The 144179-nt window shown below is 44.7% G+C and overlaps 2 protein-coding genes, 2 long non-coding RNA genes and 1 pseudogene across 4 annotated transcripts; 2 read left to right on the top strand and 3 right to left on the bottom strand.

The window, feature by feature from the left end:
* Positions 1-12603: 12603 nt before the first annotated feature.
* On the bottom strand, positions 12604-69158 carry LOC116276392. The gene is made up of 4 exons (XR_004185893.1): positions 69052-69158; positions 18779-19109; positions 17140-17228; positions 12604-13190 (listed from the first exon to the last, which is right to left on the bottom strand). It is a non-coding gene; the product is annotated as an uncharacterized LOC116276392 (long non-coding RNA).
* LOC103887016 (variable charge X-linked protein 3-like) lies at positions 28946-30764 on the bottom strand. Its single transcript, XM_031669698.1, has one exon. It carries the CDS (start codon positions 29469-29471, stop codon positions 29049-29051), a length of 423 nt encoding a protein of 140 aa, XP_031525558.1. The 5' UTR covers positions 29472-30764; the 3' UTR covers positions 28946-29048.
* Positions 54550-55775, top strand: LOC116276393. Its single transcript, XR_004185894.1, has 3 exons — positions 54550-54632; positions 54701-54785; positions 55528-55775. It is a non-coding gene; the product is annotated as an uncharacterized LOC116276393 (long non-coding RNA).
* On the bottom strand, positions 65627-65726 carry LOC116268714 (annotated as a pseudogene).
* A 16789-nt stretch (positions 69159-85947) lies between the features above and the next one.
* ODF1 (outer dense fiber of sperm tails 1) lies at positions 85948-95542 on the top strand. Its single transcript, XM_003903044.3, has 2 exons — positions 85948-86426; positions 94967-95542. The coding sequence occupies exons 1-2, from the start codon at positions 86107-86109 to the stop codon at positions 95406-95408; spliced, it is 762 nt and encodes a 253-aa protein (XP_003903093.1). The 5' UTR covers positions 85948-86106; the 3' UTR covers positions 95409-95542.
* Positions 95543-144179: the final 48637 nt, after the last annotated feature.

A 144179-nucleotide genomic window follows, 5' to 3' on the forward strand; every position in this document is an offset into this window, starting at 1 on the left:
CATTGTATGCTTACAACTGACCCAGACTTTTTTTTTTTTTTTTTTGAGACAGAGTCTTGCTCTGTCGCCCAGGCTGGAGTGCAGTGGTGCTATCTTGGCTCACTGTAACCTCCACCTCTCGGGTTCAAGTGATTCTTGTGCCTCAGCCTCCTGAGTAGCTGGGATCACAGGTGTGTACTACCATCCCTGTATAATTATTTGTATTTTTAGTAGAGACAGGGTTTCACTGTGTTGGCCAGGCTGGTCTCAAACTCCTGACCTCAAGTGATCAGCCTGCCTTGGCCTCCCAAAGTGCTGGGATAACAGGATTGAGCCACTGTGCCTGGCCCTGACTCAGATTTAAAATAAATCATCCTGTATTCATGGATTTATTTTTCCAATTTTGGAGGGAAATTATAAGAAGGGTGGATTAGTCACTCAAATCTCTGCTAAATTCAAGGAGACTGGAGCTTCCTACAGTTTAGATCTGGCTCCCTGGCAGATTGCCTGTGATTTGCTTTAACATTTATATTTCTCCTGCCAAGGGCATGCTATTTTCCTGGAATTGTGGTCTCTTTGCCATGATATTTATTCTGTATTTATCCCACAGACTCCATGGCCGAGTTAATCGCTGATGTAGCCTGAACTGAACCCAAAGCCTGCCGGTGATTCTGATCACACACTTGAAGCCGCTAGAGAAGAAAAGCCATCCTTATGGGCTCTACTCTTATAGACAGATACAGTCATCAAATGGAAAAATCCTCAACGTCCTTGTTAACGCATGGGGCGTAAACGAAGGTTCAGCGTGACTTCATTATGAACCCTTGTATTATTGTTAACTCTGACAGGAATTGTTTGCTCCAGCCGCTGCATAGTACCATGCCCATCCCCAGCATTTTGAGGCCAAAGTGGAGATCGTGCTGAGTTCCGGGAAACCAGCTCAAAGCAATATGAGAGGAGTTTTATTTTCATACAAAATAATTTCATGTCTAAAAAAAAAAGCTGGTGGACTTCACCTGTATCCAGCACTTTGGGAGGCTGGGACTCACCTTGAGTCAGGAAAGCCCAAACCAGTTTGGGCACATCGGGAAACCCTACTGCCTCACTTGGGACTTTGAAAATGGCATGGTGACACATTTCTGTGATCCCAGCTACTTGGGAGGCTAAAAGCAAGAAATTTGGAAGGGGTCTGGGTCCCTGATGAATCCAGAGCTCTCATTCCAGTTCTGGACTGCCCTTCCAGATTTTTATGTAATAGAGAAATGAATTACTATCCTGTTTAAGCCATCCTGTTTAAGCCACTGTCACTGTGATCTTCCTGTCACTTGCAGCTGACTGGAATCCTAAATGATAAAGGCCTCCATCTTTAGAATGAATATTCTGGATCAAGTAATCTTTTCTCTTTCTCTTCGCTTCTTTTCTTTGTCTTTCTAAGTCTGAATGCACATGTGATTGGAATGAGGAGGTCAGGTCTTTCGATTGCTGACCTTTTGCTGGCTGAGATCTCCTTAAAACTCTGACTTCTTCTCTCACCACTTAGCCATTGTTGAGAATCAAAAATCAATTCTACCCATAAAATGTCCTGGCAAACCTGGTAGACATTCTCCAAATATCTGTGTGGACAAAGCTTGAGGATGTGACTAAAATACCATCAAAACTAAAGTTAATTATACATTTCCCATCACCTAAGAAAAGTAGGAATTATAAATCCCAGTTGGTGGATGTGAATTTGGCTGCTAGCAATAGTGATGAGTGTAGATTCTGGGGATAGTTAGTGAAGACATAAAACTTGGCAACTAAAGTCGTGGAGACAAAGCTCCTGCTTGAGACATGGGCGACCCGCACTGTTCAAAACAACAGCGACCACTCAGATCTTCCTCTGACCGGAAACTGGTAATTATCCCTTATTTTAAATAGTTGATTTAAAAAACATCAAGCAGCCAGGCGTGGTGGCTCATGCCTGTAATCCCAGCACTTTGGGAGGCCAATGCAGGTGGATCACTTGAGGTCAGGAGTTCAAGACCAGCCTGGCCAACATGGTGAAACCCTGTCTCTACTAAAATACAAAAATTAGCCAGGCGTGGTATTGCATGCCTGTAATCTCAGCTACTTGGGAGGCCGAGGCAGGAGAATCGCTTGAACCTGGGAGGCGGAGGTTGCAGTGAGCCAAGATCATGCCACTGCACGCCAGCTTGGGTGACAGAGCGAGACTTCATCTCAAATAAATAAATTAATTAATTAAATTAAATAAAAAACATCAAACCAAATAAATGGCTGCAGGAGATTCCTGGCCCCCAGAATTACCAAGAGTAACACCCAGAAGAGTCAGCTCAAATGCTCAGCAACCTTGGATGGTTCTCTCTGGTTTGCCCCAGAGTATGGGTTTTGTCTGTTTTTCAAGATGGCCAACTAGGGACATCTGGTTCTGGGAAGATGAAATAGACATATTTCTCCCAGTTTTCCCACTGAGTATAACTAAAAACCCTGAAAATTATATAAAAACAAACATAAGAAACCTGGAGAGATGGAGAGAAGAAAACAGACCAACTAAGGACATTGAGTCCCAGGGAACAGCATGGTGGTGAATCCCTGGGTTTTCCTTTTGACTCTGGTCCTCACCCCTGCAAATGCTACCAAATGTTGAGTAGGAGGCTAGATGTCCCATCTCATGAGGCTGTAATGTAAACTGTGAATGTAAAATGCATACATAGAACCTACTGCCAGGGTGGCATGAGAGACGGCAGAATAGAGGGCCAAGAATTTCATCCCTAATAGGAGATAATGACCCCCACCCCCACAACCCCACTTTATGGAATCGATGGAGACCACGTGAGGGTCCTGGACTTCTACCCCTAATTCACAGTAATGACCACCCCCAACAGCCTTTCCACTGGAGTGGTGGCAGAAGAGCCCTAGCAGAGGATCAGGACTTTCACCATTGCCTGGCAATAACAAGGTCACTCTGCACCTTGTGGCCTCAGTGGCCACACGTAGTGTAGTAACCAGGTATCCCTACCTCTACCAGCCAGGAAAGTATCAGTGCAGGCCTATTGGAAGTCTGGAACTCTCATTCCCACCTAGCAATAATAATAAGCACCCTTTCCTCTATCAGATATAAACAGAGCTGACTGAGAGATCTAGATTTCCACCTCCATTTAGCAGTAATGAGGCAGCACTCCTTCTTCTCTTGCCAGAATAATGTCACAGAAAGCCACTAGAAACAGAAGGTATTGATAAGATCCAAAGTCTCATAACTCCCCCAAATTCCAAGTTTAAATAAAAAATCATTCATTATGAATGATACCAAAACCATGAAGATCTCAAATTGAATGGAAAAAAAAATCAGTGGATGCCAACACCAAGATGACAGAGATGTTAGAATGACCTTGCAAGGATTTTAAAGTAGCCATTATAAAAATATCTCAATGAGCAATTAAGAACAAGCTTGAAACAAACAAATAAGCAAACAAAAACACTCAGCAAAGAAATAGAAAGCCTCAGCAAAGAAGTGGAAGATATAAAGTAGAACCAAATTAAAACTTTAGATGTGAAAAATACAATAACAGAAATTATAAACTCAATGAATGAGCTCATCAGCAAAATAGAAGGCACAGAGGAACAAATCAGTAAACTTGAAGATGGAATGATAGACATTACCCAATCTGAACAGAGAGATAACAGACTTTAAAAAAAATGAACAGAATTGCAAGGACTTGTGGGACTATAACGAAAGGGCTAATATTTGTGTCACTGAATTTCTGGAAGAAGAAGAAAAGAAAGAGGGCAATGCTGAAAAGTATTGGAAGAAATAATGGTGAAAACTTTCCAAGTTTGGCAGAAGACATAAGCTACAGATTCCAGAAGATGAGTAAAACCCAAACAGAATAAAACAACAACAACAAAAAATCCAGGCCAACACACTTCATAATCAAATTTCTAAAAACTGAAGATGAGGAAAAAATCTTGAAAGCAGCAAGAAAAGAACAACATCTCACTTACAGAGGGAAAGAAATCAATGTTAATGACAGTGGATTTTTCATCAGAAACCATAGATGCTGGAAGGAAGTGGCACAACATTTTTCTAGTGCTGAAAGAAAAGAACTGCCAACCAAGAATCTTGTACACAGTGAAAATATCCTTCAGGAAACAAGGGGAAGTCAAGGCATCCTCAAATAAAGGAAAACTAAAACCGTGTCATCAACAGACATGTTTTAAATAAGGAAAGGGAGTTCTTGAAAAAAAAAGAAAACGATAAAAGAAGTAATCTTGGAATATCTGGGAAGAAGAAAACACATGGTAATCAAAAATATGGGTAAATATAATAGACTTTCCTTTCCTAAATTGTGTTTGATGGTTGAAGCAGAAATTATAACACTGTTTGATGAGGTTCTAAATGTATGTATAGGAAAAACTTAAGACAATTATATTAGAAATAGGGAAAAGTAAAGGAGCATAAAAGGAGCTAAAGTTTCTACCCTTCATTCAAACTGGCAAAATGAAAACTGTAAGAAGTTATGTATATATAATAAAGAGCAACCGCTGAAAAAAGATTTGCAAGGAGATAGACTAGAAAACACTGGAAATAGGCTGGATGTGGTGGCTCATGCCTGTGATCCCAGCACTTTGAGAGGCCAGGGTGAGAGGATCACCTGAGGCCAGGAGCTTGAGACAAGCCTGGGCAACACAGTGAGACTCCATATCTTAAAAAAAAAAAAAAAAATTAGCTCGGTTTGGTGGTTTGCACTTGTAGTCCCAGCTATTCTGGAGGCTGAGGCAGGAGGATCACCAGAGCCAAATGAGAGAAGTTGAAGGTTACAGTGAGCCATGATCACACCACTGCACTCTAGTCTGGGTGACAGAGTGAGACCTCTTTTCTAAAACAAACAAACAAGATAAATCAAAATGGAAGTCTAGTAAATATTTAAGTAACGCACAAGAAAGTAGGAAAAGGAAAACAGAGAAATAAATTTTAAAAAACCAGAAAGAACAAACAGAAAACAAAAAGTAAAATGGCAAATTTAGGCCGGGTATGATGGCTCATGCCTGTAATCCCAGCACTTTGGGAGGCAGAGGTAGGTGGATTGCTTGACGTCAAGAGTTCAAGATCAGCCTTGCCAACATGATCTCTACTAAAAATACAAAAATTAGCCAGGCATGATGGTGCATGCCTGTAGTCCCAGCTACTCAGGAGGCTGAGGCAGGAGAATCGGCTGAACCCAGGAGGCGGAGGTTGCAGTGAACTGAGATTACGTCACTGTACTCCAGCCTGGGCAACAGAGTGAGACTCCATCTCAAAAATAAATAAATAATAAAAATAAAAGAACAGAAACATGACCCAACTATATGCTGTATACAAGAACCTCTCTTCAAATATAACAACACAGGCAGGTGGAAAGTAAAAGGATGAAATATCAAAAAGATTAATCAAAGGAAAGCAGAAATGGCTATATTAATATTAGATAAAGTAGACTTTAGAGAAAAGAAAATTACTAGGGACATAGAAGGACATTATGTAATAAAAGATTTAATCCTCCAGTAACACACAGCAGTGTGTATGCACCAAACAACTGAGCTGCAAAAATATATGAGGCAAAAACTAATAGAACTGTGCTACGCTTTGAATGTTTGTTCCTTACAAATCTCATGTTTATATTTAATCCCCATTGTTGGAGGTGGGACCTGGTGGGAAGTGTTTGATCATAGGGTAGGATTCCTCATGAATAGCTTAGCAGCATCCCCTTGGTGATGAGTGAGTTCTCGCTCTGAGTTCATGCAAGATCTGGTGTTTAAAAGTGTGTGGCACCTTCCTCCCCATCTCTCTCTCCTGCTTCGTCTCTCACCATGTGATATGCCTGCTCCCTCTTGGCCTTCTACCATGACCGTAAGCCTCCTGAAGCCCTCACCAGAGGCAGATGTTGGCAGCATGCTTCCTACACAGCCTACAGAATTATGAGCCAACTAAACTTCTTTCCTTTATAAATTACCCAGTCTCAGATACTCCTTATAGCAATGCAAAAACAGCCTAACACAACTGAAAAGAGAAACAGACAAATCTACAATTATGGCTGGAAGTTTCTACACCTCTCTCTCAATAATTGCTTAGAACGAGTGGACAGAAAATCAGAAGATTGTAACAAGGCTTAACATCATCATCAACCAACAGATTCTAATTAAACTTTATAGAGCACTCCACCTAACAGCAGCAGAACACACATTCTTTTCAAGTACCCATGGGACACATACCAAGATAGATTACATCCTGGGCCATGAAACAAACTTCAGAAAATTTTAAATCATTGAAAACATAAAGTGTGTTCTCTGACCAGTGGAATCAAATTAGAAATCAATAAAAGAAAGATGATGAGTACAACTACAAACACTTGAAAAATAAACAACACACTTTGAAGTAATCTATGAGGAAGTCTCAAGGGGAATGAAAAATGCGTTGAACTGAAAGAAAATAAAATGTCAGCCTATCAAAATTTGTGGGACACAGCTAAAGCAGTGCCAAGAAGGAAATCTAGAATTTTGGGGCTCAAGCGATCCTCTTGCTTCACCCTCCAGAGTAACTGGGACTATGTATGCCACCAAGCCAGCAGTTTGGCAGTTAAAACAAACAAACAAACAACCATGCAGCTACCACGTGATGTAGCAATTGCACTTGTGGGCATTTAACTCAGAGAAATGGAAATTTATGTTGACAGAAAACTAACTATACATAAATATTTATAGAAGCTTTGTTCATTACTGCTAAAAATTGGAAACAACCTAGATGTCCTTCTATAGATGAATGATTAAACTTTGGTACATCTGTACCATGGAATACTACTCAGCAATAAAAGGAAGCCAACTACTGATACACATATTGATGACGTGTGTGAAGCTCTAGAGGATTATGCTGAGTGAAAAAAGTCAATCCACAAAGGTTCCATACTATATAATTCCATTTAGATAGCATTCCCCCCACATTTTTTTTTTTTTTTTTTCTTTTGACATGGAGTTTCACTTTTATCGTCCAGGCTGGAGTACAATGGCATGATCTCGGCTCACCACAACCTCCGCCTCCTGGGTTCAGGCGATTCTCCTGCCTTAGCCTGCCTTGGCAGGCTGGTCTTGAACTCCCAACTCCCAATCTCAGGTGATCCTCCCACTTCAGCCTCCCAAAGTGCTGGGATTACAGGTGTGAGCCACCGTGCCTGGCTTTTTTTTTTTTCCCTGAAATGGCGTCTTGCTGTCGCCCAGGCTGGAGTACAGTGGCCTCTCAGCTCACTGCAACCTCCGCCTCCAGGGTTCAAGCGAGTCTTGTGCTTCAGCCACCAAGTAGCTGGGACGACAGGTACACCACCACGCCGGGCTAATTTTTGTATTTTTAGTAGAGACAAGGTTTTGCCGTGTTGGCCAGGCTGGTCTCGAACTCCTGGCCTCAAGTGATCCACCCACCTCGGCCTCCCAAAGTGCTGGGATTACAGGAGTGAGCCACCATTTCTGGTATACTCTTGAAATGACAAAGTTATAGAAACGGAGAATAGATTAGTGGTTGCCAGGGATTACAGAATGATAGGAAGAAAGGCCCATGGCTATGAAAGGGCTTCATGATAATCCTTGTGATGGAAATGTTCTGTATCTTGACTGTATCAATGTCAATATCCTGGTTGTGATCCAGTTTTGCAACATGTTACCACTGAGGGAAACTGGATAAAAGATACATAGGATTTCTCTATCCTTCCTTCCCTTCCTTCCCTCCTTCCTTTTTTCCACACCCAGGAAAGACCTGAGCATCTATTTCTTTTTCTTTTTTTTTTTTTGAGTCAGGGTCTCGCTGGGTTGCCCAGCCTGGAGTGCAGTGGTGCAGTCTTGGCTCACTACAGCCTCCCCACTTCTGGGCTCAAATGATTCTCCTACCTCAACCTCAGGAGTACTTGGAATTACAGGTATGCGCCACCACATCCGGCTTACTTTTTTGTTTTTAATTTTCTTTCAGCTTAGTTTTGTATTTTTTGTAGAGACAGGGTTTCGCCATGTTGCCCAGGCTGGTCTCAGACTTCTGAGCTCAAGCCATCTGCCTGCCTCACCTCCCAAAGTGTTGGGATTATAGGCATGAGCCACCGCATCTGGCCTGAGAATATATTTCTTTTAATTGCATATGAGTCTACAGTTATCCCAAAACAAAATTATTTATTTATATATTTTTTACTTTTTTTGAGATGGAGTCTTGCTCTGTCACCCAGGCTAGAGTGTAGTGGGGTGATCTCAGCTCACTGCAACCTCTGCCTCCTGGGTTCAAGTGATTCTCCTGCCTCAACCTCCCGAGTAGCTGGGAATACAGCTGTGCGCCATCACACCTGGCTAATTTTTGTATTTTTAGTAGAGACCAGGTTTCACCGTGTTGGCCAGGCTGGTCTTGAACTTCTGACCTCAGGTGATCCACCCTCCTCGGCCTCCCAAAGTGCTAGGATTATAGGCATGAGTCACTGTGTCCAGCCCAAAACATATATTTTTTTTCTTTTTAGACGGAGTCTCTATCACCCAGGCTGGAGTGCAGTGGCACGATCTCGGCTTACCGCAACCTCCGCCTGCCAGGTTCAGGTGATTCTCCTGTCTTAGCGTCCGGAGTAGCTGGGACTACAGGCACATGCCGCCACACCCAGCTAATTTTTGTATTTTTAGCAGAGATGAGATTTCTCCATGTTGGCCAGGCTGGTCTTGATCTCCAGTCTCAGGTAATCGGCTCTTCTTGGCCTCTCAAAGTGCTAGGATTACAGGCTTGAGCCACCACTCCTGGCCCAAAACATAAATTTAATTAAGCACAGTGGCTCACGCCTGTAATCCCAGCACTTTGGGAGACCAAGGCAGGCGGATCACCTGAGGTCGGGAGTTCGAGACCAGCCTGGCCAACATGGAGAAACCCCGTCTCTACTAAAAATACAAAATTAGCCAGGTATGATGGTGCATGCCTGTAATCCCAGCTACTCGGAAGGCTGAGGCAGAAGAATCACTTGAAATCAGGAGGAGAGGTTGCGGGGAGCCGAGATTACACCATTGCACTCCAGCCTGGGCTACAAGGGTGAAACTCCGTCTCAAACAAAAAAGAAAAAACAAACCAAAAAACACCTGAAAACTTGAGGCCGGGTGCAGTGGATCAAACCTGTAATCCCAGCACTGTGGGAGGCCAAGGTGGGTGGATCACCTGAGGTCAGGAGTTTGAGACCAGCCTGGCCAACATCGTGAAACCACTTCTCTACTAAAAATACAAAAATTAGCCAGCCGTGGTGCTGCACGCCTGTTGTCCCAGCTACTTGGGAGACTGAGTCAGGAGAATCGCTTGAATCTGGGAGGCAGAGGTTGCAGTGAGCCGAGATCGCACCATTGAACTCCAGCTTGGGTGACAGAACGAGACTCCACCTCAAAAAAAGAATTAAAAAACAAAACAAAACAAAAAAAAACCTGAAAACTTGGACCAGCCCAATTGCTCACACCTATAATCCCAGCATTTTAGGAAGCGGAGGCAGGAAGATCCCTTGAGCCCAAGAGTTTGAGACCAGCCTGGGCAACATACAGAGACCTTGTCTCAACAAAAAATGAACAAAATTAGCCAGACTTGGTGGTATGTGCCTGTAGTCCCAGCTACTCAGGAGGCTGAGGTGGGAGGATGGCTTAAGCCCGGGAGACAGAGGTTGCAGTGAGCCGAGATGGTGCCACTGCACTCCAGCTTAGGTGACAGAGGGAGACCCTGTCTCAAAAACGACAACAACAACAAATAAAACAACAACATCAACAAAACAAAACAAAAAACCCAGGAAAGTCCTTATCTGATTACAGATGTATTAATTTATTAGATATTCCATGCAAAAGGCAGCCAGGTTTTACTTAGATTTATAAAAAAATCGAAGTCTGGGGTTTTCAGGTCAGTACTTAATATGAGGAACCAGAGGTCTTAGGTATAACTATTTCACTATAAGCCACTCCATACACACATAAAGTGGTGGTCTTAAAAGCTTTTTCTTGGGCCGTGACTCAATTAGGTCCAAATTAAGTTGCATGAGCCCTGACGAGTTATTCTTATAAGCACTAACACCATAACCCACCTTGAGAGGCGGGCGGGTTCTCTTCAGAATTTGTTAATAATATCTAGTCAGCAAAAAATGGTTTTGTTTTGGCCTCCCCTCCTTTAGCTTAGACTTAGAGCATAATGTTATCTTTCTTATTCTGGCTCAGCTAGATGCAGAACTTTCTAGTGTGAAAGAATGAAAAGATAAGCATTGTTTTCTATGCACACTACACATGAAGATTTGTTACCATATAGGAGTAGCCATAACAGGCATTTTTATGACCCAAAAGAACAACTTCAGGTCAACTATTCAAAAGCCAAGTTCACTGTTTTTGTTTTGCTTTGTTTTTGTTTTTGTTTTGAGACTGAGTCTCACTCTGTCGCCCAGGCTGGAGTGCATTGGCATGATCTTGGCTCACTGCGACCTCTACCTCCTGGGTTCAAGCGATTCTCTTGCCTCACCGCCTGAGTAGCTGGGATTACAGGGACCTGCCACCATGCCTGGCTAATTTTTTATGTTTTTGGTAGAGATGGGGTTTCACCATGTTGGCCAGGCTGGTCTCAAACTCCTGATCTCAAGTGATCTGCTCACCTCAGCCTCCCAAAGTGCTGAGATTATAGGTGTGAGTCACTGCATGCGGCCGCAGGTTCACTGTTTTGAGCAGATATCTCATAATATTTTCCTAGTTTGCCCCAAATAAGCCCCTAAGACCAGTAAGCTCACTCATGGTCTGTGACTTGGGTAGAAAATGAAGAGGGGCATGCACTGTCCACCCGGAGACAAGGGGGTGTGCCTCTCCAGGGAAGGCAGGCAGACTGGTTCTCAGGGGGCCTCAGGCGGCACCTGTCACCTTCAGCAATTTTCCATCGTCTGCTGGGTGGTCTTTGGTCTTACAGGCTAAGAAACCTAGTTTTGCCAGTTATACTCACCAGGCATGTGAGATTAGATAGAAAAGCAAAACTCGATACATTAATTTACTGAGAGGCACTTCCCATATTTGCTTTCATCAATGCTTTGAGACTACAAAGAAGTCTCTAAGAACCAGAAAATGAGGGTGCCCACTGAGACTTAAGCTACAAAATCAAAACATAATGGATGCCATAGACTGAGATACCTGCATGGCCACAGGCAGCCCATTCTCTCCCTGTAGTCAAGTTGCGTGGGAAGCAAAATCATAAACTGAATAACAATTAAATTCATTTACAATGTCAAAGATAATTGTTATGAAGATGGGAATACATGGCGTCCATATTCTCCATACAGAATTTCTCTGCAGGGACACTGACATGAGGAGCCAGAGTAATCAGGAGATTGCTTATCAACAGGGAATGAAAACAAGAAGAGTCAGATTAATTGAATTTTTTTTTTTTTTTTTGGCAGTGAGTTGTTACACACTTGTTAGCAGACTGCCACCATCCTGCTAGATTAATTGAATCTGTAATGGTATCAGGCACACATAGTGTGATACACACCGCTCACATTAGGGAAGGTCTTGTCTATGGGATCTAAACATTAATATTCCCTTGGTGACAATCTCCTATTTCTAGCCCCACATTGGGAATGGCCTTTCTAGGCAAAAAAACAGTCAAGATTCAAAAGCTGTTGGCTGAAATTTCTGCTCCCCTAGGCAGTGCTTGGCTGTGCTTTGCACAGTTTTCCTCCAGGCTTTTTCTAGGTAGCCAAGTCCTGCCTGGGTGTCATTCTCTCTCTTTAAAGGTGATTTTGCATGTTTGTACTTTAACCCACTGTGAGTTTTTGTTTGTTTTTTGAGAAGGGGTCTCACTCTGTCACATCGGCTGGAGTGCAGTGGCGCGATCTTGGCTCAATGCAATCTCCACCTCCCCAGCTCATGCACTCTTCCCACTCAGCCTCCAGAGTAGACGAGACTACAGGCATGCACCATCATGCCCAGCTAGTTTTTGTATTTTTTGTAGAGATGGGGTTTTGCCATGTTGGCCAGGCTGGTCTTGAACTTCTGGGCTTAAAGTGATTCGCCTGTCTTGGCCTCCCAAATTGCTGAGATTATAGGCCACTGCGCCTGGCCAACCCATTATTTTTGATTTTATAGTTTAGTTCTCAGAGGATCATCTCATTCCAATCTCTTGGAATGCTGCTTGGTAGCCTACAAACAATGACAAGCAAATATCTTGCAACTTATTTATCTTGGAAGCTGGCCCAAGAAGCTGTGCAGCTGAAATCAATAAAGATTTTTTCTTTTATTGACCCACGTGGTCATTGGTATACCTGCTCTAAAACCTTCAAGGTCAAAATGACTTCTGTATTGTTACAGGGGTGGAGGCTTTGGGCTTTCTTCCATAGTCCATGTCAGATGAGGCTCCTACTGTCAGTACGGTGTAAATAAACAAAATAACACAACATTGAGCCTGCACATGTCAGTAGCTCACTAAACTGAATGTTACTTCAAACAGATTGATATGTAGTATTTATTTATTTATTTAGAGACAGGATCTTGCTGTGTCACTCAGGCTAGAGTGTAGTGGCACAAACATGGCTTACTGCAGCCTCAACCTCCTGGGCTCAAGCAATCCTTCAGCTGTAGCCTCCCAAGGTGCTGAGACTACAGGTATGTACCACCACACCTGGCTAGTTTTTATTTTATAAGAACTGATATATGTATATGAAAATAGTTTTTATTTGCCCCTTTGAAGAATCTGTATTTGTCTCTTTTCTACCAGTTGATTTTGAATGTTATACTTTTGCCATAGGGTGACATGGGGGGACAAAGCATTCATCTACCAGAAAGAAGTATGAACTCCTTTCTTGTGGCTTGGTTCATAAGCGTAATCCGTTTATGCTGCTGACAAGAATTCCCCTTTTTAGCTTTGACATTGCTAGGGAAAAGTGCCTACATTTACTATGGAATTTTAAGCACTAAAGCATTAAACCTCTCTAAGTGGAATGATGATGGATCTTTGCTTGTTTTACATCTTTAGTGAGCAGACAGCCTTGTACAGGGGCTTATCTTTGGTGGTGATAAGGATGTACACTGGTTTCTTCACCTGGGTTCCCTAGTTCGAGTCAGGTTGAATGATGACTTACATTTGCTGCCACACCCTTTATTAGTTGTCATCAGATGAAGGAATCTGAACCAGGAATTCAAGTCTAGGCACCTTCATTGCCAGCAGGCAGGCGAGCCTGGAACTGAATTAGGGAGAGCCTCAGAGCAAGTGTGTCCCGAACAGGACTGGCCTCCTGGGGCACAACCATTTTGAGAGCATGGAGTCCTGAACTGTATATATTTACAACATACACATGCCAGGCAGAGACCCCTGCTGCAAATAAAATCCATGGCTTTGATATATGCAACACCATTCCCACTCACCCACTCCCATCCCTCCCAGATGCTTTTTTTCTTTCTTTTTTAGGGTCTCACTCTGTTGCCCAGGCTGGAGTGCAGCCTTGAACTCCTGGGCTCAGGATCCTCCTGCTTTAGCCCCTTGTGTAGCTGGGACTACAAGTGTCAGCCACCGCACCTGGCTAATTTTTTTATCTTGAATTTTTTTAGAGACAGGGTTTTGTTCTGTTGCCCAGGCTGGCCTTGAACTCCTAGGCTAAAACAATCCTCCTGCCTCAGCCTCCCAGAATGCTGGGATTCCAGGTATGACCCACTGTGCCCAGCCTCCCAGATTCTCATTTATGGGTCTCTGCTGAGACAACAGACTGTTACTGTTACAATATATTGTAAAGGCAATGCATATAGAATTTCTTATCTCGTTATGACCTTTATATATTTCTTTGAAATTCATCAATCCAAAAATCACTGCATTTCCTGGAAAGTTATCTCTTGGAAAGTTACCTCACTATAGTAGCCAATGAATTATCAGTTTAACTAATATATTAGACCAGTTGGCTCTCAGTAGAAAGGTATCAATGCAGTTATGATGTCTTTCTTTTCAACTATCACTAATCTATCTCATGGCCTTGCAAAAATAATTTGGCTTTTTTGTTCTGAGTAATTTCCCTCCTGCCTACATCACTGCATGATGTGGAGTTACGATAAAAGTAATACCAACCGCCATCATCATCACCACAGTCATAGTTGATGTTTAATTTTATGTGTCAACTTGACTGGGCTGAGGAGTACCCAGACTGCTAGTAAAACATGATTTCTATCGGGCGCTGTGGCTCATACCTGTAATCCCAGCACTTTGGGAGGCCGAGGCAGGTGGATCACCTGAGGTCGGGAGTTTGAGACAAGCCTGGCCAACATGGAGAAACCTCGTCTCTACTAAAAATACAAAATTAGCCGGGCGTGGTGGTGCATGCCTGTAATCGCAGCTACTCAGGAGGTTGAGGCGGGAGAATCGCTTGAACCTGGGAGGCAGAGGTTGTGGTGAGCCGAGATCGCACCATTGCACTCCAGCCTGGGCAACAAGAGCAAAACTCTGTCTCAAAAACAAACAAACAAACAAAAACCATGATTTCTGAACATGTCTATGAGGGTGTTTCCAGAAGAGATTAGCATTTGAATTGGTGGCCTGAGTAAAGATCTGCCCTCCCGAATTGGGTGAGCATCATCCAATTCATTGAGGACCTGAATAGAATAAAAAGGCAGAGGAAGTGTGAATATGCCCTCTGTTTGATCTGGGATTTCAGTCCTCCTGGTTTTGGGGCCTTTGGACTCAGACCAATACTTAAACCATCCCTGGGCTCAAGCCTTCTGATTGGTTTTCCTGGTTCTCCAACTTGCAGATGGCAGATTGTGGGACTTCATTCTATAATTCTGTGAGCCAATTCCTGTAATTAATCTCTCTCTCTCTCTCTCTCTCTCTCCACATACATATATATCTCCTGGAAAATTACATCACTGAGTCGTTTTTACTCCTGGGCTTTTAGCTGTAGTAGACAACTAATTGTCAGTTACATATATGGTCAGATATCTATTTATCACCTATCAATATTCTATTGATTCTATTTCCCTGTAAAACTCTAATACAAATAGCACTAAGCATTTCAATGTTTTAAGCACTGTTCTAAGTACTTTACATATATTAATACATTTAATCCTCACAGTCTCATGAAGTACAAACTATTGTTGTCTCCATTTTATAATGAGGAAACTGAGGCACAGAGAGGTTAGCTAACTTGCCTAAGGTTATACGTGTATCAAAAGATAGGTATATAACTGCTTTAAAAAAATAGTTTGTTTTTAGGTTATAAAAATGATACATACAGTTTTTATAGAGTTCTTATTATACAGATAATTATAATTCTTCCAAACATCTCTTTATGTATCTAGGGATATGTTGATTCATTATTATCACTTAACATAAATGAAATTAAGCACACAATACTTTTCTATAATCTGCCTTTCTCTCTTTTCTTTCTTTCTCTCTCTCCTCCCTCCCTTCCTTCTTTCCTTCCTTTTGACTTTGTTTTCTAAGCCGATCTCTTTTCTTTTCTTTTTTTCTTTTTTTTTTTTAAGATGGAGTCTTGCTCTGTTGCCCAGGCTGGAGTACAGTGGTGCAATCTTGGCTCATTGCAACCTCCACCTCCTGGGTTCAAACAATTCTCCTGCCTTGGCCTCCCGAGTACCTGGGATTACAGGTGCATGGCACCACACTCAGCTAATTTTTGTATTTTTAGTAGAGATGGGGTTTCACCATGTTGGCCAGGCTGGTCTTGAACTCCTGACCTCAAGTGATCCACCTGTATTGGCCTCCCAAAATGTTGGGATTACAGGCGTGAACCACTGTGCCTGGCCCAGGCTGGTCTTGAACTCCTGGCATTAAGCAATCTTCCCACCTCAGTTTCCCAAAGTGCTAGGATTACTGGCATGAGCCACAATGCCCAGCCTGCAATCTACTTTTTCTCCTCCATTAGATGATCCAGTATAGGTAGACATCAACAGCCCTTTTAACACTCTCTGGTTATTAGAATGACTAGGGCTGAGGGGAACCTCCCAGCTGCATCAGAAAGGTGGACTTGAGATCAGTGTTTCTAGTCCATGACGGATTCTTTATAGCAAGTTTTATTTTAGTCTGATTTTTAATGTAGCTCTCCTTGAGAATGCCACAAAAATCTTTTCTGGAATGCAAGCCAGGAAGGGCTGCTGGTCACCGATTCTGAACTGATAGCCTGATCTTCTTCTCCAGCTCTCTGGAGAACTGGCACCAAGCTCTGGGCTGACCACTGGTTTGGTGACATCTGAGGTCATGTGCTAGCTGGCACCAGGGAAACCCAGCATGCAGACATATACCCTCAGAGGTGAAGCTAAGCCAAGAGCTATCCCTGGGCTGTTATTTCAGCAGTACCATGGCATGTGATGAGCTAGTGAGGAAAGAAGTTGAAACCACTCCAGGAAACCAGATAAGTTTTGTGATGAGGGCTGCCATGTACCACACTAGGCAACACTATTCACACCACTGTCTATATGGATGATACCTCTGAGTTGTGCAGTACACAGCATGAGTAGTCCTAAGTGATGTGCCCATGGTGGATCAGCTGAGGCTGGGCCTGCAGGGCAGAGTTATATCCTGTGGCCAGTTTATAGAAGATAAATAATGCTCATAATAATGACTATGAGTAGCAACAGAACCTCCAATGTGCCACGCACTCTATTTTTCAGAGATGGGGTCTTACTCTGTTGCCCAGGTTGGTCTTAGACTCAAGCCTTGAATTCGAGCAATCCTCCTGCCTCAGCCTCCTGGGGTAGTTGGGATTACAGGCATGCGCTACCATGCCCAGCTGAAACATTCTACACCTCTAGGTGTTTGATATGTATCATCTCATTGGAGTTTTCCAGCAGCCTATGAGGGAAGTATTAGTATTATCATCTCATCATCCCATTTTACAGATTAGAAGCAGCCAACAGAAAATGTCATTAACTTGTTCAAAGTTTCAGAGATAGTAACTGGCAGAGCAAGGGCCCGCACCCCGGCACTCTGAGTTGAAGTTCTGTATGTCTACCCACTTTCCATGCTGCCTCCAGGGAAATGAGGCAGATATTTAAGACTCCCAAAATGTATCTTTTCTTTTCTGGTGAAATCCTCCTGGCTCATTCAAGCTAAGGAAAATGGTAGAGTGTAGTGGTTCAGACCCAGATATGTCCCTTGAAAATGGTGTGGCTGCAGCAAGTAACTTACCTTACCTGAGCCCTGGTTCCCTCCTCTGTCTCATGAAGCTAGTGCTTCTTCCCTCATGGTGTGTGGTGAGGAGTTACAGTGGGCTGGCACGCACCTAGGAAACACTCAATATGTGGTAGTTATGGAGAGGCATAAGGGTAGGGCTATAAACCCTAAGAGGCCAATCGGTTTTCAACAGCAGTCTCTTACTGGGGCAAAAACAACTATGGACTGAACCACACTTTTTTTTTCTTTTTTCTTTTCTTTTCTTTTCTTTTTTTTTTTGAGACCAAGTTTCACTCTTGCTACCCCGGCTGGAGTGCAATAGTGTGATCTCGGCTCACTGCAACCTCCGCCCCTGGGTTCAAGAGATTCTCCTGCCTCAGCCTCCCGCATAGCTGGGATTACAGGCACGCACCACTGCACCCGGCTAATTTTTGTATTTTTAGTAGAGAAGATGTTTCGCCATGTTGGCCAGCCTCGTCTCAAACTCCTGACTTCAAGTGATCTGCCTGCCTCAGCCTCCCAAAGTGCTGGGATTACAGGCATGAGCCACCGTGCCCAGCCTGAACCACACTTTAATCCCTGAAGTGTAACAGTTACAGGAAACCAAAAAGCAGCTAAGCCATAGAAAGAGGAGGGAATAAAGACATTAAAATTGAATCACAGCTCTTAACGTTTGTTTTTGTTTTGTTTTGTTTTGTTTTGAGACAGGGTCTCGCTCCATCTCACTCCTGGGTAGCTGGTATTACATTCAGGCGTACGCCTGTAAAGATGGGTCTTCATCTTTAAAATGAGGACCCTGATTTTTTTTTTTTTTTTTTTTTGAGATGGAGTTTCGCTCTTGTTGCCCGGGCTGGAGTGGAATGGCACAATCTCGGCTCACTGCAACCTCCGCCTCGTGGATTCAAGCCATTCTCCTGCCTCAGCCTCCCGAGTAGCTGGGATTACAGGCATGCACCACCACACCCATCTAATTTTGTATTTTTAGTAGAGATGGGCTTTCTCCATGTTGGTCAGGCTGGTCTCAAACTCCTGACCCCAGGTGATCCACCCACCTTGGCCTCCCAAAGTGCTGGGATTATAGGTGTGAGCCACCACACCCGGCCGAGGACCCTGATTTTAAGAGGGTCAGCAGCAGATCAGCTCCACCAGGAAGAGAAGGAATGGGAACTAGTACCTATTGAGCCACTGATATGTCCCACACTCTTTTTTTAAAAAATGTAATGTAATTTTTTTTAGAGGATAATTTTGTTTTTAGTTGCCCAGGCTGTAGTGCGGTGGCACAATCACAGTTTACTGCAGCCTTGACCTCCTGTGCTCAAGCGATCCTCCCACCTCAGCCTACTGAGTAACTGGGAATGCACCACCATACCAGGCTAATTTTTTGATGTTTTGTAAAGACAGTGTCTCACTATGATGCCCAGGCTTGTCTCAAACTCCTGGGCTTAAGCAATCCTCCCACTTTGGCCTCCCAAAGTGCTAGGATTACAGGCATGAGCCACCACACCAGGCTCTTAAGGTTTCTAACCAAAGTGTACCTGTAACTGGTACACTTCAGAGATTAAGAGCGTGGCTTTGACCAACAAATCCTGTTGTCTGTGACATGCCTCCCACGGGCCCCGTCAGCCCGGGCATCTGGTTCGGGCTGCCTGTGCTCCTTACCTGTGTAGGTACTCTGGCTCCAGCCTGCTAGCTACTTCTAGGGCCTCACCCCAGCCTGGGGCGCTGGCCTCAACCCTGGTGTGTGGCTCCAGCTTGGCATTCTTGAAGCTGAGCAGGACCTGACTTCAGTAATCCAGTGGCTGAGCTTAGCAAACAGGCTCTAGGTCTCTGCTCTCCTCGAACCTCCAGCTTCTGCGTATTCCTGGATCTGGATCGGCCCTTCCACTTGCTTTCTCATTTAATTGTTAGTCTTTGCCTTGGTTGAAGCCTGGTCTTGCTCCCTAGTCCTGAAGGAGCTCTTTTCTAGGGCACTTGTGGTAGCCTGAGTTCTCTAGAAAAAAGCAGAGGTAAAACTTACGCACGAATTCTTTATTGAGGGACATAATCCTAGGGCAGCAAGAACGAGCAGAGGGACTTGAGGCCAGGAAGGAAGGAAAGCAAGCACAGAGTAGGGTATTTCTTTTTCTTTTAAACTTTTTTTTTTTTTTAGATGGAATTTTTGCTCTATTGCCCAGGCTGGAGTGTAATGGTGCCGTCTCAGCTTACTGTAACCTCTGCCTCCTGGGTTCAAGTGATTCTCCTGCCTCAGCCTCCCGAGTAGCTGGAATTACAGGCGTCTGCCACCACACCTGGCTAATTTTTGGGTAGAGACGAGGTTTCACCATGTTGCCCAGGCTGGTCTCGAACTCCTGACCTCAGGTGATCCACCTGCCTCAGCCTCCCAAAGTGCTAGGATTACAGGTGTGAGCCACCACGCCCGGGGTTATTTAAATTTTTTTTTTTTTTAGAGATGGGTTTCCCCCTGTCACCCAGGCTGGAGGGCAGTGGTGCAATCAGAGCTCACTGCAGCCTGGAACTCCTGGGCTCAAGTGATCCTCCCGCTTCAACCTTCTGAGTAGCTGAGACTACAGCCTTGGACTCAGACCTTGGACTCAAGCAATCCTTCCAGGTTTAAAAACCACAACTGGCTTTTAAAAAAATTTTTGTAGCTGGGTATGGTGGCTCACACCTGTAATCCCAGCACTTTGGGAGGCTGAGGCGGGTGGATCACGAGGTCAGGAGTTCAAGACCAGCTTGGCCAAGATGGTGAAACTCTGTCTCTACTAAAAATACAAAAATTAGCTGGGCATGGTGGTGGCTGCTTGTAATCCCAGCTACTCGGGAGGCTGATAAGGAGAACTGTTTGAACCCAGGAGGCGGAGGTTGCAGTGAGCCGAGATCAGGCCACTGCACTCCAGCCTGGGCGACAGAGTGAGACTCCATCTCAAAAAATAATAATAATTTTGTTTTTTTTGGTAGAGATGTGGTCTTGCTCTGTCGCCCAGGCTGGTCTCGAACTCCCAGCCTCAAGTGATCCTCCCACCTCAGCCTCCCAAAGCACTGGGATTACAGGCACAAGCCACTGCACCCTGCCAACCCTACCTTCCTGAGAAACCCAGCGAGCCATTTGGTCAGACAGGACATTCTGGGCCAAACTGTTGAAGGGAGAAATAAGGAGGAATGTTTCTGCCAGCTCTGTCTTGTCTCTTGGATCTCACTGGTTAAAATTCCCCCTCACCCTGGGTCAGGTCTCATGCCTCATAGGACTTCCTCTGAGTCCAGGTTTTAGGAGTTCAGGCCTGACAGAGGCAGCTCCGGAGCAAGCCCTCCCCTTAGGGAAGGCACAGACAGCTTGTGCAGTCAGAGATGATGTGATGGTGGCAGCAGGCCAGACTGTCCACGCAGGAAGCAGCCCTGGGCCCAGGAGGCAGTTGGAGCTGGGAAGAATGGGAGAGGCCCATCAATCAGGTCTCTGACAGCCCCTACCTCCAACAACCCTGGCCTGAGCAATATGTCACATAAGCCTAAGCCTCAGATCTGGCCCTCCCAACTGTGCTAGGCTGACCAATGTCCCCCAAAGTTCACGTCCACCCAGAAACTCAGGATGTGACCTTATTTGGAAATAGGGTCTTTGTAGACATAGTTAGTTGAAAGGGGATTATACTAGATTAGGGTGGGCCCTATGTCCAATATGACTGGTGTCCTCATAAGAAGAGAGGACACAGGTTGGGCGTGGTGACTCATGCCTGTAATCCCAGCACTTTGGGAGGCCGAGTGGGGCGGATCATGAGGTCAGGAGGTCGAGACCATCCTGGCTAATGTAGTGAAACCCCATCTCTACTAAAAATACAAAAATAAAATTAGCTGGGCGTGGTGGCAGGCGCCTGTAGTCCCAGCTACTCGGGAGGCTGAGGTGGGAGAATAGCATGAACCCAGGAAGCAGAGCTTGCAGTTAGCTGAGATTGCACCACTGCACTTCAGCCTGGGTGACAGTGAGACTCCGTCTCAAGAAAAAAAAAAAAGAAAAGACAGAGAGAGACACACAAACACACACACATAGACACATACACAGACACAATCACACACACAGATACACAAACACACACAGGGAAGATGGCCATATGATGATGGAGGGGGAATTTGGAGTGATGTATCTACAAGCTAAGGAATGCCAGCGATTTCCAGGAGCCACCAGAAGTTGGAGGAGGCAAGGCAGGCTTCTTCCTTAGAACTTTCAGGGGGAGCATGGACCTGCCGACACTTTGATCTTAGACTTCTGGCCTCCGGAATTATGAAGGAATAGACTTCTGTTACTTTAAGCCACCCAGTTTGTGGTAGTTTGTTACAGCAGTCCAAGGAAACGAATGCTTTTCCAAATATAAAAACTGATCCCTTGCAGAAAACTTGTAGCTCTTAGTATCATAGCTGATAATAACAGTAAGAGCACTGGTTGAGCGCTTACACAGCAGCCTCTGTTCTTAGTATTTACAGGTAGCAACTGATCCTGTCCTTACAGTAACACCCCAGGGTCCTCATTTTAAAGATAAAGACTCGAAGGGATGGTGTGTACAACCACGCCAGCTGACTCCACCAAGAAGGGAAAGGATGGGGACTAAAGTTTATTGACTTGCTATGTCCCAGCCTCTCTTCTTTTTAAAATTTAATTTAATATAAATTAATTTTCTTTTTTTTTTTTTTATGCTCAGGGTCTCATTCTGTCACCCAGGCTGAAGTGCGGTGGTGAAATTATGGTTCATCGTAACCCTGAACTCTGGGGCTCAAGTGATCCTCTCGCTTCAGCCTCCCAAGTAGCTAGGGCTACAGGTGGGCACCACCATGCCCAGCTAATTTATTTTTATTTTTTTGTAGAGATGGGGGGGTACTGCTATGTTGCCCAGGCTGGTCTTGAACTACTGGCCTCAAGTGATCCTCCTTTCTCAGCCTCCTGTGTAGCTGGGACTACAGGCACATACCACCATGCATGGCTAATTTTAAAACTGTTTCTTTGTAGAGATGGGGTCTTGCTATGTTGCCCAGTCTAGTCTCAAACTCCTGGGGTCAAGCAATCCTCTTGCCTTGGCCTCCCAAAGCACTGGGATTACAGGTATAAGCCACTGTGCCCGGCCGCAGGCTCCTAACATTTCACTTACATTGATGGTAGGGAGAAAAAAGTTGTTTTACTGAAAGCTGGAGACAGAATTCCTCTTGGGGAGATGTTATATTGGGATTGGGCCTTTGGGAAGAAAGGTGCAGCTCCTCTTCTCCCATCACTCCCCTTGCTTGAACAGCGGGAGGAGTGGATTTGGGTTGTGAGGGGCAGATGTCTTGACAGAGAAGGGGTGGCAACTGAGAGGCAGAGGGAACTTGGCGGCTTGAGGGAAGGCTACTGTCCGCTTGAAGAGAAGGGTAGAATGTGCTGGCAATGACTGAGGAATTGTAAAGAACAAGGATATAACATATTGATTCTGATTTTTCTCTTTGTGCTCCCCTGAATTATAATTTTCCTCCATAGTCCTGAATCCTCAGAAGACATCTGAGCCACCATGCCTGGCCTTTTTGGGGAGGGCAGGCATGGGACCACGGCCTCAGCAGGGCAGAGAGTTCTTGAAAGTGGGCAGCTCAGAGAAGATCTGAGATGAAAGCAGTGATCCGTGGAAGAATAGATGTTGTCAGAGGAGACAAGGAGAAATGGTGGCCCTGTGAGAACCCTTAAGATAAGAGGAGGCTGCTGGATTTCTCCCTGCAAGAGGAATGGGAGTTTGCTTAACTTTTATTTAATGGTAAAGGACTGGGTGACCCTAGCAGCTTGGAGGATTTGGGGTTAAGCAGACATCTGAATCAGATTAAGACATCTGATTCTTCAGTTACACATTTGCTCCTTTGATCTTTACAACAACCACATGAGAGAGGCCTCGCTCCCCACTCAGCACTCCGTGGGGACATGGTCTTTGTCTCTCTCATAACTGTTGTGTTCTCAGCACCTAGAACACGCCATGACTCAGAGAAGGTGCTCGCTAAATATTTGTTACATTAATGAAAGAATTATCCCTATTTTACAAATGAGGAAACTGAAGCATGGGAATGCAAATAACTTTCCCTTAGTCACACAGAGCAAGGTGGTTGTGACCTCGAAATGCACACTTTCTCCTACATAGGACCCCTTGTACCTCTGGGGTTCTCAATGGAAGTTTGAAAAATTTTGTTGATTCTTCAGCCAAATCTTGTTGAAGCATCAATTTAGAGAAAGTGGTAAAGAGTAGAAGTGCCTACATGAGAAAATGGATTTCTAGGCTGATTTTTTTTTTTTTGAAACGGAGTTTCATTTTTGTTGCCCAGTCTGGAGTGCAGTGGCGCAATCTCAGTTCACGGCAACTTCCGCCTCCCACATTCAAGTAATTCTCCTTCCTCAGCCTCCCAAGTAGCTGGGATTACAGGCATGCACCACCACACCCCGTTAGTTTTTGTAGTTTCAGTAGAGACAGGGTTTCGCTGTGTTGGTTAGGCTAGTCTCAAACTCCTGACCTCAGCTGATCCACCCACCTCGGCTTTCCAAAGTGTTGAGATTACAGGTGTGAGCCACCGCGTCCGGCCCTAGGCTGATTTTTGAAGGAGAAAAATCTCTGAGGCACACACACTCATTATGTGACTAAATGTCTTCTGGGTCTGTCAGTGTTTGTTAGTGTGGGTAAAACTCCAGCTCACCAGAAGCACTTCTAGCACATTTTAAGAAATGTTTTAAATGTCATCTTCTGACTTAAATTAACAAAAAGCACACCCCCCCCCATTATCCATCATTCTTTCCACCTTCACCCAAAATAATCATGGTTAATATTTAGGTATACTTTCTTATAGTTTTTTCTATTTAGTATTCTTTTAAGAGAATTGGTTATCCATATAGATAAGTTCACAATATTTATCATAAACATATTTCCCAGTATCATTAAAAAATTCTCAACAAATGTAAAGTTTAATGGCTTTATAATAGTTCACTATATGGTTCTTTCCGAAGTTATATAGTCACTGCTATGGTCTCAATGTCTGTGTGTCCCCAAAATTTATATATTTAAACCTACTCTGCAATGCGATAGTATTAGAAGGTGGGGCCTTTGGGGGATAATTAGGTCATGAAGGGGGAGCTCTCATGTACGGAATTTGTGCTCTCAGAGAGACTCCTTTCCCCTTCCACCACGTGAGGACACAGTGGAGAAGGCGTCATCTATGAACCAGAGAGTTAGCTCTTGCCAGATGCTCTGTCTGCCATGCCCTTGATCTTGGACTTCCCAGCCTTCAGAGCTGTGAGCAGTAGATTTCTATGGTTTATAAGCTACCCAGTTTGTGATATTTTTGCTATAGCAGCCTGAAAAGACTAAGCTATCACAATAGTCTCTTAAAGCAATTAAAGAGATTGTCTGGGACAGCCTGGGCAACATGGTGAAACCCCACCTTTACAAAAAATATTTTTAAAATAGCTGGGTATGGTAGGGTGGACCTGGAATCCCAGCTACTCGGCAGATTGAGGTGGGAGGATCACCTGAGCTCAGGAGGTCAAGGCTTTAGTGAGCCCTGATCGTGCCACTGCACTCCAGCCTGGGTGACGGAGTGAGACCCTGTCTTTAAAAAAATAGTTTGTCTGGGAACCAATGCTTAGATCATTCTCCCCAAAATAGATTTCTTCCAAAAGTTCAAGTAGCCCCTGTAGTATGGGGTGATGGCATTAATAAAAGGACATTCCTGGCCGGGCGCGGTGGCTCAAGCCTGTAATCCCAGCACTTTGGGAGGCCGAGACGGGCGGATCACGAGGTCAGGAGATCGAGACCATCCTGGCTAACACGGTGAAACCCCGTCTCTACTAAAAATACAAAAAATTAGCCGGGCGTGGTGGCGGGCGCCTGTAGTCCCAGCTACTCGGAGGCTGAGGTGGGAGAATGGCGTGAACCCAGGAGGCGGAGCTTGCAGTGAGCCGAGATCGCGCCACCGCACTCCAGCCTGGGAGACACAGCGAGACTCCGTCTCAAAAAAAAAAAAAAAAAAAAAAAAAAAAAAAAAAAGGACATTCCTTTTTTTTTTTTTTTTTTTGAGATATGGGCCTCATTCTGTCACCTAGGCTGGAGTGCAGTGGCACAACCATGGCTTACAGCAGCCTCAACCTCCCAGCATCAAGCAATCCTCCCACCTCAGCCCCCCAGTAACTGGGACTACAGGTATGCGACACCAATCCTGGCTAATTCTGAATTTTTTTTTTGGTAGAGACAGGATCTCCCTATGTTGCCCAGGCTAGTCTTGAACTCCTGGGCTCAAGTGATCCTCCAGCCTCTGCCTCCCAAAGTGCTGGGATTATGGGCATGAGCTGCTGTACCCGGCCCAGAACATCCCTCTTGTTTTCATTTTAAATTTAACTATTTTAAATTAATTCCTGCCTTTGGAAACAAATAAACAAAACAACTAGCAAACTTCAAAGTATTAAAATATATATATACACACATATATATATACACATATACATATATATATATATGTATAAAAGAAAAAGGTCATTCCTCTCTCCCCAAATTTCCCTCCCTAGAGGTGACACTACTGCCAGTTTCTTGGGCATTCTTCCAAAGATATTCTGTGCATATGCAAACATGTATGTCATAGTCATCCCCAGTTTCTTTTCACACAATGATACTGTACTCGGTACACTGCTTTCATCTTGCTTTGAGCACTTAATGGAGATAGATAGAGAGCGTGGTCTAGTAGTTAAGAGCACAAGGCTTGGGAACCAGACTTCCTGGGTTTAAATTCAAGTATCACTATTAACTAGCCATGCATTTTTGGTCAAATGACCTCATTTCTTTGTGCTGCAATTTCCTTTTCTTGCATGGTGTTATCTGTCTCCCAAAAAAGATGTTAAAAGTCCTTATCTTCTGTATCTTAGAAGGTGACTTTATTTGGAAATAGGGTCTTTGCAGAAGTAATCAAATTAAAATGAGGTCATTAGGGTGAGCCCTAATCCAATATGACTAGGGGAAATTTGTACCAGACACACAGACATGCACACTGGGAGAACACCATGTGAATGCTGGATTTATGCTGCCACAAGACAAGGAACGTCTGCGGCTACTCGAAGCTAGATGAAGCAAGAAAGGATCCTTTGCCTACAGGTTGGAGTGGGCGTGAGCCTGCCAACACCTTCATTTCTGACTGTAGCCTGTAGAACTGTGAGACAATACCATTCTGTTGTTCTAAGCCACCCAGTTACCCAGTTTATTGTACTTTGTGACAGCAATCCTAGGAAACCAATATACACACATTAAATGAACTAGAATAGGCCCAGAATCTAAGACTATGCCTGATAGTCATGAAATACTATGTAAGTGTTAGCTGCTATTATTACATAGATATACATAATCCAATTTTTTTTTTTTTTTTTTTTTTTTGAGATAAGGTCTTGCTCTGTCACCCAGGCTGCAGGGCAGTGATGTGATCTCAGTTCACTGCAACTTCCACCTCGTGGGTTCAAGCAGTCCTCCCATCTCAGCTTCCTGATTAGCTGGGGCTACAGGTGTGAGCCATCATGCCTGGCTAATTTTTCTATTTTTTGTAGAGAGGGGGTTTTGCCACATTGCCCGGGCTGGTCTCGAACTCCTGGGCTCAGGTGATCTGCTTGCCTCAGGCTCCCAAAGTGCTGGTATTACAGGCATGAGCCACTGCGCTGGACTTGCCTCATTCTCTGTAACAACTGCATAATATTTTCTTCGTGGCTTTGGCAAAATTTATCACTTAGTTTTATTATTATCAAAATAATACATTGTTAAAAAATTTAATACTACTAAAAGGCTTGCAATGAAAAATAGCAGCATCTTCCCCTACTCTTGTTCAACACCCCCAGTCTCACTTCCCAAAGGCAAGTGTTTTCAGTTACTCAGGTCCTCCTTCTGCTATTTGTCTCTATCTTTCTAAATGCTGTACTTATGCTGCCACGTCCTGATTTATCAGTTTCACAAACTCTCTTCTGTCTCCCTGTTATGATAGATGAGGATTTTGGTTTATGACACCCCACATCGTGCACACACACACAGACACACACGCCCTTTTGTCATCTTCACAGTGTGATTATATAACTATTTATAGTTATGTAATAGGTTGTTAAAATAGAATTTTAAGTCTTTGAGATCCAACTGAGACTCTAAAGCTGAGAACAATAGGTGCAAAGGGCCCTACATTCTACACAGAAATTCTAGACAATCCAGGCAGGGCTTGCAAATGAGGTGTCCCCAGAGTGGCTCTTCCAGCCTTGGCCACTGACTACCTCTAGTCTATAAAAAAGAAGGCCAAGAATTAAGCAGGGGGCTGAAGGGCCAGAACGGGGGACTGCTCTGGAGAGAGTTATCAGAGTACTGTGTTTCCTACCCCATCCTCGACATGCCGTGAGAGAAAGACTCCTCACATTCATCCTAAACTAGCGGGGGTTTAGGGAGCTTTCAAGAGCATCCTCAGAGAGTCAGATAGGCATTTCCTGAAATTTGGGAAGACTCAATATACTCAGTGACTGACTCACACATGAAAACAAAATGGTGTGTGAAGGCCAGGAGCTGGCTGGAGCAGACCGCCTCACAGCAGAACAGAGAGTCAAGGTTGACCAGCTTTTCCAGGGGCTGCCGGGGTTTTCTATGGGTCAGATTGGATTCTGTGGAAAAGAGCTGCTAATGGGTTGCTTTTGAAATTCTCCACTAGGCCAGGCGGGTTCCGTGGCTCACGCCTGTAATCCCAGCACTTTGGGAGGTCAAGTGGATCACTTGAGGTCAGGAGTTGGAGAGCAGCCTGGCCAACATGATGAAACCCCATCTCTACTAAAAATACAAAAGTTAGGCCGGGGGTGGTGGCTCGCACCTGTAATCCCAGCACTTTGGGAGGCTGAGGCGGGTGGATCACAAGGTGAAGAGATCAAGACCCTCCTGGCCAACATGGTGAAGCCCTGTCTCTACTAAAAATACAAAAATTAGCTGGTGCTAATCACAGAGGTGTGGTGGCGGGCCCCTATAGTCCCAGCTACTCCGGAGGCTGAGGCAGGAGAATCGTTTGAACCTGGGAGGCAGAGGTTGCAGTGAGCTGAGATGGTGCAACTGCACTCCAGCCTGGTGACAGAGCAAGACTCCATCTCAAAAACCAAACAAACAAACAAACAAAAACAAAAACAAAAATTAGCTGGGCATGGTGGAACATGCCTGTAATCCCAGCTACTCAAGAGGCTGAGGCAAGAGAATCACTTGAACCTTGGACACAGAGGTTGCAGTGAGCCAAGACTGCGCCACTGCACCCCAGCCTGGGTACACAGAGAGACCCTGTCTCAAACAACAACAACAACAACGACAACAACAAAAACCCACCCAACTGTACTATCTGGAAGGGTGGAAAGTGACCCCAACCAAGAGTGAGCCACCAGAAGCCAGGTGCCAAGGGGACAGTTGTCAGTGGCCAGCCCAATGAGGCATCTCCCAGGTCAAGGGAAGTACATCTAAAACATCCCCAGTGACGGGGCTGGTCCCATGACTCACCCTTGGACAGCTGATACACCAAGAGGGCACACATGCAGATGACAACCATGCAGGCCAAGAGCTCTCCTTCTCCTCACGGCTATCTTTTTCATGTCTGCCTCTAACCCTAGAGGAGCCAGAGGCAACACAGTGAGCAAGATGGGACATAGTGACATTGGCCCTGAACCGAAGGTTGCCAGATTTAGCACATAAAAATAACTCGATGCCTAGTTTAATTTGAATTTTAGATACACAATAAATGCTTTTTGAGTATAAGTATATCCCATGCCATATTTGGGACATAATTGTATTAAAAGTACTTGTTGCTTTCTTTTTTTTTTTTTTTTTTCAATTTGCAACACATTCATTTTATTGTCTTCACCAGGGGCCACCGTGCTGGTGAGATCTCTGGGGTCTGGCGACTGGAACTGAACTTAGTCGCTGCTCAGGGAGATGGGGGAGTCGGTGGCCGCTCCCTCACTCAGTGGCTCCTCCAGCTGGCTCTCCTGGGTCAGTGGCTCCTCCAGCTGGGTCTCCTGGCTCAGGGGGTCGTCCTGGGTCCCCTCGCTCACTGGCTCCTCGGGGGGCAGCTCGTGCTGAGGGAGCTCCTGGCTGGGCTGGTCACTGGGGCCGGGGGCCGCTGGCCCGCTCCCCGCCTCAGGGGCCGCCGCCGCCGCCGCCATCTTGCTCGCGGCCCGTTTCTTCCCGCCTCTCCCTCCACGAGCTGCTTTTCCCTTCTTGGGCGCCCTGGTAGCCTTCTTCTTCGGGCTACTGGGGCTCTGCTGAGAAGAGGACTTCCTCTTTCGGCTCTCCTTGGTCATGGCCAGGGATCCCGAGGCTCTCGGCTTCGGACTCATCTTCCACAGCTCAACGCCTCCCAACGGTCTTGTTGCTTTCTTGAATTCAGGTTTAACTGAGCATCCTATATTTTATTTGGCTGCCCTACTCACTCTTCTTGCCCACTGCAAACTTCAAGCCTGTGTCAGGCCCAAGCTGCAGGAGAAAGCTATACATTGGATAAGAGCTTGGTATGCTGATATTAGACTAAATTGGACTTTGGGTTACCTTGGGGGAAAAAGAGACTATTCATTAATAACCCAAGAGTACTCAGAAAAGCTACAAAGATTGCTGTTTCATCCATGGAGCTGAAAAGGTGAGATGAAAAGGTTTGTGCTGGAACATCTCAAGTCCATTTTGTTCAGAAAGCCAGTGATAGGTATATTAAGTTCAGCACTTAGGGTATTAATATCACATAAATATTATTTGTTGCTGAGCCAAGTTGGGAATCAGATTGCATTCCTTATACAACTTTTTATTTTTTCTGAGTTAACAATCGCCTGGTTTAAGCATTTTCCATTTTTAAAAGCCATTTGTGTTTCTTTTTCTGTGAACTGCTTATTCATGTCCTCTGTGGGGCTGTGGAGCTTTCTCTTACTAATTTATAAAAGTTTATTTATACCTAAAAATTAATGTAAAAGAAAGCTCTTTTATTAGGGAACTGGAAATTGCAAGTAAGATAGGATAAGTGGATCTTTTCTGACATTTGTGTTGGGAAACTTAGATTTCACTGTGCCCGGCTGTTAATATCTAGAACTGCTCTTCCAAAACAAACTTTCTCAAATCAATAGTTTCTTTAAATATTCCTTTAATGCTTATATGCTCATTTCTTGGTTAAAAATTTCCCAAGAAGAATGTGTACAATTAAGACACAGCTCGTCAGCATTTTTCTCATTTAAACATGATCATTCATCGTTGGGACTTATTTCCATGAAATTAACCCATACCAGGAAAATAGCTGCAATTATCACCTCACTGATATTGTGAGAAATTTCTCTTGAGAAACTACTGCTATGTGGTAATAATATTGTTATAGCAAGGGTCACAAAGATTAAAATCATGAATCTTTTTTCTTACTCTGTTCGTGGTTTTGTAATTCTGATCTGATAACAAATGTTATTGTAATGTTCAGGCTCTGATTAGAATATCAGGACCTTTTAATTGTTGGTGAGATTTAGTCTCCAAGGTTTCTCTGAAGTAACGGGAATCATATGATAAGGTAAATGTAACATTTTGGATTACTGCCACTGCATGTAAATTTTCATTGTAAACGATGGCAAACCGCTCAGCTAATTTTTGCATATAATTCTTTTTAAAGAATCCCAGGCCGGGCGCGGTGGCTCAAGCCTGTAATCCCAGCACTTTGGGAGGCCGAGACGGGTGGATCACGAGGTCAGGAGATCGAGACCATCCTGGCTAACATGGTGAAACCCCGTCTCTACTAAAAAATACAAAAAACTAGCCGGACGAGGTGGCGGGCGCCTGTAGTCCCAGCTACTCGGGAGGCTGAGGCAGGAGAATGGCGGGAACCCGGGAGGCGGAGCTTGCCACAGCACTCCAGCCTGGGCGACAGAGCGAGACTCCGTCTCAAAAAAAAAAAAAAAAAAAAAGAATCCCTTCATTCTGAAGGGAAATAAAACATTCCCAAAACAAATACACTAAAATATGAATTCAGAAATGAATTGAGAGAACAATAGACAGGAAAATTGCATTTCAGATGAGCTGTCAGTCAAATCTCATATTTGTTGATAATTTCTCAGAAGAGTCCAGGGTGGGCTTCATTTCTAATTTTTATTTATAAATTCAGTTTTAAGATTGCAACGAGGCATGGTGATTCTCCTGTTTCATTATCTAATTATTTTTCTAGAATGAACAACATGTAGGAAGGGCTGGATTCCAGAATCCCATGGCCCTGGAATAAAAAATCTTTGCATGTCTTGCAGATGCCAGCTCTGTTTAGTCTTGGTGAAATCACCCTCAGCATATGTAACATCTTGCACTCCTGTTCTCCTTTTATCTCTATTCAGTGGGAAACTAGCTTTTTGGGCACCTCTGTCTTGAAAATTGACAAATGTTTCCTCCCTTTATTCCTCTGCAGGACACAAGTTTATCTATCAGGCCCGGCGTTTCTTTAGCAGAGTGGTGGTAAGATAAAAATCTGATCAGTATACCAATCAGTCAATCAATCAAATGTACTCCAGGATATCCAAGGCATTGTGGAGGGAGAATGTGGCTGTTTACTGAGGGACAGTCATATTCCTGGCACAATGTTAGGTGTTTTCACTGTGCAGTTTATTGTTTTAGCGATGGGGTCTCACTCTGTCACCGAGGCTGGAGTGCAGGGGCACAAGCATAATAGCTCACTGAAAGCTAGAACCCCTGGGCTCAAGTGATCCACCTGCTCCAGGCTTCTGAGTAGCTGGGACTATGGGTGTGCACCACCACACCTGGCTAATTAAAAACAAATTTTTAAAAGAGATAAGGTCTCTCTATGTTGCCCAGGCTGGTCTCTAATACGTGGCCTCAAGTGATTCTCCCACTTCAGCCTCCAAGTCGCTGGGATTATAGATACAAGCCACTGCACCGGCCATGTGTGCAGTTTACTTGAACTCTTGCAATAATTTCCTCAAGGTAGATGAGGAATCTGAAGGTCAGAAAGTTGGAGTTACTTTGTGAAGGCCTCTAGTTGGTAAATGTCAGCATTTGTCCACTGCCCCCTGCCTCATACTCTCATACTCAGCTGCAGGCAGTTCTTCAGCTGGTTTCATCCAAGTGTCTCTGGTTAGTTTGAGACACAAAAGTAATCATACTTTGAATAACCTTTGTGCAAGTTTCGTGGAGCTGATGAAAGTAATGTCGTAGAATTGCTAGAATCATAAGCAAACATGGAGTTAATCAGACAACAATTAAAGAGGAAGAAATTGACAAGAATGAGAACATAATAGGATCTTCAAAAGAGAAGCATTTGACAACTGTAGGTTAAGGGAGGTCATTGAGAAAAAACTAAGTACTTCAACATATTTGTCAAATGTGCTACTGGACAAGTTTTTAGAAAAAGTAGACCTCAAATCCTAAATCAACACTAATTTTGGTTTTTGTTCTAAACATTAAAGCAGACTTACAATTGCAACCTAAATTTTATTGTATATATAACAACATAGAATGTTGTTATTATTATTATTATTGAGATGGAATCTTGCTCTGTTGCCCAGGTTGGAGTGCAGTGGCACTATCTCGGCTCACTGCAACCTCTGCCTACCGGGTTCAAGTGATGCTGGTGCCTCAGTCTCCTGAGTAACTGGGACTAAAGGCGCCTGCCACCACGCCCAGCTAATTTTTGTATTTTTAGTAGAGACAAAGTTTCACCATTTTGGCCAGGCTGGTCTGGAACTTGTGACCTCAAGTGCCTGCCTCGGCCTCCCAAAGTGGTGGGATTACAGGCATGAGCCACCATGCCCAGCCTACATAGAATATTATTCCGATCAATTTTTTCCCTATCTTATATGAAATTTTTGTGTGAGAATCTCTTTGTCTCTTTGTGAAGTCAAACAGTGACTGAGAGACCTCGTATTCTTTGTCATGCTGTTTTGTGCTTCTGAACCTGTGTCCGTGGTGTTCCGATTGCCTGCAGGAACTTCTCTCGTTCTGCAGGAAAACACCTCTTGGCTGCTCTCAGCCTTCAATATCACCTCTTACATGAGAGTTTCCTTCAACCTTTCCTGCCCATTAGCTGTTCTCCTACTGTGTTCCTGTAACACTTGGCACACATCTCCGTAGCTGCTCCCCGCTGCATGTAATGATTAGTTGACATGCATCTTTCCCTCTGGGCTGTAACCACCTCTTCAAAAGCAAGCTCATCTCTCATCCACTCTGTCACCCAGGCTGAGTTCAGTGGTGCAATCACGGCTCACTGCAGCCATGACCCCCAGGCTCAAGCCATCCTCCCACCTTAGTCTCCTCAGTAGCTGGGACTACTGGTGTGCCACCACGCCTGCCTTATTTTTTGTACTTTTTGTAAAGATGGTGTTCTGCCATGTTGCCCAGGCTTGTCTAAAACATCTGGACTCAAGAAATCCACCCACCTCAGCTTCTTTGCTGAAATTACAGGAGTGAGACACTGTACCCAGCCTGTTTTTATTTTTTAAATTAAAAAAAAAATTTTTTTTAGAGACAGGGTCTCACTCTGTCACTCAGATTAGACTGCAGTGGCACAATCATGGCTTATCACAAAACCTTGAACTCCTAGGCTCAATTTATAACAATAATTATATTATTGTTTAATAATCTTTTAAGTTCCAATGGAAGTGGTACATAGGTACATATTCCACCCAGCCTTCCCATTTTCCTGAAGCTGCAACAAATCACTCAGAATGCTCAACCTTCATGTCTCAGGACCTTTTTTTTTTTTTTTTTTTTTTGACAGAGGGTCTTGCTCTGTTGCCAAGTACATTTTATTGATTGAATGACTGGTACACTGATCAGATTTTTATCTTATCAAAGCTCTATGTTGGAGTGCAGTGGCACAATCTCGGCTCACTGCAGCCTCCACCTTCCAGGATCAAGAGATCCTCCCACTTCAGCCTCCTGAGTAGCTGGGACCACAGGCATGCACCACCACACCTGGCTAATTTTTTGTATTTTTTTTTTTTTTGTAGAGATGGGGGTCTGATGAGGTGGGGGTTTCACTTTGTTGCCTGGGCTGGTGTCGAACCCCTGGGCTCAAGGGATCCTCCCACCTCAGCTTCCCAAAGTGCTGAGATTACAGGTGTGAGCCTCTGCACCCAGCCGGCTTCTCATGCCTTTTAACTGTGGTTTTTACCTCCTGTCTAGATGACTGCTTCTTGAGTTCAGAGACATATTTTGTTAATCTTTATGTCTTTCAGTGCCTTGTGTGTAGAAAGTGCTCAAGAGACTGAACACATTGTTGGTCAGCTTTGGTTATCTTAATGACCAATCCATCACCTTACAATTTACTGCCGAAGTTATCTGTTTGATTCTGACATCTCTGATTTGCTTGGAGTTTCCAGTGCCACAGCTTCTGCTTTTTTCACTGCAATGTCTGTGCATGCTGATGACAGATTAATAAAATTGGATGTCCCAGCCATTGAAATTCCCTTTTGCCTCCCTCCCAACCCTCTCCAGAGTCTTATTCCCATTCAGTCTCATGACAGAATTTCACAGGTAACTCTGCTGTCTGCAGCTCAAAGAAGCCACTCTTAGTGACAATGAGCTGACCATTAAAATGGGTTGCAATTCAGAAAGGATTGCACAGCTATCCCAATTGCTGGGGATTTTAGAATTCTGCTTAGGTTATTGATAGGTTTATGTCCAAATGCACTCTAATTGAGGAATCTCTGATGAATTCATTCAACATTCTTTTAGCAAATATTTAGCACCTAGTGTCTGCCACCTGCCATGCCACAAGCTAGAGATGGACCAGGAGACGGGACAGACACAGTTCCTGTCATCTTAAAGCTTAGTTTAGTGGGGATGAGAAGATGCAGAATGTAGGTGCTGGGAGTTATAACCGAAAAGGGCAGGGTGCTCTGGGAGGATGTTGGAGGGGTCCTTACCAGTGACAGAGGCGAGATAAGGAAATGATCGTGAAGCTAAGACTAGAGTAGGAATTAACTAGATGTGTGTTTGGGGCATGGGGCTGGGGACTGGTTTGACAAGAGAGTCCCAGGAAGAGTGACCGTGAGTGGGGATAACATGAAGGGGCACACAGGATGCTCTGGAAGAAGTACACCATGCCCTGAGATGGCTCTAATTCTGCAAAGAAATTCATGATTATTTGCATTGCGCCTGTATGGAAAAACAAAAGAATATAATCTAAATGTGAATTAAGCATCAGAGGAAATAACCTCTTCTGATTATACTAGGTCAGGATAATGAGAAGAGATGATGTGTCCACAGGTTTCCTATTAATTTCTTATTTTCAGTATTTATTCATTTCACACTTATCACATGTCAAGTGGTGGTAAGAATTGTATTAAGAAACCCATTGAGTGCCCCAAATAGACTAGAGATGGTACATAATGAATGGAAGTTCATGATCTTTCTATCTTCAGAAAGAGTTTGTTCCAACAGAACTCACATCTTATTGATAGACATAGTAATTATGAGTAGAGTATCAGATTTTGGTTTCCAGGGCAGTGTGTCCAAAATGTGACATTTCAGAAGCCCTAGTAGTTCGTATTAAAAATGTATATCCATTACCCGCCTTCAGCTACCCAGTTGTGGGAGGCGAAGACTTGGGTGCATTTAAGATTCTGCTGCTGTGGCTGAGGGAGACGTTGCTGTTGGAGGCGTCATGGGCATTAATACTGCTTTACCAGAGGTGCTGACCACTCTCATCACAATGGCCTAGCACATGTAATTCTGAAAGCTGCCAGTCTTAGACAAGTGCCACGTCCACCTCTGTGTGCTTGCATCCCACTGTGATGGCCTGTGGATGTCAAGTTGGTGGAAGCCCTCCGTGCTGAACACCAAATCCACCTAAATAAGCTGGTGACATCAAGAAACTGAGACTGGGTAGGCCTTGGTGAAATTGACAGAGAGGGAAAGCCCAGTAATGTGGTTGGTTGCAGTTCTGCGGTAGTTAAGGACTATGGCAAAGAATCTAAGGCCAAGAATGTCATCAAGGAGTACTGTACTTCCAAGGCAAGAGATGAACAAATAAAAAACTCGGCTCTTGTTTTTTTTTTTTAAAAAAGCAGGCTGGGCGCAAGTGGTTCACCCCTATAACCCTAGCACTTTGGGAAGGCCAGGTGGGCAGATCACTTGAGTCTAGGAGTTGGAAACCAGCCTGACCAACACGGTGAAACCCCATCTTTACAAAAAAAGTACAAAAAGAATTAGTCGGGCATGGTGGTGTGTGCCTGTAGTCCTAGCTACTTGGGAGGCTGAGGTGGGAGGATAGATTGAGCCTGGGAGGCGAAGGATGCAGTGAGCTGAGATTGTGCCACTGCATTCCAGGCTGGGTGACAGAATGAGACCTTGTCTTTAAAATAATAGTAATAATAAAGCATATTCACAAGCCTGCCATGGACCTACTTAATCAGAATGCCCACCATGGGATCTACAGGACTAGCAACTCTCTGGGGGTTCTATTGCACACTTAACTTTGAGAACCTCCATCCTATTGAAGGGCCTCTGAGTGCTTCATGGCAGCCTGGAGCCAAGCTAGCTACATAAGAACTGCCTGGAGTTTTGTTTCTAATTATTAACTAAACTTTACACTTTATTTGGGTTTCACTAGTTTTTCTACTAATATTCTTTTCTTGTTCCAGTGTCCCATCTGGAGTACCATAACACATTTAGTCATCATGTCCCTTTGGTCTCCTCTGATCTGTGACAGTTTCATGGATTTTTTTTGTTTTTCATAACCTTGATAGTTTTCGTTTTGTTTTGTTTTTTGAGATGGAGTTTCACTCTTGTCACCCAAGCTGAAGTACAATGGAGCGATCTTGGCTCATTGCAATCTCTGCCTCCCAGGTTCAAGCGATTCTCCTGCCTCAGCCTTCTCAGTAGCTGGGACTACAGGCATGTGCCACCATGCCCAGCTAATTTTTTGTATTTTTAGTAGAGATGGGGTTTTGCCATGTTGACCAGGCTGGTCTCGAACTCCTGACCTCCGGTGATGCACCTGCTTTGGCCTCCCAAAGTGCTGGGATTACAGGCGTGAGCCACTGTACCTGGCCCTTGATAGTTTTGAAAAGTACTTTTTGACCCAGGCGCAGTGGCTCACGCCTGTAATCCCAGCACTTTGGGAGGCCAAGGCGGGCGGATCACCTGAGGTTGGGAGTTCGAGACCACCCTGACCAACATGGAGAAGCCCTGTCTCTACTAAAAATACAAAATTAGCCAGGTGTGGTGGCACATGCCTGTAATCCCAGCTGCTCGGGAGGCTGAGGCAGGAGAACTGCTTGAACCCAGGAGGCGGAGGCCTTGCTGTGAGCCGGATAGTGCGCCACTACACTCCAGCCTGGGCAACAAGAGCGAAACTCTGTCTCGAAAAATAAAAATAAAAAAAAGAAAAAGAAAAGTACTTTTTGGGTATCTTGTACAATGTCCTTCCACTTGAGTTTATCTGATGTCTTTCTCATGATCAGACTGAGGTTATGGATTTAGGGAAGAATACTGCAGAGGTGGAGGTGAAGTAGCCTTCTTATCACATCATATCAAAGGTAGACACTATCAACATAACTTATCAACTTTGATTGCCAGTCTTTGGCTAACTGGCCAGGGAAAGGATTGCCAGTTTTCTCCATTCTAAAATTATTCCCCCAGCAATCCGCTCCCACAACACTGTATTCTTTGGAAGAGAGTCACAGAGTGAAACCCACAGTCAAGGTGGAGGTGGGAATTAAGCCTTCCTTTCTGGAGAAGGGAATATCTACATAAAGTGTTTGGAATTCTTGGAATTCTTCTGTAAGGGAGATGTGCCCCTTCTTCCCCCTTTATTTATTCAATGATTTACGTATACCAATATGGGCTCACAGATATTTATTTTATATTCTGGGTTATAATTCACCACTATGTTATTTATTTTATTGCTCAAAATGTCCAGCTTTGGCCATGGAAAGCTCTTTCAGATTGGCTCCTGTGTCCCTCGCACATGCCCCATCCTTTTGGTTTTGTGATGCTTCATTCTTTTTGGCACTGTAAGATGCTCCGGGATCAACTTGTATATTCCCTTCCCAGTCCTAGAATCAACCATTTCCCCAAGTGGAGTTTTTTGTGTTTTTTTAACAAACATATATTTTTGCCTCCTACTCCCAAATGATCTACAAAAATCCAAGAATATGATTTTTAAATTATTATTATTCAATGAAATAACATATGCTCATGGTAAAAATAAATTCAAACAATGCAAAGGGACTATCGATGCTAAAAGTAAGAGTGTGTCAGTCTTCCTGCTCAAAGGCAACCTATTGCCATAAATGGTCTAAACATATTTCTGAATACATATATATGTACATATGTCCATATCACCCATATTTTCACAGAAATGAAAGTACACTACCAACACTGTATTGAACCTTATTTTCACTTAACAACACATCTTGGAGATTGTTACATGGTCACGGATCAACAGTGTCTTCGTCTGTTTGTGCTGCTATTACAAAATACTCAAGACTGTGTAATTTTTGTTTTGGTTTTTTTTTTTTGAGATGGAGTCTCACTCTGTTGCCCAAGTTGGAGTGCAGTGTCATGATCTTGGCTCACTGCAGCCTCTGCCTCCCGGGGTTCAAGTGATTCTCCTGCCTCAGCCTCCTGAGTAGCTGGGACTATAGGCATGCACCACCACACCCAGCTAATTTTTGTATTTTTAGTACAGATGGGGTTTCACCATGTTGGCCAGGATGGTCTCAATTTCTTGACCTCGTGATCCACCCACCTCGGCCTCCCAAAGTACTGGGACTACAGGCATGAGCCACCGTGCCCATCCAGACTGGGTAATTTATGAAGAACAGACATTTATTTTCTCACGGTTCTGGAAACTGAGAAGTCCAAGATCAAAGCACCAGCAGGCTCAGTATCTGGTGAAGGCTGCTCTCCACTTCCAAGATGGTGCCTTGTTGCTGTGTCCCAACATGGTGGAAGAGGGAAGAGCAGAAAAGAACAAATCCACTTTCCCAAGCCCTTCTACAAGGGCCCGAGTCCCATCCATGAGAGGTCTCTGTTCTCATGACCTCCTAGAGGCCCCACCTTTTTTTTCTTTTTTAGATGGAGTCTCGCTCTGTCACCAGGCTGGAGTGCAGTGTCATGATCTTGGCTCACTGCAACCTCTGCCTCCCAGGTTCAAGCAATTCTCCTGTCTCAGCGTCCTGAGTAGCTGGGACTACATGCATGCACCACCATGCCCAGCTAATTTTTGTATTTTTAGTAGAGACGGGGTTTCACCATGTTGGCCAGGATGGCCATGATCTCTTGACTTCGTGACCCACCTGCCTTAGCCTCCGAAAGTGCTAGGATTACAGGCATGAGCCACTACACCCAGCCATGGCCCCACTTCTTAATACTATTACATGAGCCCTTGAATTTCAACACATGAATTTTAGGGAATACATTTAGACCATAGCAGACATCATCCTTTTCTGCAGTGGCATAGAGATTCAGTGGCTAGCCATGGTGTAGTTTATTTCACCCCTTGCTTATTGATACACATTTAGGTCGCCTATGGGTTGTGCCATTATGAGCAATGCTGCTATGAACTTCCTGTAGATGCATTTTTATACATGCATTAGGATATCACTGCAGTGAACTCAGATCAGCGAAATCATTGGGTCAAATGGAATATGTCTGCAGCATTTTTTGTGTTTTATTGTTTTTAGTCCTTTAGCTTTCTCTGACCAAGGAATATGCCTGTAGTACTTTTTGTTTTGTTTTGTTGCTCTTATTTCTTTAGCTATCTCTGACCAAGGAAGATGCCTGTAGCATTTTGATAGATATTGATGAACTGCCATGCAAAAAGGTTATGTCAACATCTACTCCCACGTGAAGCGTGTCCTTTCTCCACATTCTTCACAACACAGTGCATAGCTGAATTTTTTTTAACTTTTGTCTGGGAGGTGAAAAATGGTACCTCAACATTTTAAATGTCTGTGACTTTAATGATGAGTGATAACTATTATATTTTTATCTGTTTATGAATATTTTGAACTTTTATGAGTATGTAAACTGCCTATTCATACCTTTTGTCCTTTTTCTTTATTGGATTAACAGACTTTTCTTGTGGATTTTGTAAGCACTCTTTATGTATTAAGGAAACATATATACCCTTGCCTTCTGCGTTGTACATATTTTTTCAGAATATGCATTTTAAAAATGCTTCTCATAGAGAGTGAAATAATAGACATTGGAGACTTGAAAAGTTGGGAATGGGGGGGGCAGAATGAGAAATTATATAATGGACACAATGTACATTATTAGGGTGATGGTTACACAAAAGCCCAGACTTCACCACTATGCAATATATCCATGTCACAAAACTCGTGCCCCCTAAATCTATTTTAAAAAATAAATACATTTTAAAAAGTGTTTCCCAGGTGACTCTAATGACAGCCAGGTTGAGGAACCACTGCTAGGGAATTGCATGTTAATCAGGGTTAATATGTCCCATGTGTGGGCCACCTCCAGCTGTAGGTAAAGGGAACAGCTACTGAGCAGGTGTGGTCTGAAGATTACAAAACTCCCTGTCCGAAATCTTCACAGCTACTTGAGTAGAGATTCCCAGCATTAAACCCACCTTTGAGGGGTGAGGCAGTGCTACCAGAGAGGTTAGTAGCACTAACCCATGATTGTGCAGTGGCAGGACTGCCTCTTCTCCCATGTCCTTGAGTTTAGGTACAGAAGACTAGGATGACAGAAGGAGACTTTTGGCATAATACCATAAGACATAGCCACAGCCTTGTTAACGAAGCTGAGCAAAAGTTCCGATTCTCTTGTAAGCACCACATCCTTAGGGCAGACAAGGCAGAGGCCTCTCTTCCCCTTCTCTGTCTTTCGCACCCCAGGTCCTGAAGCTTCATACTATCAAGATGGAAAGGAACAACGCACAGCTCAGCAGAAGACAGGAACCAAAAGAGAAGCTGTGTGGGGGAAAGGGACAGGACAGAATGTCCAGGGGAAAAGGCTCTTCCTCCAAAGGGAAGGAGCTGCCACCTGGATGCCAGAGGGTCAGAGTGAAGCCCTTGTTAGTGAGAGAAACCCAAGAAGGGTAAGCTGCTGAGAGAGGAGCAGATGAGCAACTCCACACTCTTGGCCCCTTTGTGGTCTATCGGGTGGGAATATTCAACTGAACGTGAAAGGGCTGTTTTATACATAACTCTGGACTCCATGTATGTTTCACTGGCTAACTATAGGACCATCTGCTCCATCCCCTTCCTCCCATGATGATTGTGTAGAGAGGGTTGTGTTTGAGCCTACATTCTGGGATCTGACCCAAACTGAGGAATGAGGACATTTTAGATGAAATGCGTAGACCAGTGGTTCTCCAAGTGTGGTCTTAGGACCAGCAGCATCAGCATCACCTGGGAACTCATTAGAGATGCAAATTCTGGGCCCTCACACCAGAGTGCAGAATTAGAAACTCAGGGTGGGGGTGCTAGCAGTCCAGGTTTTAATAAACCCTCCAGGTGATTCTAAAGCTCAAGTTTGAGAACCACAGCTCTAGAAAGGAGTCACTGACGTCTGCCATGGCTTCCAAATTTAACAGAATGGAGCCTGTAAGCAAAATGAAGGCAAGAGGAGCATATCCACTCTGGATAGTCTCTTTGGGGTAGAGATGTTTTCACCAGAGAGCTGGCACCCAAGTGCTGTGTGCATTTGCCGCAAAGGTTTCCGAACAAGAACTCCTGCAGGAGATTCCAGGGGAGGCCCAGGAGCCAAAGCCTGTCTACAGACAAGAAATTTTTAAAGATCCACCCCCATCTGCAGAGGTGGAATTTTTAAAGAGAGTTACATTGCTATAGGAATGGAGGCGTTAATTTTTCTTATTTTGCCTGGCGCAGTGGCTCGTGCTTGTAATCTCAGCATTTTGTGAGGCTGAGGTGGGAGGATTGCTTGAGCCCAGGAGTTTGAGACCAGCCTGGGCAACATAGCGAGATCCCATCTCTACAAAAAAAAAAAAAAAAAAATTAGCAGGGCATGGTGGTGCACACCTGCAGTCCCAGTTACTTGGGAGGCTGAGGTGGGAGGATTGCTTGAGCCTGGGAGTTCTGGGCCACAGTGAGCTGTGATTGCGCCAGTACATTTGAGACTGGGTGACAAAGCAAGACTCTGTCTCAAAAAAATTTTTTTAAATTGTTTCAACATAAGTAGAGTGAGGGCCCTGTGTTAGTGTCCCATGGCCCCTCACTTCTCTGGATTTGAATTGAGCTCATTGTGCTTTAACGCCCCTCTGGTTACCCAGTCCCCACACAATTCCCCCTGGCAAAGTTTAACAGGTTAAAAACAACAACAACAATAATTATCTATATCTATATCTTGACAACTGGATCATTATTTCAACTTTAATGAGTCAGCAAGTAACCTTAATGAGTACCATGCTGTGATTTATTGCCAAGTCACTTTTTTTCAAATATTTTTTGTATAAAATATTTTATATTGTATAAATATTATATAAATCTTGTATTATATTGTATAAATATTGTATAAAACATTTAAGGCTACATCTGACTTTGGGTCTTTGGAAGTGATTAAGTTTCCTCTAAATGTCAAATGCATCCCCTAGTGTTTTGGCCACAGCCCTGACAACAAGCATGCTTGACGAGAAGCTCAGTGCTCTGGGGATGCTGGCAGTTCATCACTCCAACTCAACAGATTTTTGCATCAACTAGAAAAGATGCAGCAGACCTAAATATTATCAGAATTGTTTTAAAATTTAAAATTAAGGCCGGGCACTGTGACTCATGCCTGTAATCCCAGCGCTTTGGGAGGCCGAGATGGGCGGATCATCTAGGTCAGGAGTTCAAGACCAGTCTGGTCAACATAGTAAAACCCCTTCTCTACTAAAAATACAAAAATTAGCTTGGCGTGGTGGCGTGCAACTGTAATCTCAGTTGCTTCGGAGGCTGAGGTAAGAGAATTGCTTGAACCCAGGAGGTGGAGGTTGCAGTGAGTTGAGATTGTGCCACTGCACTCCAGCCTGGGCCACAGAGTGAGACTCCATATAAAAAAAATTAAATGTTCTCTATTTTTCTTTATTTGACAGAAAGAAATTAGCAAACTCCAAATACCAAAATGTTTTTTCAAATGACGTATCCTGTCTCCAGACCAAAATGATTAAAAAAAAAAAGTTTAGAGCCAGGAACGCTGGCTCACACCTGTAATCTCAGCATTTTGGGAGGCTGAGGTGGGAGGATTGCTTGAGGTTAGGAGTTTGAGACCAGTCTGGCCAACATAGTGACACGCCCCTTTTTTTTTTTTGAGACTGTGTCTGGCTCTGTTGCCCAGGTTGGAGTGCAGTGGCGACATCTCGGCTCACTGCAACCTCTTCCTCCCAAGTTCAAGCGATTCTCCTGCCTCAGCCTCCCAAGTAGCTGGGATTACAGGCACCGCCCACCAGGCCCAGATAATTTTTGTATTTTTAGGAGAGACAGGGTTTCACCATGTTGGCCAGGCTGGTCTTGAACTTCTGTCCTCAGGTGATCTGCCCGCCTCGGCCTCCCAAAGTGCTGGGATTACAGGTGTGAGTCACCGCACCTGGCCAAGACCCTCATCTTTACAAAAAAAAATGATCCGGGTATGGTGGTGCATGCCTGTAGTGCTAGCTACTGGGGAGGCTTAGGCAGGAGGATTGCTTGAGTCAAGGAGTTTGAGGTTGCAGTGAGCTATAATTATACTACTGTACTCCAGCCTGGCTGACAGAGTGAGACACTGTCTCTAAATAAATAAATAAATAAATAAGTGAAATTTAGTTTAAAAAACTATCTTAATCCCAGCCTAAGGTTGGCAGGGAAAAGAGGACTGCTTGGGCGCTGGATGGGAAGACTCTGTCCCCATTAGGGGGGTTGGGTGAATCCCCAAGGCCTTCCAGCAAGGAATGTTGGAGGCTGGCCGTGCCCTGAACAAGCTGCTCATCCTGACCAAAGTCTGCCCACCGCATGGTCCTTGCAGGGAGAGCAAACAGAGCAGTCCTTCTGCAAGACCAAACATGTTTCTCTAAATTTCCTGCTCCAGGCTGAGGGAAGCTCATTCCAAGGACCCGAATGCTGGCATTTACACTGGCAGAAGCTGGGCTTCCTAAGTCTCAAGTTTCCCAGAATGATCTGACTTGTTTACATTACAGTTCAGGAGGCAAACTGAGAGCTCGTGAGAAGCTGTGCTTATTTTTTTAGGGCTTCAGCAGTTACACACACACGTGCACGCGCGCGCACACACACACACACACACAGATTGAGAGTCCGAACCTTCTTTCTTCCAAGATAATGTTGTATTTATATTTTATTTTAACAAGTCTTCTTGGTCTCTCAGTTATGCATTTCTACTTAACTGTTCTAAAGGTCAGAACAAGCCAACCACATGATATTCTGCAGCAATGCAGACTCTTCACCTAAGGGCTACAACACCCCTGAAATTATATGCCAAACTGTGTATGTGCATTTTCCCCCCTAGAGTCGAGAGGACACAGCTTCCATCAAAGGGTCAAAAAGGGCTGTAGGTGTTTAAAAGCCTCAGCCAACTGTTGGAATTTCAATGCCACGGCAATGATTAACTTCTGTTGTCAGCCAGAGGATGTTGCTAAAGGATCACAGCCAAAGCTTTTCACCAGTCCCTTCCTGCCCAGCACAACATACACATGTATCCCAAACCAGATCACAGAAGCCATATTTTTGTTTTCCGAGAAAAAACTACTTTTTAAGATAGAAAAGTGTCCTTATACCCCAACCATCATCCTGAATTCAATTATTAATGTATGTCCTTCAAAACTCTAAACTTGTTTGTATTTGAAAGAAAGAAAAATTACAGATAAAATTTAAGTCCTCTTGGTTCCCAAATTCCCCTTCCCAAAAGTAACTGCAATGAATTTAGCATGTATCCCTTCAGCCCGTTGTTCAAAACTTGTACAGACATGTAGTTCTGAATAATATTACAGTATTGCTTTTACATCTTATTTATTTTTGAGATGGAGTCTTGCTCTGTCACCCAGGCTGGAGTGCAGTGGCATGATATCGGCTCACTGTAGCCTCTGTTTGCTTGGTTCAAGTGATTCTTCTGCCTCAGTCTCCCAAGTAGCTGGGACTACAGGTATGTACCACCATGCCCGGTTAATTTTTGTATTTTCAGTAGAGACGAGGTTTCACCATGTTGGCCAGGCTGGTCTCAAACTCCTGACCTCAAGTGATCCACCCACCTCGGCCTCCCTAAGTGCTCAAATTATAGGCGTGAGCCACTGTGTCCTGTCGCTTTTATATCTTTAAATTGTATCATATTGATTGCATTTTTCTTCATTCAATATTATACTTTTGAAATCTGTCCATATTGATACACAAAAATCTTGCTCATGCCTTTGCATTTGCCAATTTGCATTTTAACATTTTAAATGCATCAAATTTTATTTATTCACCATTAATGGATACTCAGGTTGCTTTAATTTCTTGATTTTGTAAATAATGCAGCAATGCATTTCTTTGGACATATCTCCTTGTGAGACACAAGGAGACACATCTCCTTGTCCAGAGTAGAGACCTAGAGGTGCTGGGCCACAGGGCATATACACCTTCTGCCAAATGGGTCTCCAAGGTAGACTGTAGCAATTTTCACTCCTTCAGCATCACCTGGAATTCTGTCCAATCAGGCTAAGATGGGAAATTACCTAGTCCGAGACCTCCTGCCTCCTTCCACCTTTCTGCGTTCAGGAGCCTACTTCTCTGAACGTAGAGATGAGAGCTCTCCAAATAAAAGCTTTTGTGGGGAATCTAAACTGGGTTTGATCCATGAAACATGCTCGCTTGCTGTGGTCTGCACCGTGGGGTTGTGCCGCAGCCCAACCCTTAAGCCTCTTAGCTTCTATTTTCTCCTGACTTGATAAACCAAGTGGAAACGCTTCACCCGCTCATACCTGTGTCCTAAGCTAACCCCTGAGCAGGGGGCCCAGTATTACATTGGTTTGATTTTAGATTCCCTAAGGTCGATGTTGCTGCTTGGTTTGGCTTGTCCGTTTATTACTTGAGTATTTATTGAGCACCTGGGTGAGGGGTTCAAAGGCGAACAAAACAATACTCATGGAGTCGTTACCATCTGTAGAGGCGGGCACTGGCAGCTGATCTCAACCAGTCCTTCCAACCTGCCTACGAAATAGGTACCATTATTAGCCCCATTTTACAGAGAGGGACACTGAGGCTTTGAGTTCAGGAAGATCTCACTCGCCTAGGCTTAGCTAGGATTCTAGCCCACATCTGTCCACAGATGCAGTCTGAGTAACTGCCTTATTCTGCCACATTGTGTTAGAAGTTAGCTGGGGTGACAGGTCACTTTGGTTAAGGGGATCAAAGGAGAAAGGAAGGGATATTTGAAATGGGCCTAGAAGGCCGTTTTCCATTTTAAGGGAAATGGGGATGAGAAGACAGAAGATGCACATAGGCATCAGGTCGGAAAGAGCAGAATACATTTGGGGAGTGGTCAGGGAATGGATGGAGTTGAGAAAATTGTAGAAGTGGAGTAGGACATACACCAGAAAAACAAGTTGGGGTCTAATCACAGAGGCCTTGAATGACAGATAGGGAAATGGTGAGTTATCTGAGGCTTTTGAGCTGGGGAGTGATGTGATTAGAGCCAGCAGCAAGAAAGAGAATGGAATTGTCGGGGAGAGCAGGGAAGCTGAGAGGCAGGGCTGGGAGGGGAGGGAGACGTGGAGGCCAGGCATGCTCAGCATCCATTCCAGCCTATGCTGGTAGCGTCAGAAACCTGAAGACTGCAGTTCATACATTTCTTTGTAGCTAGAGTTCTGGACAAGGATTCATGTAGCCCGCATGGGTGTTACAGAGGCTGCTTGGTGCTGGGGTCATTTGCTTCTTCATTCAAGGACTTCCGCATGGCAATGGTGGCTTTCCAGTTTTGTTTTGTGTCTTACAGAGGTAATAGGATTCCAAGAGTTAGGTGTTGTTCCTGGAAGCTCTGCTTCAAATATCTTCCCCAGATTTTTCAACAATGTGTTAGTTACCTGAACCTGAGTTCTCCTGAAACTAGCTTGAGTGGCTGTTTCTGCAAATGAACTGAGACCATTGCAACAGAACTAGTAAGGACTTCAACTTGGATGAAAAGCATCAGGGCTGGAAAATAGGAGGAATGGAAGAGCACATTTTGGAGGTAGAAATGGGCAGGTTGAGGTAGATCTTTGAATGTGGGATGGAGGAAATCATCAGAGATGATGCTGAGGCTTTACACAGGGACAATGCAAGGAGTGACAGAGTCATTAATGGGTACAAACAGTAGATTTTGAGAAGCTGCCCTTAATCTAAAGCTCTGGGGAATCAATTGCCTGCCCAGAAGCCTCTGTGTCCTGGAAGCTAAAGCTCTATGAGGACAGCTCTTTGCCAGCTTATTCACCATCATAATCACTTTGGCTTGTGCTTGGCATGTGGTAGACACTCAAGACATATTTGTTGAGGAATGAAGTTAGGGTCCAACACGCAAAAGGAATTATGGAAGCAAAATATTTTTAGAGCAAGGGGATAGGAAATTGTGTAGGAAGGATAAAAGGGGTTGAGAAGTCAGAAAAAGACTACTAGAGGCCAGGCATGGTGGCTCATGCCTGTAATCCCAGCACTTTGGGAGGCTGAAGTGGGAGGATCGCTTGAGGCCAGGAGTTCAAGACCAACCTGGGCAACACAGTGTGACCCCATCTCTACAAAATGTATTAATACAAATGTTTTTCCAATTTTTTTAAAAAGAAAAAGACTACAAGATATAACACTTAGTGACAGATAAAACAGAACTTTCTTCTTGAGACAGAGTATTACTCTATCGCCCAGGCTGGAGTGCAGTGGCATAATCTCGGCTTTCTGCAACCTCTATACTTCATGGGTTCTAGCAATTCTCCTGCCTCAGCATCCCAAGTACCTGGGACTACAGGCGTGCGCCACCACACCTGGCTAATTTTTGGATTTTCAGTAGACATGGGGTTTCAACATGTTGGCCAGGCTGGTGTCGAACTCCTGACCTCAAGTGATCTGCCCACATCAGCCTCCCAAAGTGCTGGGGTTACAGGTGTGAGCCACTGTCCTTGGCAAGACAGAACATTTTAAATGCTTTTCTAAAAATAACTTTTTAAAAACAGTTGAAGTAAGCATACATACAGAAAGCATATATCATACATGTATAGCATAAAGAATTATCACAGTCAAGTAACCACCTTTCTGATTAAAGAAACCAGAATATCCCTAGCATAGCTGGAACCTCTCGAATAACTCCTCTTAGCCATTAACTACCACCACCTAAAAGAAACCACTGTCCTGCTTCTAACAGCATAGATTAGTTTTGCCCATTTTGAACTTTATATAGTTATATAGCACGTATTCATCTATATCTGACTTCTTTTACTCAAAATTATGCTTGTGAAATTCATCCATGTTGTTGCATGTAGCAGTAATTTATTCATTTTTCATTGCTGTATAGCATTCTGTAGTATGAAAGTACCAGATTTATTTATCTGTTCTACTGTTGATGGACATTTAGCTTGCTTCCTGGCTTTGACTTTAATAAAGTTGCCATGGGCCAGGTGTGGTGACTCATGCCTGTAATGCCAGCACTTTGGCAGGCCAAGGAAGACGGATCACCTGAGGTCAGGAATTCAAGACCAGCTTGGCCAACATGGCAAAACCCCATCTCTACTAAAAATCCAAAATTAGCCAGGCGTGGTGGCGCATGCCTGTAATCCCAGCTACTCAGGAGACTGAGGCAGGAGAATCGCTTGAACCCAGGAGGCAGAGGTTGCAGTGAGCCAAGATTGCACCACTGCACTCCAGCCTGCACGACAGAGCAAGACTCCATTTCAAAATAATAATAATAAAGCTGCCATGAACATTTTTATTCAAGTGTTTGGTGTACCTATGTACACATTTATATTGGGTACATATCTAGAAGTGAAATAGCTGGAATATAAGGTATGGAAATATTCAACTTTAGTAAATACTGTCACACTTTTCCAAAGTAGTTGAATTAATTTATATTCCACTCAACAAACATTTTACAATTATCGTACATCTTCTACAAAAAGGCTTAGTGGTTTCTGTATTCTGTTTAGCAAACCTTATCAAACCTTAAAGTCATGGAGATCATGTCACATTTTATCTTTTAAAAGATTTATTGTTTTATTTTTCACATTTGGGTCTATAATGTCCATGATGTTCATGTTTATATATATTGTGGGGTAGGGTTCATGTTTATATATGTTGTGAGGTAGGGTTCATGTTTATATATGTTGTAATTAGTGTATGTTCCATTTGTACATCCAGTTAGGTCAGCCACTGTTTATTTGAAATAACTTTTCTTTCTCCATTGTTCAGCAGAACCATTTCTTATATATATTACGTATCCTCATAAATGTGAATCTGATTATAGACTCTCTATTCTGAAATTTTGACCCTACCATTTACCCAGATCCTATAACTTTTCCCTCTTAATATTCTTTATTCGTTGTTCTAAGAAATAGATATTAATGATCAGTCATTTATACAATGTGCAATGAATACTGAGATTTATAATGAATGTCATGCTGGATTATTCCATTGGGAACTATGTTTCCTAGAATTTCTTTCTCTATATGATTCTGGGTCAAGTTGGCAAAAAGTGAAGTTGTGTGAGATTTAGGAAGCAGAGATGAAGCAGGCACCATTGCAATCTAAAGACTGATATTGATGAGAGGTGGTGAGACACAGACACAGACATGCCAGCAGCTTCGTTTACCCTGGTTCTTCCCACTCTGGGTCCAACTGTCCTTTCTCCCTGCTAGCTCTGCTAACAGCAGCAACCCCAGGACTATCAGCAGATGCTGTGCTGTGAACTCAGAGGCTGCAGTCATGAAGCGCCAATAGCCTTTTGTATACTGAAGTTCGAAGCATGGGTTCCAGGCTTCCCTGCAAGCTGGGGTTAATAAGTAACTTTTCTCAAATTCTTCATCTCCTCTTTCCAGACCTTTACCTCCCAGTTCCTCCCCAAATTGTGCAAAGTCCACTTCCTATAATAAATTCCTTATTTCATAACATATAGTGGTCCTGCTTCCCTGAATGAACCCTGACTGATACACTCATGCTGAAATGAAATAGTCAACAAATGTAAAAGTGGCAAGCCCTAAAACTGCATATGGTAAAATCTGCAATTGATGAAAAATTGACAGAAGAACTGCATATGGATATTCTTGGCTGACAACATTGGCAACATCATCATGTTGTTGTTTTGAATTTAAGATCTTGAAGCTGGCTAATTTGCTTCTGTTCTAGAATCCTTCCTCTACCCCATCCCTAGCTTCCTGGGATCTTTACCTTGTCTCTACCCCCTTGTGTATATTTCCCTCCAGGTTAGGGGTTTGTCTTGTCCTATTTGTCTTTGCACTCTTTGCCAGAAGGGAAGTAAACCCTGTGCTGTAAGTATTCAAGGAAGGAGTGATTAGTTCTGGTCAGGAGAGCTCCCAAACGTCTCCATGGGGGTGCTGACCTGGGCCTAAGTGGGCAGGAAGAGGGAAGAAGTTAGAGTAGGTAACATTTATCTCTGCGTTGTGTGTCAAGTACAGTGCTAAGGGCTTTACACATTAACTTATTATCACATCAATTATGTGAAGCAAGCACTATTATATCCTCATTTTATATATGGGGAAACTGGGAATCAGAGTAATTAGAAAACTAAACCATCATCACATTCCCCTACTAATATGCAAGCAAAGTCCAGGGGTGGGGGTTGGTTTGTCCTGGAATTTAACAGCCCTTTCTTAAGAGTGGTACTTTCAAAACTGCAATACAGGGAACTAAGCTATGAGGATGCAAAGGCATAAGAATGATACAACGGACTTTAGGCACTGGGGGAAAGGGTGGGAATGGGGTGAAGGATAAAAGACTACACACTGAGTACAGTGTACACTGCTTGGGTGATGGGTACACCGGAATCTCAGAAATCACCACTAAAGAACTTACCCATGTAACCAAACACCACCTGTTCCCCAAAAACCTATTGAAAAATAAATAAATAAATAAATAAATAAATAAATAAATAAATAAAGGCCGGTTTGGTGGCTCATGCCTGTAATCCCAGCACTTTGGGAGGCTGAGGTGGGCAGATCACTTGAGGTCAGGAGTTCGAGGCCAGCGTGGCCAACATGGTGAAACCCCGTCTCTACTGAAAATACAAAAATTGGCTGGGCATGGGGGCAGGTACCTGTAATCTCAGCTATTTGGGAGGCTGAGGCAGGAGGATTGCTTGAACCCGGGAGGCGAGGTTGCAGTAAGCTGAGATTGCACCACTGCACTCTAGCCTGGATGACAGACTGAGGCTCCATCTCAAAACAAAAAACCAAACAAACAAAAAAGTAAAAAACAAACAAAAACAAAGATGTTTTCTCAGACATGAAAAACAAACAAACAAACTGCAATATAGTCCTTGAATATGTAAGGGATGCCTGGAAAATGGGAGGAGTGTGTGTGTGTGTGTGTGTGTGTGTGTCGGCGGTGGTACTGATGTTTTGTGTTGTTTTCTCCTGGGAGAATGGAAAAGAGGTAAGAAGAGAAAAGGAAAAAATAGGTGATTTTGTAACCTCATAAAAGGTGGTAGAAATGGCTGAGGGATGTTTTTAAGAACACGACCAAGGAGATTATAAAGTATGACTAATGTTCACTTTTAAATTGCCTGACTTTTGCTGGGTGTGGTAGCTCATGCTTATAGTGCCAGCTACTGGAGCGGCTGAGGTGGGAAGATCACTTGAGACCAGGAGTTTCAGATCAGCCTGGGCAACATAGCAAAACTGTCTCTAAAAAGCTGCCTGATTTTCTGCAGTGTAAAGCCCTCCATCTTCCTGAATTTTTAGTAAAAATAGAGTCTGCTGCACACGCAAAGACATGTCAGTGTGAATTTATGGAAAACGAGGAAATGGCTGAGGCTTGCATTTGAGTTATACAAAATAGCAAGATGAGCCCTATGCTGAACTAATTCACAGAAGCAGAAGGTCAGAACGAGAGGCAACCAGACCTCAGGTCTCCTGGGAACTTGCAGAAGTCTTACAGGAGGCACTGGGCTTTCTAGTCTGTAGAATGCTGTACTCCAGAAAATCTTCTCTGGATCTTAAGGGGCAAGAAGGCTCCAGCTGACTCTTACATTATTTAAGAAACTGGGTGTGTGTACCCAGCCTGGAGGCAGGATCTGTGAGCTTGGAGACAGGCTAGTAGCAGATGTGACTAGAGGGTGGGGGCCAAAATAGAGTGCTGTGGGGAGTTGAGAGGGGACAGATGTAGCCCTTATGCTCATGGAATTCAACAACTATTAGGAGACTCAAAAATATACAGATGAAAGGATGGGAAAGCAATGCAAGAAGGTATCTAGCTCGGCGAGGTGGCTCATACCTGTAATCCCAACACTCTGGGAAGCCGAGGTAGGAACATTGCTTGAGCCCAGGAGTATGAGACCATCGGGGCAATATAGTGAGATCCTATCTCTAAAAAAAAAAAAAAAAAAAAAAATAGCCAGGTGTAGTGGCACACCTGTAGTCCCAGCTACATGGCAGAGTGAGGTGGGAGGATCACTTGAGCCCAGGAGGCTGAGGCTGCAGTAAGCCGTGATTGCACCACTGCACTCCAGCCTGGGTGAAAAAGCAAGACACTGTCTTAGGGAAGAAAAAAAAAAAAAAGTATTTAATTCAACATCAAAGGGAAAGATTCATGTGGCCCCCTACTTTTGTTTTTATTTTTTAAATAAAAAAAATTTTTTAGAGACAGAGTCTTACTCTGTTGCCCAGGCTGGAGTGTAGTGGTGCAATCATAGCTCACTTCAGCCTAGAACTCTCAGACTCAGGCAATCCTCCCACCTGAGCCTCCTGAGGAGCTGTGGTATGCCACTACAATGGGTTTTTTTGTTTGTTTGTTTGTTTTCAATAGAGTCAGAGTAGAGTCTCTCTATGTTGCCCAGGCTTAAACTCCTAACCTCAAGCAATCCTCCTGCTTTGGCCTCCCAAAGTGCTGGGATTACAGGTGTGAGCCACCTCACCCAGCCTGGATTCCTTCCAAAATCGACTCAACATTTAGTTATTTTGAATGGCCTTTGGGAATGAAAGCTTTTGAAAATAGTCAACAGGCTGCCTAAAAACACCAACCTTCTAAGATCAGATGATATTGGGCACATTCAGGGTTGTACAGTGTAGACTAAAAACACCAGCCTTAACATTCATATACAGCATGGACAAATACACCAGCCACCTGCCATCTTCCCCCACATCCCCCCAAACCCTGCCCTGGGAACTTCCCTCTTTCAAATCCTGATCAAAATTAGTAAGGAACAAGGAAATTCAGGCCCTTTTGATCAGGAACTTCATTGTGATTTCCAAAATGTTTTGACCTTTGGAAATATTCTAGAACAAGATCCTAACCTCTCTCTCAGTGTTAATGGTCTCCTATGAACGCCCAAGTCGACAAATGTTTATTGAGCACAGACCATGTCAGGCACTGGGAGTTACAGACAGAACCAAGACCCAGCCCCACCCTTGAAGAGCACAATGACTTACTAAAATCCAGAAAAGACTTTTAAATACAATGACCTGGCCTCTAAACAGTCTTGAAGAAACATTCAACATTTAAGCTTTAAAATACTCTTTCTGGCCAGGTTCGGTGGTTCATGCCTATAATCCCAGCAACTGGGAGGCGAGGCAGACAGATCCACCTGAGGTCAGGAGTTTGAGACAGCCACAGCTAACGCTGTGAAACCTGATCTCTAAAATAAAAATTAGCTGATGGTGAGCACTGTAATCCCAGCTACTTGGGAGAACTGAGTCAGGAGAATGCGTTTGTTTGAGAACCCGGAGGCAGAGGTTGCAGTGAGCGAGGTGCACTGTGCTCTCCAGCCTGGGAAACAGTGAGACTCTGTCTCAGAAGAAGAAGAGGGAGGGAGGGAGGGGGAGGGAGAGGGAGGAGGGAGGAGGGAAGGGGAGGGAGGGAAGGGAAGGGAAGGGAAGGGAAGGAAGGACTCTTCCAGGGCTTGCTTCTTTCTGTACAGTACCTTGCCCAAAGTGGGTTTTTTGTTGTTGTTGTTGTTGTGTTGTTAAATATGAAAATGTCAGGGATGTTCTTTCCTTTAAGAGATTGCTCAACAGGGCCTCATGTTTCTCAAAAGAGCACTTATGTACAAATTCAGTAACTTCGTGGAATAGAATGAGAGGGACTATCAAGCAGGCTTGAAGTTTACTGACTTTAAATCTACTTTCAGACTTAATTAAGCCTGAAGCCCACAAATACCCTTACTCCCAAACCACCGTTTATTATGGAAGATAAAAGCAAATGACTTGAAATAAAGAAGAAAACCTGCAAAACAACATCTTAGCGTTTTCTCAGAAAACACAGAGTCCTCCAACGACAATTAACAACAGAATTAATGCCAAAGAGCTAATACTCACCCCCTGCACTGCCGTAGAATAGCTAATCACAATTTCCTCTTGCCTGAAGGCTGTTTCTGGAAAGAACAACAGGCCCTGCCCTTCCCAGGTGAGCACTCTCAGGTGGGTTGGGACTGCTGCTAGGCCACTGTTTCTTAAGATTGCCTCCTTTTCCAGGCTCAGGGAAACACCATTGCCTTTTCCTAGATTGCTGAGAATTTCCAGGGGCCTCAGGGCCAAAGCATCTTCTTCTGTGGCATAGGTAAGTTCACGGATCGCTTGCTGCCCTCAAGTGTGGTCGCTGCTCAGCACTCTGTGAACCCAGAACTAAACCTTAGCTCCTTAGAGTGACCATTAAAAGCCTCTCGCACAAGGAATCTGTGTATCTCTGTGTGTGTGTGTGTGTGTGTGTGTGTGTGTGTGTAGAGAGAGAGGGAGAGAGAGCATGTGTAGCAAGCTTGATTGATGGTTTCATAAAATGGAGGAGCCTTATATTCCAGCAACACAACAGTAAATGTTTTAGCAAGCCCTGTTCTTACAAATCTTTCTGCCACCCCACTTGTGGCCAGAAAGGTGTGCTCCTACTCTCCCTCCTTGAAACTGCCTTTGCAAAAGGCAGTGAGAAACAACAGTGAGAAAATTGACAGTGAAAGAGATCTGATCTAACCAACTCCCTCTTGCCACTAACCCTCAAACCGCACTTCGTCATTCCTGTGTGTGGCCCAAGCTAAGTTTGGGAGAAATTTAATTTATAGCCTAAATAATAGTCCTTCCTAAAACTAAACTGCCTTTGTAAAAGTAATGAAAGACTACTAGGTTTGGAGGATGAGAGGGGTCTGAATTCTGCTGAAATGTAGGCACAGTTCAACAATTACCAGCCATTGTTCTGGAGGTCATAATATTTGTGACTTCCTCAATTACTTCTGTAAATAACATTACTATTGTAGAACTTAAGATTGACCTTTTGAGATGTCTTCTCAGACTTTTGCATTTCTGATGACCAGGTGACTCCACTGGGACCAGAGACTCAACCCTCAACAGGTCCTGTGGTCCCCACCTAGAAGTGGACTCAGCATACAAGGACCATTTCCACACCCCTATGACTGCATCCCCAACTAGTCAGGAGCAGCCACTCCCTAGCCCCTCATGCCAAACTATCTTTAGAAAATTCTAGCCTCCAGTTTTTGGGGAGACCGATTTGAGTAACAATAAAATTCCAGTCTCCTGTCTAGCCAGCTTTACGTGCATTAAACTCTTTCTCTATTACAATTCTCCTGTCTTGATCAACTGGCTGTATCTGGGCAGCACGCAAAATGAACCAATCATGCAGTTAGTTACATCCTCTCTCCTCACTCCCCTTTTCATCTTCTTCTCTTCTTTTGACCTCAAATTCAAATTCTTCCCATTGAATTGCAACACCTTGGAACAATTTAGCACGTCTCAGCCCCTGCTCCTAAACCCAGCTCCAGCCTCCCTCTGCACCACTCATAGTGGCTTGGCTAAAGAGCCTGATTCTGTTCCTAGACAAAGGTTATCTCTCCCCCATGGGTAGTGTGGTAGTTTTTAAATACGTCTACAGATTCTTTGATACTTCTTTCAAAGGGTGACACCTATGTCTCCTCCCCTTTAGTAGAGGCTATCCTTACTGACTAAATTCCAATCAATAAAGGGCCACAGAAGTGACATGTGACTTCCCAGATGAGGGCAACAAAGACATTGTGACTCCCTCCTTAGATCACTCACCCTGGGGCAAGTCAGCTGCCTTCACAAGGACTCAGAGAAACTTCTCTCTCTCTTCCTATCCTCCATTGCTAATTCTTCCCAATAAACACCACCACACATAACTCTGGGCCAATGTGCAAAATGTGGAAGGGGTAGAGGGTGAGGTGCTGGGTCACAGCAGAGAAGTATAGAGATGAGTCCAAGGCAATTGAGTGCAGCAGAGCAGTGCATGGGCTCCAAGCCACAACAACCTGTGTTGGAGCCCCAGTTCTGGCACAGATAGGCTTGGTATGAGGCTTGGCCCAATGTAAGTATTCTTGTGGTGATAGCAGTTATGGTGATTATTATTGGTTAAGCACATACGGTGTATCAAGCTCTATGCTAGCTGCATTACACATATTACCATATCATTTTCTTTCTTTCTTTTTTTCTTTTTGAGAAGTATTCTCACCCTGTTGCCCAGGCTGGAGTGCAGTGGTACAATCTTGGCTCACTGCAACCTCTGGCTACCAGGTTCAAGCAATTCTCCTTCCTCAGCCTCCTGAGTAGCTGGGATTACAGGCACCTGCCACCACGCCCAGCTAATTTTTGTACTCTTAGTAGAGACGGGGTTTCACCATGTTGGCCAGGCTGGTCTTGAACTCCTGACCTCAGGTGATCCACCCGCCTTGGCCTCCCTAAGTGTTGGGATGACAGGAGTAAGCCACCGAGCCGGCTGGCTGGCTTTCTTTCTTTCTTTTTCTTTCCCTTCCTTTCTTCCCTCTTTCCCTCCTTCCCTCCCTCCCTCCCTCCCTCCCTCCCTCCCTCCTTCCTTCCTTCCTTCCTTTTGAGAAAGAGTATCGCTGTGTTGCCCAGGTTGGAGTGCAGTGGTGCGATCTCGGCTCACTGCAAGTTCCGCCTCCTGGGTTCACACCATTCTCCTGCCTCAGCCTCCCGAGTAGCTGGGACTACAGGCACCCACCACCACGCCCAGCTAATTTTTTTGTATTTTTAGTAGAGATGGGCTTTCACCATGTTAGCCAGGATAGTCTTGATCTCCTGACCTCATGATCCACCCACCTCGGCCTCCCAAAGTGCTGGGATTACAGGCGTGAGCCACAGCCACAGCGCCCAGCCTCTTTAAAAAAGAAAAAAAAAAAAAAGAGACAGGGTCTTGCTCTGTCACTTAGGCTGGAATGCAGTGGTACAATCATAGCTCACTGCAGCCTTGATCTCTCAGGCTCAAGCGATCCTCTCAACAGCCTCCCAAGTAGCTGGGACTATGGGCATGCACTACCATGCACAGTAGAGATGGGGTTTCACTATGTTACCCAGGCTGGTTTCAAACTCCTGCCCTCAAGCAGTCCTTCCACCTTGGCCTCCCAAAGCACTGGGATTGCAGGTATTGTCCACCATGACCGGCCTGGCATTTCATGTTAATATTCACAGAGCAACTCAATAAGATTCATATGTTGTAGTGATAGAATAGTGTTTCCCCAAAATATATGTCCAAATTGTGACTCTAGATACCTGTGAATGTGACCTTATTTGAAAATAGGGTCTTTGCAGATATAACTGAGTTATTGATTTGGGGATGAAATTATCCTGGATTTATAGTAAATCTAATGGCTGGTAGCCTTACAAGACAGAGGAAAAAAAGATTTGAGACAGGAGAGACACAGGAAAGAAGGCCACGTGAGGATAGAAGCAGAAGGTCAGATCTTTGTTGCCACAAGCTAGAGAAGGCCAGAGCTGGAAGGATCCTCCCCTTCCAGGAATCTCTTTGGAGGGAGCTTGACCTTGCTGACATCTCAGTTCTGAGCTTCTGGCCTCTAAAACTAAGAGAATACATTTCTATCGTTTTAAGCCACCCAGTTTGAGGTCATTTGATACAGCATCCCAGGAAACAAATAGGTACACATGTATATTTTTTTTAGATGGCGTCTCACTCTATTGTCCAGGCTGGAGTGCACTGGTGCAATCTCAGCTCACCCCCTGGGTTCAAGCGATTCTCCTGCTTCAGCCTGGGCCTACAGGCATGCGCTACCACACCTGCCTAATTTGTGTATTTTTAGTAGAGATAGGGTTTCATCATGTGGGTCAGGTTGGTCTCGAACTCCTGACCTCAAGTGATCCACCCGCCTTGGCCTCCTCAGGTGTTGGGATTATAGGCATGAGCCACTGCATCTGGCCTGAATACGTATGTTTTTGTCCCTACTTTACAGATGAGGAAATGAAGGCTCAGAAAGACAAATTTGCCGAGTATGTTTTTATGCAAAGAGTCAATTTATGCTAGATACACATTAAGCTACAGAGTGCTCATAAGATAAATGATCAGGAACCCAAACAGGAAAATTAGGACAAATGTGTAGCTCTAGGTCTCCACTGAAGAAAGGAAAATAGGTTCACATCATTTCAATGGGCAAATTCACGCAAATACCAGAACTCATTTAATTAGGTCAGGAGAAACCCTCTTGGAAGGAGAAAACTAGCAAAATAGAAGATAGAGGTAACATGTAAAACGTCTCAGCAAAACTGTCTATGGAGGAGACCAGTCCAGACCAGACAGTCAGCCCCAAAGGCCGATGACCTAGACTCTTGGGAGACTTTGAGCAGATTAAATTAATAGAGCAATTAGGGGCAGAAGCAAGCTAAGCCTCTTAAAATCTGGGAATCCAAGGGGAAATTTTCAGAACAATTTGGCTTGTAGGAAGGAATCAAGTGATGCACTTTTAATTTCTCTTTGTTTGGTTTCTTTTCAACATGCTGAAATGGCAAGTCTGAAGAGCAATAAATAAACACAGGTTTCTTCTGAGATGCGAACAGCAGGGAATCATTCATTTTTAAGGTCCACCCGTTTCCCAAGGAGCCCTGCCTGGTGTTTGAGCTTTAATCAACTCACGGGAACAAGTTTCTCCTAACCTACACCATTATCATCCCAGGAGGCTTCTCTTGCCTTTTGGGGGGAAGGAAAATGGGCATTTTCCATAGTTGCAAAAATAACAAATGCTCAATATACAAAATTTGGAAAATTTGAAAGGGCACAAAGAAAAGAAAAGAAAAAAAATAAGCACCATAATCCCATCTCCTACTTTTGTTTTCTTTGAGACAGGGTCTCACTCTGTCACACAGGCTGAAGTGCGACGGCGCAATCACAGCTCACTGCAGATCCTCCCATCTCAGCCTCCTGAGTAGCTGGGTGCACACCACCATGTGCGGCTAATTATTTTTTGTATTTTTTGTAGAGACAGGGTTTCACCATGTTTCCCAGCCTGGTGTTGAACTCCTGGACTCAAGTGATCCACCCCCCTCAGCCTCCCAAAGTGCTGGGATTACAGGTGTGAGAGCCACCTCGCCCAGCCCCATCTCCTACATTTTGAAATACATTCTTCTGGTAGTTTAGATACAAGGATAAACATGTAATTCAAAACCAAACTGCCTTTAGCTGCTCCTGCACGTTCATGGGAGGGCTGGTGAAACGGCCTTTGTAAAATCATGACTGAGACAGTGGAAGAGATCGTACTTAACTGACTCCATCTTGCTTCTAACCCCCAAGCTGTCCTTGTTCATTCCTGGGCATAGGCTGAACTAACTTTGGGAGATACTTAGTTTTTCTAATTTAAATAAAGACAGTAACAGCCCTTTCCCAAAGCAGACCTCCTTCTTGCCTGGGGAGTAGATTGCCTTTGTAGGACTAACATTAGCCACAAGATTAAAAATTATGGTTTAGGAGTCATGCAGCTGGAGGCTACAGGATTCTGACCCTCCCTGAACTGCTCCTAAGATCAGTGCTTTAGATATTTTGCAGACCCTGCACTTGATGGATCAGCTGGTGCCACCCAGATCAATAAACTGGCTCATCTGATCTTGTACCCCTGGACCCCCAGGAACTGACTCAGCACAAGACAACAGCTTCGACTTCCTATGATTTCATCCTTGACCAATCGGCACTCCTGGCTCACTGGCTTCCCCCCACCCACCAAGTTATCCTTAAAAACTCGGCTCCCTGAATGCTTGGGGAGACCGATTTGAGTAACAAAAAAAAAAAAAAAAAAAAATTCCGGTCTCCTGCACAGTGGGCTCTGCGTAAATTACTCTTTCTCTATTGCAATTCTCCTGTCTTGATGAATCTGCTCAGTCTAGGCAGCAGCAAGGTGAACCCCTTGGGTGGTTACAGTGGCTGAGGACATAATTCATATTTGTGGAGAAAAACATAACATTGAATATTATTTACTATGTACCAAACACTAAGCACTTCATACATATTAACTCTAAGAAACTTCTCTACTGCCTGCAAAGTTCAAAGATATTCTTCTATATTTAACTCATTTAATTTTCAGCAACCCTACTAAATATTAGTGCTATCCCATTCTGTAGATAAATAAACTAAGGCAGGGAAAGAACTGTGCCCCAAATCGCACAGCTGGTAAGTGGTGGAGTCAGGACTTTCTTCAGAATCTGCTTCAGAAGCCTGCGCTGTGCTGTGCTCTCCGTGCGCTGTGCGCTCCGTGCGCTGTGCGCTGTGTGCTCTGTGCTGTGCACGCTGTGTACTGTTCTGTGCGCTGTGTGCTGTGCGTGTGTGTTCTGTGCTGTGCTCCGTGCGCTGTGTGCTTTGTTGTGTGCTGCGCTCTACGTGCTCTGTGCTGTGCGCTGTGCTGTGTGCTGAGCTGTGCTGGCATCGTTCTCACTCCTCCTGGTGGCTGTGGGAGGATGGACTGGTAAGGCTTTCTCCTTGTTATCTTCTATCCCAGACCCGGACGTCTGTCACAGTCATCAAGGGGTCTTGTCTGTAATGCCAGGAGGTGTAGCACAAGATGGGAAGGTGGGGGACACACTGAAGCGAGGAAATCCTAGAGGGAAGGCCAGCCTGGAGGGGCGCAAACACCGCCGCCCCCAGGCCCCGCCCCACCCCGGCAGCCAGAGCCCTGCAAGCAGCGGGGGCCTTCTAGGCAAGAGGCATCCATGCTGTGCTGCTCTGAACATTGAGAGAACGCTAGGCTGGGCGTGGTGCAGGCTCACGCCTGTAATCCCAGCACTTTGGGAGGCCAAGGTGGGAGGATTGCTTGAGTCCAGGAGTTCAAGACCAGCCTGGGCAAGAGAACCAGATCCGATCTCTAAAAAGAAAAAAAGGAAGAAAGAAAACATATGCCACATGCTCATTTTCCTTGCAAAGGTGGTTTTGGAGGAATCCAGAGAAATGGCTGAATTCCACCTCTGAGCTGGGGCAGAGAAGGAAAAAAGAAGTCTGGTTGGTCTGAGAATAAACCCCATAGTCCAGAGGCAGCAGTGAGCCCCTGGGAATCTGGATAAACTTGAGGAGGACACTGTTCATTGTACTTTACACCAACGTGAACTGGAGGATACAACCCGTTTTATTTCAGTCCCAGAGGACTGAGTGACCTCGGATGACAAGTGGGAGAGCGCTGTACATTCATGCATGTATATACGTGTATGTGATTTGTAACATGTATATTATGTGGTTTATATAAGCAGATACATGACATAAACATGTACCAGTAGAGATGTAGAGAATTCTTTATAAAAAGTGACATAATGAATCAATAAATCTATATATATTATACATTGTATATAAAATATAAATGTAATATGGTATATTATAAAACTTATATATAAAACAAACATAACACATATACTGTTTTATATATGATATGTAAGCACATATTTATATACTCTATTAAAATGTAACATTATATGGTTTAATGTTTTTCCCATTAAATTTTTTTAACAAAATGGGACATTATTATATACACAATTTTGTGTGTTTTTAATTTAGGAATATAGTGTGTATGCTTCATCTTTTCAGTAATATTCTTTAAGAAGATGATTGTTAATATATTTTTATATTATTTTGTTTTTGAGGCGGGGGTCTTACCATGTTTTTCAGACTAGCCTTGAACTCCTGGGTTCAAGTGATCCTCCTGCCTCAGCCTCCCAAGTAGTTAGGATTACAGGCACACACCACTGCACCCATCTATATTTTTATATTCTATGTGGAGGTATCATAATTTGCTTAATCAGTCTCTTATTTTGGTTATTTCTGTTTTGTTTTTGCTATTATAGGTAATGCTGCTAATGAACTTTCTTATAAATAGAACTTAGATTCTGATTTCATACATCTTGCCAACATCAGTCAGGGCCTGACAGGAAACAGGTGGCACGCTAAACCTGGGCAATTGAGGGACATCTAATAAAAGAAAAGGTACAAAGGTGTAGGCTGAGTTTAGGGAAACCAACCAGGGATGGTGCAGTGCCTCTGGGATATTACCTCCTCTAGAATATTTTGTTATTGCTTCATTTTTCATTCCTTTTATTACTCGTGAGGTCAAGCACTTTTTATATGTTTAATTTTCTTTTGTGAATTGCTTTTGCCCATCAGGGAGTTCATTTATTCTGCTTAGTTTGTGGAGTGTTTTATATTAACTATTGGTTTGTTTCCTCAAATATTTCAGTTGGTTTGTTATTTTTTTATATGTGGTTCCTGTTGTTTTGATACACAGGAGTTTAAAATTTTTACATTGTCAAACTATTAATCTTTGCTTATATGTTTTAGAATGATGCCAATTTAATAAGACTCTGTAAATGGAAATTATAGTCTATTTTATAGTTTCTTTTTAACCTCTAATTCTTATCTTCTTAACCAGAGCTATAACTTTCGTTATCAAGTAACCATTTATGTTAAACCTGAAAAAACTGAATATGATTCTTCCCCCTAAAAAATATTTACAAACATAGGTATTAACATGAATCATCATATTTCCTGACCTTGTATTCTTCCATCACGGTTTCAAAGCAGAGAAGAGTAACTCTGTTTTTTTTTTTTTTTTTAAGCAAATTCATCTTCTAGGTGCTGCAAATATGATAAACTGCTTTTTTAAGGAGAATGCTTGCCTGAGCCTTAGCAGACATGCCCTGACTTAACACATCTAAGTGAAGCTAGAGTATTTTTTCAAGAATCATCTTTATGATGTTCAAGATGAATTAAATGGAGGAAAAGTAGGTTTTAAAAATAAAATTAGGCCGGGCGCGGTGGCTCAAGCCTGTAATCCCAGCACTTTGGGAGGCCGAGACGGGCGGATCACAAGGTCAGGAGATCGAGACCATCCTGGCTAACCCGGTGAAACCCCGTCTCTACTAAAAAATACAAAAAACTAGCCGGGCGAGGTGGCGGGCGCCTGTAGTCCCAGCTACTCGGGAGGCTGAGGCAGGAGAATGGCGTGAACCCGGGAGGCGGAGCTTGCAGTGAGCTGAGATCCGGCCACTGCACTCCAGCCTGGGGGACAGAGCAAGACTCCGTCTCAAAAAAAAAAAAAAAATAAAATTAGGCTGGGCCCAGTGGCTGGCCGGGCATGGTGGCTCACGCCTGTAATCCCAACACTTTGGGAGGCTGAGGTAGATGGATCACTTGAGGTCAGGAGTTCAAGACCAACCTGACCAAATGGTGAAACCCCATCTTTACTAAAAATATAAAGATTAGTTGGGCATGGTGGTACATGCCTGTAGTCCCGGCTACTTGGGAGGCTGAGGCAGGAGAATTGCTTGAACCTGGGAGGCAGAGATTGCAGTGAGCTGAGATCATACCATTGAACTTCAACCTGGGTGACAGAACAATATTCCATTTCAAAAAAATATAAATAAATAAAAATAAAATTAGGCCAGGTGTGATGGCTCACGCCTGTAATCCCAGCACTTTGGGAGGCTGAGGTGGGCAGATCACTTGAGGTCAGGAGTTCGAGACCAGCATGGCCAACATGGTGAAACCCCATCTCTACTAAAAATACAAAAAAATTAGCCGGTATGGTGGCGGGCGCCTGTAATCCCAGCTACTCGGGAGGCTAAGGCGGGAGAATTGCTTGAACCCAGGAAGGGGAGGTTGCAGTGAGCCGAGATTGCACCACTGTACTCCAGCTTGGGTGACAAAGCGAGACTCCATCTAAAAAAAAAATAAAGTAAAATAAAATAAAAAATAAAAATAAAATCAGTTCGTAGACTATGATACAAATATAAAAGATAATATTAAGCATAGGCTTGGGGCCAGTCATTCTGTGTTGCAATCCAGCTTTACTACTTCCAAACTGAATAGGAAAGAAACTTTTTCCTCTCTGTACTCACACTCACTCTCGTACTTCACTTCTGATACCAAACGTGTGGGGTTGTTTTCCTCCCACACATCCATTCTCCAGTGGACACCAGCTTGTCCTAAATTTCAATCAATTCTGACACCATCTACCTGGAGTTAGCATCAGAACTCACAAGTTAAGGGCTCAGTCCTGGAAGACCGGCTCCTACTTCAGGTCCCAGTCACAAGTACAGGCCTCCTGTGCTTCTGACCAAGGCTATAAATCAGAGGTTTCCATAAGCCCCTTCTAGGGTTTGATCATTCATTAGAATGGCTCATAGAGCTCAGGGAAACACTTGAGTTTACCAGTTTGTTATAAAGGATATTACAAAGGATACAGAAGAACAACCGGAGGAGATTCTCTAAATGCCTTCCCAGCAATAAATATGCTCAACTAAAATTATATGCTCATAAATTGCTATCAGTATTTGGTAGTACCTGTCTAAAAAGACATTTTCACAGTTGAAATACATAACATTTCATTACACATTAGTATTAACAGATGAACATTTGCAATAGATTTTGATGATAGGGAACACCAATTTTGAAACTCAATCAAAATGTTACCCTCTCTCAATGAAATTTTTTTTTTTTTTTTTTTTTAAGACAAGGTCTCACTCTGTCTCCCAGGCTGGAATGTAGCGGCACAATCACAGCTCACTATAACCTCTACCTTCTGGGCTCAAGCAATCCTCCCTCCTCAGCCTCCTGAGTAGCTGGGACTACAGGCACACACTGCCATGCTTGGTTAATTTTTAAATTTTTTTGTAGAAATTCCTGGATTCAAGCAATCCTCCTGCCTCCACCTCCCAAAGTACTGGAGTCCAGGCATGAGCCACTGAGTCCGGCCCAAAACTAAAAAACTTCAATGAGGTTTAATTGGGCCTCAGCATCAAGTATTTCCTCCTGTCTGATGGTTCTGTTGCATGGAATCAATAAAACCCTGATTCCCACCTATGTGTGATTGCAAGTGGTCACAGCCTTTAACAACGTGCTGGGACTCTCAGGATATCCTTCAATTAAACTAATCTAAATGCTTGAAAAGACAGATTTTTGTTGAAAAATTGAATCTACTGCCAACGTGTCTTGTCACGAATACAAGTCCACTGAGTAGCATCCAAATCATAATAAACATTCAGATGATTAATATGTTCTGTTTACCACCCAGTGCCCTCACTCGCCAGTTACTGCACAGCTCACTATTATGCTGGGTTTGATTTTAAGTGAATGGATAAATACAGCCTGCATTTTTTTTTCCACTTCTTTTTTATATGGAACATTTCATGAATTTTCATGTCATCCTTGGGCAGCAGCCATGCTAATCTGTGTATCATTCCAACTTTAGGATGTTTGCTGCCAAAGCGAGAACCAGATCTGAGTATTTTTAAGAAATGAGGGTAGAAGCCGGGCACTGTGGCTCATGTTTGTAATCCCAGCACTTTGGGAGGCTGAGGCGGGTGGATTACTTGAGGTCAGGAGTTCGAGACCAACCTGACAAACCTGACCAACATCGTGAAACTCTGTCTCTACTAAAAATACAAAATTAGCCGGGCATGGTGGTGCTCACCTGTAATCCCACCTACTTAGGAGGCTGAGGCAGGAGATTCGCTGGACCCCAGGAGGCGGAGGTTGTAGTGAGCAACAAATGACCTGGTTTGTAGGATTTGCCAATTACCATGGTGCAAATACTTCCACTACAGCCAATTTCAAGTTATTAGTGCGATATTTCTGAATATGAGGTTAAGAAGAGATGTGTATCATTGGATGAATGAGTATTTCTGAGTATCAGGTTAAGAGATGTGTACCGTTGGTAGTGAGCTGAGATTGTGCCATTGCACTCTAGCCTGGACAAGAGTGAAACTCCATCTCAAAACAAAACAAAACAAAAAAGAAATGAGGGTAGAGCTATGATCTTTCTCATCCATATAGTTATAGGAAGGTCTTAGAAGCGTATAATACATACTCAATAAACAGTTGTTCATTGAATGAATAGATGAATGAGGTTTTTTTTTTTCTTCTAAAAAGGTTAGTCTGGTGGCACTAGTTTGTGATGTGGTGGTCTCCACCAAGTCAGTCTGATATGGAATATCTGAATGTGCATGTTTGTATTTGCATGCGTTTGTTAGTTTTTAGAGATAGCATGTGAAATAGTGACCAAGAAAGGCTCTGGAGTCAGATTCCTTGAGTTTGAACCTCAGCTCTGCCATTTACTAGCTTCCCAGCCTTGGAAAAACTGCTTAATTCTCTGTGCCTTAGTTTGCTCATCTGTAAAAGGAGGATAACAATAGCACTTACTTTATAGGATAATTGTAAAGATTAAAAGAGCTATTCATGCAAATAACATCATAAATTGCTTAATATAGTTCCTGCTGAGGCATCTATTTTTAGGCCTGACATAAGTTATTTGAAACCTAGTCATACCTCATGACCTTTGGCGTCTGGTTACATCTTCCCCTTCCAGTGTGATTATTTGTGCTATAGCCCTGTTGTTCTATCCCACTGATACAAAGCTCAACATAGCCCAGAACTGCTGGCCATAATAAACCTAATGGTCAATGCCAGAGTCATGGCTGTGGTGGCATGCACCTGTAGTCCCAACTGCTCAGGAGGATGAGGCAGGAGAATCACTTGAGCCTGGGAGGTTGAGGCTGCAGAGAGCCATGATCGCACCACTGCACTTCAGCCTGGGTGACAGAACTGTGTGTTTTTTTGGTCTCAACAAACACTCAAAAAAGTCTCAAACCCCTTGCTTCATCAGATGGCCGTGCTCACCGCTACCTACAGACTTCCTGTTGGCCTCCCATTGGGACCCCTAACCCTTCTGAGACCTTGTAAGTAATATGTATCATGAATTTTGGTTTCATTTCCCCATTGTGGCCTATCTGATGCACACACCTGAACCTGATTTCACCATCACCCACCCACACACCCCCACCCCCAACTCCTACCCCAGTGCTCTCCCACAGAGTGGCTAGCTTGGCTTATGGCCACTCTCGAGAGAGAGACCCGAAGACCCGAAGGCCAAATTAGAAAAAATTACAACCTAACTTGATAAAGGTTTGCCATTTAAAGCTGGTAAAATATAAAAAAGAAATGTAAATTGAAAGCAAGCTTACAAAATTCTCCAAGGAATCATCAGATTGCAGAGGCCATAGTCTGAAAAATACCAGTTTAAGAGAAAATGAATGAGAGGGTTTGTGCAGCTCAAAGCAAAATGATCTCCTCCTTTGATTTGCTTGCTCAATTAGTCTCAGAGGATGAGTGTCCGACATGTACGGAAAGATGTTTTTAATTGGAGAATAACCTGGAAACTTCATGCTACTGAGCTACGTGTCAGAAACAGTAACAAAAAGCACCGAGGACTTACTCTGTGCCAGACCCTGAGACAAAGTATGTACTTAAATTTTCTCATTTAGTTCTCAGAAAATGCCCAATGAAATTGGTATTTTAACCCCATTTCCAGATGAAAAAGTCAAGGCCGATGGCCCAGTTGAAACTCTTTTGAATGAAGTGGAGGAGGCAGGATCTGTGTGATTTGAGAGTCCAGGCTCTGAGTCAGGACTGCCTCCTGGCAACACACAGCAGCAACAAAGTGCAAGTTTGGGGGAATGCCAAGACCTTCACCTTGAGGGTCTGCATGCCCTGCTCTCCAGAACCGAGGAGGAGCCTTACCTCCACCCACGGGTACTATAGCACTAGCTCATCCGCCCGGGGTCTCTTCCCAGCGGTACCAGGTGGCTGTTCTCCTTGAATGTCAAAACACACAGCCCTTGGTTTCTGCATTTCCTTTGTCTTTGCCACCCACACCCACCCTCTCGCCTTGTACTTATTAACACCACAGGCTTACCCAGCACCTTTTATTTTTAGCATCTCAAAATGTTCGAACAAGACATTTTTCTTACTTTCATGTGCCTCTGCCTGGGAAAATCAGAATCACAAAGACTATTACCATCATAATGACTCCGATGGTTATGCAACAAACAATTCAAGATAAAAGGAGGGGAGAGGCCCTTCCAGGTTCTGGGGTTTGGGGGATGGATCCGGTTCAGAACACAGCTGCATCTCTGCTACCAAACCTGCTGACCTGGCCCTGGGACTCGGGACTTGCTGATCTGTGTGAAACAGCTTCTTCCTACCAGGGGTGTTATTGACGGCCAGACAGCTGGGCTGCCTCGAAGTGATGCTCGCCCGTGTTAGCCATTTTAACAGTCATTTAAAATTCACTTCAAATACTAGGGATAGCAGTTTGTCACTTTCCCTGTTGTTTTTTCCCACACACATATTAATATGGATGTGGCCAGCAGGTTCCAAGCTCTGAATTGTACTCATTAAGTCACAGCTGGCTGGGAATACGTGTCAATCCCAGACCTTTATTTCTCAAGCCGGTTTTATAATGAAATTAAAATGGACTCCTCCAGACACCCCCTTCCCTGGAAGCAAAGCATTTGCCCCTCTGGGGAGTGGATAGTGTTCTGATATGCTCTTTTTCTCAAAAGAAATGCGTAAGTAATTTCAGTAATTAAAACATTTAATTTGATGATTACCCGCACAAAAAGAAACTGCACAAATTAACCCTGGTAAGGGAACATTCCCTCCAGCTCTTTCGACGAGGCCTTTTTTGCCCTCATCCGTGCCCTCCTTCCCTTTGAGGGAGCAGCCCACCTGTTTGGGATGCTCCCCCGTCACTCACCATATCCCAGTGTTCCCAGTGGAAGTGTGGCTGGCCAGATGGCCCCTGCTATTAGTCACTTTCCTCCGCTGAATTGCATGGCTTGACGTCTGAAACTCAGTATTTATTTGTAAAAGGAGCTAAGGAAAAAGCTGACTCATTGTTACTCCAGAGGAATTCCTTCAGGGAATATAATACCCTTAAGAAGACCAGACGTCGTGAAAGACATTTTGGCTTAAGCAGAACTAGCTGCGTAAGTGAACTCACCTGGGGAGCTTATTAAACGAAGGGGTTCCTGGACCCCACCCTGAACCTACTGAAACAGGAAGGTCCCAGGAATTTGAATTTTAACAAGCTCCCAGGTGATTAATTTGCAACCTGGATTTTGGGAGCCACTGAGATGGGAGACACCCACTTATCATCAGCGTGGGGGTGGGGTGTAACTGTGAGTCACTCAGGGAATGATGGGGGGGGGTCTGACCTTTGATTGGGTGCAGCTGAACTCACCTGACAGGCTGTGCTTCATTTGGAAATGACAAATTAGAAAACGATGTGCAATTAAGCTTTTCAAGAGGCAATTAATCAGTTCACCCCCTCTTGTACCTCAGAGCCAGCCTTTGCATCCCTGGGTAATCAGGAAAGTCACTGACACTCCCCATGTCATGTGGGCTGAAGGATGACAGAGCGGAAGCCCTCAGATGTTGTCTGTCTGCCCTGAACAGGAGAACAGGCTGGGTGAGTCCTGCAGCCTCAGCCAGGCTGGGTCCTAACTCTCAGGAGCTGCTGAAGAAGAGCGCAACGTACTCATTTGCAGATGGTTTTGCTGTGGTTTCCAAATGCCATCCCAACCCTAGGCCTGGAGCTAGGCTGGCATACCAGAGTCACCTGGGGAGCAAACCAAAAACATAGATTCCTGTGCCACTGATTGGCTTGGAGGCTGGGCCCTGAAATCTGTATTGGTAGCATCCTCCCTGGGATTTGGGAACCACTGTGAACAGACAGGACTGCCTGTTGGATCATGAAGTGATTGGAAATAAACCCACAGAGAAGTCGATGTAAAGAAAAGCAAAACTCCGATGGCAGGAGCTTTGAGTGATCCTGCAGCCCTTGGAGAACACCAGAGGGCCTAACAAGGGGAGGACAGTCAATGAGGACTGAAAAGAAAGACGCACCTTCAAAAGAGGCTATGTGATTCACAATTGCTTGGCTCCCATTTAGCACCGGGGAGCTTCCAGAAAATGATGGGGAGGGTGAGATGGAGAAGATTCTAATTGCACAGGCTGCTGTCTCTTGTGAGGGATTTTTAAAAAGGGGGTATTTCCAGTGCCGTGTAGTAAGTGGATGCGCCAGGGTGTGGTGAGGGGGCGGCGGACGCCCTGGTTTGTAATATTTGCTGATTTCCTTGCCACCAGCATCACTTCACTGAACGTGGAGTTGGGAAGAGACCTGCGCAATCGGCTCTTTGTGTTGGCAGGCGCCTCCCCCAGCACACCTCTGGATGGTTCCCGTCTTCAAAGACGAGCTTCCTGCAATTATCCCGCAGTATCTGCAGTAACATCACCAAAATGTGGCCATACGGGAATCCCTGAGGCGGAGTAGCTGGACCCGAGGGCTCACTGATTGTGCGGTTGGGAGCAGGCTTCTAGCAGGCTTGCAGAGATCCGCTTTTGTTGCGCCAAGAGCTGATGCTTCATGGCCAAGCCTGCCTGAGGCAGAGCCCAGTTTCCTAAGGAAGTGGGGAGGAGCAGAGGAAGCAGGAGCTAAGAACTTCAGGTGGGGAATGGGGCTCCTTTTGAATTCAGCTAGGAATCGCTCATAAAGACGAAGAGTTCACAATAAAGGAAATGGAGATGCTGCCGGCCGCCCCCGTACACTGACAAGCAGATTCTTCACAGTTAGCTGCAGCCAGAGGCAGAGGGCAGGCTCTGCACAACCTGAGCTGGAGTGGAATGGAAAATATCCAATTAATCATTCAAATTTGTGTCTAAGGAACCATGATGCTCAGTTATGAATTTCAAGCACTTTTAAAAACTGCTCTTGGGAGAGATGTAAAACCCGTCATGGAAATAAAATTAGCAAATATTTCCCCAAGTAAGTTAAAATGTGTCAGGTAAATAATGGGAAGGAAAGAAGAGGTTTCTGGGAAATACCTCATTTGTGTAACTGAAGAAACATTGTAGGAGGTGATGGGGGAACAACACGCATAAAAATGCAGAGCGTGGCTTTGAGGGAAATATCTTTCCCCTTTTTCTTGGCCCTCATGGAGAGCGGCTTGGCTCTGAAATGGAAACCAGCCACTTTGTACAACTCAGTTCCTATGTCGCGTTAATGTGCTGAGCACATTAGGTGTGAAAAGCAAGGAGTGGAAAGAGCAGAAAACATGGACTGCCGTATTATCAAGTCCCTTTCTGTCTTGAGAACCCCTGCCCTGGGTGTGTGAGTGCTTTTGGGGTGGGGGTGAAGGCATGCTAGGAAAATACCATTTTATTTTTAAAAACAAGCAAACAAGATCCTGCCATATAATGTGCTACTAAGAATATTTGCTCCTGGCATTGACTGTCAAGCAGTGGCATGCTGCAGCCAGCTTGCGTTGGCTCACAAAAGTCACATCTCTTCTTAACCTGATATTCAGAAATATCACACTGATAACTTGAAATTGGCCATAGTGGAAGTATTTACACCATGGTAATTGGCAAATCCTACAAACCAGGTCATTTGTCCTTGGAGAACTGGTTGTTAAAGATCTGTCATCACACAGCTGCTGGCAGGTTATCCTACTGAGAGATTGGATCGTAACCATGTGTCTTAGTCAGCTTGGGCTGCCATAACAAAATGCCACAGACTGGGTGGCTGAAACAACAGTCATTTATTTCTCACAGTTCTGGAGGCTGAAAGTCCAAGAGTAAGGTGTCAGGGAGTTTGGTGGCTCCTGAGGTGAGGTCTCTTTCTTTGGCTTGCAGGCAATTGTCTTTTTTTTTTTTTTTTTTTTTTGAGACAGTGTCTCACTTTGTCACCCAGGCTGGAGTGCGGTGGCGTAATCTTGACTCATTGCAACCTCCACTTCCTGGGTTCAAGCAATTCTTGTGCCTTAGCCTCTGAAGTAGCTGGGATTACAGATTACAGGCACCTGCCTGGCTAATTTTTTTTTTTTTTTTTTGATATGAAGTCTTGCTCTGTTGCCCAGGCCAGAGTGCAGAGTGATTCTTCTGCCTTAGCCTCCCGAGTAGCTGGGATTACAGGCACACACCACCATGTCCAGTTAATTTTTGTACTCCCAAAATGCTGGAATTACAGACATAAGCCACTGTGCCCGGCCTAATGTTTGTATTTTTTAGTAGAGATGGGGTTTCACCATGTTGGCCAGGCTGGTCTCAAACTCTTGACCTTAGGTGATCTGCCCACCTTTGCCTCCCAAAGTGCTAGGATTGCAGGCATGAGCCACCATGCCCAGCCGTGGTTGTCTTCTTGATGTGTCCTGGTGTGGCTTTTCCCTGTTCACACACATCCCTGGCGTCTCCTCCTCTTCTTCTTCTTCTTTTTTTTTTTTTTCCTTGAGACAGAGTCTCGCTCTGTTGCCAGGTTGGAGTGCAGTGGCATGATCTCAGCTCACTGCAACCTTCAAGTTATTCTCCTGCCTCAGCCTCCTTAGTAGCTGGGATTACAGGCATGCACCATCATTCCTGGCTAATTTTTGTATTTTTAGTAGAGACGAGGTTGCACCATGTTGGCCAGGCTGGTCTTGAACTCCTTACTTCAAGTGATCCACCTGCCTCGGCCTCCCAAAGTGCTGGGATTATAGGCATGGGCTACTGCACCCGGCCTCTTCCTTTTATAATGACAGCAGGCATGTTGGATTAGGGCCCTACCCTTATGACCTTATTTAACCTTAATACCTCTTTAAAAGTCTCATCTTCAAATACAGTTACATTAGGGGTTAGGACTTCAACACATTAATTTTGAGGGGACATAATTTAGTCCACAACACTATGTGACAGGCACTTGGGGAAGATGCATTTTATTTTCAGGGAAGTGGTATTTCAACTTCAAAGGGAGAGAATTTCTTTTTTTTTTTTTTTTTTTTTGAGACAGAGTCTGGCTTAGTCGCCCAGGCGCAGGTGCAGTGTACGATCTCTCGGCTCACTGCGCTCCGCCTCCGGGTTCCACGCCATTCTCCTGCCTCAGCCTCCCGGTAGCTGGGACTACAGAGCCCTTGCCTAAACCCGGCTAATTTTTGCATTTTTAGTAGAGACGGGGTTTCACCATGTTAGCCAGGATGGTCTCGATCTCCTGACCTCGTGATCCGCCCGCCTCGGCCTCCCAAAGTGCTGGGATTACAGGCGTGAGCCACCGCGCCCGGCCTAAAGGGAGAGAATTTCAAGGCATTTCAAGCCCTCTAGCATGGTGGAGCAGGAAGGGGGAGCTTTCTGTGAAGTAAAGGAGTGTTCTTGCTGGCAGTGGTACTGTTAGCCACGTAGCTGTTAGGCAACAGTTGTCTGCTCCCAGGGAGCCCTGGAAACCCCTGATGCCAGATCCAACTCTGGCAGGGAGAAAGGCAGTGGCCATTAGACTTGTTCCCAAAGATAGAACCATGAGGAAACACAGACTCTGAAATTTTCCATTTAAGTATGGGTAAATAAATTAGTAAAGACCCACTGAGCACCATAATGATAGCAATGACCTTTCCCAGCAGTAAGGAGTGAGCATGCGCAGGGTTGCAATCAGAATGAAGCTCAGGACTGTCTGATGGTTGTGGAGTGGACAGTCTCTCATCAGCTGTAACTCAGGAAGCAAGTAGCCTTGGTTGTTGGTATTAGCTGTCTATGAGCAGGAGGGAAGCAAGCCTGAGAATGAATCCAACAGAGGAGGGTAGAGAAATGAGCTAGAGTCTCAATTAAATAATGCCTGCCTCCCTGATATACAGACAAGTGGATTTTGTTTGTTAATTATGTAAGTTAATATGTTCCTTTTATTGTCTAGTCCATTTTTCACGGAGTTTTCTGTTCCTTACAATAAAAATGGTCTCAAGGGTGATAATCCAGGAGTGCTCTGTGTGTGTGTGTGGGAGGAGGGTGGTTTATGTAACCTGAGTGCACTGGTTCAGTGTGTCAGCGACATTATCATACATCTATTGAAATCACTCATTCTTTATCCAGCCCATCTAACAGCTCACACATCAGCATGAATAGAGAAGTAGGACTGAATGCAAGCACTGACCTAGGTCCTACCTAGGACAGGGGTTGTCAGGCCCCTTGAGCTATCTTCTTGAAGGTACCAACAGTAGGAGAATCCTTGGAAACCTCCAAAAGGGTACGTCCTGGCTCAGAGTCAGGAGAGCCAGGAGGGAAGCTGGTCTCATTCTGTGCAGAGCTTTGACAACTTCTGGCTCGCCAGGAGGGAACTGATGGGACAGGAGGAGGGACGGGTTCCCAGCAGAGCCCTCAGGAGCATGAGCCTTCCTTTCTGATCCTGATGGATCCTGCTGCTTGCCCTAGCTCTGCGCCACCCCTCTTTGCTTCTCCCCATCAGCACAGCCTCTGACCTGTTCCCCATCAATCCATTCATCCACCCTCACTGAGCCACAGACACTATGCTGGGTACTACGGATGTGGATGTGCAGAGCAGGTCTAGGAACTGGCCAGGAGTGAATCAGACATGTAAGTCTGAGGCCTGCTATGAGACAAAGGCCCGGGCACTTGGGGCACATTACAGGTGAACGGAAGAGGCCGACCCCAGGGAAGTGGTATTCAAGTTGAGATCTGAATGGTGAGTATTAGCTGAGTGGAGAGGGCTCAAAGTGTGGGGGATGGCAGAGAAACAGCTTTCCCAAGGCACTGAGGTGGAAAGGGCAAGGTGCGTCCCACCTCTACCATCAGTACTCACTTTCCCCTTGGGAACTTCTCCCACTGTCCCCAGCCCCATCACACCCACCCTGAATCTGAGTGAGCCATGGAGCCGTGACCTAGTGGGAGGGGATGAGGAGTGAGGAAGAGCTCATAGACTGGGAGAAGGTGAACGGGAAGTGTTAGGAGAATAGGAAGTGTTAGAAGTCCTCCCCAAGGTTTAAAAAAAAAAATTTCAGCGTGTTATCAAGGGAATGAGGGGGTTAGAGAGTAGCAGATTGTGATCAGAGAGTAGAATTTCCAAATTTCCAAATTTAAGATTTGGGCCAGGTGCAGTGGCTATAATCCCAGCACTTCAGGAGGATGAGACGGGTCAGGGGTTCGAGACTAACCTGGCCAACATGTGGAAACCCCGTCTCTACTAAAAACAAAAAAAAATTAGCTGGGTGTGGTGGCATGCACCTGTAGTCCCAGCTACTCGGGAGGCTGAAGCAGGGGAATTGCTTGAACCCAGGAGGCAGAGGTTGTAGTGAGCCGAGATTGCGCTGCAGCACTCCAGCCAGGCAACAGAGTGAGACTCCGTCTCAAAAAAAAAAAAAAAAAAAAAAATTTAGGAGGTGAACTGTTCCAGGAGATGATAGAAGCTGATGAGATCTGGGAGGGAGGTGCTGAGGTGACAGTAATTGAAGGCACGTAAATTAAAAAGCTGAGAACCTACCTAGATGCCAGCCTGGTAGCCGGCAGGAGTTGGTGGGGAGAGAGAGAATGATCTGCAGAGGAGAGAGTAGGAGAGTTGGATGCAAAGGCCCTATCTGCTACCACAGCCCCTCCTGCCCTGGTCATGACCATGAGAAATCCACGGAAAAGCCAGGGGAGGCTTGTGCAGGCTCTGGACACGCTCCTTCCTCCTTCCCTGCGTCTGATGGTGCAGGGGGACAGAACTTTGAGAAACACAAGGAAAACAACACTCCAGTTTTCTTTACATAAGAGATCAACATTTGTTTGCAAGACTAAGGGTAAAGGAAATTTTAACAGAGAAAGACAAACTCAGGCATTAGTAGTGGTCTGACTGTACCCCTGAAGGAGTAACTTGAACAGTATCAAGCACCTTTCTTTGGGTGATGTCCACCATGGTTAAGCCCTGCAGCCTTCTGCTGGCCTCCCCAGTTATTTCTGGGAGCTCTGTGGGATGTCTCTAGAAGCTTACAACAGCCCTCGCCAGCCCTGCTAGGAGTCCATCAGTTTGCCCATCTCCTCCTCTGGCTTACTTTGTGGAGGTTCCTGGTCCTCTAGCCTAGAAATCATCCATGGATTTTTGGCCACATTCCCAGGGCAGTTCCAAGGTCTCTGACGTCATTGCCAAGGGTGCCATCTCCTGGGGCTTCCAGCAGGGTTGCTGCCTCTAGCAGCTTCTCCAGAGCAGCAGTGCTCCCAGATGCCTCTGTTAGCACAACTGGGACCTCTCCCAGGTCGGCTCTGGGCAACCAGGGCCACTGTTAACGTGCCAGAGCCTTGCTCTGATCTCTGGAGCCTCCAAAGCATCAGAGCCATCCCATGTTTCATGTCAACGTGAGAAGACTGCTTCCCTCCTCATTGTGTGTGATTCAGCAGTTAGCTGGGGCGCCTCTGGCCCTGGCAACTGATAAACTAGGCCCCACTGCGGGATCTCAAGGCAGTCGCTGAGATCTGTAGAGACTGGCATCTCACAGCCACCTCTCAGCCTGAGCTGCTGGTCACGGTTAGCTCTGCTCATGGCCCCTCCCCATCTCCCATGTGCAATCTTCTCTTCCATACCAGCTTGACGCCACCTTGAACCTTAGCTCATGCTTTGATTTTTCTTGGAGAAAACTCCACTTATACAAGTGGTCTGTGAAATACACTAGATGTTACTGAACATTTAGGAGCCAGACCTAACAAAATCCTTAAACAAATCATAACTTGGCTGAAGACAGGATCCTGCTACATATGATTTTTTCCATTTCTTTTCTTTTTTTGTGACAAAGTCTTGCTGTGTTGCCCAGACTGGTGGCTGGTCTGGACCTCTTGGGGCTCAGGTGATCCTTTTACCTCACCCTTCCAAGTAGCTGAGACTACAGGTGTGCACCACTATACTCCAGGTACATACAGTTCCTCCTCTTGTTCTTTCCTCCTCCTCCTCCTCCTCCTCCTTCTCCTTCTTCTTCTTCATCGTCATCGTCATCATTGTCGTTGTCGTCATCTAGTCACCCAGGCTAAAGTGAAGAAGCATGACCACAGTTCACTGTAACCTCCATCTCATGGCCTCAGGTGATCTTCCCACTTCAGCCTCTCAAGTATCTGGGCCTACAGGCGTGTGCTACCATGCCCAGCTAATTTTTTAATTTTTTGTAGAGGCAGGGGTCTCCCCATGTTGCCCAGGCTGGTCTCCAACTCTTGGGCTCAAGTGATCCCTCTGCCTCAGCCTCCCAAAGTGCTGGGATTACAAGCATGAGCCACTATGCCTGGCCCAGTTTTGAAATTTCACTTATAACTGGGAAACTTCTCTCCTCCTTTTTAAATTTTTATTTATTTTTATTTAGAGATGGGGTTATGCCATGTTGCCCAGGCTAGTTTTGAGCTCCTGAGCTACAGTAATCTCCCTGCCTTCGCCTCCCAAAGGGCTGGGATTAGAGGCATGAGCCACTGCACCCGGCCCCTCCTTCTTTCTTTTACACACTAACATGCGTGCACACACATTATTCACAACTGGATTTTGAACTTTTAATTTTGACTTCCTACTCTTTTCAGATCCACAGTTGCTAATGACCTTTGAGGCATTTACTGTAAGAATGAATGAATGGAATAATAAATTAGTGAATGGTGAAAACAGGAGCACCCTCATTGGAGAGCAGGTCCCAGAAGCTGTGAAGAACCCAGGGCTCCACAGTGACAGAGGGTGGTCCACAACGGCAGCCTTGCTTTCTGTGTTCAAGCCCCCTTGGCCCATGTCCCCCAGTGCCAGGTTCCTAGAAGAGAGGACTTGGTTGGCCCAGCTGTTGTTGGGTTCTCTCTTGGTGCAGAAACTTGCACCCAGGGCAGGGGCAGGTCATGTTTCAGAAGGATTCCTGTCAGAGTTCCTCCCAACCTTCCCCATGGGTAGGGGTTTAGTTTTTAAAGACGGGAATTGCTGGGTGGACAGATTTCCCAAAATCTCTGTAACAAAGTTCTGCACTGTGAGACTGAATTGCTTTAGGAAAAGCAAAGTGATTGTGGCTTTGAGGCATTGTGCAGTTAGAACTCTGAATTAAAGCCGCAAGTCTCAACATGTGATTCCCCAAAACCCTTTCAGGGGTCTGAGAGGTCCTTCCTTCATCAATTGCACATCTGTGTAAGGCTGGATTTTCTTCTGTATTTAAACAAAAAAAAATATTGCAACAGATTGAAGGCAGAAGATATTTCAGCTGCTCTCTGTGAAACCAGACATTAGAAAATGTTGTAAAAATGTAAAACAATGCCCCGTTCTCAGTTTTTTTAAAAACACGATTCCCATAAAAAATGTTATTTGTGCTAACATGTAATGGGTTCACTGTTACTGATTTTTAAATGAATACATATTTTGTATATTTCTCAGTTTTAATTCCTAATATGATCCATATTGATAGATAAAACCTACGTAACAAAAAGCTCTTTGGGATCCTCGATAGTTGTTGAGGATGTCAAGTGGTCCTGACACCAAGAAATTTGAGACATTAAATGAGATGAAGAAGACAGGTTTCACACTCCCCTGTCTGTTTGCTTTTCTGTCCCCTCCTCCTCCTCAGGCCATCCAGTCCCACCACTCATAGAGACACTGGATCTTGTCCTCTCTCCAGCTTTTAGCACCAGGAGCCCCACCTTGTTCCCCTGCTGGGCTCCTGCGGGGAGTTGAGAAGGAGTCAGTGAGCAGAATGTACCGCAGCCCCTGGGAGCTTTACCTAGAAAGCTGAGTCAGACAGAACAGTAGGTAAAAAGAGGGCTTTGGACTCCATGTTCTCTGCTTAAAAGCAACCCCAGCTGGAGGTAGAAAATTCGGGTGGAAAATCCATTCCGCATGCGGAGAACCCCTGGCAGAATGGCTCTCCTCTGTGAGGATGTTTTGTTCTGAAATGTTGGTATGCATTGACAAAGACAGTTGATGCTCCTCTACAAAAGAAGCATCCACGCCATGCAAGGGAAAGCATTCTTGGCGAGAAATGTTCCTTTGGAAGAGAGGAAAACTTCTACTGCCAAGAGGAGAGAGGAGCTGTGAATCACTAGCTGGGCAGGTAGGAAGCAGCCCCACCCATCACCAGGTGGCTGCAGGCAGGACGCAGGGGTGTCATGGAGCAGAAAAGCACTTTACTCCATCTAAACAAAAATGTGCAGCAAGTCCAGCTCTACGTTTGCAGATAATGATCGAAGCAGGGGAACCAAAATCCTAATGTTTGAGTTCAATTTCTCTTTCATCTTTAAGGTCAAAGTCAAGAGAAATTTTCTTCTCACGGATCATTACTCTTCCAAGACAAAGCGCTGACTGCCCACGAAGAGCCCTGGCTCTGCCACTTCCTGTGTGAATGCTCTGCCTTAATGTTCTTGGCTACAAAATGGGGATAATAACTGGCCGGGCGTGGTGGCTCAAGCTTGTAGTCCCAGCACTTTGGGAGGCCGAGGCAGGCAGATCACAAGGTCAGGAGTTTGAGACCAGCCTGGCCAACATTGTGAAACCCTGTCTCTACTAAAAATACAAAAATTAGTCTGGTATGGTGGCGCATGCCTGTAATCCCAGCTATTTGGGAGGCTGAGGCAGGAGAATTGCTTGAACCTGGGAGGCGGGGGTTGCAGTGAGCCGTGATTGCACCACTGCACTCCAGCCTGGGCGACAGAGTGAGACTCCATCTCAAAAAAGAAAAAAACAAAAAGGGATAATAATAGTCCTACTTCATGAGGTCATTGTGAGGATTAGCCTGGCACAGACTCAAGCACTCATTAAATGTGAAATATCATTATTAGTCAAGTAAGCATCTATTAAGAGATAGACAGTTGTAGTGGTGGTAGTGGTAAGAATGTAATATTTTTTCAACTCCCTCAAGCTAATCAGGCCACCAGCTGCGAAAGAAGCAAGCCCTTCTGTTCCTAAGTAGACATGAAAATGTGCTCTTATGTTTGAATGACTCCAGTGTGAAGTTGAAAAAAAAATTTGGGGTCTCTGTTGTCATCAAGAACAACATAGACAGCCGCTAATGATTTTTATTGGAGAATTCATGAGACTGAAAGCAAGGAGAGGGAAACACACAAGTGCAGGTGAGAGGGCAAGAGAGAGAAGAAGCTATAGTTGTCACAAAGAATTCAGAACTTCTAATAAGACTTCCGGCCAGGCACAGTGGCTCACACCTATAATCCCAGCACTTTGGGATGCCAAGGTGGGAATATCACTTGAGGCTAGGAGTTCGAGGCCACCCTGTGCAACATAGCAAGATCCTGTTTCTAAAAAAAACAAAACAAAACATACTTCTTACTACCCTTAGAGGTTGTAAGGAAGGAATGCGAGTTTGCATCCCAGATATGGGTTCAGTCCTGGGCAAATCAGAGTGGTTGGTCAACCTAACACCCCCATCTACTCTTCAAATCTTTTTGTTTTGTTTTCCTTTTGAGACAGAGTTTTGCTCTTGCCACCTAGGCAGGAGTGCAGTGGCGTGATCTCGGCTCATTGCAACCTTGGCCTCCCAGGTTCAAGCAATTCTCCTGCCTCAGCCTCCAAAGTAGCTGGGATTACAGGCATGCGCCACCATACCAGACTAATTTTTGTATTTTTAGTGGAGACGGGGTTTCACCATGTTGGCTAGTCTGGTCTCAAACTCCTGACCTCAGGCAATCTGCCTGCCTTGGCCTCCCAAACTGCTGGGATTACAGGCATGAGCCACCATGCCTGATGAGGGACTTATTCATATATTTATTTGGTATGTAAAATTCACATGATTCTTTCTCAATATCTGAATGATCTGCTGCAGGCAAAAGGAAAGCACACTCTGAACTGCTCTAGAGCTTTTAGACCCCACCAGGCAAGCGCAGCCTTTCCTCTGTAGCAACGTGGACCCTCAGGTTCACTTCTGTTGGGTGCAGCTGTAAGAGAATATATGAACACCCTCCTCCTCCTCATCCCTCACCGTACTTAGCAGGAAGATATTTGTTAAAGACCTTGTGGGCCGGGGAGAAAAGAGGGAGAAAAAATTACACTAATTGGTGTGGTTGGTCATAGGCATATTGGCTATCCACACCAATAAGAGGGCATCTCAACCCATACACAAGCCCTCATTTCTTCCATACTTATCTGCCTGGGGTGCTATAGCAGAGATTTTCTACTTGAGTAGGAAGTTGTCTGGATGACCTGGGTTTTCCGAAGCTAAAGTTCTGAGATTCTGGCACCAGCGAAGCCTCTCTGACTCCAGGGGCAGTGTTCATGTAGGGGTCTTCCTGGGGATTTCCAGCCATTTTCCCTAGTGTGGGTCTCTGTCATTGATCCATACCCACAGGGCCTTCAGGATGGTCGCTGCCCTGATGCAGCTGGATCTGGGTTAACAGGGAGGAGCTGGACTTGCTTGGGACAATATCTACTGGAGCCACAGCTGACTTGCAAGGTCAGCCTGGAATGGCCATCTGTGGGTAGATCCAGGGGACAAACTGTCATCTCAGTTGGGTTCTTTAAATACGAGAAACAGAAACTAACTGGGTAACTGACTGGGAGCTTATTGGAAAGATGTGCAGGAGATCTTAGGCCGAAAGAAAAGCCAGGGACCAACTTGAAAATGATGGAACAGGGCAGTAACTAAGGTGTAGTCTCCTAGGGTGCACTGTCAGAATGAATCAGTTCCAACCGTCTTCAGGCTTTAGGTCTCTCTGCTAAAGATCAAATTCCCAGAAGAGAGTCGGATCGGCCAGCTTTGGTTTCATGCCTGCCCTTTGGCAAGGCAACTTTACTGGTAGCACTTAAGGGTAGAGGGTGGGAGTGGGGCGTGGAGAAAGTTATTTTATCAAAAGAAGGTGCATGGATGATGGACAGACCAAATTCCAGATGTCCATTCCAGGGAGACTTCCCCAATGGCCTGCTTAGGGGGATGGCAGGGGCCAAAGGTAGGCTCAGCAACTCAGTACACAGCTGATTTCTAGAGAGTTCAGTATCAGAAAGTGTTTCATTATAAAACTGGTGATATCCTCATTGAAGAAATTTGGAAATCGCAGAAAAGTCTAGAAAAAATAATTTTTAAAAGTCATCTATGATTCTACTAGCCAGAGTTAACCGCAGCTAATTTTTCAGGGTGTGTCTCTCCTTTTTTTTTTGAGACAGGATCTCACCCTGTTGCCCAGGCTGGAGTGCAGAGGTGCAATCATAGCTCAATGTAGCCTAGAGCCTCTGGGCTCAAGTGATCCTCCCTCCTCAGTCTCCTGAGTAGCTGGGACCATAGGCTTGTGCCACCATACCTGGCTAATTTTTAAATATTTTTGTAGAAGATAGGGTCTCACTGTGTGGCCCAGGCTGGCCTCAAACTCCTGGCCTCAAGCGATTCTATCCACCTCAGCCTCCCAAAGTACTGGAATTACAGGTGTGAGCCACCACACCTAGCCTATGGATTCTTTTTTACAGAGTTGAGGCTACACTGTGTGCATATTTCATATTAAGCACTGTGTATTGACCTGTTAGAAAAATGTCTTTGTAACATTGGTCTAGTGACTAGACTTGAGCTGTGGCTGTGCTACCTGCTGGAAGAGGCAGAGGGGACCTTCTTTGGCTCATTATTTCACCAACACTGGGGACCAAGCAAGTGTTGCCCAACTTGGGAAAGTGCCAAGGCCTGCCTTTCATCCAGAGGAAGTTCTATCTGGACATCAGCCAAGGTGAATGGGAGCTTCCATGGACATAGTGCTGCATACGGAAGGCCCTAGTTCCATATTAGAATCCATATTAGAGTCCTTCTGTTATGAATAGATCACATTTCCATCTCATTATTAAAGAAGACACTACCTTTATTTAGTCACTTAAAATGATAAGAATATACTTCATGATGAAGAGTAAAATCACTAGGAAGGGCCAGGAGTAGTGACTCACGCCTGTAATCCCAGCACTTTGGGAGGCCAAGGTGAGCAGATGGCTTGAGCCCAGGAGCTTGAGACCAGCCTGGGCAACATGGTGAGACCCCATTTCTACAAAAAATACAAAAGTTAGGCAGGCATGTTGGTGCATGGCTGTAGCCCCAGCTACTGGGGAGGCTGAGGTGGGAGACTCACCTGAGCTCAGGAGGTCAAGGCTGCAGAGAGCACACACCACTGCAGTCCAGCCTGGGTGACAGAGTAAGACCCCATCTCAAAAAAAAAAAAAAAAATTCACTAGGAAGGTGGGATAATGGGAGAATCCTAGTTGAAATATAGCTATATCCATCTTAATAATGTGCCATGTATACACAGATGTGTATATTTAGACACCTGAACTTGTGTATTTAATAATATTAAACTGAGAGCTTGCCTGCTTCAATCTTTGCTGACATTTGCTAAGGGATATAATTCAAGGTGATATAAGAATTCTCTGTCACCTGGAGCTAGAGAAATCTGTACAACTCCTGCAATTAAATCTCAGGAAAGAGTAGGCCATGTTCCTATTAATAGGGTCCACCCCTCAGAATCGAATCACAGTGATATCACTTTTGAAGAGGTCAGAATTTGTCCATAGAGGAGAATCATTCAACTTTGCTTTTTGACTCATTCCACGTGACTCAACGGGCCAGCCTCTCATTCTAATACCTCTAGGGACACTTGTTTGCTAAGACACATTATCTGCACAGAAAAGGTCCTCCTAAGTCAAGGCTGGGGAACATCGAGCCATTGGGAATTCCATGCTTAGTCTAGTGACACCCAAGGGACTCCAGCTGAGGGGGCTCTCACCTCTCTATTACTCCTTCTATGAGCCTTTCATGGACTCCTTCACTCTCCTCATTTCTAGTTATTTTTCCCTGGGAGTCGGCTTCAGCCCTCTTTTTTCATTCTGAATTATCTTGCCTGCTTCCAGGGTTCCAACTACCTGTGGAATTGTGGCTTCCTAATTTATATCTCTAGCCCAGCCTTTCCTCAAATTCCAGACCCTCTTATCTACAGGATACCCCAGATTTCTACCTTAAAGTTGTCACTAGCACCACCTGCTCACCAAATCCCCAAACTTACTCTTCTCCCTATGTTATTTTTATCTTGGTGGCACCAAGAGTCTGCCAAGCTTGAAAGCTGGAAGTCAGTACTGATTCCTCCCTCACTCCACCCTCACTCTGTTCGCTAAATCCTGTTTAATTCACCCAGTTGGTCATTCAGTGAGTATATTTCAAGCACCTGCTATGTGCCAGGCATTGTGTTAGGTATCTACTGTGAAGCAAAAATAGACAAGATCCTCGCCCTCATGGCTTACGGTACAGCTAGGGAAACAATGTCATGAAGGAAATGTGTCCTAAGTTATTAGTGTTTAGTCTGGGAGACAGGGAAGGCTTCCAGAAGAAAAGGGGAGATCTAAAGGGTGCCTTAAGAATTAAATGAATGAAAGTCATAGGTGGGGAGTTCAATTTCTAAGCAGACAGAATGTCCTGTGTATGAGCTCTGAATGAGGTGGAAGGAATGAGGCACGTCCTTCAAGGGACTAAGAAACGACCTCTGGAAAATGAGTGGTCTTCCAGGAAGGCCATCATGGCTGAGGTGTAATGAATTGCAGTAATACTGAGACAGGAGAGGAGAGTGGGGAAGTGGGAGAGGCCCCATTGCTCAGCACCTTGTAAAGATTTTGGTAAATTTTTTAAGAGGACAGAGGAGACTTTCAAGGTGGGTGGGATGGTGGGTGGGGAAGGTTGAGGAATGACAGATTTCTATATGAAAGTCACTCTGGCTACAATGTGGAAAATGGATTAGATGGGGCCTGGGCAGAGGTAGGGGAAGGCAATCCCATTGGCTTCCTCCTTGCCATCCCTGTAGCCATGATCCCCAGTCCAGATTTTTGTTGTCTCTTCTTGCCTTGCAGCAGAAAACACCTCTACTACTGTCCCTAGCAACTTACGTTCAGTGTGGCTGTCTCACTTCTGACAATAGAAAAGAAAATCAACAATCCTTTTTTGGGCTCAAAATTAAGTTCAAACTCCTTAGTCTGGCTACAGGTCCCTTCAAACCCAGCCCTTGTCTCCCTCACCAGTGTCACATCCAACCACTTTTCACCGATACCCTGTGCTCTAGTCCATACAAGGGAGATGCGAGAGCTGTACTGTAGTTTGAGGTGGAAGGACCAGAGTAGAGGCACCGAGAGCCAAATCTGAGGCTCAGTCAGAGGTCTAGAATATTAACTGAATAGAAAGTAAAGGAAACCGGCCGAAGTGGGGGTTTCAGGCAGTTGGCTTCCAGCACCTTCAGGGAGTTGGCTACGAGAGCGTCAAAGACCAATATTTGGGAAGCACTCAGGGACAAGGCATCTGGAGGCTTGGATGCAAGACCAAAGGTGTAGTCGCTGGGAGGTAGTTCCCCAGGACAGGCCCCCGAGCACTGCCAGATGGGAGCTTAAGGACAGGACCCCCAACCAGTAGAGAACTGAGGTTCCCAGACAGCCATGACCACAGCTGGCAAAGAATGGGCAGGACTCAGACACCTGTAACTCAGAAGGTCAAGGGCAATGGCTGACTTGAGGATGACTTGGTAGGAAGAGAACGATGAGAACATTCTTTATATTCTACCTGTCTGGAGCCAGAATGAATTCTAGAACAAAAGGAGCAAGGCCAAGCTTCCAGTCAAGGCTAGAGCTAGAAGTGCGTGGAGAAAGGAGTGGGCAGCTCCTCCCTTCGCCTGCACCAAGTTCAACAAACACACAGTCATAGCCATGGCTGGTCCCCAGAGCATACACAAGGCAAGGACGTTAGTGGCCGCCCCATGCACCCCGGTGAGCTGTGCTCACTTGGGAGACCCATCCTCCTTGAAGGTGAGTGAAATCTCAACATGAGTATGGTTCTGAGAGTAGCCCTGTAACTCTGAGGAGGGCCTCTGGAGACCATAACTGTGTACAGTTCACATGGTAACCAGAAGACTATGACATACTTCAGAAGGCGGTGAGGTCACAGAACACAAGCTTTAAAGTAAGTGAATCATGTGTGCCTCATTTATTTTTAAAAGCAACTTCTGAGAAGGGCTTAGAACAAATTTTTTCCCTGAGTGCCATTTCCCACAGGTACTCACAGAACAATAAGGTGTGACCATAATGGCTGCACTGAGTTGTCTCTTGGACAGTGTCAGAAGGGACATAAAGAAGGTGGACAGAGAACTAAGGCAACTGAGATGCATCGACGAATTTAGCACGCGGTGCCTGTGTGACTTGTATATGCACCCCTACTGCTGCTGTGACTTGCACCCATATCCGTACTGCTTGTGCTACTCCAAGCGATCACGCTCTTGCGGCCTGTGTGATCTCTACCCATGTTGCCTGTGTGATTACAAGCTTTACTGTCTGCGACCATCGCTCAGAAGTTTGGAGAGGAAAGCCATCAGAGCCATAGAAGATGAGAAGCGAGAGCTTGCCAAGTAAAATGACTTATTTTTAGATTTTTTTAGTCGGTATATTAGCCTTATAAGTTGGAATAAGGAAAAATATGTGACAATCAATACTTGAACAAAGATTAAAAGGGTTCAGGATAATGACCCTGGTGACTTAGGAAAGATTTAAGGAAAGAAGAGTAAATGAGTCTATGATGGGAATTGTTGGGTTCTCAAAAGACAATGTAATGATGTCGATTGGCAAGGTCGTTGGTGGTTTATAGCAAGAATGCCAGTATGATAAATAATGCGGCTTTAATGAAGGGAAGAAACAGGGGGTGTCATTAAAAAGCCATTGGAAGCAGCAAACTAAACATTTTTCCTGGTTATGAGTAAAGTGATTTGAGTATATTTGGACTTACAGAAATGACTATAGGAGAAGTAATAATAATTGATCAAATCCTTAATGCGTGCCAGAGGCTTTACAAGCAGGAGAGCAAATTGAACAATAGAGGCATTGCCTTGGTCTTGTGGGAATATCATTCTCCTATCCCCCCACTCCAGACAAAGACTTACCTTGTGTCTGGAATTAGGTCTATCATGTTGGCCTCCCCTCTCACTCTAGCAAAGGTCTTGCAAATAAACTATGGACTGAGTTGTAGCTTTCAGGATAGACTTGAAAGGCTTTTTAATTGAATTGGGTAATTAAAAAGAGTCAGTTTAAAAAAAATTTGTTTTAGATTATGTTTTCTTTTTACCTGGAGAAGCCTTTCCTTTTCTAACTTTTTGCATATGCCATTTAGTCTGTTACTGTTGATGAAGAAGATGGTTCAAAGTGCTGTCCCTGGTTAAAGAAATAATACATTCATACACGGAAATAATAAGTAAACGTAGAAAGGATTGATGAAACATTTTACATATTGATGTATTAAGTCAAACAAGCAAAGTGCAGAAAAACTGATAGAAGATAGATAGATAGATAGATACATAGAGTCTCTTGATAACAGTGACGGTGATGTTTCTTTGGAAAAAGCAATAGGAGGCCAGGTGCAGTGGCTCATGCCTGTAATCCCAGCACTTTGGGAGGCCGAGGCGGGCAGATCACCTGAGGCCAAGAGTTTGAGACCAGCCTGGCTAACATGGTGAAACCCCATCTCTACTAAATACAAAAAAAAAAAAAATTAGCCAAGCATAGTAGCAGGTGCCTGTAATCCCAGCTACTTGTGAGGCTGAGGCAGGAGAATCGCTTGAACCCAGGAGGCAGAGGTTGCAGTGAGCCAAGATCGCACCACTGCACTCCAGTCTGGGTGACGAAGCGAGACTCTGTTTCAAAAGAAAAAAAAAAAAAGGATAATTATTGTCTAGGTCACCAGCTACCAATGGTCATGAATGAACCTCCTTCATAGCCTGGGAGCTTTCACCTGTAAATTCATCTACACTCTTTGAACCAATGTTTGTTTTCATTTCTTAGGGTATCAAGTTACATAAATTGCTAACACTTGAGGCAGGGGCTCTTTTTAAAATATTTGGTCCAAGTTAAGGTTTCCTTGTGAGCAGATCAGTATCCAGTCTCCTCCTACTTTTGGATACTTGAATACCCTTGTCCAGGTCTTTCCAGCCTCTGTCTCCTGGCTGCTCTCCTATCCCCAGACTCTACCAATTAAAATGCCCTCTGTCCTGTGCCATCTACTCTCTTTATGCCTCTTTCAGGAGCCTTGTTTCTTGGCATGCAGTAGAAACAGCTTCAAGCTTAATCTCGGCAGTGTAGTTTAGGCAAGAGGTAATGCTTTCTCTTGTTTGTGATGCTCTTCCTGACAGCCTCTGGGTCTTTGCCTACTTTTTCTGTGCCTGCAGGCAGTATATGAAGCTGGTGATGTCTTTACATTAATTCCTGGATCTCGGAAATGATAACTCCAAGTCCATTTTAGAAATGACCTCAGGCTTGTCCTCTTTATCTCTTCCAATTCATACCACCTTGTGAAATGTCTATGCTCTATTTCTGACAACCTGACATTTCACTCTCCAAAAGGGCTTAGTGTCATTTGCAAACCTAAATATTCAATTTTCCTGAATATGGGTGAATATGGGTGAAAATGTTAAACCCTGATTCTAGCCTCAGTCCCAGAAGGCCCCCACTGTAGTATTTTTTCTTCTAGTGCAATGCCATTTATTCTTATCTCTAAGCTAGCGCCTGATCCATAACTAAATAGATATAGAAATACCGTGTTGATTCAATTTTTTAAAACAATCTTTGGTGTGAAAGCTTGCCCAAGGCTTTTCGAGTTTAGAATTCATATTCACATGACCTTCCTCCCTTTTAAAGAATGCAAGGGGGTTGGTTAGTTACGACATATCCTTTCAGATGGCAGGCTGTGTTGTCCAGAAGGTTCTTTGCCCAATGTGAAGTGAAGACTCTCTGGTCTGTAGTTGTGTTGGCCCCCTTGAAACTGTTTTTCTGGGTCAGAGTCAATCTGCTGTGTCTCTGGGTCCTCCTTTAATAACTGGTAAAAAGCCTCAGCCAACAGCTTCTTAATTCATCCCACAGATTACTTGAGCACTCCTGACTATAATAGTCAGTTATTTGATTGATGTATGTGCGGTGTTTTCTTAGACTGGGCATAGAAAATCCAATCTAAGCTGGGTGCACTGGTTCACACCTGTAATCCCAGCACTTTGGGAGGCTGTAAGGGGAGAATTGCTAAAGTCTGGTAGTTCGAGACCAGCCTGAGCAACACAGGGAGACCCCATCTCTACAAAAAATAAAAATTAAAAAAATTAGCCAAGCGTGGTGGCACATGTTTGTGGTCCACAGTACTCAGGAGGCTGAGGTGGGAGGATTGCTTGAGCCTGGGAGGTCAGGACTGCAGTCAGCTGTGATTATGGCACTGCACTCCAGCCTAGGCAATAGAAAGAGACCCTGTTTCAAAGAAAGAAAGAGAGAGAGAGAGAGAGAGAGAGAGAGAGAGAGAGAGAGAGAGAGAGAAAGAAAGAAAGAAAGAAAGAAAGAAAGAAAAAGAAAGAAAGAAAGAAAGAAAGAAAGAAAGAAAGAAAGAGAAAGAAAGAAAGAAAGAAAGAGAGAAGAGAGGGAGGGAGGGAGAAGGAAGGGAAGGAAGGAAGGAAGGGAGAAGGAAGGAAGGAAGGAAGGAAGGAAGGAGAAGGAAGGAAGGAAGGAAGGAAGGAAGGAAGGAAATCCAATCCATTTCCATCCTTTACTGGGCAGCTGCTCCAGAAGACACCATATTGGCAGTGTCTTCCTTAGTAGAGACCTGGCAAGCACCTTGTTTCTTTAGCTTCTTTGATATCCTCTTTTCCTCCCCTAGAGGCAGGCAGTGCCCCTATCTCTTCCTCCCTCTTCCGGATTTAGAGGGGCTGAGGGGACTGCATTGGTTTCCTTTGTGGGAAGCCATGCCACCAGCCTGATTTAAGTTGTACCCGATTCACCACCACATTTCATGGGCTTCCCTACCCTCTGTCTTAAAGCTGGAGAAACAAAACCCAGGCCCTCCTCAATCCTGCCCTAGGAGTTTATTATCTAATTCATGGGTGCCCTGCGTGGCCAGGACACCAGGCAGTCCTCGGGAGCAAAAGAACCTTGATATACAGCTGTACTCTTTACCGGTACCTAGAAACGAATCCTGAGACCGTGTTTCTGTCCACGTACCCAAGTGTCTGTGGCTGGCACGAATCTCAGTGAAAAATTCCCTTGAAATCCCCACACCGGGGGCACTCTCAAAACTTCAAAAACCTGCCTCCTCATTTCTTGGTTCCCTCTTCATGCTCTGAGGATGAGGTTTTCACTGAATCCACTCTTGCTTGGTGAGACTGATGAGTCAGGCCTCATGGTGAGCTCTTTGTGGGTTTAGAGGTGCCTTGCCCAGGTCTAAGCCCTCAGAGAAAGCTTTCTAGTCTCCCTCATTCTCTAACCCAGAGGTCGAAGTATAAGTGAGCCCTATGGGGCTTTCTGGCTGGTGCAAGGCTGGCTTTTCCACTCCCACTGAGGGGAGCTCTCCCTTGTTTCCCTCTGTGTCCTCTACAGAAGTGGAAGTGAATTGGGCCTTTGCCTGCCTCTCATCATAGACTCTTCACATCCATACTTCTCACAGCTCAGTCACCCCTTGGCTGCAGGGGTAAAAGTCACTTCCCATCTAGGCCAAATGCATTGCTATGATTTGGTTTGACCTTGTTGTTTAATGATATAAGACTTAAAGCTTCAGATTTAGGGTAAGTCCATGTAAGGTGGGGCCTGGTGCAGCTTGATAAAGAAGACTTACACTTTATTGAGTGAAACTGTTCCTAGCACTTCATGTTCATTTAAGCCTTGTAACATGGGTGACATATTGGGTGATATTATCTTGGTCATCTTACAGACAATGAAACAGATTCAGGGGCCATGTTCTTGATCACTAGGTGGTGGCAGAGCCAAGACTTGAAGCTGTGTGTGCCTGAGTCTGGAATCTGTGAGCCTAATCTCTGGTCAGTGGTTCTCAATGTGTGGCCCCTGAAGCTGATTAGTAGCATTACCTGCAGCATGTTAGAAATGCAGATTCTCAGATCCACCCTAGACCTGCTAGTTCTGAAACCTCTGAAACTCTAGGGGTGGGATCCAGCCACCTGTGTTTTTTTGTTGCTGTTGTTGTTTTGTTTTGTTTTTCTGAGATGGAGTCTTGCTCTGCCGCCCAGGCTGGAGTACAGTGGTGTGATCTCGGCTCACTGCAACTTCTGCCTCCTGGGTTCAAGCGATTCTACTTTCTTGGCCTCCTGAGTAACTGGGACTAGAGGTGCGGACAACGACGCCCAGCTAATCAGCCACCTGTGTTTTAACAAACCCTGCAGGAGAGTCAGATGCACTTGTGCCATGCTGCCTGGCTCCCTGCTGAATGACATTGTCCTCAGTATCAACCCGAAAGCCTGGAGAAGAGAGAAAAGGCTGGAAAATAAGAGAAAAGGGGAAGAAAGGAGAAGAGAAAGAAAAAGATGTGTTGGAAAGAGAAGGATCAAGTTTAAATGGGACTTTGGGATGGAGCTAAATTCAGGAGAAAAAGCAAAGTACTCCAACGAAGCCTAGAGGAAGGCCTGCCCCACCTGGTTCCCTGGTAGAGGTAGATATTTTTGATATCTTCATTACTTTACTCATGACCAGGCTGAATCTGATTTATATCTTTGAGAAGATGGCTGGGTATGCAGCTGGTCATTGCTGTGGGCAGCATGTTTCATATTTGGGAGTCTGGTTGTACATCCAGGTGAAATTCAGCACTAGCAGGGAGGAAAGGAGGCCGCACAGAGCAGTAGACACAGGCACTGGCTGTCTGCTAGCTTTTCCCAGCCTTCCCAAGAGGCTTCTGCAAAGGAGCTGATTTCCCTACGTTTACTGAGGCTAAGCTTCGCCCCCATGACAACAAGTATAGGAGGCAAACTCTCTTTGTGCAGAACCCCATAGAGCCATGAAAAATTCCAGGTGGGGTGATGGGGACATCACCAGGCAGGAGTCAAATTGCAAGTTCAGAGTTGAGTCTGATGAGTAAAATGTGGCTTCTGCAAGTTTCCCCTAAACCAACACATCTTCCCTGATAACCACTGACTTAGAAGCAAGAAGAAAAGGAAGCATGATCTGGCCAAGACTTTTTGGGTGACTTCCTGAAGACATTTGTGAGACTCTTGTGAAGCTGTCGCAGAGCCACAGGAACCAAAGTGACAAGAATAGAGGAAAAAAAGGAACCCAAGCAACAAAATACATGAAATTGTGCCCTGGGACCCAGGTTACTTAGAGGAGATGAATCTGGGCACTGACTTGCGCTTATAGACCTGGCTCCCAGATTCAGCTTCTGTGGAGGTCAAGAGGGCTTTGCCAAAACCAGCTGTGGCCAGAGCCGGGGCCACTAGCAAGGACTCCTAGCTGGGGTCTTTGGCCCTCCTTTAGGAGGCCCAGCTGCATCGTCCTAGTGGGATTTGATGTTTCTCGTCTCATATGAGAAGATCTGAGCTGAACGGGAGAAGTTTGATTCTCAGACCATGCACACACCGTGGGAGAGTCTTGAAAGGCCTAGAGAGTGCCCATCTTGCTCTGTGCTTCCCCTTGGCCTTGGCTGCTCTGACTTTAAGCCTGTAATCCATCCAGAGAGGGTACCATGCCTGGAGTTTGGGTTGGTTCCCTGCATCTTTGTGGGCTATTTTCTGCCCATCCAGCAAGATAGAGTGCTTGTTCTCCTGCTTACCTCACAAAGATAGATTTCAAAGAGTCCAAAATTCTCCTACTTTCTCCTTAGTGTGGCATAGGGTACCCTGGCACACCCAGGGCAAGAAAGACAATCATGCCCCATGCCACCCCCAGGTTCCACAGGGCAAGAGGTAGAAATGGGGCTGAGGTCAGGTGTGGTGGCTCACACCTGTAATCCCAGCACTTTGGGAGGCTGAGGCAGGCGGATCACAAGGTCAGGAGATTGAGACCATCCTGGCTAACACGGTGAAACCCCCTTCTCTACTAAAAAAAAAGAAGCCAGGCATGGTGGTGAGCACCTGTACTCCCAGCTACTCAGGAGGCTGAGGCAGGAGAATGCCGTGGACCCGGGAGGTGGAGCTTGCAGTGAGCCAAGATCACGCTACTGCTCTCCAGTCTGGGCGACAGAGCGAGACTCTGTCTCAAAAAAAAAAAAAAAAAAAAAAAAGAAATGGGACTGAATACAGTCCTCTGGGTGTATTACACAAGTTGTTTCTGTTTGCCTCAGTGTCTTCTGGGACTGAGTTCTACTTGACCATTTTATAATTAGCCACTAAGAGTCTTGATTTGTAACTTTCAGTACAAGGTAGTGAACACTCAAACTGCTAATCTAATCATGTTAGGGCTCAAGTGGAAAATACAGATAAAAATCAGTATGTATAGCATGATTTCATAAGAACACATACAAAACTCTCTCTCTTTCTGCATGTATATAGGACTACACACACATACACACACACACACACAAAGTCAAACACCAAAATGCTAAGAGTTATATGAGATTATAGGTATTTTTAAAATAGTCCATATGTTTACTTATCTGTATCTTGAGTCTTCTACAATGAACTTGTATAACTTATGTAACAAAAAGAAGTAACTGCATAAACAAAATTTAACATACAAAAGTGATATGGTGATAATTACATCTGCATCACAGTTGTTATTGTGAAGATTAAATGAAATATGTCTTTAACATGCTTAGCACTTTCCACAGCACACTGAAAAAAAAAAAAGACAAAAACTTAACATCCTATGTGCTAAGCATTATTGTAAATATTTTCTTGCATTAACTAATTTAAGCCTCACAGCAACCCAATGATGTAGACTATTTTTATTGCCCCAGTTTTACAGATGAGGAAACTGAGGCACAGAAAAGTAAGTTATCCACATGGCAGAGCCAATCTTTAAACCTAGGTACACCAGTTCCAGAGTCTGTTCTTAGGCACTTTGCTTTACTACCTCTTGATGGATCATAACTGATCAATTAATGTGAGCTGCTGTTATTGTTTTTATTAAGGATTTACACAATAGAACTACTGAATAGCAAAAGGTAGCTCTGTAGGAACCATGGTAGCTCTGCAGTGAGAACAGAGGAGAGCGCTGATATGTAGCATTTTCCAATTTCCGTGGTGTAAATATCCTCATCACGACTATGATTGATTTCAAGCTATCAGCATGCAGTACTAAATGGGGAGTTGGGAAGAGATGTGCACTATCAGCTCTTGCCAGCTGATGCGATCCTGATTCAGGACTCCACTGGCAGGCTGTTCTGAATCTGATCAACATGGCCCCACCCAGCTGACTGCATTTCTGCTGCTGCCAGCTGTCCAGAGCCTAGAGTGACTTCCCAGCCTGGAGGAGCCAGGCCCTGCTGGGCAGAGCCAGGCCAGGGCTCTCCTGCCATCCTTGTTTGATTGAGCTTTCAGGCTGTCTCTGTGCAATTGCCAGAGGTAGCACCTGTCCTATGAACCAGTAGGGCTGGGTTCTAAAGTTGACAGCCATCTCTAAAATGCAGATTTTAAATGGTACCTTAGTAGTTACATCCCATTTTTAAATCTATATAAATACAAAATATAATTTATATATATAATTTAATTATAACTATATACACAATTTAATTATAGTAATAATGAGAGTGATAATAATTAAGCAGGATTTATAATGCACCAAGCACAGTGCTAAGTAAAATATCATAATCTCATCGAATCTTCTAATAGCCCTATATGATGCAGGCATTAATATAATTATTATCTCCATTTTGCAGATGAGGAAACTGAGGCACAGAGGGGTTAAGGAACCTACCCAAGGATGCATAACTAATAAAAGGAGGAGCTGGTATTTAAACACGAGAGAAAGATTTGGAAGGGCAGGCAGCATGCATTCATTGTGAATAGCGGTGTACTTGTGGGGCAGTGTGATTCACATGGGTGGACCACACTTTTTACTTCATGCATTTGTGTAAAGTTTATTTTCACAGTGGCTAGTGTTAACTTTGGCTATTTCAAAAGCTAGAAATCAAAATATTGCTTCTCAAGCTCTGTCTGGATTCTGAGGTCTGAGCTCTCTCCCACCCTATCCCTTTTCTCAATTCCAGACTGAGAAGAACAACAAATAGAATTCTGGCTTCCTCCTGCTGTAGCAGTAACATTTTAGGATCAGTGAATGTATGCGGTTTTGAACCTGATCAAGTCAAAGTTCGAGTGAAGGATGGAAAGGTATGTGTGTCGGCTGAGCGGGAGAACAGGTACGACTGCCTCGGATCAAAAAAGTACAGCTACATGAACATCTGCAAAGAGTTCAGCTTGCCGCCCTGTGTGGATGAGAAGGATGTAACATACTCCTACGGGCTCGGCAGTTGCGTCAAGATCGAGTCTCCTTGCTACCCTTGCACTTCTCCCTGCAACCCTTGCAACCCCTGCAACCCGTGCAGCCCCTGCAACCCCTGTAGCCCCTGCAGCCCCTGCAACCCATGTGACCCTTGCAACCCGTGTTATCCCTGTGGAAGCCGATTTTCCTGTAGGAAGATGATTTTGTAAAGTGCACATAGGAACCCATTACTTAATAGAAGTCAGCTACTCCACCCAGGCAGCTCTCTCAATGTTTCTCCTCTCCTTCCCGTGGCCCCTGTTGTTCAAGTAGGTAGGAAACTGAATACATAATTGCAATCTGCTGGTGTTGTGTGAAAGTCTTTTGGTTAAACCCACTGCAGGAGCCCTGCAGAGTTAGTGAACACTGAAATGATTAGTGGATGGGAATAGAAGGATGATATATGGTGAGACCCACCCTCCCACTCCCTCCTCCATACCCAACTACCTCCAAACTCCAGGAGAAGACACTTTTCTGGTGGGCATCCCCAGACATTGTTTTCCAGATGCTCCAGTGAAATGGCCTAACCCAGAAACCAAATGGTCAAAGCAGAAACAGATTAACTAGAGTTGAAGGCAAACACATTTTCAAAGCACTGCAGTAGGGAGTCCTGGAAAGAGACTCCTCAAGCACAGTGGGGTCGTGGTTTTACTGGACAATGATCAGAATACAAAAAGTATGGGGTGGTAGGTGGGATGAGGGGCATGTTTGCTGGCCAAGGCAGGGTGGCCATACAGCTTGTCATTTTTCAACATTCCTGTGGTTTGGGGAATTGGCCAGCTCTGGTTAGCATATGGATGCTAAACAAAACGTTAAAAAAAAAAAAAAAAAAAAAAGCAAAACTGAAACTAAACAAACCAGCTTTGGTTTGCAACCTGCTTGAGATTTATTACAACTATCTCTTTTTCTATTTTTTTTCTTTTTCTTTTCTTTCTTTTCTTTTTTTTTTTTTCTTTTGACAGAGTCTTGCTCTGTCCTCCAGACTGGAGTGCGGTGGTAATCTCAGCTCAATACAACTTCTGCCTCCCAGATTCAAGTGATTATTCTGCCTCAGCCTCCTGAATAGCTGGGATTACAGGCATGCAGCACCATGCTTGGCTAATTTTTTTGTATTTTTAGTAGAGACAGGGTTTCACACTGTTGGCCAGGCTGGTCTCGAACTCCTGACCTCAGGGGATCCACTGCTTTGGCCTCCCAAAGTGTTGGGATTACAGGCATGGGCCACCGTGCCCGGCCTCTTTTCTTTTCTTTTTTTTTTTTAGACAGGGTCTTGATCAGTCACGAAGTCTGGAGTGCAGTGGTACAATCATGGCTTACTGCAGCCTTGATCTCCTGGGCTCCAGTGATCCTCCCACCTCAGCCTCCTGTGTAGTTGGGACTACAGGTGCATGTTACCAAGGCAGGCTAAGTTTTGTATTTTTGGTGGAGACAAGATTTTGCCCTGCTGCCCAAGCTGGTCTTAAACTCCTCAGCTCAAGAAATCCACTTGCTTCGGCCTCACAAAATGCTGGGATTACAGGTGTGAGTCACTGCACCTGGCCTGTCTCCTTTTCTTAATTTCTGAAACTGCTTTTAGACACAGAAGCTCAATTCAAAGGTCAGGAGTGGAAAAGTACAGCTTTCACAAAACGATAGCGTAAGTCACCTGAACTTGGATCTGCCTGGAGGACACAGTCCATAAGCCAGGGTTCTTTATTACCAGGATTGAAATAAGCGTAAAGAAAGTACGAGATGATGGGGAAGAATCAGAATGAGGATACTGGCTGGTTTCCAACCTGACTCTCAGAGGGAACATAAAGCCCTCCTGTTTGCACAGTAAGTCTCTTCCTGAGTTTCAGCGGCATGTGGGTGACAGCAGTAGATCTCAGCATTGGCTCCACATGGGGATCACTTGGGGTGCTTTAAACATATGGATGCCAAGCAAAACATACAAAAAAAAAAAAAAAACTAAACTAAAACTAAAAACTAAAAAAGGCAAAAATTAAAACAAAAGGCAGATGTCTATGTCCTTTCTCCAGAGAACCTAATGTAATATAGGTGAGATGCAACTTGGGCATTGTGACTTTTAAAAACTTTCCAGGTGATTTAAGAATGCAGCTAAGGTTGAAAAGCTCTGGATGGGATATTAAAGCTATCCCAGCCTTTTATTTTAAAAACTTCCTTTAGGCCAGGCACGGTGGCTCTCCTCTGTAATCCCAGCACTTTAGGAGGCTGAGGGGAGAAGATCGCTTGAGCCCAGGAGCTGGAGACCAATCTGGGGAACATAGCAAGACCTCATCTCTACTAAAACTTTATTTATTTGTTTTTATTTTTTGAGACAGAGTCTTGCTCTGTTGCTCAAGCTGGAGTGCAGTAGTGCAGTCTCGGCTCACTGCAACCTCCGTTTCCCGGGTTCAAGCTATTCTCCTGCCTCAGCCTCCTGAGTAGCTGGGATTACAGGCATGCACCACCACGCCCAGCTAATTTTTTGTATTTTTAGTACAGATGGGGTTTCACCATGTTGGCCAGGCTGGTCGCTAACTCCTGACCTCATGATCCACGTGCCTTGGCCTCCCAAAGTGCTGGGATTACAGGCGTGAGCCACTGCGCCTGGCCTCTACTAAAAATTAAAAAAAATAGTTAGGCGTGATGGCACATGCTTGTGGTCCTAGCTACTTGAGAGGCTGAGGCAGGAGGATCACTTGAAGCCTCGGATATCAAGGATGCAGTGAGCTATGATCATGCTACTGCACTCCAGCTCGGGCAACAGAGCAAGACCTTGTCTTAAAACAAACAAAAATTCACTTTGGGAGGCCGAGACGGGCGGATCACGAGGTCAGGAGATCAAGACCATCCTGGCGAACACGGTGAAACCCCGTCTCTACTAAAAAATACAAAAAACTAGCCGGGCGAGGCGGCGGGCGCCTGTGGTCCCAGCTACTCGGGAGGCTGAGGCAGGAGAATGGCGTGAACCCGGGGGGCGGAGCTTGCAGTGAGCTGAGATCCGGCCACTGCACTCCAGCCTGGGCGACAGAGCCAGACTCCGTCTCAAAAAATAAATAAATAAATAAATAAAAATAAAAAATAAAAAAATTCACAAACAAAAAGCTTCCTTCAAGTTCAATGCTGAAGAATACTGATGGTGGTAACAGACGTATTTTGTTTTCAATTAAGGGAAGTAATGGCCCTCTAACAGAAGTGGTGAATAAAACATGATGAACATTTCAAAAATTTACCTGTATAAGTATCATGCCATGTTTTGAATATATGTTTATAAATATCCTATTTTCTAAGGTATAAATTTTTGGAAAATGAATTTGAAGAAATTTCACCCTAGAGAGTCAATGGGATGCCACTGGAGTCTTTTGGCAGCCACCACTACTTCTTAAATGTGGAAAATAAACACTAAAAACATATTTTTACAAACTTGAAGCATTTATCAATAATTTTATTTTGTCTTATATAAAACCACTGAGGTCCTAACCCGTTGGATAAGCAGGAACTTCTGTCCTCTGGTGGGTGCCATTCTAGGACACTCTTAGGAACAGTTCATTCTTTGATTCCCTCACACACTGACCCACCCTCCTTTTTGTTGGTCCCACAGCTCATCCATTCATCCATCAACCTGCCAGCCAGACTTTATCATTTTGAATGCCAGATACTGTGCTCTGCAACAGGGATGGAGAGAGAAAGCACCCTTTTCACAAATGCCTCACATTAGATTCAAGGAGGGATGCTATGAAGGGGCTCAGGGTGGAGGGTGGAGAGAGCCAAAGAAACTGAATGTGCAAGAGCTAGAGAGGACAAAGGGGCCTTCCACACTGGCCCTGGGCATTCCCAAGGTTTATTGTCAACATCCCTGTCTCGAAGTAAGCTTCAGGTAAGCCTGAGTCTGACCTGCAGGGAATTGGTGGCCTTGGTGTGCTCACCACCCCTAATAGGGAAAGACTTGCTAGAAAGACAAGGATGTATCTACTGAGTCCACTGCTCTGAGTAATTCACAGCGCCAGGAGCTTCTATATTTTAAGGCGAGACTAAGCCCCGTGATATACTGTCAGCGCACTTGACAGTGTGGAATCAAGAAGTAAATCATACAGTGTGGGAGGGAAGTGCCCTCCAATCTCAGAGAAGGTGTGGGGAGGGGAAGCAGGCCTGAGTGGGAGGCAGAGCCTGGCTGTGGGCCCTGTCTGAGGCCTGCAGGAAAGGCACAGAGCAGGGCTTAGTCCATGAACTAACTGGGTTCCTGGGGATGCGGAGGAAGTTGATACAAAGGAGAAGAAAGAAGAAACATTTGCTGCTTTCAAAATTGCCCTTGGCTGGTCGGATGAACCCCAGGGCTCCGACAGCTTGGCTGTGGCCTTTAATGCAATTTTGTAGGTCCGGGTCCAGTCGTAAACACCCGACTCCATCTACCTGGGTAGGAGATGGGAATGGGGGTGACTCTTGAAGGGGCAGAAGAGAGAAATCAGCTGCTCTGAGCTGCTTCACTGCCCAGCACATGTGTGATGAATGAACATATAAATTAGGCAAATGTGCCACCTTCTAATAAACGTGTTTGGTAATACTGTAGAACTAAGAGCAATGAAGATAATTATACTTCTTTATTATTATTATTATTTTTGAAACAGGGTCTTGCTCTGTCACCCAGGCTGAAGTGCAGTGGCGCAATCTTGGCTCACTGCAGCCTCAAATTCTGGGCTCAAGCAATCCTCCCACCTCAGCCTCCTAAGTAGCTGGGACTACAGGCACATGCCACCATGCCTGGCAAATTTTATCTATTATTTTGTAGAGATGGGGTCTCGATACATTGCCCAGACTGTCCTCGAACTCCTGGCTTCAAGTGATCCTCCCACCTCAGCCTCTCAAAATGCTAGTATTACACCTGTGAGCCACCACACCTGACCTGACCGTTACACTTCTTAGTGTTCATGGAATAGATTTTAGAGCCAAAGATCTATTTCACCGCGTTAGGAATTTAAAATTTCTTGGGTATAGGACCAGGGAGAATCCATATCCAATGACTATCTTGTATTATTTGATTTCTTTTAAAGCTCATGTAGTGAATTATTTTATAAAATGATATTGTTGGGATGGGCGTTGTGGCTCACGCCTGTAATCCCAGAACTTTGGGAGGTTGAGGTGGGTGGATCACCTGAAGTCAGAAGTTCGAGACCAGCCTGGCCAACATGGAGAAACCCCGTCTCCGCTAAAAATACAAAAATTAGCTGGGTGTGGTGGTGGGTACCTGTCATCACAGCTATTTGGGAGGCTGAGGCAGAAGCTCTTGAACCTGGCAGGCGGAGGTTGCAGTGAGCCGAGATCACACCGTTGCACTCCAGCCTGGGCCACAAGAGTGAGACTTCATCTCAAAAAAAAGAGAAGAAAATAAAATGATGTTACGAAAGATCCTCAGGTGACTATTCTTAAGTCATTGTAAATAGTTTTATTTAGTGAGTTCTTCATGTCACCAGAACTAATGGAATAAGTAAGTTTTAAAATTATTTCAACTTCTCTTCCGTGCACAAAAATTCCTTCTTCTCTCTCTGTCTCTATCTCTGTCCCTCTTTGTTGCTTTCTTTGTCTCTTTGTCTTCCTCTCCCATTTAAGTGCCTATGAGTGTCACAGGTTGGAAAAGTTTGGGACACTCTCATTTAGCTCTTTGGCTGAGGACATTATGCTAAAAGTTAAGCTAAAATGGATACTGAAACCAGAAGATGGTGGGTTTGTAAAACAAGTAAGGGGAGAGGGTGTCGCTGGGTGACCCAGATGAATTCCAGTAAAGTTTGTAGGGTTTTTGGCCTTTACATAGCACAATTATCAACCAAAGCCTGGATGAGTCACATGGTTTGTGATCCTGGGTGGAAGATGGACTCAGAATTTATCCTCAGGGAGCAACTGCTTTTATTACTAACCTGGAAGTGCTTTCTTCCTGTCTAGAGCTGCAGTAAGTATTTGTTCTTGTCCCTAAAGGTATAAAACAAAAACAAAACACACCCCTTGCTTAGGCCTCTGGATCCTGATGAGTGTAGAGCATTTGAAAATCAGACTTGAATACCCCTCTCCCTGAGCCACACCAAGACCTGTGACTTGTAGCCACACAGACATCAGCAACGCAGTGGATGTAAACCTGGCCTTGGACAGATGACAAAGGTAATGATTCCAGGCCCTCAAGTGTGCCTCAGAGAATGTGTCAGTGACAGGAAGAGTCCTGGAGCCAGGACACTAGGCAGGGTGCTTGAAATCCAGCCGTCACTGTTCTTGGGCAACTGGTCCACCATTTAGAAGCTCTTGCAGTCAGCGGGTCATGTTTCTCTTCACACAGTACAGAGTACCTGCAAGGGGACGAGATAACCCCAGGTGGTTGAAATAACTTCTGCTTTTAGTGGGATGGGGGCCACCGAGCATCAGAATACCTAGAATTTCCAGTCTGAAAGGCTCAGAGGAAAGATAGCCTTTCTTTTCAACTCAAATTTTAGTGATAACTGCATTTTTATTCACCAAACTAAGGAAAGTGGTCTCGAAAGAGTTTTACTCTGGTTTGTGAATTTAGGGGTGGGAGTTGTAAACTATTTTGTTATGCTCATGAATTCTGTAGGTCAGAAATTCAGATGGGACATGGCAGGGATGCTTGGTCCCTCCCATCTGGGAAGATCCGAATGGCTGGAATCTTCCGGAGGCTTCCTCATTCCCTGACACCTGGGCTGGAATGACTCCAGGGCTGAGCTGAGCTGAGCTGACGCTGTCCTCTGGTTTGTGATTTTAGATGAAAAGTCTTAACAGCGGTGTAGAACATCATACTTTATTATACACACAACTGTTTTTATTGAAAACAACATAACATCAAAAGAATCACAATATTTAGCATTTAAAATGTTCCCCTAATAGAACCTTTGGGATTAATACTGCTTTAGAAGGAATATGGTCACCTCATCTGTGGAAACAACTACAGTCAGACACACTTCAATAACCTTTCTTCATTGTTTTTTTTTTTTTTTTTCTAATTATATTTCTGTTTCTTTTTCTTTTTCTTTTTTTGAGACAGAATTTCCCTCTCGTTGCCCAGATTGGAGCGCAATAGCACGATCTCAGCTCACTGCATCCTCCACCTCCTAGGTTCAAGCGATTCTTCTGCTTCAGCCTCCTGAGTAGCTGGGGTTACAGGCATGCACCATCATACCTGGCTAATTTTTGTATTTTCAGTAGAGATGGGATTTTGCCATGTTGGCCAGGCTGGTTTCAAACTCTTGACCTCGGGCTATCCACCCATCTCGGCCTCCCAAAGTGCTGGGATTACAGGCATGAGCCACTGCCCCTGGCCTTATTTCTGGTTATTAAAACCATTTTAATTAAAATGGATCAAGGCTTAGTGTTGGCATATAAATATAATGAGTGTGTATTCCAGATTTTCTGGGACAGCCCAGACTTCTAATGAGCATCTCTTGGTTTGGGGATGGGAGGATGTGGTCCCCTCATGTTTCCTGTGTGGTCAGGGTCTCCTAGCGAGGTCTTTAGGAGCTAGCACAGATCCTTCAGATTACACCAGAGACGGTAACAGAAATAAGGGTACAGGGACAAAAATGGTGATTGAGACAAGCACCTTGGAGAGCCGTGTGAAGGTGGCAGGAAAGCACGAGGCCAGGATTTGTCAGAGTAAGACTACTTGATCATAGATTAGGCGACAATCCTGGAAGAGGAAGTCGGTTTTCTTGAGTCAGCAGCTTAGTCACCTTCCGGTAGCATCAGTGTCAAATGGGTTTTAGCCTTTAGGGACTGGCCATGGGCTTCGGAGGTAGAACCCCATGTGGTTGGAATCACTTCTGCTTTTAGTGGGACGGGGCCGCTGAGTGGGATGGCTCTACTGCCTAGGAAGGGGGTGGATTCTAGAAGGGTGTACCCAGGAGTTCATTTGTGGTTGAAGCCTCTATTCCTTCTTCATGTGAACCCACATGAGGATTTACTCTGTGCAGGGCAGCCTGCAAGAAGCTGGGAAGGATGCAGAATGGCCATGACTGGAAATGGCTTTTAGGAGTTTTTAATCTAGTGTGGAAGACAGACATATAAACTGATAAGTGGCCGGAAGTGGTGGCTCATGCCTGTAATCCCAGCACTTTGGGAGGCCGAGGTGGGGAGATCACTTGAGGTCAGGAGTTTGAGACCAGCCTGGCCAACATGGTGAAACTGTCTCTACTAAAAATACAAAAATCAGTTAGGCATGGTGGTGTGTGCCTGTAATCCTAGCTACTTGGGAGGCTGAGGCATGAGAATTGTTTGAACCCAGGAGGCGGAGGTTGTAGTGAGCTGAGATCATGCCACTGCACTCCAGCTTGGATGACAGAGTGAGACCCTGTTTCAAAAAAAAAAAAAAAAAAATTTAAATTTAAATTTAAAAATAAATAAACTGGTAAGTGACAATGCCACCTTATCAAGGATACCTATTGAGATAGAACCAAGCACTGAGGGGCACAGGAAGGACAGAGCCGCTAATCATGGGGTGACAGGAGTGACTCAAGCCATATCGTGCGGGTCACACACAAGTCCTTTCTATGCCTTCTTCTCCCCTCAGTGAAAAAATGAGAGGAATAACAAGAACTTGCTCCCCAGGTCTTGGGGGGTTTAATTGTCCTGGGAAGTAAGGTAAGTGAGTGTCTTCTGAGAAGCCCCCTTGTCCTTCCAGGCTCTCTTTGCTTCTCTCCCTATGTTCTCCGCTTAGGCACCTGTCAGAGTCCAGGCAAGAAACAGAGGACACTCCGCTGGGATTCTGACAGGCTTTAACGAAGTAGTTTTACAGAAGCGGGGGTGGCTCACGTGAGTAACAAGGGATGCTGTGCACACAGCAGCTACTAGCAAACGGAAGCTGTCCTTGCACTGAGCCTAGAGAGGAGGGAAACAGTGGTGTTACTGGTGTCCAGAAAAAAGCTAGAACTCTGGACCCAGGGCTGCTTCACAGGAGCTGGGCTGTAGAAGGATGCTGCTGCTGCCAGAAGGACTGCCCAGCGGGTGGGGAGCGAGAGGAATAAATACTCCCACCTCTCTTTGCTCCCAAACTCCAGCTCACCCATAGTGCATCCCCCTTGGCCAACTCCAGTGGGATACCCAAAGGCAAGGGACTCTGTGCAGAGCAGAGGAGAACTTGAAGTGGAGTTTTAGGGTTAATGGAAAATAATCAGCTTGCTTGCTTTCTGTCTTTCTTCCTTTCATTTCTTTCCTCCTTTCTCCTCTCCTCTCCTCTCCTCTCCTCTCCTTTCCCTTCATCCCCCCTTCCCCTCCCTCTCTCTTTCTTTTTCTTTCTCTTTCCTTTTTTCTTCCTCCCTCCTTCCCTTTCTTCCTTCTTCCTCCCTCCCTTTCTCTCTTCCTTCCTTCCTTGCTTCTTTCACTCTTTTCTTTCATTTCTTCCTCCTTATCTGCTTTTCTGCTTGCCCACAGGCCATCATGCCAGACATTGAGGAATCAGGTATCAAAAACCAGACCTGCTCGCCAACTTTATGGTGCTTATGGTCTAGCAGGGAGAGAAATACGGAGCACAAAATAAAGGAGAGCAGGAATGGGATGGGTGGGCTCAGGGAAACAACTCTGGGGTCTGATTTTTCTTTTCCAACGTCAGGCCACATAGCTCCTTACTCCTAGAACTGCAGTGTCCAAAGCCCCCATGAAAACCCTCACTCAGAGCTGATCCTAGAAAGCCCAAGGGACAAACTACTCAGAATTCACAGGCGAAACCCTGCGCTACCCCAAGCAACAATCCCTCCATCCCCTCTGCTATTCTGCAGCATTTCTCTCTCTCTTGCCTGAGTCTATGCACTCTCCCATAATATGTAAGGAAAGAGAAGTTCAGCAGAACAGCTTTTAAACTTAGGATGGAGGAAATCAATCTAAGGCAGACTGAGTGCCCAGAAGTCATAGCTGAAATACAGACATAGTCGATTTCTAAATAAAGCCAATAGAGAAAGAATAGGTCAGGAAAAATTAGCTAAAATTTGATAAAATTTATATCCTTTGTAGTCAATTTGAAAAGAAGAGGACAAACAATTTTAAAATGGGCAAGAAGAATGTTTGCAGCAGCTTTATTCATAATCTCTAAAAATTAGAAGCAAACAAGATGTCTCTCAATAGGTGAATGAATAAACTGTGATATATCCATCAAATGAAGTATTATTCTATGATAAAAAAAATGAGCTATCAAGGAAAACACATAAAGGAAACTTGAATGCATATTATTAAATTTAAAAAGTCAGTCTGAAAGGCTATATACTCTATTATTTTAATGATATGGCATTCTAGAAAAAAAAAAACTATAAAGAGGCTAGGCATGGTGGCTCACACCTGTAATCCCAGCATTTGAGCCTGGGATTTGAGTTCAAGACCAGCCTGGGTGACACAGAAAACTCCATCTCTACAAACAATACAAAACTTAGCTAGGTGTGGTAACACACAGCTGTAGTCCCAGCTACTTGGGAGGCTAAGGTGGGAGGATCACCTGAGCCTGGGAGGTCAAGGCTGCCGTGAGCCGTGTTCCTGCCACTGCACTCCAGCCTGGGTAACAGAGTGACAGATCTAGTCTCAAAAGCAAAACAAAACAAAAAGACTATAAAGATAGTAAAAAAAAATCAGCAATTGCCAGGGGTATGGTGGGAGGGGGATAGAGGGTTGAATAAAGCATGGGGGATACTTTTTAGGGTGATGAAACTATTCTGTATGATACTGTGATGGTAGGCACAGGAAGCTGTGCATTTGTCAAAACCCAAAGAACTTTACAGCACAAAGAGTGGTCCAACGTATATGCAAGTTTTAAAAAAATCATTTAGGAGGTAAGGTGATTTCAGCATAGACTTCAGACCGTGACAAAAGAATCTAACTGTATTACAAATGTATCAAAACATCTCACTGAAGAGGGTGAGGGAAAAGATGCTGACCTAAATAACTTTTGGAACGAGTAAAGTCCCTAAGACTAAAGGCAAAAAGAACCGCACGTTAGCACTGTACTCTAGTAGATAACATTTTTCCCCATCAGGTTACAGGTTAACATTCTGATACTGCCGTACATGTATATCAAAGTTGAACAACTAATAGATATTGCTGGATGGTGAGAGCAGGTTTCTCACTGTTAGGTTGGGAATTTACAAATACACAAGCGGAGGTGGCAAGCACGATCCATGTTGTAATGGATTACAGTTGCAGACACAAATGAGCTCATGTTCACATAGAAATTTAGATATGTGTCTGTCTATCTATCTATCTATCTATCTATCTATCTATCTATCTATCTGTCAGTCATCTGGCTTCCTATCGTGAGGTGCCCTATTTTGCATACATATATATGCAATTGTCAGGGGTATGGTGGGACATACCCCTGGTTACTGGTTAGTATGCCCACATATATTTCCTTGCTCTGTCAGCTGAGAGAGCCTAGAAACAATGACACCCCAGTAGCAGAAGGCCAGATCTTGTGCCCAGAACTTGGTTTTTCATGCTATTCTCCAATTTAAGAAATCACGACTCCTTGGAGAAATGGTTGATTCTAGGACTGAGGCAGGAAATACACAGGGGAACCTGGAGCATCTTGTAGTACCAGAGAGTAAGGAAGTGCTTTAAAAACAATCCATATCACTGGGGCCGTGTCAAAGGGACATGGGGGCAAACTAAAAGAACTCCCACTGGTCAAATCTGAAACAACACAATTAAGTAGTATTGGATTATAATCCAAAGTATACTGTTATGAATGAATAATTGAATAAAATATTAAATGGGAGGGATGAGACAAGTCTCTCATACAGATGAATTCCCAATAATTTATGAAGATACGCCACCTTCAAGTAGGTGCAGCCCAAGTCTCCACTCCTCAAGTGGGGGCCGCACTTAGTGACTTCCTTCCAAAGAGCACAGTATGCAAAGTGAGGCAAGGGTAACTTCACAGTGAAGACACCTGACACACACACCGCAGCCAGGTGATCGAGGTCGATACCAACAGCAGTAAGTCCTGTGGGGGCAGGCACCCTCACACCAGTCCAGCCACCAGGAAAACACCAGACACAGCACAAGACAGGGACATCCTGCAGAATGCCTGACTAGTACTCTGCAGATTGTCGAGGTCAACAAAAACAAGGAAAGCCTGAGAAACCATCACAGCCAAGAGGAGCCAAAGGAGATGCGATGACTAAATGCAATGTGGCATGGGACCTTGAAACAGAAAAGTGATGTTATGTAAAATCTAAGAACTAAGGAAATCTCCATAAAATATGGACTTTAGTCAACAATAACAAATTAATATTTGCTCATTAACGATAACAAATGTACCATAAGATGTCATGTAAGATGATACTGTTAGAGGAAATGGCGTTGGGTATATGGAAACACTACTATCTTTGTAATTTTTCTGTAAATCTGAAATTTAAAAAAAGTATACCTTAAAATAATAAAATAAAATAAACAATGGGTAAGAATACAAACAGGCAATTAAATCAAAGAAGAGGAAATACAAGTCAATAAACATTAAAAATATCCTTAACCCCTGAGGTCTTCATGGAAGTGTGAATTAAAACAACAGCATACTCTTTTTTCACATGTGAAATTACCAGACTATAAACAGCTTTACTGTTTCACTCTGGCTGGGAGGCTATTTTTGCAGTAAAGAGGACACACATTTCTTGCTGGTAAGAGTGTAAAAATTACTAAAATTTTGGAAAATAATCTGGCATTATCTACTAAAATACATATATAGAGATATTTTTGAATGATGCATTCTACTGTAAGGAATCTTTCTGAAATAAGAGATCTGGTGAATACAAGCAAAATAATGTGTTTGGAAGCTTTGTTTCAAGGGGTGGAAAATGGGAAACCATCCAAATATCTCCCAATAAGGGAATAGCTGAATCAATTCAGTTTACCCATCCTGTGGAAATTCGTCTTGCTAATAAATATGATGGGCGAGATCCTTATGGATTGGTTTGGAGGGATTCCATAAAACATTAAGAGGAAAAAGTTGCAGATTAATGTGTGTGATCCTGATTCTGTAAAACAACAACCACACAACACAAAAACATCTAGATTTGCATGTGTGAGGATGGTAGTGGACAGACAGTCTGAGTCAAACTGTTGACATTGTTTACTTGTCAAAAGGAGTTACTAGGGGAGAGTGGACTGAATCATCACCTTTTTCCTTTATATCTCTGTTTTGTTTGTAACAAAATAAGTTTGTGCTACTTTTTAACTTTAAAAAACCTACTGAAAGACTAGATGCTAAAAAAAAAAAAAAAAAGGAACAAAAAGGCTAGGGGTGTGGCTTACACCTGTAATCCCAGCACTTTGGGAGAGAGTCAGGAGGATCATTTGAGATCAGGAGTTCAAGAGCATCCTGGCCAACATGGTGAAACCCTGTCTCTAGTAAAAATACAAAAATTAGCTAAGTGTCGTGGTGCGCACCTGTAATCGCAATACTTGGGAGGCTGAGACACGAGAATCACTTGAACCCAGGAGGCAGAAGCTGAAGTGAGCTGAGATTGTGCCACTACCCTCCAGCCTGGGCAGTGGAGTGAGGCTCTGTCTCAAAACAACAACAACGAACCTAATTAAGTTGAAATGAAAAAATTCAATGGTCATGTGATAGGCAGAATAATGTCCTTCTTTCCCAAGATATCCTTGTCTTTACCCTTGGAACCAGTGGATATCTTATTTTACATGGCAATAAGTATTAAGTCAAATTTGCATGTGTGATCAAGTTGAAAATGTCTAAGATGGGTAGTTTATCCTGGATTATCCAGGTGGGCTTAACATTATCACCAGAGTCCTTAGAAGAGGGAGACAGGAGGGTCACCTCCAAAGTAGAGAGGCAAGGACAAGCAGAGGTTAGAGGGATGCCGGCCAAGGGGTCACAAGGAATGCAGGTGGCCTCATGGAGCCAAAAGAGGCAAGCAAATGGATTCCCCCCTTGAGTCTGCAAAAGGAACTCAGTCCCATTGACACCTCAATTTTAGGACTTCCGACCTCCAGAATTGAAAGAAAATAATTTGTGTTGTTTTAAGCCACTAAGTTTGAGGTCACAGCAACATAGGAAACGAATACAGGCTCATATTTAAGATGTGATTTATCACTTCTGCTTTAGTATTTCTGAGTTCCTTGGAGATTTTTTGTTTGTTTTATGTTTTTTGGGTCTTTTTTGAGATGGAGTTTTACTCTTGTTGCCCAGGCTGCAGTGCAATGGCACGATCTTGGCTCACTGCAGCCTCCACCTCCTGGGTTCAAGGGATTCTCCTGCCTCAGGCTCCCGAGTAGCTGGGATTACAGGTGTGCGCCACCATGCTCAGCTAATTTGTGTGTTATTAGTAGAGACGGGGTTTCACCATGTTGGCCAGGCTGGTCTCGAACTCCTGACCTCAAGTGATTTGACCACATCAGCCTCCCAAAATGCTGGGATTGCAAGCATAAGCCACCACGCCCAGCTGAAAGGAGATTTTTACAAAGCTAAAAAAAAAAAAAAAAAGAAAAAGAGTCCAAGAATCTGAGACTTTAGCTGGGAAGGAGCCAGTCCTGCAGGAGAAAAGTGTGAAGTAGGCCTTAAAAGATGATTAAACTTGTTGAGGGATGCTAGTGTCCGCAACTTGATTATGCATCTGAGTCAGCTGAGGACTACTAGAACCCTCCTCTATCCCGAGCAATTCTCACAGGCTCCCAAGGGACAGGAGGATGCTCACCACAGAGCTGTCATGGCTAGAGGAGAGCTAAAGGCCACATGGGCAGACACCTCCAGGGTCATGGAAAGTAGGAAGTGAAGGACCCTGTGCAGAATTCATACTTCAATCAAGGCAGAATCTTCAAACACAGTGTGAGGGAGAACAGGTAAGAAACAATGAAATTTACAGAATGGACATTTAAAAAGCATACACCCATACATTACATATTTATAAGAATTGATTCCCATTTAAGAACATAATCCCAGGCCGGGTACGGGGGCTCACACCTGTAATCCCAGCATTTTGGGAGGCCGAGGTGGGCGGATCACCTGAGGTCTGGAGTTTGAGACTAGCCTGGCCAACATGGTGAAACCCTGTCTCTACTAAAACTACAAAAATTAGCCAGGTGTGGTGGCAAGCGCCTGTAATCCCAGCTACTCAGGAGGCTGAGGAAGGAGAAGAGCTTGAACCTGGGAGGCGGAGGTTACAGTGAGCCAAGATTGCGTCACGGCACTCCAGCCTGGGCGACAGAGCAAGACTCCGTTTCAAAAAAAAAAAAAGCAAAAAAATTGTATACTGCCCAGCACAGTATCTGACATAAATGTGATGCTCAGCATTCAATAGTTGTGCGTTTCCTTCCCTCATCTCCTCTCTCCTTTCCTATTTACCTCCCTCTCTCAGTTGCAGTCTGCTGTTCTACATGTACCTATGTGATTTTGAAATTTCTTTTCTCGAGCAGGCGTGCGCGACCCAGCTTTGAACAGCACATGGAAAAGGCTTCAACACAATGTAGTTAATAATGTAACGTTACACCTCCATGTCCTCATCCAGAGGACCAGGTGGATGGAGAGCCACCACCTCCTAAGGTTTGGCCTAATGCTTTAAATGGTGAACCTGTTAGCTTAGTACAGTTAAGTGCTGTATGACGATGTCTCAGTCAATGATAGACCACGTGTATGATGGTGGTTCCATAAAATTATCATGGAGTTAAAACATCCCTGTTTCCTAGTGTCATCACAGCTATTGTAATATCACCACAGCAATTACATGTTTGTTGTGATGCTGGTGTAAATAAACTCAGTCACATACAAGAATAACATACAATGACGTACGGTACATAATACTTGACAATGATAAAAAATGACTGTGTTACCGGTTTATGTGTTTAATATGCTACACTTTTTATTCTTAGAGTGTACTCCTTCTTCTACTCATCTGTATATTTAAAAGTTGACAGTAAAACAGCCTCAGGCAGGTGCTTCAGGAGGGATTCCAGAAGAAGGCATTGTTATCACAGGAGATGGCAGCTCCATGCATGTTGTTGCACGTGAAGACCTTCCAGTGGGACAAAATTTGGAGGTGGAAGACCGTGATATTGATGATCCTGACCCCGTGTAAGCCTAGGCTAATGTACATATTTGTGTCTTAGTTTTTAACAAAAATTTCTAAAAGTTAAAAAAAAAAGAATAGATAAAGGCTTATAGAATAAGGATATAAAGAAAGAAAAAATATTTTTGTACAGTTATCCAATGTGTGTTTTAAGCTAAGTGTTATTTTAAAAGAGTCAAAAAAATTTTTTAAATTACAGCTTATAGGCTGGGCACGGTGACTAATGCCTATAATCCTAGCACTTGGGGATGCCAAGGTAGGTGGATTACCTGAGGTCAGGAGTTCAAGATCAGCCTGACCAACATAGTGAAATCCTGTCTCTACTAAAAATACAAAAATTAGGTGGGCGTGGTGGTGTTTGCCTGTAATCCCAGGTACTTGTGAGGCTGAGGCAGGAGGATCACTTGAACCCAGGAGGTGGAGGTTACAGTGAGCTGAGAACACACCACTGCACTCCAGTCTGGGCAACAGAGCGAGACTCTGTCTCAAAAAATATATATATATATTGCAACACTATCCACAATAACAAAGACTTGGAACCAACCCAAATGCCCATCAATGTTAGACGGGATAAAGAAAATGTGGCACATATACACCATGGAATACTATGCAGCCATAAAAAAGAATGTGTTCATGTCCTTTGCAGGGACATGGATGAAGCTGGAAACCATCATTCTCAGCAAACTAACACAGGAACAGAAAACCAAACACCACATGTTCTCACTCATAAGTGGGAGTTGAACAGTGAGAACATATGGGTACAGGGAGGGGAACATCACATACCAAGGCTTGTCAGGAGGTGGGGGGCAAGGGGAGGGATAGCATTAGGAGAAATATCTAATGTAGATGACAGGTTGATGGGTGCAGCAAACCACCATGGCACATGTCTACCTATGTAACAAACCTGCATGTTCTGCACATGTATCCCAGAAGTATATAAAAGAAAAAATTGGCCGAGCACCATGGCTCATACATGTAATCTCAGCACTTTGGGAGGCTGAGACAGGCAGATCACCTGAGGTCAGGAGTTCGAGACCAGCCTGCCCAACATAGTGAAACCCCATCTCTACTAAAAATACAAAAAAACTCAGTCAGATGTGGTGGCAAGTGCTGTAATCCCTGCTGCTTGGGAGGCGAGGCAAAGAGAAAGCTTGAACCTGGGAGTTGGCGGTTGCAGGCCTAGATTGCACAACTGCACTCCAGCCTGGGCAACAGAGTGGGACTCTATCTCAAAAAAAAGTACAGTTTATAAAGTAAAGTTGAGTGTAATTTTTTTACCAGGAAGGTAATATTATGTGTGAGTGTGTGTGAGTTTGAGGATATATATGTAAAAATGTATAGAAATATATATATAAAAAGGTAATAATATCAAATATATATATATAAAATATATATAACTAAATTATATATGTTAAATAAAATATATAAATGTAAAATATATATAGCATGTATCAAATGTATATTTAATAATATGTAAAAGAAATGTATGAAATGTAAAATCTAAATTATATATATATGAAATATATATATGAAGTAATATGTAAGTATGAAGTATGAAGTATATGAAGTAATATGAGTATGAAATTATGAAGTATGTCTGAAATTGTGAAGTGTGAAGTATGTAATACAAGTATGTAGAGGTAATATGAAGTAATGTCTAAAGTAATATGAAGTTAAAGTATAAGTATAAGTAAAATGTAAGGAAATATCAAAATGTAAATTTATGAAATGTAATATCAAATGTAAATTTAATATGAAATGTATCTAAGAAATGTAAAGTAAGTAAAGAAAGTAAGTAAAAATGTGTAAGTGTAAGAAGTAAAATCACTTAATAAGAGATTTAAGAGTAATATGTAAAGTATGTGAAATGTAGAAAATTAATGAAATAATATGTCTATGTCTATGTATATGTAAAGTATGTGAAATTAATATGAAAATTAATAATGTATGAAATCTATTAAAATATGCTTAAGTAACTATATATGTGTCTATGAAATGTATATATGAAATCCAAATGTATGAGAAATGTTGTAAAAAAGAAATAAGGAAATGTAAATGTGAAATAAATCTAAAATCTATGTAATATGTAAGTATGTAAGAAATGTATGAAATGTAAGTATATATATGAGAAATGTAAAAAGTATGTATATAAGTATGTAAATGTATCAAATATGTAAAAGAAATGAAATATGTAAGTATGAAATATGAAATCTAAAATCTAATATGAGAAATGTAAAATTTAAGAAATGTATATGAAATGTAAATATATTTATAAAAATATAAATATGTATATTAAATGTAAGTAATATGTAAGAAGTAATATATCCAATATGTATATATATGTAAAATGTATATGTGAAGTATGAAATTACTTGTGAAATTAATATGTTAAGTATGAAATATGTATATTTAGATGTAGTATCGTGTGAGTGTGTGTGAGTGTGAGTGTGTTTATGAGTGTGAGAGTGTGAGTGTGAGTGTGCGTGGTGTGTAAGTGTGAGTGTGTCAGTGTGTGTGAGTTTGAGTGTGTGTATCTTAGTGTGTGTGTGTGAGTGTGAGAGTGTGTGTCTGAATGTGTGTGTGTGAGTGTGCAAGTGAGTCTGTGAGTGTATTTGTGAGTGTGTGTGAGTGTGCATGTCAGAGTGAGTGTGAGTGTCTGTGAGTGTGTGAGTGTGTGAGTGTGAGGGAGTGTGAGTGTGTGTGTTTGAGGTGTGTGTGGTGAGTGTGTGTGAGTGTGTGTGAAGTCTGTATGAAATAAGAATCTATGAAATATGTATGTAAAATATGAAATAATAATGTAAGAAATCTATGAAATCTATGAGAATGTAACTATGAAAGTGTAATGAAATGTAAATTAACAAAGAATCCTATGAAATGCTTAATATATGAATGTAAAAGAGTAATATTAAATATATATAATAATATGAAGTGTAAAGTGAATACATGTAAAGTGTGTATGAAATTATGTGTGAAGAAACTGTATCAATATAAAGAGTAATGTGAGAGTAAAGTGTGGAGAGTATAAAATATAATGAATAATAATATCAAAATATATGAGTGTGAATGTGAGTGTGTCAGTATGTGAGTGTATGTGAGAGTGTGTCTGAGTGTGTGTGAGTGTGTCTGAGTGTGTGTGTGAGTTTGAGTGTCAGTGTGTGTGTGTGTGAGTGTGTGTGTGTGAGTGAGTGTGAGTCTCTGTGAGTGTATGTGTGTGTGTGTGAATGTGTGAGTGTGTGAGTGTGTGTGTGTAAGTGTATGTGTGTGTGTGAGTGAGTGTGTGTGAGTGTGTCAGTGTGTGTGTGTGAGTTTGAGTGTGTGTCTACTAAAAACACAAAAATTAGCTGGGCTTGGTGGCACCTATGATCCCAGCTACTCAGGAGAGCTGGCCTTGGGAGAATCACTTGAACCCAGGAGGTGGAGGTTGTAGTGAGCCGAGATTGCACCACTGCACTCCAGCCTGGGTGACACAACAAGACTCCATTTCAAAAAGACGAACATATTGCAAACCTATGGGTTACCCATAGCTGGGGGCTGGGAGTGGAGGGATGAAGAGGTCAAAAATAATATAGAAAATAAAAAGATGGTCACTAGGAATGCACTGGTGATGGTAAGATGCTATATATTGACAGGTCTGATCAAGTCACTTCTGCATCTAGACTCTAAAAAGGAAGAAAACATGCAGGTTAGAGAAGATCCAGCTCAGGGCCAGGCCTCAGTGATTTTCAGGTGATTCTGATGTGCGTCTAGGGCTGAGAGCCGGTGGCCCATGCCTAACACAGGCAGGTCTGCAGATAACCCTCTAGAAAAAAAAGGGGTTCTGGAAAGTGCAGAAAGTGAGAGGGGACGGACATGAATGTGCCCCCGAAATGGCAGCTCTTGTGTCAGAACAATGGTATTATGGGAATTATCTTCCTGTATTTTCCAAATTACTTTTAACGTCATTACATTGCTGATGTATTTTTTTTTATGCCATTATTGTTTTGTTCCTAAGTAGTCCAGAGTTTCTAGGGAGAATTAAGAGCCATAACGGAACTCAGCAGCCACTTGAGAGTTTAAAAGCTCAGCCTGAATGGTAGCAGGTGCCAAATTCAGGGAAAAAATAGTTACACTGCAGTTAAAACAAGAGTTAACGCTTTCCGTTAGGGAGAAGTCTTAACAGTTACACTTAAAACATTTATCCTTATATGTTGCATTTCACAGCTTAAATACAGGAAGTGAGTTGAACTAATATTTGCTATCTAAATGACACGCTATGAAAAGTGAGCCCATTGAAAGGGAGAGTTGACCGGGTCTTCCCAGAAGCAGATGCAAGACAAGACGAAATAGGCAAGAAATTAGCAGAAACATCTGTGAGAGGAGCCTGGGAGGGAGCCAGAAGACACACTGGGAGAGCGTGCCTCCAGGCCAGATCTGATGCCGGGTGAAGGAGAGAGGGAGGAAAGGCAGGGCCCCCAGCCTATGGCAGGTTTGGCACGGCTATCAGGGAGTTCTCCAGCCAGACACCTGTCAGAGGGGGCCACGCCCCCAAAATAGGCCCGCCCCCAAACCCCTGCTGAGCCCTGTCATTGGCCGGAAGTAGCCTATGGGAGGCGTAGCCTATGGGAGGCATGGCCTCGGTGTGAACAGGCCAGGGATTTCAGGGCCGGGCTGCTGGGGCTGTGGGTCAATGCCGCTCCCTGCAGTTGGAGAAGAGGGATGCTTTCTAATGACCGCCACAGTTTTGCCAAGTGTTTATAAACTAAGCCTAATGTCTGCTCCTGGACTGCGATATTTACAGCTCTCATGGAGTGGTGGTGGCGCTGGATTTTTTGTGTGTGTGTGGAGTGGGGAGGTTGGGTTTTTGTTTTTGTTGTTGTTGTTGTTGTTGTTGTTTTTGAGACAAAGTCTCGTTCTGTCATCCACACCTGGATTGCAGTGGCGTGATCATGGCTCACTGTAACCTCGACCTCCTGGCCTCAAGAGGTCCTCTCTCCTCAGCCTCTCAAAGTGCTGGGATTACAGGCATAAGACACCACGCCCTAAGTGGCACTTCTTCATTGGGTGAGGACAGTAACTAACTGGAAGGAATTTTAAATTTTTCTAGGATTTGCCTGAAACTTTCCTGAAACTTCTTTCTTGTGATGTAAGAAACATGGAAGGTGGAGGACAAAGGTCATCCACTTGAAAAGGTTTTCCACGAGTAACCATGACCAAGAACTAGCTCTATGCCAGGCCGAAACTGGCAGTGTGGCATTCTTTCTCTTTTCTCATCTTCACAGTAGCCCTCAGAGGTTGATGCTATTATTATCCCTGGAACCGGATCAGTGAGATGGTCATTTGTGTTTGGCTCTCCCTGAATTTCACACCCTTCACCCTCTGCCTTGGGGAAGGTTTGTGGCGCTGAAGTAGAAAGCAAAAGCCATCCACATAACCTGCCCTTCTGGCTTTTTCAGAAGTATGAATTGCTCAAGGGGAAAAGGGTGGTGATGGAGAGGGACAAAGACAGGATCCTGGGCCACAGAAAGGGGTAGAGGGAGATTCCTGAGGCTGGTGGCTTCCTCAAGTAGGTAGAGGACCTGGCCCTATTCTTAACATGGTCCAGAATATATAGCAGGACTGCAGAGGACCCCAGTTGCTCCTCCTAAATTGAAGATGATAGGCCTTTCCTCATTTGGGGCACTGTGTTGGCCTCCTGGGTACTATGTAACATTGGGAAGGCGGAGGGATCACCAATAATGCTTGGAACTTGGAAGGGTGGAGGGGAGGCTTGGAGGCTAAATTTGATGGGTGTTTATGGAGTACAAGCTACAGCCATTTCAAACTTGTTCTGTGTGTGTGGTGGGAAGTCCAGTTTCAGGCATTTGTCAGGGCATGCTCTTCGTAGGGTTGTTCAAGGGTCTTGGGGTAAGAAGTCTTTTGGCCTGCACCCACTACGTGTAGCTCTGCCCTCCTCTGCCCATCTCTGGCTATGGAGCTACATGCAGTGGGTCACCCTTGTCTGGTATCCTGTCCAGGCCAGTGAGGCTCTTCAGAGGATGGGCTGCTCCATGATTGGCATCTGCTCCCTCTATGCCTACTCATCAGGCATTTCATATGGCTTCTCAAGCCTCAAACCTACAAACCTGGATTTATTAGGAAAATACTATCTGTTGCACCAATCAAATCCCAAACTTCCTGTGGCTTGAAAAATAAATGTTTGATTCTTGCTCACATAAAAAGTCCAGCACAGGTATTCTCGGTTGGCAGGTGGCTTTCAGGGGCCCAGGTGCCTTTTATCTCATGGCCCCTCCCTCCTAGATCCTTGAATTCTCTGTACCCAGCAGTTTGGTATAAGAAAGAGAAGACAGAGGCCGGGCGCGGTGGCTCAAGCCTGTAATCCCAGCACTTTGGGAGGCCGAGACGGGCGGATCACGAGGTCAGGAGATCGAGACCATCCTGGCTGACACGGTGAAACCCCGTCTCTATTAAGAAATACAAAAAACTAGCCGGGCGAGGTGGCGGGCGCCTGTAGTCCCAGCTACTGGGGAGGCTGAGGCCGGAGAATGGCGTGAACCCGGGAGGCGGAGCTTGCAGTGAGCTGAGATCCGGCCACTGCACTCCAGCCTGGGCGACAGAGCGAGACTCCGTCTCAAAAAAAATAAATAAATAAAAATAAAAAATAAAAAAAAAATAAAAAAAAGAAAGAGAAGACAGAGAAAGGCCTGCCTGCTTCTTACCTCCCTAGCCAGGAAATGCCACAAATTGCTCTACTCCCAGTCTATGGGCAGAACTAGTCACATGGTCCCACCTCAACACTGGGGAGTGTGGGAAACAGTTCCTGCCTGGGCAGCTCTGTAACGTATGAGCGGAATGTGAGGGAACAGGAGTCTTTGCTGTCCCACTGGCCATCTTTGTCAGTCCCTCCATTATCCCCAGTTCCAGCCAAAGACCACACTTCACACTTTACTAGCAGGTAGAACCACTCAGGCATTTTCTTATCTTCCTGCCACCAAGTCCACCAGGATATGTACCCACACTCTCTGTCTTCTCTCCTGTTACAAAAAAAATGCCATAGGTGCTAAGTACCTCTGAAGTAGAGTGTGGGGCCACTGTGGTAGGCAGCCCCTGAGATAGCTCCCAGTGCTCTTCCCCTCGTGGTATTCATGCATTTGTGTGATTTCCTGCCCTGGAGTATAGGCTAGGTTGATGACTCACTTCTTTTTTTTTTTTTTTGAGACGGAGTCTCGCTCTGTCACCTGGGCTGGAGTGCTGTGGCACTATCTTGGCTCATTGCAACCTCTGCCTCCCGTGTTCAAGTGATTCACCTGCCTCAGTCTCCCAAGAAGCTGGGACTACATGCACCTGCCACCACGCCCAGCTAATTTTTGTATTTTTAGTAGAGATGAGATTTCACCATATTGGCCAGGCTGGTCTTGAACTCCTGACCTTGTGATCCACCCCCCTCAGCCTCCCAAAGTGCTGGGATTACAGGCGTGAGCCACCTCGCCCAGCCATGACTCACTTCTAATAAACAGCATATTGCAAAAGTGTTGGATGCCACTCTGAGATTAGGTTATAAAGACTGTGCTTCTATTAGGACCCCCCTCACCCCACTCCTCACTCTCCCCAAGGGCAGCTGGCTGCCATGCTGTGAACTGCCCTATGGAGATGCCCACATGGCAAAGGGTTGATGTCTCCAGCCAACAGTCAGTGAGGACCTGAGGCCTGCCCACAGCCACAAGAGAGAGCTTGGAAGCAGATCCTTCCCCCGTGGAGTCTTGAGATGACTGCAGCCCAGGAGACACTGTGACTGCAGCTTTGGGAGAGAGCCTGAGCCTAAGGTGCCCAGCTCAGCTGTGCCTGGATTACTTTGCTGTCTCACAGTGTATTCCTTTGCTAGGGCTGCCATAACAAAATACCACAGACTTGGTGACTTAAACAACAGACATTTCTTTTTTCTTTTTTTTTTTTTTTTTGAGACAGAGTCTTGCTCTGTCACCCAGGCTAGAGTGAAGTGGTGTGATCTTGGCTCACTGTAAGCTCCTCCTCCGGGTTCACGCCATTCTCCTGCCTCAGCCTCCTGAGTAGCTGGGACTACAGGCGCCCACCACCGCGCCCGGCTAATTTTTTGTATTTTTAGGAGAGATGGGGCTTCACCATGTTGGCCAGGCTGATCTCAAACTCCTAAGCTGAAGCAGTCCGCCTGCCTTGGCCTCCCAAAGTGCCAGACCTTTATTTTCTCACAGTTCTGTAGGCTGAGTTCCAAGATCAAGGTGTCAGGGAGTTTGGTGTCTCCTGGGGCCTCTCTGCTTGGCTGGCGGGTGGCTGTCTTCTTGCTGTGTCCTCATGTGGGTTTCCTCCGTGCACATTCCTGATGTCTCTGTATCTTCTCATAAGGACACCAGTCCTATTGGATTAGGGGCCTGCCCTTATGACCTGATTTAACCTTAATCATCTCTTTCAAGGCGGAATCCCCAAATACAATCGCTTTCTAAGGTTCTGGAGGATTAGGGCTTTAGCATAGGAATTTGGGAGGGGGCACAATTCAGTTCATAGCACACAAGAACTGGGAGATAATACATATTTGCCATTTTATGTTTTACTTTTTTTTTTTTTAAAGAGACAGGGTCTGGCTATGTTGCCCAGGCTGGCCTCGAAACCCTGGGCTCAAGTGATCCTCCCATCTCAGCTTCCCAAATAGCTGCACTACAGACAGGCGCCACCATACCCAGTTATAGATGTTTGTTGTTTTAAGCACCGAGACTGGGGTAGTTTGGTACACAGCAATCAACAACCCAAACAAGCACCTAGGCAAGACTCTGAGAGACTGTGAAATCGTCTCATCCTCCATGTGGGGCATGAGAAGGCTCTGGCTTCCCCGGACCACAGAAGCAGCCAGTAGTAAGGATTGCCTTGAAAAAAGATGTGGGTGTGCTGAGCTAGGCTCCTCCTGCCCCACCGCCCCCACCCCACACCGCACTGGACTGGAAGGAGTGCTTCCACATTGCCTCAACTAGCGCGGGAAGCTTTGAGGGAGCACGTGGAGCATCTGAGGTGTGTTCCCTGAGGTTTGGAGGAACAGGGCTGGTATCCATCTCCCTGGGAAGCTCTGAAAAGGAGGGGTTCTGCCTCTGGGTGACTCCATCAGGCAGCAGAGCCTGATGAGAGTGAGAGGGTGAGGGACAAGCCTATTTCCCAGGATCCAGGTGGACACTGGCAGAGTGAGGCTGGATTTGGGGGCCCTTGAAAGGGACATGGGTGAGAGAGCTTTCTGCAGCCGTTTGACCCAGTGAAGAGGGACACTCAAGTGTTTCTCCCACCTCAACCTCCTGAGTAGCTGGGACTACAGGCACGTGCCACCACACCCACTAACTCTTGTATTGTTTTTGTGGAGACGAGGTCTCCCTATGCTGCCCAGGTTGATCTTGAACTTCTCAATTCAAACGATCCTCCAACCTCACCTCCCAGAGTGTTGGGATTACAGGCATGAGCCATCATCCCCCAGTCAATATCACTATCTTTTTTTTATATTTATGTAATTTTTACAACTTTTTAAATAAAATATTATATAATACGTAAAAATATTTTTCTATCTTACCCCTTCAAGATGCAGGCAGGCTGCTGGCTGGACTGGGATTCCGGACGTCAGCCTTACTTGCCCTTTGCCTTTTGGTGACTCTCTGTCTTGTTAGGGTGCAGCACAGCCTGGATGTTAACAATCACTATGTTTCACGAGGTTCTATTTATTCCATTGTATGCAAAGCTATGTAAGTTGAGTCTTGTGTGTGTGGCTGTAAGGCTCTGGCTCTGGGAGTGTGAGGCAGAGTTTTAGACCTGACTGTGTGTCACACTCCTGGGGAGCTTGTGGAAATGCAACAGGGGTGGGTGAGCCTAAGAGTCTCCATTTCTTTGCTGTTTTTATTTTGAGATGGGGTCTTGCTATGTCACCCAGACTGGTCTTGAACTCTGGGCTCAAGCCATCCTTCTGCCTCAGCCTCCCCAGTAGCTGGGACTACGGGTACATGCTGCCGCACCTGGCATCTCCATTCCGACAAGTGATGCGATGCTGCTGGTCCATGGCTCACACTTGACTTGTATGATGGTGAGCAAGAAACTGGGGACCAATGCCCAGCGATGGGAGGCTCTGAAGCACTAGCCCAAATGGTTCTTGAAGAATCAAGGATGGTGTATCTGCCCCATGCCAAGTAAGGACTGTGGGATTCAAGGAATGCCTTTCCTGCCTGTCAGCCACCTCCCTTCCACCCGCACAGCCCCAAGCCAGCAGCTAGTGGATGGGAGAGGGGAGCAAAGGGAAAGAGAGAGGTAGCCACATTTCCTCTTTCACTGTGTACAAGGCCAGTCCAAACTGAGGAGGGAAGAGCTTTCAAATTGAACCAGGATTCAGGATTTCCTTGTCAGTCTGGACTGGACATTTTTGTTTGTTTGCTTTCACCCAAAATAAGCTGAAAAGCTGTAGAACCTGCCTTAGACCTCATTCAGACAAGGCTGGGCGCGGTGGCTGACTCCTGTAATCCCAGCACTTTGGGAGGCCAAGGCGGGTAGATCACGAGGTCAGGAGATTGAGAGCATCCTGGCTAACACGGTGAAACTCCGTCTCAACTAAAAATACAAAAAATGAGCCCAGTGTGGTGGTGGGCGCCTGTAGTCCCAACAACTCAGGAGGCTGAGGCAGGAGAATGGCCTGAATCCGGGAGAGCTTGCAGTAAGCTGAGATTGTGCCACTGCACCCAGCCTGGGCAGCGACACAGCAAGACTCCCGTCTCAAAAAAAAAGGAAATACAGGAGGCAGGAGGTTGCAGTGAGCCGAGATTACGCCACTGCACTTCAGCCTGGGCGACAGAGCAAGACTGTGTCTCAAAAACAGAAAGACTTCGCTCAGCCAGAGAGGAAGCAGCCCACACCATGGGTGAAGAGGCAGTGGGGAGGAAGAAAAAGCCGGCTTCCTGCAAGCCCCTGCATTCCACTGGCTTCACGTGAAGGGCCCCGGATGCCCTCAGCCTTGCCAAGGCCTCTGTTCTATCTCCTCTGCTTCTCCCAGGGCTACAGGCCCTAAGGCTGCCCTCCCTCTCCTGTCTCATCATTTTTTTTCTCTCTCTCTCTCTGTTAGAGCATTCCCAGCACCATGAAAACATGAGGCTTCCTTCCTTTACCAAGCAAAACCAAAACAAGACAAATCCTTCCTCAACCCCTTGCTGCATTCAGCCACAGTTCTCAGTAAAACTCCACAGGAAGTCCCCATGTTCTCCAGTTCTTTGCTTCTCATTCACTTAAAAATACATATATATATTTAAAATTGGGAAATATGTTTATAAAAGGGGGCTAAAAAAAGATTTTCTTGCTCCTTGGATGAGTAACAAACATCTCTGAGGCTTCCTTTTCTTAACTATAGCAAAGGATGTGGCCTTGCTGTGTTTTGAGAGCATGAAATAAAATAATTGTGTCAACCTCCATAGACAAAAGTAGGCACGGACTCAATCATACCTACGATGATATACCATATCCTGGTAAGTCCCTGGATTACCTTCTCCTCCCTCGCTGCTCCCACCCCGTCTCAGCTCCTTGCAGGCTTCAATCTCTGGGACTGGGCCTGAGGTAAGAATTGCAAAATGTTACTGAGCAAATGGGCTTGCTGCCAATGCTCATCGTAGCCAGTACTGTGGCCACAGCTTTTAAGAAAAGAAAGGCTTTATCGTGTAACCAGGCAGCAAAGAGATATGCTCAAGTCTATCTCCTTGATTCGGGGTCTGGGGCAAGTTTTAAGGGGTTGGAGGGCGAAGGAAAAGATTTGGGAATGATGGCTTTGCAGGGTCTGATTGGAGGGCTTCAGATTGGACCATTTACAATAAGGTATGTTGGGGTGGATTTTAGTCCTGAATCTTCCTTCCAACAGACCCCTTGCTTCTGAAAGAGTTCCTGTGGTCAAGTTCCACTCATGTCCCAGTCTTCTTGATTCCACAGGCAGGAGTCATTAGTTCCAGGTGTTGTTAGAGGTCAAAGATTTTTCTTTTGTGCATGCCTGGGCTGCATGACTTGCAGTCTTGGCTCTGTTATGCCTACAAGGTAACTTGACATTCTGTTATCAACAGAGTAGGCCCAATTTGGGCTGGTCCTGCAGCCACAAAATCAGCAGTCAAAAGGGCAGTAGCGATCCCATAGACCATGAATTCTGTCCATCAGCCCGCAGTGCACTCACAGGGCTCTGGGGATTTCTACATCTTTCTCCCTGTTTCCATATGGTCACACCCTCTTCTCTCAGACTCGGCAGGTTCTGAGGGCCTTTGATGTGCTCACCAGGTGCTGTGGGGTTTTAGAGACTTACTCAACACCTTCCGTTCTTGGGAGTTCACCAGAGGGGAGAGCAACGCAATCCGGACTTCACCCGGGAATAGTTGTGTGGCTTTGGCCAAGGTATTTCTCCTCCCTGAGTGCCCATTTCTTCATCTACAAAATAGGAAGAATAATAAATACCTGGCAGGACTGTTGTGAAAATGTCACGGTGAAACCTAGCTGCTGGGATTCACACAACACAGAAATTGTTTTGTTTTGCCTGTTGATTAAAAATGGATCAACGTCATAAAAAGAAATGGAATTTACTTCTCTCTAAAGACACGTAAACACATTGGAGATGAAAAATAATGTATGGGAACACATAGTAACAGCGGAGAGGCTGACGGGAAAGCAGTTGGGGGAGGTTTCAGTTCTGTTGATAAATAAACCCCAACTTGCCATGTGAAAGCTGAAAGGTTACGTCAACCTCTCAGCTTTGGTGCCACCGCTAGGGAGCATCAGTTTGCATGGCTCCAGCTTGACTGCAAAGTGATTCTGCTTTCCCTGAGGAAGGGCAGAGACAACATAGATAATTGTCAAGAACTAAGCTCAGGCAGGAATTGCGTTTTCATTTTCATTTCATTTCTAAATTTACTTCTTAATCCATGTGACAAATATAAGAAAAGAGACTGCTGAGTGCCAAGGGAGCAGGAGAAACCTGCATTTTGGTCTTTCCTTTGTAAAATACCTCCTTGAGAACAAACAGTATTACATCACAATGTAATTAGATTGCCGGGGCTCTGGAGAGTACATTATTAGAGGAATTTAATAATATAAATCCCATGATAATGAATGGACACCGAATATCTTGCTTTGAGAGGTTTCTTGTTTGATTTCCTGGGGGATTTATTTTAATTCATATCCATCTGGAAATGCATGTAAAACATGAAAATATAGTTTGTGTTAATTTCTCTCTGAAACGTTTTCTGTTTTGTTTTTGCTTCTGCGGGGATGGGGTGCAGCGAGCACCCTCAGAGCTGTACTTCTCACGCACTTTATTCAGGATTAAAAGGAGGGTGTTCGCTACCCTCTAGTGGCTGACTCTGGTCTCCTTGCCAGGTAGAAAGTGCTGGGCCAACACCCCACAGAACCGGCATCTACCTGCCTCCAGAGTCAGTAGAAGAGGCCAGAAGTCTCCAGGCCGGGCAGGAGAGGGAGACAGGAAAATTACTTCCCATGGGGCAGTTCCTTCTGCTCCCCGATCCCACGCCAAGGCAGAACAGGCAGGTTACCAGCAGCTGCAGGAGACCCCCTGACTCGAGGCAGCACACAGGGGGCCCCAGCAGGGATGGGAGGAGGGCCGGCCCCTCACGGAAAGCTAACATGGAAGCCACTCTTGCCTTGTGTCTGGGTACTGAGAGAGGAAGGAAGGGGGCCTGCGGCTCAAGACTGCCCCTCACCTTGCTGTACCAACATGGGCATGCCATGAGGGCTGAATGTCCTTAGTGGTCTCAGGTCCCATGTTCACTGTGCCACCCAGATGGGGTGTTGACAAGCCCTCCATGTGGGAGTCTGTATCTGCTGCCTATCATGGTGGGAGTAGGAAGGGCTGGGGGAGACTCTAGGTAGAGGGGCTGTTCCCTCTTGTGGGAGTGTCCCCAGGGACCCTGAATCCTGCCACAGGCTGCCCTCACCACTTCCACCCCCTTTCAGGGAAAGGACTATGGTTATCTGTGTCTATACTTCTTATGATTTTTTTTTTTTTTTTTTTTGAGACGGAGTCTCGCTCTGTCGCCTAGGCTGGGGTGCAGTGGCCGGATCTCAGCTCACTGCAAGCTCCGCCTCCCGGGTTTACGCCATTCTCCTGCCTCAGCCTCCCGAGTAGCTGGGACTACAGGCGCCCGCCACCTCGCCCGGCTAGTTTTTTTTTTTTTTTGTATTTTTTAGTAGAGACGGGGTTTCACCGGGTTAGCCAGGATGGTCTCAATCTCCTGACCTCGTGATCCGCCCGTCTCCGCCTCCCAAAGTGCTGGGATTACAGGCTTGAGCCACCGCGCCCGGCCTATGATTTTTTTTTTAAGAGAGAGGTGTTTATTCCATGATCAGTACGGACCAAATGCATATGCACCATAAGAAAGTCAAACCAGTCAGGGACTCCAGAGTTTGCCCAACACCGAGGCACCAGTATCGTGATGTAGAGTGGGTTCTCACGGCATGTATAACCTCACCAACTTATCATGATTTGAATGTAGAGAGGGGCAGTGCTACCAGGCATGGTGGCATATGCCTATAGTCCCAGCTACTTGGGATGGAAGGCAGACATGGGAAGATCTCTTGAGATCAGGAGTTTGAGATCAGCTTGGGTGACATAGGGATACACTGTCTCTAAAAACTAAAAAAATAAAATAAAAATTAAGGAAAAGAAAAAGAGAAAGTCAGTGCTGCCTCCCAACTCTTTAAGGAACACTTTTTGCCTTCAGAGAAGAAGACACTGAAGTGAGTGAGCAGTGAGCTCTGCCAGGACACCAAGTAAGCAGGCGGAGGAGAGCCCAGGTCTGGGTTTGGAGGCTCTAGCTCAGCACTGCGAAATAGAATTTTCTGCCATGGTGGAAATGTCCTATATCTGTCCATCCAACACGGTAGTCATTTATGGCCACTGAGCACTTCTTGAGACTCTGGAGGTCCACGGATGCCTGTCCTACATGGTTGTTGGCTAGTACAGCTAAGAAACTGAACTTTAAATTATGTTTAGTTGCAATTAATTTGAATTTAAATGGCCACGTCTAGCCAGTGGCTGTGGTACTGGACAGTGCAGTTCTAGAGACAATGTGAGAGGGAGACCTTTGTAACCCTAGAGCTGTGTATGAGGGTAGTCTCAGAATGAGATCCATCAGCAACATTTTAAGGGTAAAATTGGTGATTAATGGTGCAAGTTTGCTAGTGAAGGTAGGCATCAGATGGGGTGCACACATTCGTTTATCCACTATCCAACACATCTCTTCCACCCTACCTTGGCACAATGTTCAATTAGGATTTACTGGGTCGTGTGGCTGGCCTCCCAGCTGGACAGATGCTGAGGGCTGAGACCCTGCTGCATTCCTCTTGGTATCCCTGGCACCACACACTGTACCTGATGTGTTGTAGAATCTCAAAATTTGTTTGCATTGAATGAATAGAACTGGGCCAGGCCTTTGGGGAGATGCACAGATCAATTAGACAGAGATCCTGCCCCCAACGACCTATGGTTCGATCAAAATATTTAAAATACTAGACAAGAAAACTCGCGTGAAGGCACTGCATTGCGCTGGACACATAGTAGGCCCACAATAAATGTTAGTTCCCTTCCTCCCTTCCTCTCTGACACTCCCTCTAGGATTCATCCTCCAAAAATTTCTATAAAAGGGATAAAATGCTGGAGGGTTTAGAGGAGGCTAAGGTTAATTTTGTCTGGAGAACCAATGAGGGCTTCCTGGAGGAGGTAGCATCAGATCTAGCTCATCCAGATCTCTGAGCAGCATGAACAAAGACATAGAGAGATGGGGATAAGTTCAATTTAGTTTGAGGAAGGGTATATGAAGAGAAGCAGTAGAAACCAAGGTGAGAAAATCCTTTGATTCTTAGGCTACGGAAGGCTCTTGAGCATGGTATTATAAATCTGGATTTTAGTGCCAGAGAGATAGACATCCGTGCACTCTCTGCAGACTCAGTTATCTAACTACCGACTATGTGATGACCCAAGCACATGACTTCACTCCTCTGAGCCTCACTTTCTTCATCTGTCAAAATCGGAGTTATATTACTTATTCATTTAAAATACAAACACAAATGCATGGTGCCTATACACTGCTCTCATGTTTTTCCACTTGGTAAGCTTTTTTATATTATCACACAGAAGGTTAACCTTGTATTTATTTTATGGTGTTATCCTAATTTAATTAACTAATCCTCTATTCATGGATATTTAAGTTGCTTCTAATCATTGCGAAAAATTGTATGTATCTACAGGATAAATTCCTAAAGTGGCATTGCTAACCAAAGGGTATACGAGATTTAGATTTTTTTTTTTTTTTTTTTTGAGGCAGTCTCACTCTGTTGCCTGGGCTGTAGTGTAGTGCAGCGATCATAGCTCACTGCAGCCTCAACTTCCCGAGCTCCAGTGATCCTCCCACCTCAGCCTCCCAAGTAGCTGGGTCTACAGGTGTGTGACACCACACCCGGCTAATTTTTTGTATTTTTAGTAGAGACAGGGTATTGCCATGTTGCCCAGGCTGGTCTTGAACTCCTCGGCTCAAGTGATCTGTCCACCTCAGCCTCCCAAAGTACTGGGATTACAGGCATGAGCCACCCACACCCGGCCTGAAATTCAGATTTTGACAGAATTATCAAATTGCTTTCTAGAAAGAGTGAATCAATTTCAACTCTCATCAACAATATATGAAAAGATCTGTTTTCTCTGCCTTCACTTAAGTCTTACCAGATTTTTTGGTCTTTACCAATCTGAAAGATTTTAAATTGCTATCTAATTGTAGTTTTAATTTGCATTTACTTTATTCTGAGCAAGCTTGGGCATCTTTTCAATGTTTAAAAGCCATTGGTATTTTCTGCCCTGGGAACTGCCTATTGGTAGCCTTTGGCCATTTCAATTTGGTTGTTAGCTTTTTTCTTATTGATTGATAGAAATTTCTTTTTTTTTTTTTTTTTTTTTGAGGCGGAGTCTCCCTCTGCTGCCCAGGTTGGAGTGCAGTGGCCGGATCTCAGCTCACTGCAAGCTCCGCCTCCTGGGTTCACGCCATTCTCCGGCCTCAGCCTCCCGAGTAGCTGGGACTACAGGCGCCCGCCACCTCGCCCGGCTAGTTTTTTGTATTTTTTTTTAAGTAGAGACGGGGTTTCACCGTGTTAGCCAGGATGGTCTCGATCTCCCGACCTCGTGATCCGCCCGTCTCCGCCTCCCAAAGTGCTGGCATTACAGGCTTGAGCCACCGCGCCCGGCCCAGAAATTTCTTATTTATTACAAATTAGCCCTTAGGATATGGTTGCAAATGTTTTTCCTAAATTGCCATTTATCTCTTACTTTGTCTATTTCTCTCCCAGATATTTTTAATCTGTAGGTTTCAGATTGACCATTCTTTTCCTTCACAGTTTCTGGATTTCAAATCATGCTCAGGAAGGCCTTCCTTACTCCAAGAAAATAAGTGAAATCTTTGATCTGTCTGTATTTATTCGGGAGGGAGGAGACAGGGAATTCTTTACTTTTTTTCCACAGGGCAGTCGCCCTAACACCACTTCTCAGGATTCCTTTGAACGGTAAGTGCCATTCAAGAGTCAGTCTGGGGGCCCTGCTTAGCGGAAGAGCAGGTATTGATCAGATGCCTGATGTATTTGGAATGTCATTTTATTTAATCCTCAGCACAGCTCTGTGAGCTCTTGATATCCTTGTTGTTCAAATGAAGGAACTGAGGTTCAGAGGGATGGAGTAAGTGGCCCACAGTCACACAGCCAGGAAGTGGCAGTGCTGGAATTTGAACGCAGTTCGGTCTGACTGCAGTCCGTGCTCCTTCTGCGTGCCACAATCATGATTCAAAGGGAGAAGCAGGGCTTGACGGAAGTATCGAAGGAGTGGCTTTTCAGACTTCTCATCCTCCTCACTCCTTCCCTCCAAAGCCCTCCTGTACTGTGTTAGGAGAACTGTAAAGCACAATGACCCCTTTTTGTTGGTGCCTGAGCCACTTGGGATAATTATCAGCTGCCCGACTGGCCAAAGTGCCCTTGGCCAGAAGAGAGATGTCTATCCCAGAAAAGCTGCCTACTAATCAGGAACACTGACAATGAGCTGTTACAAAAGCAAGGAATCAACTTTTATTGTGCTCGCTGAAAGGTCGCGGTTGATTTGTAACAGCAGCTAGGCAGCATTAACCTAAGTATGGTCACGAGCTGCATAAGAACATTTTGGTCAACGAGGGAATGATGTAGATGATGGTGGTCCCATAAGATTATATAGTACCGTGTTTTATTGCACCTTTTCTATGTTTAGACATGCTTAGATACACAAATACCTATGACTGTGTGAGGTTTGCCCACAGTGTTCAGTACAGTAACATGCTGCACAGGTTCGTAGCCTGGGAGCAGTAGGCTCTACCATCTAGCCTGGGTGTGTAGTAGGCAATACCATCTAGATTTGTGTAACTATACTCTGTGATGTTTGCACAACAATGAAATTGCCTAATGACACATTTCTCATAACCCGTCCCATTGTTAAGTGACGAATAACTGTACTGCAATTGTTCCCCAAGAATGGATCACACAGAGGGAACCAGATTAAGGGTAGTTCATCTCTGAGATCATTTCCTTTGTCCCTGGGTCCTAGAAGCAGGGAGTCCTCCCTCCCACCTCGGTAGCCCCAGGCCCTTCATCCCTTCCTGCCCCTTCCCTTCTTCCTCTCCTTTTTCCTAGCTCTAGTCTTAACCACTCTTTGAGAGCTGAGAAGGTCACGTGCCGACCATGCATCTGAATATATTCTGTCTCATGCTCAGGCCAGAGGTTGGTAAAAAATCTCGATTCCTCCTTTGGGTAGACTAGAGGAAAAGATAAGGGTCCTAGAGCAGTAGTGAGGGGCCGAGGGGAGGGAAATTCACAGGAAATGCTCTGAGTGGACCGTTCCACCTGCACAGTCCTGACTGGGCCTGCTGCAGGCTGTGTGGGCTGTACGTGACTAATTCCCCACCAGTCCCTCCAGGCCGGACACAGACCCAGCAGGGAATCTGTCTTGGCTTGAATCTGTCTTGGCTTGATTATGACATCCAGCTTTTGTTACTGTTCTTTCTATATCTTATCAGTGGTGAAAAGGGTACAGGCTTTAGGCATGTGTCCAAAGACAAGAGCCACGCCTCACAGCAGTTATCTTTGGCCCAACACACATAAGTTATACTTTGAGAAATCAAATTTAACAAGAGAAAGGTGAGGTTACCTTGTAGATGGTGGGTGGAGGTAGCAGGGGCAATGGAGAAAGAGGATGGGAAGATTATCAGCAAGGGCAAGACCCCAGAGGCCATTGGGAGGAGGCGGTCTCAGTAGAAAATTTAAAAATGCCTCAGTTTCCTAAAAAGTAAGAACTAGGATTGAAATTACTTAGACTGTTTGTTTTCTTTTGTTTTTAGAGATGGGGTCTTGCTATCTTGCCCAGGCTGGCCTGGAACTCCCGAGTAGCAGAGATAACAGGTGAAGGTTGCCACACCCGGCTCTTAAGACTGTTTGCTTTCTGATAATGGTGCCCCCTGTCCTTCCAGATGACAGGAGCTATTCTGTGCTGACCACTCATTGACCTTGTTGAGAAACAACTAGAAAGTGTTTTTGCCTCAAATTCTTTCTATTTTAGACTGATTACAGCCAGCCGAGGTGGGTGCATCCGTTGAGCTCAGAGGTTTAAGACCAGCCTGGGCAACATAGTGAAACCCTGTCTCTACCAAAAATACAAAAATTAGCTGGGCGCGGTGGCACACGCCTGTGGTCTCAGGTACTCAGGAGGCTGAGGTGGGAGGATGGCTTGAGTCTGCAGAAGTTGAGGCTGCAGTGAACTGTGATTACACCACTGCAGTCCAGTCTGGGCGACAAAACAAGACCCTGTCTCAAAAAAACTTTTTTGAAATAAATAAATAAACTGATTAATGTCACTCCCTAAGCACTGCCCGTGATGCTGGAAGGATGAAAGTTCATTTGTACCTTCCCAGTTCTGGCTAACTGACTTTTTCTACACAACTCAGCTGGGGTGTCACCTCTCCCAGGAAACCTTCTCAGATTCCCAGGTCGGATCTCAACTCCCATCCCTGTGCTCTTGGCTCTCTGCACGTACTTTTCACATACCCTCCGGCTCTGCTCCTCCAAGGCCCTCTCATCAGGTGGTAAGCCTCTCGAAGGCAGAGAATGTTCCTTACCCAGTTCTGTACCCTGCCTCATCTCAGTGCTGGCAGAAAGTGAGTGTTCAGTGTGTTCAACTAAATTCAACCTTTTTAGCTAAAGTGGAATACTTTTCAATAGATGGTGCTAGAAAAACAAGTATTACATGGTATGAATGGAATCTCAGGACTTTAACATTGTGTGGACCTAACCCGCCATAAGGGGAAACTGAGGCCCTGGAGATGAAATGGCATGCCCAGACCGGAGTGGTGTGACAGAAGTCAGGCCAAGCTGTGAGCACCTTTGCTGTTAGCACGCTTGTTAGTGACAACACAAACCATCTGGACTCAGGTTTGTCGGTATATAAAACAGCTGGAAACATGCTCGTCAACCATGGTGGTCTTCGTCCCTCAAAGTCTAAAAAATTCATTGTCTCTGGATTTTCTTTTTCACTTCTACTACTTATCTCTCTTTTTGAAATTTGCCTTTTATTAAATTTTGATTATAAAAGTATACCTGCTCATTATAAAGATTCTGGAATATGCTGAAAAGGAAAAGAAAGAAAGAATTTTTTTTTTGAAAGAGAGAAGATCTCACCCTGTTGCCCAGGCTGGAGTGCAATGGTGAGATCACTGCTCACTGCAGTGATCTGGAGGTGGAGGAGCCACAGCTGCCCACCTCAGCCTCTCAAGTAGCTGGGACTACAGGTGCAAGCCACCACACCCTCACTAAGTTTTGTATTTTTGGTAGAAACAAGGTCTTGCCATGTTGCCCAGGCTGGCCTCGAAGTCCTGGACTCAAGCAATCCACCTGCCTCGGCCTCCCAAAGTGCTGGGACTACAGGCATGAGCCACTATGCCTGGACTGAGAAAATTTAAAATACTTGAATTCCACCAACCAGAGGCAGCCTGTTATTTCTATAGCAAATTGCCACAAATAAATATGGATAACTGACTGGAGCGGGGGAAGGAGGGAGGAGTTGCTCATCTCTACAAAAATATAAAAATTAGCCTGGTGTGGTGGCTCGTGCCTGTAGTCCCAGCCACTTGGGAGGCTGAGGCTGGAGGATTGCTTAAGCCTGGGAGGCAGAGGTTGTGGTGAGCTGAGATCATGCTACTGCACTCCAGCCTGGGTGACAGAGGGAGATTCTGTCTCAAAAAAAAAAGTAAAAGATGTATATGATATGGACAGGAGACAGGGAAACGCTAGGTAGGAAAGGGTGGTTCCTCCAGCAAAGGCCTCACCCTCAAGCCTGAAGATCCAGTGGCCTTAAATGAGGGCAGGCATTCCTGTTTTTACACCCAAAAACTTGTCTTTTGGCCCGCCACGCCCCTATCCCATACCCATATAAACCCCGAACCCCAGGCTCCAGAAGCAGACGAGCGGGCGAGGAGATGTGACAAGCAGATGGACAGTGGAAGCATGTGGCAGAGAGAGAGAAGAGGAGGAATGTCTGAATGCCAAGAGGAGTTTGGCTAGGGGCAGTCGAAGAGGGGTTCAGCTATTGGACGGCCAGGCTCCAGGGGAAAATCATCTTCCCACTCCATCCCCCACTTCGGCTCCCCATCCATCCCACTGAGAGCCACCTCCACCCCTCAATAAAACTCCTGCCTTCATCCTTCGAGTCCGTGTGTGAGCCGATTTTTCCTGGATGCTGGACAAGAGCTCGGGATACAGAAAGCTGTCACGCTGGCCCTCTGCCATTCCAGAAAGGCAGAGGGTTCACTGAGCTGTTTAACACTCAAGCTGTCCAAGGATGGCAAGGCTAAAAAGGCACACTATGATACACGCCCACTTGGGCTCCTGCATCTCTCTGCGTGCTCCCCATCCGGTAAGGGGTTTGAGCAGCCGTGGCAACTGAACAGGTGAGCCACACCCCTGTCCAATGTCCTGCAAGGGGCATCACGGAACTCTCCTGTTTCATATACATGTATTTTATATGTAAATATATAACATATATTATATATAATACATATAACATATGGCATATGTTATATATTATATCATATAGCATATATGTTGTATATAATAGACAATGTATTATATATGTTATATATTATTACATATTATATGTTATGATATAATTAATACAACCAAGATCGAGCTCTATGTTGAATTAATGTTTTTCTTCTTTCAGTAATTGTTGGATTGTGAGCATTTCTCTAAGTCCTTAAAAATAGGGTATTTTCTTTGTAGCCTTTGTGCTGTGAAGCTTTTCAATGAGTGCACTTTGTAATTAGTTAATTTATAAATAAAAAGAATCTAATAATAAAAATAAAAAGGAAAAATGCTGCATAATCTATTATTTATAATAGCTCCACTTTAATCTACATAGATATACTGTATTTTACCTAACATCTAGGTGGTTTGCAATTTTTCATTATAATAAATGAAAAATATGTTTATTTCATCATCTCACTGTGATGAGGCAATATTGTTAAATGAAATATCTGCCTGTATTTCTGACTATTGCCTTGGGGGTAACATATTGTTTATGCTCTCAACTTTGAGGAAACCATTTCTCAGAGGAGAACTATTTTGAAATTCAGCATCAGCCCAAGAGATAACACTATTTTTCAGGTTATCTTAAAAGCATTGATTACTTTTCAATCAGAAAAAGGAAAGATTATTTTTAGTAAACAGAAAAGATATAATATAGTGAAATGATGGGAAAAGCCTGCAACATGAGACCTGGCCCTTAACATTTGAGGGAGGAATTGATTTATCTTTCTACCTAGAGGTGTAAATTAGGTGTTGATTACCATTAGGTAATGCTGAAGAAGACATGTTACTTTTTGAACTATTTTCTCCTTTTGTATAAAAGTTAAATAGTTTGAGTTCAAAGGTAAAGTAGAAACAATATTGTGGTTCATAGAACATGGATACCTCCTTGTTAGCAAAGTAGTGAGGAAAAAAATAAATAAAACAGAACATGGATGCCATGGATACCAGTTACTAGGTTTAAGTTAGTAGCCACAGAAAATGCCGAACAGAAATAAAAACTATTTCCAAATAATATGATCACAGGAAAGACTTTCATCTTAATCCCCCAAATATGAATTTTAAACATCTGTAGCATCATCAAATATGTTATAAACAAAGTAAAAACTAAAATGAAATTCAGGTTTGACAGATTAAAAATGCAAGCAAGTAATAAAATAGCACCCCTAAATGTTTCGATTTTTAGGTTCTAAAAATATAGGGAAATCATAGAGATATTGGATTATGGTGATTATACTTTTATTTCACAGACTTTTAATCTATTTTTATCATAGGAACATAGGCAGAATGTAAAATCTTAGGTTACTATGAAATGCACAACATAAATAATTTTTTAAAAGGTAAACCTTTACCTTGAAGCAGCTGTCAAAGTGGGATGTTTTCCAATTTGCCCTTGCATCATTTTTTTTTTTAATCACTAGAGAAAACTTTAAAAACAGGATTAATGACGGACAAACAAGATTGCTATGGATGTGATTTTGAGACTACAAAACAATATTGAACTCACACAGGACTAAACCACTGAGGCTCTCTTCAAAACACAGACTCATGTTTCAGGAGAGAGCTCCCCAGGGAGAAAAGCTGTAACAAGGCGAGCCCTCCACACACATCTTTCACAGATTTCTGAAAATAAAATAATTGCCCACGTTTATTGACTCGTTACTATGCACCAGGAACTGTGCGGGGCACTTTGCAAACATTATCCCAGTCAACCCCCCGGGCACAGCCCATGAAGTGATTACTGTGAGGGTCCCCATTTGACAGCAGGGGAAGTGTATTCTCGGGGAGGTCCAGCTTCTTGGGCTGGGGTGTGGCTGGGATTCAGTACAGATCTGTGTGATGACAAAGCCCCAGCTTTTCAATCCTACCTCCTCCCTGCTCATTAGGCAAGTTTTTGAGAGAAAATAGATAACTGAGAGAAAATAGAAAACAGACTGGACATAAAAGCAGGAAAGAAGACAAAGTCCCCCAAAACTGGATCTCTAAACTGAAATTCAAGGAAAATGCAGTGCTTCAGCAAAAGAATAATGCAGGTTCTCTGAGGACGCTCCACGGATATGTGGCTCAAGGGTGAGAGCTAAAAATACAGCTGAGTGAGACACTTGGGTCAGACACTTGAGACACAGATCCTCCTCTCCCTACCCTTGGCCTCCCTCGGTGAGGGGGCTGCTCCCACTGGCCTTCAGTCCCAAGACCCCATTAGTCCTGCTTCCAGGGTCGCCTCAGAGTCCAGACAGGTCTACCTGCCCCTAGCTTGGTGCCACAGATCCTCGAGGCACTCGTGGTGGCTGGAGTCAGGGTATGACAACTGCCCTGAGGGAGAAGTCCCATTGTCCCCCAAGCCCCCACCCCACAAATGTTCCCTGAATTCTTTGGTCTAGGTTTCCTAGTAATAAAACTGATGCTTTACTTTGCCATGTTGTGAGGTTATTTGAGTCCCTTTTCTCTTAAGGCCTGAAGGAGCTGGGCTGAGTGTGCACTCTTAGGTCTCTTTGGGCCCTAAATTCTATGCAATGTATTCAAAGAAAAAAAAAAAAAAGCTATGGCCGCGTGCGGTGGCTCACGCCTGTAATCCCAGCACTATGGGAGGCTGAGGTGGGTGGATCACTTGAGGTCAGGAGTTCAAGACCTGCCTGGCCAACATGGCGAAACCCTGTCTCTACTAAACATACAAAAAGTAGTTGGGCGTGGTGATGCTTGCCTGTAATCCCAGTTACTCAGGAGGCTGAGGCAGGAGAATCGCTTGAATCAGGGAGGCAGAGGTTGCAGTGAGCCGAGATCATGCCACTGTACTCCAGCCTAGGCAACAGAGCGAGACCCCATTCTCCATCTCACAAAAAAAGGCGGGGTTGGGGGATCTAGAAAAAGAGTAAGAGAGTAGTCACTGGCGTACACACACACTCTCACACACACACACATTTGAAGCTCTGGCTTTGGACTATTTAAAACCTAAAATATTTATATTTACAACCTAGACTAACAATCTTTGAAAATACCATTTTTGGCAGAAAATTCAGCCCAGCTGAGTTGATAAAGGTGTCCAGGGATTGTAACAGATAAAATTTTGAATATCCTGGCATTGTAGATGTGTCTACTTCAACTCGACTTCAGCCACCCAACACATAGCCCCTCTTGAATTCTTTTCATCACAGAATTGCAACATAATCAGTGTATTAGTCCAATTTCACGCAGCTACAAAGAAATACTCGAGACTGGGTAATTTATAGAGAAAAGAGGTTTAATTGACTCACAGTCCCACAGGGCTGGGGAGGCCTCATGAAACTTACAATTGTGGTGGAAGGGGAAGAGGCATGGAGTGTGAGCAAGAGCAGGGAAAACTGCCTTATAAAACCATCAGATCTCATGAGAACTCATTCACTATCATGAAAACAGCGTGGGGGAAACTGCTCCCATGATCCAGTTGCCTCCCACCTGGTCGCCCTCCCCACAACGTGGGGAATGTGGGGATTGCAATTTGAGGTACGATTTGGGTGGGGGACCCAGAGCCAAATTATATCAATCATTAAGGCTTCCTGAAATTCACCTCTCTGGTCATAATCCCATCTCCTCCTCTCAAATCCATTCTTCCACTTCATTTAAACTTGAGTTCTTGTATTCCTGTTTTCTAGAATTCTAGAGAACGTGAGTCACTTGCTAACCGGGGGTCCATTTCTCCTTTGTTCCATACCAACTATTCCTTCCCCATACAGTCGCTGTGTGGCCCAAGTGGATAGAAGTGGGAGATTTGTGACTCAGGCCTGTCCAACATATCTGTTCAACAAATACTTATGTGGTGCTTACTCTGAGTGAGGCACTGTTCTAAGCACTTTATAAATGTTAGCTTATGTAACCCTCATAACAACTCTATTAGATAAGTCCTATTTATCATTTGCACTTTAAAATGAGAAAACTAAGGCACAGAGAGGTGACATGATTTGCCCAGGGCACCCAGTTAGTAAGCTTTGCTTTCTCTCAACTGGCCTGATTGCTTCAGGGATGAATATGTGACCTACAAGCCAACAAGACCCAATTACTGGGGCTTCTTGGCAAGAGACTTTAGGTTTCCTTCCCTGGACATGAAGCTGGGGTGGCTGTGAAAAGCAGTGCAGCCACCTGGTGATAACAGTGAGAAAGGTTTTTTGAGGATGGAGCCATCGTAGAACTGAGAGAAAGGGAGAGACCAAAACAGCCCCAGTGACAAAATGGGAGTTCCTGAGCAGACTGCTGGTAACCAGCCTACTCCTGGCTGCTTCAGTTTGGTGAGTCAGTGAATTCTCTTTCTCCTTAAAGCAGTTTGGGCTGAGTTATCTTTCACTGGAAATCAAAAGATTCCTCATGGATACAGTTCAGTTCACCAGTCTCTCAATTCAGCATATGTATCTTTTACTATTATAAGGTCATTTGATGAAAAAATCAGTATGCTTTGATGAACATAAACACTTAAATATTTAAATGTTTCATTTTGGTAGCACAGTATTACACAGAAAAATCATAATTCACACAGATAAGCATCAGTATACACATAATTTCATAAGCACAAGCACAAATGAGCCTGATTCGTTTTTCTCAAAAGGCCAATGCAGAACTGTAAATGTCCAAATCAGTGACACACTTACAAAAAGTATGCACAGAGATGGCAGAAACTGTATTCTTACCTCCATTCTGGTGTAAACTCCTTTGCCCGATTTAAGTCCCCCTTGATCTGCTGAAATACTGGCCAAATCAGAGTCTCTTGATAATCTTTGTTTATGTAGACTTTTCTGGTCATTCAGCACTGTTTGCCTTCTGGTTTCCTTGCTGTCTTGCTTCGGATTCTCTGATAGTTCACTTCTTTGGTTTTTCTCTTTTCCTTTTGTGTTTCCACTTTTCCCACTTGCATCTCCCGAGTGCTGGCATCCCCCAGGGTTTTATTCCCAATTGAAATTTTCAGTATTAGTGTAAGTAGTACTTAGGATACAGGCTTAGCTGCTGTGACAAAAAGTTAACCCCTCCCCAAATTAATTAACCACAGTGCTCCAATGAGAAAGGAGTTTATTTCTCCCCCGCTTGCTAGTCTGGAGCTGCGCAGGCAGTCCAGGGCAGCGCACTGGTTCCTACTGTCCTGCTCTACCACCATTCCTAGGTGGTATCCTCATTTTCATGCTGAAGGCTGCCTCACCAGCACTGTGTCAATGTTACAGACTGTTGCAGGGCGAAAAAGAAATGAGGAGAAAGAAGGCAGCCTCCTTTTCAAAGGACATGACCTAGAAGTTGCATGTCATCACTTCCACTCACATCCCATTGGCCAGAACTTGTTCTCATGACCACACCAAGGTGCGAGGGAAGCTCAAGTCCGGTATCCATGTGCCTATTTCAAACTAGGGAGACTTATCACTAACATGAAGATGGGAGAAGGGGTCCTGGGGGCCACGAACAGTCTTCTCCCCGGCCTTCCTCTCTTCCTCCATGCGGTGTCCTTTGCCCATCTGGCCTTATCTCGTGGCTTTAGCTCTGCCCTACACACAGTGACTCCCAAGTATCTAGTCTGCGTCCTGGACTTCTGCACTCGCAGATCAACATGCACACCTTCCCCCCACTCCCCTCTGCCTTCCCTGTCCTTTAGAGGGATACCACCCACCCTCCTCGTCATGCAGTCCCCAAATGTTGTGTCTTCAGCCCCTACTCCCTGCCCTCTGTTCTCCCACATGGAGTGAGTGACCTTCACCTAAGCCCTCCTGCACGTTTCCTCCCTCTCATTCTTCCCAACACTTGAGCTGCAGTGAAAGCCTCCGCCCTGGTCTCTACAGCCAGCTTACTTCTAGTACATCCTTACCCACAGCTCTCCAAAAGACATTGAAAAATTATAACTTAGTTCGCATTACTCCCCGTTCAAAAACCTTTGACTGGGTTTGCTATGGCCGCAGATCTGAACTCCTTGCCGTGCAGGTACAGTTTACCCTCCCTGCATTTTCTCCTGTACTCTTGTTAACTCTGGGTACAGGAACATCTCCCCACTGCCCAGTGTGCCCCAGTTGCTCTTATTTCTGGCTCAGGCTGTTTTTTCAGCTGTTCTTTCCCCTCACCCGCCATGTGCCTGACAAATCCTGCCCATCCTCCAAGGTCTCCCTCTGGTGCCACCTCTTCCCGTCCCAGCCACGGCCCCAGCAGCCCCGCCCCGCCGTCCCTGCCACAGACACCCAGGCTTCTCTGCTTTCGCAGCCTTTTGCTTGGAAACTCTCTTTTAGTCCTGACCCAGTCTGCCTAGTTGTGCCCAGATGCCCCCTCCTGGAGGGCCCGGCCTGAGCCTCGTCCGACGCGGTAACTCCCTGCCCCACCCTGCAGGGGCTGGCGCTGTGTCCCAGAAGGGGCTCAATGCCTCTCCGTGTTGCCGCAAGCCTAACCCTAGGATGCCTTTCTTATTAAAGCGTGAAACTTCTGCAGGGGCCACGGGACGGCTTGGAGGGCTCTGCACGCAGGGCGGAGACTGCAGTTCACCGGCCTGCGGTTTTGCACTTCGCCCCGGCCCTGCGCTTGGCTGCGCTCCGATGTCAGCGTGACCCGAAGTCAGCTGCCGCGCCCTCTCACGCCCGCTCCTGCCAGCACCCCCGTCTGCCTTCCGGAGCTGTTCAGACTGCAGGGTAAATGCTGTCTGGAACCCGATCCAGGGTTTAAAAATAACCCAAAGGTCTGACCCACTGAGATCCTTCTCTAGATCTTCCAGTTGGGAAGCTCTTCCTGGCAGCACATGTGCATGATTTCAAAGAACCCGGGATGCAGACCCCCGCCCCAACACAGGTCACTCCAGCTGTGGCCTGTGAGCTGCCTGGGGCCGTTCCTTTTCAGTAGAGCCACACGTGGCCCAAGTTTGGGGAAGAGCCCTGGCTTTCTCCCTCCCTGTGAGGCTGCCAGTGCGGTAGGTCCCGCCCCTCCCTCCTCATCCCAGGCTGAGGGTGGAACTTTTGAGGTTACAGCCAGATGCTGCTAACTGGGCAGAGACATCAGTTCCTGCAAGCTCGCCTGGCGGATCGCCCCCTCTCACCCTACTCCCCCAGCCGGCCAGCCTGCCCCAGGCCCTCAGCCAGCAGCCGCCACAGGGTGAGCTGAGGCAACCACTTCTGTCACTATCTTTCCCTCCTAAGCCCTGTTTCACCTGAAGTGAAGGTCAGGTGGAAGGTTCCAGCTCATGTTTTGCTTTGAGAGGCTGCCATTGGAGGTAGTGCCATATGGGGACTGGGCTTTTACTTCCTGCCCAAGGCGAGAGTCTCATCTTCAGCAAAAGAGAATCTTCAAGGCTCTGCCATTTGGAATGTGCTTCTAGGCAGCAGATGACACCTGCAGCTGTGACTAAGGCCAGAGCGAGCCAAGTGCCCCGGGACTCTGGGGTGGAGAGTGGGAGGTGGAAGAACCATAGAAGTAAAAAGGAGAAACCCATTTAAAACTTGATCATAAAAACTCATGACTCCTTTGGGTGGCTTAATTCCAGAATTGTACCCTCTGGTGGAATCCTAAAGAATTCTGTGCTTTTTTTTTTGACGGGATCTCACTGTTGCTAGGCTGGAGTGCAGTTGTGCAATCATGGCTCACTGTGCTCAGGTAATCCTCCCACCTCAGCCTCACTAGTAGCTGAGACTACAGGCTGGTGCCACCATGCCCAGCTAATTTTTTGGTATTTTTTGTAGAGACAGGGCTTTGCCATGTTGCCCAGGCTGATCTCAAACTCCTGGGCTCAAGCAATCCACCCGTCTGGGCCTCCCAAAGTGCTGGGATTACAGGCACGAGCCACCGTGCCTGGCCCAAATTCTGTGAATTCTTTAATACAATCCCACCCTCCCCCTCCTAGCCTGTCCACCACCACCAAAAACCAGAAAGAAGAGGTTAGAAGGAGGTCAGAACTTACCTAAGAGAAGAATCTGAAGCCAGTGGAACTTGTATTCCTGGTTTTCCCTTTCCCTAGTTCCTTCAGGTTCTCCTTGACCTGAGGTCTCCTTGATATCCCATCTGGGCCAGCTCTTCTCTCAATCACTCAATAAAGAATTAATTGATAGCACCAGTTAGGTGTCAAGTGCTGCTGTCACAAATCTCAGTTTTTAAATCCAGAGGAATAAGAAATGTATGGACAGGCACGGTGGCTCACACCTGTAATCCTAACAGTTTGGGAGGTCAAGATGGGCAGATCACTTGAGGTCAGGAGTTCAAAACCAGCCTGGCCAACATGGTGAAACCCTGTCTCTACTAAAAATTAAAAAAAATTAGCTGTGCATGGTGGCGTGCACCTGTAATCCCAGCTACTTGGGAGGCTGAGGCAGGAGAATTGCTTGAACCCAGGAGGTGGAGGTTGGTATGAGCCGAGATCATGCCATTGCACTCCCACATGACGACAGAGCGAGACTCCATCTCAAAGGAAAAAAAAGAAAGAAATGCAATTTTATTTTTCTAAAACTTAAAACTATTAAATTAACTGAAATTCTATTTTGAGTCATCACTTAGGTAGGTGAGTTTGTAATGATTCATGAGAAAGAAGCTCCTTTCTCAGGCTTATGTGGAAGAAGAGTGGCTGCAAAGCTGAAAAATAGGCCTCCAGTCTTCAAGTTTCCAGGCTCCCAAGATCCGCAAACATAGAGGCAAATCTAGAGGAGACCTGGGTTTTCAGTCAATGGGCCCTGATGAGACACCTGGCTGCTGGATACAGGAGAGTACAGGCCAGCAACTGAGTACTGTATTCTATTCAAATTCTGTCCCTGAATTTGCCTTCTCTTCTCCCTTCCAGAGCTCCTGGTTCAGACACTCCTCACATCGCGTCTGTACTATAACAGCAGGTTACAGTCACAAACAACTATTTTTGTGACCACAGAACAGAGCTCTTTTTCTTCTGGGAAATTCTTCTTCCCCATCTCTGATTATGTGTTTTGAAAGGAAACTGCCATTGCCTCGAGATCTTATTATCTCGGCCACTGTTGATGGGACCAGAGAGGGACACCTGACCCAAACTTGGCCAATGACAGTCCTTCCCTGGGATAACTGATCTTGGGACAAAGGGAGTGACTGTCATTTCCTGACACTAGTGACAGTGCAAGAGTCCAGGACCATGAACAGTCTTGTGTGATGTAACATAAGTCAGCCTGAGAGATTGAAGCTGACACAGACAGAATCAGAGTCAGTCATGTGATGGAGAAACCTGGCAGTGCCCCCGAAGCTCAGCAGAACCTCTGCCCTTTCCGTGGTCAGGTGAGATAATGCAGTCCACTTTTTGCCAGTTGAATTGGATTTTTCCTAAAAGGACCTGGTAAACACATCTCCTAATGGGTTTCCCTGCCTCCAGGACTGCCAACCTCCAACCCATCCTCCAGATTGCTTCCAGATGGATCTTTCTATATTACTGATCCATGCACACCATTTTTCTGCCCAGAACTCTTCAGGGATTCCCCACCATTGAACAAAAAGGTCCAAACTCATTAATATGGCATTCCTGTAAATTCTGGCTTCTAGATCAATATCTCCAACCTCTCCTCCTGCATTTTCCATTCCTTCAACTTACATAAGGCCACTCGTTGGTGCCAGAACCATGCCATGTATGTTCACAGCTCCAGCACCTGCTTAGACTTTTCCATCTGCCTGAAGCCATTTCCCTCTAAACAGACTTCCACTTGTCCTTCAGGCTTCATCTTGGATGATGATGATGACTTCCCCAATACTTAAACTAAAATCAGTTTTCTTAGCTTCCATTTTGAAGCAATTTATTTATACATTCACCACTCAACAAATGTTTGTCAAGCAATTCCTATGTGCTTGACACACTGTGCCAAGAGCCTGAACCCAAAAGACACTGCTCTTGCTCTCATGGAACTTATATCTAGTGGGAGTAGTGGGGAGGCAAGTAGGGAGTATAGATAGATTAGACAGGGTGATTTCTGTCTAGATATAGGTACACTCATACACTTCAGTGGCTCAGAGTTGTTTGAATCTGGGGATACAAGGTAGAATAAGGGGTCTATGTTATATGACTGCTATAGGATTTCAGGCAATAGGACAATGCCAGGCATGGTGAGTGTGAGTTATTTATAAGCTCAAACATGTATGAACAACCCACCAACAGATGAATGTATAAGCAAAACGTGACATTCACTCAATGGAATATTTTTCAGCCACAAAAAGGAATGAAGTACTGATACATGCTATGATATGGGTGAACCCTGAAAACATGATGCTGAGTGAAAGAAGCCAGACACAAAAGGTCGCATATTGAATATTTCCATTGATATGAAATACCCAGACTAGATAAATCCACAGAGACAGAATGTAGACTGGTGGTTACCAGGGGCTCAAGGCCGGGGAAAAGACAGCATGATTGCTTAATGGGTGCAAGGTTTCATTTTGGGGTGATGAAAATGTTTTAGAACTAGATAGAGAATATGATTATATAATATTGAGAATGCACTGAATGTTACTGAGCTGTCCACCTTTTTTTCTTTTCTTTTTTTTTCTTTTTGAGGCAGGATCTTGCTCTGTCACCCAGGCTGGAGTACAGTGGTGTGATTTTGACTCATGCAGCCTCGACCTCCTGGGCTCAGGTGATCCTCCCAGCTCAGCCTCCTGAGTAGCTGGGACTACAGGCACACACCACCATGCCTGGCTTTTTTTTTTTTTTTGTAGAGATGAGTTCTCCCTGTGTTAACCCAGGCTGGTCTTGAATTCCTGACCTCAAGGGATCCACCCGTCTCAGCTTCCCAGGAAGTGCTCACTTTTAAATGTTTTTTTGTTATGTAAATTTTACCTAAAGAAAAATAAAACATGTAT

Source organism: Papio anubis, chromosome 8, assembly GCF_008728515.1.
Source record: "Papio anubis isolate 15944 chromosome 8, Panubis1.0, whole genome shotgun sequence".
Taxonomy (NCBI): domain Eukaryota; kingdom Metazoa; phylum Chordata; class Mammalia; order Primates; family Cercopithecidae; genus Papio; species Papio anubis.

Coding starts and splice junctions, on each gene's coding strand:
- LOC103887016 (XM_031669698.1), bottom strand. CDS start 29,471: ATGAGTCCGAAGCCGAGAGCCTCGGGATCCCTGGCCATGACCAAGGAG.
- ODF1 (XM_003903044.3), top strand. CDS start 86,107: ATGGCTGCACTGAGTTGTCTCTTGGACAGTGTCAGAAGGGACATAAAG. Junction 86,427..94,966: donor GAGAAGCGAGAGCTTGCCAA/GTAAAATGACTT, acceptor TCTCAATTCCAG/ACTGAGAAGAACAACAAATA.